The 108441-nt window shown below is 37.6% G+C and overlaps 1 protein-coding gene across 2 annotated transcripts; it reads right to left on the reverse strand.

Moving 5' to 3' along the window:
- Window positions 1-25607: 25607 nt before the first annotated feature.
- Window positions 25608-107774, reverse strand: raver2 (ribonucleoprotein, PTB-binding 2). 2 transcript variants are annotated; one of them, XM_041040784.1, is made up of 17 exons: window positions 107490-107774; window positions 100140-100421; window positions 87040-87106; window positions 63783-64090; window positions 62582-62746; window positions 50092-50283; window positions 44858-44978; window positions 41810-41892; window positions 41600-41698; window positions 39926-40037; window positions 37476-37831; window positions 36118-36226; window positions 34988-35169; window positions 34116-34226; window positions 33234-33335; window positions 31235-31453; window positions 25608-28601 (listed from the first exon to the last, which is right to left on the reverse strand). In XM_041040784.1, the coding sequence occupies exons 1-17, from the start codon at window positions 107493-107495 to the stop codon at window positions 28461-28463; spliced, it is 2655 nt and encodes an 884-aa protein (XP_040896718.1). In that variant the 5' UTR covers window positions 107496-107774; the 3' UTR covers window positions 25608-28460. The 2 variants fall into 2 exon arrangements, with proteins under 2 accessions (XP_040896718.1, XP_040896719.1); XM_041040785.1 differs by lacking the exons at window positions 25608-28601; window positions 36118-36226 and having other exon boundaries at window positions 31318-31453.
- Between the last annotated feature and the right edge of the window lie 667 nt (window positions 107775-108441).

The raw sequence follows: 108441 nt of genomic DNA on the forward strand, positions 1-108441 counted from the left end.
AAAAAAAGTCAAAATTTTTTTTGACCTCAAAATGTCATAAAAAACGTCATAGTATAGTAAGGCGTCAAAATGGGCCAAAAAAAGTCAAAAAAATTTTTTGACCTCAAAATGTCATAAAAAACGTCATAGTATAGTAAGGCGTTTTTTTCGGCCAAAAAAAGTCAAAATTTTTTTTGACCTCAAAATGTCATAAAAAACGTCATTGTATAGTAAGGCGTTTTTTTCGGCCAAAAAAAGTCAACATTTTTTTTGACCTCAAAATGTCATAAAAAACGTCATAGTATAGTAAGGCGTTTTTTTCGGCCAAAAAAAGTCAACATTTTTTTTGACCTCAAAATGTCATAAAAAACGTCATAGTATAGTAAGGCATCAAAATGGGCCAACAAAAGTCAAAATTTTTTTTGACCTCAGAATGTCATAAAAAACGTCATAGTATAGTAAGGCGTTTTTTTCGGCCAAAAAAAATCAAAAAATTTTTTGACCTCAAAATGTCATAAAAAATGTCATAAAAAACGTCATAGTATAGTAAGGCGTCAAAATGGGCCAACAAAAGTCAAAATTTTTTTTGACCTCAGAATGTCATAAAAAACGTCATAGTATAGTAAGGCGTTTTTTTCGGCCAAAAAAAGTCAAAATTTTTTTTGACCTCAAAATGTCATAAAAAAACGTGATAGTATAGTAAGGCGTTTTTTTCGGCCAAAAAAAGTCAAAAAATTTTTTGGCCTCAAAATGTCATTAAAAACGTCATAGTATAGTAAGGCGTTTTTTTCGGCCAAAAAAAGTCAAAATTTTTTTTGACCTCAAAATGTCATAAAAAACGTCATAGTATAGTAAGGCGTTTTTTTCGGCCAAAAAAAGTCAAAAAATTTTTTGACCTCAAAATGTCATAAAAAACGTCATAGTATAGTAAGGCGTTTTTTTCGGCCAAAAAAAGTCAAAATTTTTTTTGACCTGAAAATGTCATAAAAAACGTCATAGTATACTAAGGCGTCAAAATGGGCCAAAAAAAGTCAAAAAATTTTTTGACCTCAAAATGTCATAAAAAACGTCATAGTATAGTAAGGCGTTTTTTTCGGCCAAAAAAAGTCAAAAAATTTTTTGACCTCAAAATGTCATAAAAAACGTCATAGTATAGTAAGGCGTTTTTTTCGGCCAAAAAAAGTCAAAATTTTTTTTGACCTCAAAATGTCATAAAAAACGTCATAGTAAAGTAAGGCGTCAAAATGGGCCAAAAAAAGTCAACATTTTTTTTGACCTCAAAATGTCATAAAAAACGTCATAGTATAGTAAGGCGTCAAAATGGGCCAAAAAAAGTCAAAAATTTTTTTGGCCTCAGAATGTCATAAAAAACGTCATAGTATAGTAAGGCGTTTTTTTCGGCCAAAAAAAGTCAAAAATTTTTTTGACCTCAAAATGTCATAAAAAACGTCATAGTATAGTAAGGCGTTTTTTTCGGCCAAAAAAAGTCAAATTTTTTTTTGACCTCAAAATGTCATAAAAAACGTCATAGTATAGTAAGGCGTTTTTTTCGGCCAAAAAAAGTCAAAATTTTTTTGACCTCAAAATGTCATAAAAAACGTCATAGTATAGTAAGGCGTCAAAATGGGCCAAAAAAAGTCAACATTTTTTTTGACCTCAAAATGTCATAAAAAACGTCATAGTATAGTAAGGCGTTTTTTTTTCGGCCAAAAAAAGTCAAAATTTTTTTTGACCTCAAAATGTCATAAAAAACGTCATAGTATAGTAAGGCGTTTTTTTCGGCCAAAAAAAGTCAAAATTTTTTTTGACTTCAAAATGTCATAAAAAACGTCATAGTATAGTAAGGCGTCAAAATGGACCAACAAAAGTCAAAATTTTTTTTGACCTCAGAATGTCTTAAAAAACGTCATAGTATAGTAAGGCGTTTTTTTCGGCCAAAAAAAGTCAAAACTTTTTTTGACCTCAAAATGTCATAATAAATGTCATAAAAAACGTCATAGTATAGTAAGGCGTCAAAATGGGCCAAAAAAAGTCAAAAAAATTTTTGACCTCAAAATGTCATAAAAAACGTCATAGTATAGTAAGGCGTTTTTTTCGGCCAAAAAAAGTCAAAATTTTTTTTTACCTCAAAATGTCATAAAAACATCATAGTATAGTAAGGCGTTTTTTTCGGCCAAAAAAAGTCAAAATTTTTTTTGACCTCAAAATGTCATAAAAAACGTCATAGTATAGTAAGGCGTTTTTTTCGGCCAAAAAAAGTCAAAATTTTGTTTGACCTCAAAATGTCATAAAAAACGTCATTGTATAGTAAGGCGTTTTTTTCGGCCAAAAAAAGTCAAAATTTTTTTTGACCTCAAAATGTCATAAAAAATGTCATAAAAAACGTCATAGTATAGTAAGGCGTCAAAATGGGCCAAAAAAAGTCAAAATTTTTTTTGACCTCAAAATGTCATAAAAAACGTCATAGTATAGTAAGGCTTCAAAATCAGGCAAAAAAAGTCAAAATTTTTTTTGACCTTAAAATGTCATAAAAAACGTCATAGTATAGTAAGGCGTTTTTTTCGGCCAAAAAAAGTCAAAATTTTTTTTTACCTCAAAATGTCATAAAAAACGTCATAGTATAGTAAGGCGTCAAAATGGGCCAAAAAAAGTCAAAATTTTTTTTGACCTCAAAATGTCATAAAAAACGTCATAGTATAGTAAGGCGTTTTTTTCGGCCAAAAAAAGTCAAAATTTTTTTTGACCTCAAAATGTCATAAAAAACGTCATAGTATAGTAAGGCGTCAAAATGGGCCAACAAAAGTCAAAATTTTTTTTGACCTCAAAATGTCATAAAAAACGTCATAGTATAGTAAGGCGTTTTTTTCGGCCAAAAAAAGTCAAAATTTTTTTGACCTCAAAATGTCATAAAAAATGTCATAAAAAACGTCATAGTATAGTAAGGCGTCAAAATGGGCCAAAAAAAGTCAAAATTGTTTTTGACCTCAAAATGTCATAAAAAACGTCATAGTATAGTAAGGCTTCAAAATCAGGCAAAAAAAGTCAAAATTTTTTTTGACCTTAAAATGTCATAAAAAACGTCATAGTATAGTAAGGCGTTTTTTTCGGCCAAAAAAAGTCAAAATTTTTTTTGACCTCAAAATGTCATAAAAAACGTCATAGTATAGTAAGGCGTTTTTTTCGGCCAAAAAAAGTCAAAATTTTTTTTGACCTCAAAATGTCATAAAAAACGTCATAGTATAATAAGGCGTCAAAATGGGCCAAAAAAAGTCAAAATTTTTTTTGACCTCAAAATGTCATAAAAAACGTCATAGTATAGTAAGGCGTTTTTTTCGGCCAAAAAAAGTCAAAATTTTTTTTGACCTCAAAATGTCATAAAAAACGTCATAGTATAGTAAGGCGTTTTTTTCGGCCAAAAAAAGTCAAAATTTTTTTTGACCTCAAAATGTCATAAAAAACGTCATAGTATAGTAAGGCGTTTTTTTCGGCCAAAAAAAGTCAAAATTTTTTTTGACCTCAAAATGTCATAAAAAACGTCATAGTATAGTAAGGCGTCAAAATGGGCCAAAAAAAGTCAAAATTTTTTTTGACCTCAAAATGTCATAAAAAACGTCATAGTATAGTAAGACGTTTTTTTCGGCCAAAAAAAGTCAAAAAATTTTTTGACCTCAAAATGTCATAAAAAACGTCATAGTATAGTAAGGCGTTTTTTTCGGCCAAAAAAAGTCAAAATTTTTTTTGACCTCAAAATGTCATAAAAAACGTCATAGTATAGTAAGGCGTTTTTTTCGGCCAAAAAAAGTCAAAATTTTTTTTGACCTCAAAATGTCATAAAAAACGTCATAGTATAGTAAGGCGTTTTTTTCGGCCAAAAAAAGTCAAAATTTTTTTTGACCTCAAAATGTCATAAAAAACGTCATAGTATAGTAAGGCGTTTTTTTCGGCCAAAAAAAGTCAAAATTTTTTTTGACCTCAAAATGTCATAAAAAACGTCATAGTATAGTAAGGCGTCAAAATGGGCCAAAAAAAGTCAAAATTTTTTTTGACCTCAAAATGTCATAAAAAACGTCATAGTATAGTAAGACGTTTTTTTCGGCCAAAAAAAGTCAAAAAAATTTTTGACCTCAAAATGTCATAAAAAACGTCATAGTATAGTAAGGCGTTTTTTTCGGCCAAAAAAAGTCAAAATTTTTTTTGACCTCAAAATGTCATAAAAAACGTCATAGTATAATAAGGCGTCAAAATGGGCCAAAAAAAGTCAAAATTTTTTTTGACCTCAAAATGTCATAAAAAACGTCATAGTATAGTAAGGCGTTTTTTTCGGCCAAAAAAAGTCAAAATTTTTTTTGACCTCAAAATGTCATAAAAAACGTCATAGTATAGTAAGGCGTTTTTTTCGGCCAAAAAAAGTCAAAAAATTTTTTGACCTCAAAATGTCATAAAAAACGTCATAGTATAGTAAGGCGTTTTTTTCGGCCAAAAAAAGTCAAAATTTTTTTTGACCTCAAAATGTCATAAAAAACGTCATAGTATAGTAAGGCGTTTTTTTCGGCCAAAAAAAGTCAAAATTTTTTTTGACCTCAAAATGTCATAAAAAACGTCATAGTATAGTAAGGCGTTTTTTTCGGCCAAAAAAAGTCAAAATTTTTTTTTACCTCAAAATGTCATAAAAAACGTCATAGTATAGTAAGGCGTTTTTTTCGGCCAAAAAAAGTCAAAATTTTTTTTGACCTCAAAATGTCATAAAAAACGTCATAGTATAGTAAGGCGTTTTTTTCGGCCAAAAAAAGTCAAAATTTTTTTTGACCTCAAAATGTCATAAAAAACGTCATAGTATAGTAAGGCGTTTTTTTCGGCCAAAAAAAGTCAACATTTTTTTTGACCTCAAAATGTCATAAAAAACGTCATAGTATAGTAAGGCGTCAAAATGGGCCAAAAAAAGTCAAAATTTTTTTTGACCTCAAAATGTCATAAAAAATGTCATAAAAAACGTCATAGTATAGTAAGGCGTCAAAATGGGCCAAAAAAAGTCACAATTTTTTTTTACCTCAAAATGTCATAAAAAACGTCATAGTATAGTAAGGCTTCAAAATCAGGCAAAAAAAGTCAAAATTTTTTTTGACTTTAAAATGTCATAAAAAACGTCATAGTATAGTAAGGCGTTTTTTTCGGCCAAAAAAAGTCAAAATTTTTTTTTACCTCAAAATGTCATAAAAAACGTCATAGTATAGTAAGGCGTTTTTTTCGGCCAAAAAAAGTCAAAATTTTTTTTGACCTCAAAATGTCATAAAAAACGTCATAGTATAGTAAGGCGTTTTTTTCGGCCAAAAAAAGTCAAAATTTTTTTTTACCTCAAAATGTCATAAAAAACGTCATAGTATAGTAAGGCGTCAAAATGGGCCAACAAAAGTCAAAAATTTTTTTGACCTCAAAATGTCATAAAAAACGTCATAGTATAGTAAGGCGTTTTTTTCGGCCAAAAAAAGTCAAAATTTTTTTGACCTCAAAATGTCATAAAAAATGTCATAAAAAACGTCATAGTATAGTAAGGCGTCAAAATGGGCCAAAAAAAGTCAAAATTTTTTTTGACCTCAAAATGTCATAAAAAACGTCATAGTATAGTAAGGCTTCAAAATCAGGCAAAAAAAGTCAAAATTTTTTTTGACCTTAAAATGTCATAAAAAACGTCGTAGTATAGTAAGGCGTTTTTTTCGGCCAAAAAAAGTCAAAAATTTTTTTGACCTCAAAATGTCATAAAAAACGTCATAGTATAGTAAGGCGTCTTTTTCGGCCAAAAAAAGTCAAAATTTTTTTTGACCTCAAAATGTCATAAAAAACGTCACAGTATAGTAAGGCGTTTTTTTCGGCCAAAAAAAGTCAAAAAATTATTTGACCTCAAAATGTCATAAAAAACGTCATAGTATAGTAAGGCGTTTTTTTCGGCCAAAAAAATTCAAAAAATTTTTTGACCTCAAAATGTCATAAAAAACGTCATAGTATAGTAAGGCGTCAAAATGGGCCAAAAAAAGTCAAAATTTTTTTTGACCTCAAAATGTCATAAAAAATGTCATAGTATAGTAAGGCGTTTTTTTCGGCCAAAAAAAGTCAAAATTTTTTTTGACCTCAAAATGTCATAAAAAACGTCATAGTATAGTAAGGCGTTTTTTTCGGCCAAAAAAAGTCAAAATTTTTTTTGACCTCAAAATGTCATAAAAAACGTCATAGTATAGTAAGGCGTCAAAATGGGCCAACAAAAGTCAAAATTTTTTTTGACCTCAGAATGTCATAAAAAACGTCATAGTATAGTAAGGCGTTTTTTTCGGCCAAAAAAAGTCAAAATTTTTTTTGACCTCAAAATGTCATAAAAAACGTCATAGTATAGTAAGGCGTCAAAATGGGCCAACAACAGTCAAAATTTTTTTTGACCTCAGAATGTCATAAAAAACGTCATAGTATAGTAAGGCGTTTTTTTCGGCCAAAAAAAGTCAAAAAATTTTTTGACCTCAAAATGTCATAAAAAATGTCATAAAAAACGTCATAGTATAGTAAGGCGTCAAAATGGGCCAAAAAAAGTCAAAAATTTTTTTGACCTCAAAATGTCATAAAAAACGTCATAGTATAGTAAGGCTTCAAAATCAGGCAAAAAAAGTCAAAATTTTTTTTGACCTCAAAATGTCATAAAAAACGTCATAGTATAGTAAGGCGTTTTTTTCGGCCAAAAAAAGTCAAAAATTTTTTTGACCTCAAAATGTCATAAAAAACGTCATAGTATAGTAAGGCGTTTTTTTCGGCCAAAAAAAGTCAAAATTTTTTTTGACCTCAAAATGTCATAAAAAACGTCATAGTATAGTAAGGCGTTTTTTTCGGCCAAAAAAAGTCAAAATTTTTTTTGACCTCAAAATGTCATAAAAAACGTCATAGTATAGTAAGGCGTTTTTTTCGGCCAAAAAAAGTCAAAATTTTTTTTGACCTCAAAATGTCATAAAAAACGTCATAGTATAGTAAGGCGTTTTTTTCGGCCAAAAAAAGTCAAAATTTTTTTTGACCTCAAAATGTCATAAAAAACGTCATAGTATAGTAAGGCGTCAAAATGGGCCAACAAAAGTCAAAATTTTTTTTGACCTCAGAATGTCATAAAAAACGTCATAGTATAGTAAGGCGTTTTTTTCGGCCAAAAAAATTCAAAAAATTTTTTGACCTCAAAATGTCATAAAAAACGTCATAGTATAGTAAGGCGTCAAAATGGGCCAAAAAAAGTCAAAATTTTTTTTGACCTCAAAATGTCATAAAAAACGTCATAGTATAGTAAGCCGTTTTTTTCGGCCAAAAAAAGTCAAAATTTTTTTTGACCTCAAAATGTCATAAAAAACGTCATAGTATAGTAAGGCGTTTTTTTCGGCCAAAAAAAGTCAAAAATTTTTTTGACCTCAAAATGTCATAAAAAACGTCATAGTATAGTAAGGCGTCAAAATGGGCCAACAAAAGTCAAAAATTTTTTTGACCTCAGAATGTCATAAAAAACGTCATAGTATAGTAAGGCGTTTTTTTCGGCCAAAAAAAGTCAAAATTTTTTTTGACCTCAAAATGTCATAAAAAACGTCATAGTATAGTAAGGCGTCAAAATGGGCCAACAACAGTCAAAATTTTTTTTGACCTCAGAATGTCATAAAAAACGTCATAGTATAGTAAGGCGTTTTTTTCGGCCAAAAAAAGTCAAAAAATTTTTTGACCTCAAAATGTCATAAAAAATGTCATAAAAAACGTCATAGTATAGTAAGGCGTCAAAATGGGCCAAAAAAAGTCAAAATTTTTTTTGACCTCAAAATGTCATAAAAAACGTCATAGTATAGTAAGGCTTCAAAATCAGGCAAAAAAAGTCAAAATTTTTTTTGACCTTAAAATGTCATAAAAAACGTCATAGTATAGTAAGGCGTTTTTTTCGGCCAAAAAAAGTCAAAATTTTTTTTGACCTCAAAATGTCATAAAAAACGTCATAGTATAGTAAGGCGTTTTTTTCGGCCAAAAAAAGTCAAAATTTTTTTTGACCTCAAAATGTCATAAAAAACGTCATAGTATAGTAAGGCGTCAAAATCAGCCAAAAAAAGTCAAAAATTTTTTTGACCTCAAAATGTCATAAAAAACGTCATAGTATAGTAAGGCGTTTTTTTCGGCCAAAAAAAGTCAAAATTTTTTTTGACCTCAAAATGTCATAAAAAACGTCATAGTATAGTAAGGCGTCAAAATCAGCCAAAAAAAGTCACAATTTTTTTTGACCTCAAAATGTCATAAAAAATGTCATAGTATAGTAAGGCGTTTTTTTCGGCCAAAAAAAGTCAAAATTTTTTTTGACCTCAAAATGTCATAAAAAACGTCATAGTATAGTAAGGCGTTTTTTTCGGCCAAAAAAAGTCAAAATTTTTTTTGACCTCAAAATGTCATAAAAAACGTCATAGTATAGTAAGGCGTCAAAATGGGCCAACAAAAGTCAAAATTTTTTTTGACCTCAGAATGTCATAAAAAACGTCATAGTATAGTAAGGCGTTTTTTTCGGCCAAAAAAAGTCAAAATTTTTTTTGACCTCAAAATGTCATAAAAAACGTCATAGTATAGTAAGGCGTCAAAATGGGCCAACAACAGTCAAAATTTTTTTTGACCTCAGAATGTCATAAAAAACGTCATAGTATAGTAAGGCGTTTTTTTCGGCCAAAAAAAGTCAAAAAATTTTTTGACCTCAAAATGTCATAAAAAATGTCATAAAAAACGTCATAGTATAGTAAGGCGTCAAAATGGGCCAAAAAAAGTCAAAATTTTTTTTGACCTCAAAATGTCATAAAAAACGTCATAGTATAGTAAGGCTTCAAAATCAGGCAAAAAAAGTCAAAATTTTTTTTGACCTTAAAATGTCATAAAAAACGTCATAGTATAGTAAGGCGTTTTTTTCGGCCAAAAAAAGTCAAAATTTTTTTTGACCTCAAAATGTCATAAAAAACGTCATAGTATAGTAAGGCGTTTTTTTCGGCCAAAAAAAGTCAAAATTTTTTTTGACCTCAAAATGTCATAAAAAACGTCATAGTATAGTAAGGCGTCAAAATGGGCCAAAAAAAGTCAAAATTTTTTTTGACCTCAAAATGTCATAAAAAACGTCATAGTATAGTAAGGCGTCAAAATGGGCCAAAAAAAGTCAAAATTTTTTTTGACCTCAAAATGTCATAAAAAACGTCATAGTATAGTAAGGCTTCAAAATCAGGCAAAAAAAGTCAAAATTTTTTTTGACCTTAAAATGTCATAAAAAACGTCATAGTATAGTAAGGCGTTTTTTTCGGCCAAAAAAAGTCAAAAATTTTTTTGACCTCAAAATGTCATAAAAAACGTCATAGTATAGTAAGGCGTCAAAATGGGCCAAAAAAAGTCAAAATTTTTTTTGACCTCAAAATGTCATAAAAAACGTCATAGTATAGTAAGGCGTTTTTTTCGGCCAAAAAAAGTCAAAAAATTTTTTGACCTCAAAATGTCATAAAAAACGTCATAGTATAGTAAGGCGTTTTTTTCGGCCAAAAAAAGTCAAAATTTTTTTTGACCTCAAAATGTCAAAAAACGTCATAGTATAGTAAGGCGTTTTTTTCGGCCAAAAAAAGTCAAAAAATTTTTTGACCTCAAAATGTCATAAAAAACGTCATAGTATAGTAAGGCGTTTTTTTCGGCCAAAAAAATTCAAAAAATTTTTTGACCTCAAAATGTCATAAAAAACGTCATAGTATAGTAAGGCGTCAAAATGGGCCAAAAAAAGTCAAAAATTTTTTTGACCTCAAAATGTCATAAAAAACGTCATAGTATAGTAAGGCGTTTTTTTCGGCCAAAAAAAGTCAAAATTTTTTTTTACCTCAAAATGTCATAAAAAACGTCATAGTATAGTAAGGCGTCAAAATGGGCCAACAACAGTCAAAATTTTTTTTGACCTCAGAATGTCATAAAAAACGTCATAGTATAGTAAGGCGTTTTTTTCGGCCAAAAAAAGTCAAAAATTTTTTTGACCTCAAAATGTCATAAAAAATGTCATAAAAAACGTCATAGTATAATAAGGCGTCAAAATGGGCCAAAAAAAGTCAAAATTTTTTTTGACCTCAAAATGTCATAAAAAACGTCATAGTATAGTAAGGCTTCAAAATCAGGCAAAAAAAGTCAAAAATTTTTTTGACCTTAAAATGTCATAAAAAACGTCATAGTATAGTAAGGCGTTTTTTTCGGCCAAAAAAAGTCAAAATTTTTTTTGACCTCAAAATGTCATAAAAAACGTCATAGTATAGTAAGGCGTTTTTTTCGGCCAAAAAAAGTCAAAAATTTTTTTGACCTCAAAATGTCATAAAAAACGTCATAGTATAGTAAGGCGTCAAAATGGGCCAAAAAAAGTCAAAATTTTTTTTGACCTCAAAATGTCATAAAAAACGTCATAGTATAGTAAGGCGTTTTTTTCGGCCAAAAAAAGTCAACATTTTTTTTTACCTCAAAATGTCATAAAAAACGTCATAGTATAATAAGGCTTCAAAATGGGCCAAAAAAAGTCAAAAATTTTTTTGACCTCAAAATGTCATAAAAAACGTCATAGTATAGTAAGGCGTTTTTTCGGCCAAAAAAAGTCAAAATTTTTTTTGACCTCAAAATGTCATAAAAAACGTCATAGTATAGTAAGGCGTTTTTTTCGGCCAAAAAAAGTCAACATTTTTTTTGACCTCAAAATGTCATAAAAAACGTCATAGTATAGTAAGGCGTCAAAATGGGCCAAAAAAAGTCAACAAATTTTTTGACCTCAAAATGTCATAAAAAACGTCATAGTATAGTAAGGCGTTTTTTTCGGCCAAAAAAAGTCAAAATTTTTTTTGACCTCAAAATGTCATAAAAAACGTCATAGTATAGTAAGGCTTCAAAATCAGCAAAAAAAGTCAAAATTTTTTTTGACCTCAAAATGTCATAAAAAACGTCATAGTATAGTAAGGCTTCAAAATCAGCCAAAAAAAGTCAAAATTTTTTTTGACCTCAAAATGTCATAAAAAACGTCATAGTATAGTAAGGCGTTTTTTTCGGCCAAAAAAAGTCAAAATTTTTTTTGACCTCAAAATGTCATAAAAAACGTCATAGTATAGTAAGGCGTTTTTTTCGGCCAAAAAAAGTCAAAATTTTTTTTGACCTCAAAATGTCATAAAAAACGTCATAGTATAGTAAGGCGTTTTTTTCGGCCAAAAAAAGTCAAAATTTTTTTTGACCTCAAAATGTCATAAAAAACGTCATAGTATAATAAGGCTTCAAAATCAGCCAAAAAAAGTCAACATTTTTTTTGACCTCAAAATGTCATAAAAAACGTCATAGTATAGTAAGGCGTTTTTTCGGCCAAAAAAAGTCAAAATTTTTTTTGACCTCAAAATGTCATAAAAAACGTCATAGTATAGTAAGGCGTTTTTTTCGGCCAAAAAAAGTCAACATTTTTTTTGACCTCAAAATTTCATAAAAAACGTCATAGTATAGTAAGGCGTTTTTTTCGGCCAAAAAAAGTCAAAAAATTTTTTGACCTCAAAATGTCATAAAAAACGTCATAGTATAGTAAGGCGTCAAAATGGGCCAAAAAAAGTCAAAAAATTTTTTGACCTCAAAATGTCATAAAAAACGTCATAGTATAGTAAGGCCTCAAAATGGGCCAAAAAAAGTCAAAAAATTTTTTGACCTCAAAATGTCATAAAAAACGTCATAGTATAGTAAGGCGTTTTTTTTCAGCCAAAAAAAGTCAAAATTTTTTTTGACCTCAAAATGTCATAAAAAACGTCATAGTATAGTAAGGCGTCAAAATGGGCCAACAAAAGTCAAAATTTTTTTTGACCTCAGAATGTCATAAAAACGTCATAGTATAGTAAGGCGTTTTTTTCGGCCAAAAAAAGTCAAAAATTTTTTTGACCTCAAAATGTCATAAAAAATGTCATAAAAAACGTCATAGTATAGTAAGGCGTCAAAATGGGCCAAAAAAAGTCAAAATTTTTTTTGACCTCAAAATGTCATAAAAAACGTCATAGTATAGTAAGGCTTCAAAATCAGCCAAAAAAAGTCAACATTTTTTTTGACCTCAAAATGTCATAAAAAACATCATAGTATAGTAAGGCTTCAAAATCAGCCAAAAAAAGTCAAAATTTTTTTTGACCTCAAAATGTCATAAAAAACGTCATAGTATAGTAAGACGTTTTTTTCCGCCAAAAAAAGTCAAAATTTTTTTTGACCTCAAAATGTCATAAAAAACGTCATAGTATAGTAAGGCGTTTTTTTCGGCCAAAAAAAGTCAAAAAATTTTTTGACCTCAAAATGTCATAAAAAACGTCATAGTATAGTAAGGCGTCAAAATGGGCCAAAAAAAGTCAAAAATTTTTTTGACCTCAAAATGTCATAAAAAACGTCATAGTATAGTAAGGCGTTTTTTTCGGCCAAAAAAAGTCAAAAATTTTTTTGACCTCAAAATGTCATAAAAAACGTCATAGTATAGTAAGGCGTCAAAATGGGCCAACAAAAGTCAAAAATTTTTTTGACCTCAGAATGTCATAAAAAACGTCATAGTATAGTAAGGCGTTTTTTTCGGCCAAAAAAAGTCAAAAATTTTTTTGACCTCAAAATGTCATAAAAAATGTCATAAAAAACGTCATAGTATAGTAAGGCTTCAAAATCAGCCAAAAAAAGTCAAAATTTTTTTTGACCTCAAAATGTCATAAAAAACGTCATAGTATAGTAAGACGTTTTTTTCCGCCAAAAAAAGTCAAAATTTTTTTTGACCTCAAAATGTCATAAAAAACGTCATAGTATAGTAAGGCGTTTTTTTCGGCCAAAAAAAATCAAAAAATTTTTTGACCTCAAAATGTCATAAAAAACGTCATAGTATAGTAAGGCGTCAAAATGGGCCAAAAAAAGTCAAAAAATTTTTTGACCTCAAAATGTCATAAAAAACGTCATAGTATAGTAAGGCGTCAAAATGGGCCAAAAAAAGTCAAAAATTTTTTTGACCTCAAAATGTCATAAAAAACGTCATAGTATAGTAAGGCGTTTTTTTCGGCCAAAAAAAGTCAAAAATTTTTTTGACCTCAAAATGTCATAAAAAACGTCATAGTATAGTAAGGCGTCAAAATGGGCCAACAAAAGTCAAAAATTTTTTTGACCTCAGAATGTCATAAAAAACGTCATAGTATAGTAAGGCGTTTTTTTCGGCCAAAAAGAGTCAAAAATTTTTTTGACCTCAAAATGTCATAAAAAATGTCATAAAAAACGTCATAGTATAGTAAGACGTCAAAATGGGCCAAAAAAAGTCAAAATTTTTTTTGACCTCAAAATGTCATAAAAAACGTCATAGTATAGTAAGGCTTCAAAATCAGGCAAAAAAAGTCAAAATTTTTTTTGACCTCAAAATGTCATAAAAAACATCATAGTATAGTAAGGCGTTTTTTTCGGCCAAAAAAAGTCAAAATTTTTTTTGACCTCAAAATGTCATAAAAAACGTCATAGTATAGTAAGGCGTCAAAATGGGCCAAAAAAAGTCAAAATTTTTTTTGACCTCAAAATGTCATAAAAAACGTCATAGTATAGTAAGGCGTTTTTTTCGGCCAAAAAAAGTCAAAATTTTTTTTGACCTCAAAATGTCATAAAAAACGTCATAGTATAGTAAGGCGTTTTTTTCGGCCAAAAAAAGTCAAAAATTTTTTTGACCTCAAAATGTCATAAAAAACGTCATAGTATAGTAAGGTGTTTTTTTCGGCCAAAAAAAGTCAAAATTTTTTTTGACCTCAAAATGTCATAAAAAACGTCATAGTATAGTAAGGCGTCAAAATGGGCCAAAAAAAGTCAAAAAATTTTTTTGACCTCAAAATGTCATAAAAAACGTCATAGTATAGTAAGGCGTTTTTTTCGGCCAAAAAAAGTCAAAATTTTTTTTGACCTCAAAATGTCATAAAAAACGTCATTGTATAGTAAGGCGTTTTTTTCGGCCAAAAAAAGTCAACATTTTTTTTGACCTCAAAATGTCATAAAAAACGTCATAGTATAGTAAGGCGTTTTTTTCGGCCAAAAAAAGTCAACATTTTTTTTGACCTCAAAATGTCATAAAAAACGTCATAGTATAGTAAGGCGTCAAAATGGGCCAACAAAAGTCAAAATTTTTTTTGACCTCAGAATGTCATAAAAAACGTCATAGTATAGTAAGGCGTTTTTTTCGGCCAAAAAAAATCAAAAAATTTTTTGACCTCAAAATGTCATAAAAAATGTCATAAAAAACGTCATAGTATAGTAAGGCGTCAAAATGGGCCAACAAAAGTCAAAATTTTTTTTGACCTCAGAATGTCATAAAAAACGTCATAGTATAGTAAGACGTTTTTTTCGGCCAAAAAAAGTCAAAATTTTTTTTGACCTCAAAATGTCATAAAAAAACGTGATAGTATAGTAAGGCGTTTTTTTCGGCCAAAAAAAGTCAAAAAATTTTTTGGCCTCAAAATGTCATTAAAAACGTCATAGTATAGTAAGGCGTTTTTTTCGGCCAAAAAAAGTCAAAATTTTTTTTGACCTCAAAATGTCATAAAAAACGTCATAGTATAGTAAGGCGTTTTTTTCGGCCAAAAAAAGTCAAAAAATTTTTTGACCTCAAAATGTCATAAAAAACGTCATAGTATAGTAAGGCGTTTTTTTCGGCCAAAAAAAGTCAAAATTTTTTTTGACCTGAAAATGTCATAAAAAACGTCATAGTATACTAAGGCGTCAAAATGGGCCAAAAAAAGTCAAAAAATTTTTTGACCTCAAAATGTCATAAAAAACGTCATAGTATAGTAAGGCGTTTTTTTCGGCCAAAAAAAGTCAAAAAATTTTTTGACCTCAAAATGTCATAAAAAACGTCATAGTATAGTAAGGCGTTTTTTTCGGCCAAAAAAAGTCAAAATTTTTTTTGACCTCAAAATGTCATAAAAAACGTCATAGTAAAGTAAGGCGTCAAAATGGGCCAAAAAAAGTCAACATTTTTTTTGACCTCAAAATGTCATAAAAAACGTCATAGTATAGTAAGGCGTCAAAATGGGCCAAAAAAAGTCAAAAATTTTTTTGGCCTCAGAATGTCATAAAAAACGTCATAGTATAGTAAGGCGTTTTTTTCGGCCAAAAAAAGTCAAAAATTTTTTTGACCTCAAAATGTCATAAAAAACGTCATAGTATAGTAAGGCGTTTTTTTCGGCCAAAAAAAGTCAAATTTTTTTTTGACCTCAAAATGTCATAAAAAACGTCATAGTATAGTAAGGCGTTTTTTTCGGCCAAAAAAAGTCAAAATTTTTTTGACCTCAAAATGTCATAAAAAACGTCATAGTATAGTAAGGCGTCAAAATGGGCCAAAAAAAGTCAACATTTTTTTTGACCTCAAAATGTCATAAAAAACGTCATAGTATAGTAAGGCGTTTTTTTCGGCCAAAAAAAGTCAAAATTTTTTTTGACCTCAAAATGTCATAAAAAACGTCAAAGTATAGTAAGGCGTTTTTTTCGGCCAAAAAAAGTCAAAATTTTTTTTGACTTCAAAATGTCATAAAAAACGTCATAGTATAGTAAGGCGTCAAAATGGACCAACAAAAGTCAAAATTTTTTTTGACCTCAGAATGTCTTAAAAAACGTCATAGTATAGTAAGGCGTTTTTTTCGGCCAAAAAAAGTCAAAACTTTTTTTGACCTCAAAATGTCATAATAAATGTCATAAAAAACGTCATAGTATAGTAAGGCGTCAAAATGGGCCAAAAAAAGTCAAAAAAATTTTTGACCTCAAAATGTCATAAAAAACGTCATAGTATAGTAAGGCGTTTTTTTCGGCCAAAAAAAGTCAAAATTTTTTTTTACCTCAAAATGTCATAAAAACATCATAGTATAGTAAGGCGTTTTTTTCGGCCAAAAAAAGTCAAAATTTTTTTTGACCTCAAAATGTCATAAAAAACGTCATAGTATAGTAAGGCGTTTTTTTCGGCCAAAAAAAGTCAAAATTTTGTTTGACCTCAAAATGTCATAAAAAACGTCATTGTATAGTAAGGCGTTTTTTTCGGCCAAAAAAAGTCAAAATTTTTTTTGACCTCAAAATGTCATAAAAAATGTCATAAAAAACGTCATAGTATAGTAAGGCGTCAAAATGGGCCAAAAAAAGTCAAAATTTTTTTTGACCTCAAAATGTCATAAAAAACGTCATAGTATAGTAAGGCTTCAAAATCAGGCAAAAAAAGTCAAAATTTTTTTTGACCTTAAAATGTCATAAAAAACGTCATAGTATAGTAAGGCGTTTTTTTCGGCCAAAAAAAGTCAAAATTTTTTTTGACCTCAAAATGTCATAAAAAACGTCATAGTATAGTAAGGCGTCAAAATGGGCCAAAAAAAGTCAAAATTTTTTTTGACCTCAAAATGTCATAAAAAACGTCATAGTATAGTAAGGCGTTTTTTTCGGCCAAAAAAAGTCAAAATTTTTTTTGACCTCAAAATGTCATAAAAAACGTCATAGTATAGTAAGGCGTCAAAATGGGCCAACAAAAGTCAAAATTTTTTTTGACCTCAAAATGTCATAAAAAACGTCATAGTATAGTAAGGCGTTTTTTTCGGCCAAAAAAAGTCAAAATTTTTTTGACCTCAAAATGTCATAAAAAATGTCATAAAAAACGTCATAGTATAGTAAGGCGTCAAAATGGGCCAAAAAAAGTCAAAATTGTTTTTGACCTCAAAATGTCATAAAAAACGTCATAGTATAGTAAGGCTTCAAAATCAGGCAAAAAAAGTCAAAATTTTTTTTGACCTTAAAATGTCATAAAAAACGTCATAGTATAGTAAGGCGTTTTTTTCGGCCAAAAAAAGTCAAAAATTTTTTTGACCTCAAAATGTCATAAAAAACGTCATAGTATAGTAAGGCGTTTTTTTCGGCCAAAAAAAGTCAAAATTTTTTTTGACCTCAAAATGTCATAAAAAACGTCATAGTATAATAAGGCGTCAAAATGGGCCAAAAAAAGTCAAAATTTTTTTTGACCTCAAAATGTCATAAAAAACGTCATAGTATAGTAAGGCGTTTTTTTCGGCCAAAAAAAGTCAAAATTTTTTTTGACCTCAAAATGTCATAAAAAACGTCATAGTATAGTAAGGCGTTTTTTTCGGCCAAAAAAAGTCAAAAATTTTTTTGACCTCAAAATGTCATAAAAAACGTCATAGTATAGTAAGGCGTTTTTTTCGGCCAAAAAAAGTCAAAATTTTTTTTGACCTCAAAATGTCATAAAAAACGTCATAGTATAGTAAGGCGTCAAAATGGGCCAAAAAAAGTCAAAATTTTTTTTGACCTCAAAATGTCATAAAAAACGTCATAGTATAGTAAGACGTTTTTTTCGGCCAAAAAAAGTCAAAAAATTTTTTGACCTCAAAATGTCATAAAAAACGTCATAGTATAGTAAGGCGTTTTTTTCGGCCAAAAAAAGTCAAAATTTTTTTTGACCTCAAAATGTCATAAAAAACGTCATAGTATAGTAAGGCGTTTTTTTCGGCCAAAAAAAGTCAAAATTTTTTTTGACCTCAAAATGTCATAAAAAACGTCATAGTATAGTAAGGCGTTTTTTTCGGCCAAAAAAAGTCAAAATTTTTTTTGACCTCAAAATGTCATAAAAAACGTCATAGTATAGTAAGGCGTCAAAATGGGCCAAAAAAAGTCAAAATTTTTTTTGACCTCAAAATGTCATAAAAAACGTCATAGTATAGTAAGACGTTTTTTTCGGCCAAAAAAAGTCAAAAAAATTTTTGACCTCAAAATGTCATAAAAAACGTCATAGTATAGTAAGGCGTTTTTTTCGGCCAAAAAAAGTCAAAATTTTTTTTGACCTCAAAATGTCATAAAAAACGTCATAGTATAATAAGGCGTCAAAATGGGCCAAAAAAAGTCAAAAATTTTTTTGACCTCAAAATGTCATAAAAAACGTCATAGTATAGTAAGGCGTTTTTTTCGGCCAAAAAAAGTCAAAATTTTTTTTGACCTCAAAATGTCATAAAAAACGTCATAGTATAGTAAGGCGTTTTTTTCGGCCAAAAAAAGTCAAAAAATTTTTTGACCTCAAAATGTCATAAAAAACGTCATAGTATAGTAAGGCGTTTTTTTCGGCCAAAAAAAGTCAAAATTTTTTTTGACCTCAAAATGTCATAAAAAACGTCATAGTATAGTAAGGCGTCAAAATGGGCCAAAAAAAGTCAAAATTTTTTTTGACCTCAAAATGTCATAAAAAACGTCATAGTATAGTAAGACGTTTTTTTCGGCCAAAAAAAGTCAAAAAATTTTTTGACCTCAAAATGTCATAAAAAACGTCATAGTATAGTAAGGCGTTTTTTTCGGCCAAAAAAAGTCAACATTTTTTTTGACCTCAAAATGTCATAAAAAACGTCATAGTATAGTAAGGCGTTTTTTTCGGCCAAAAAAAGTCAAAATTTTTTTTGACCTCAAAATGTCATAAAAAACGTCATAGTATAGTAAGGCGTTTTTTTCGGCCAAAAAAAGTCAAAATTTTTTTTTACCTCAAAATGTCATAAAAAACGTCATAGTATAGTAAGGCGTTTTTTTCGGCCAAAAAAAGTCAAAATTTTTTTTGACCTCAAAATGTCATAAAAAACGTCATAGTATAGTAAGGCGTCAAAATGGGCCAAAAAAAGTCAAAATTTTTTTTGACCTCAAAATGTCATAAAAAACGTCATAGTATAGTAAGACGTTTTTTTCGGCCAAAAAAAGTCAAAAAATTTTTTGACCTCAAAATGTCATAAAAAACGTCATAGTATAGTAAGGCGTTTTTTTCGGCCAAAAAAAGTCAAAATTTTTTTTGACCTCAAAATGTCATAAAAAACGTCATAGTATAGTAAGGCGTTTTTTTCGGCCAAAAAAAGTCAAAATTTTTTTTGACCTCAAAATGTCATAAAAAACGTCATAGTATAGTAAGGCGTTTTTTTCGGCCAAAAAAAGTCAAAATTTTTTTTTACCTCAAAATGTCATAAAAAACGTCATAGTATAGTAAGGCGTTTTTTTCGGCCAAAAAAAGTCAAAATTTTTTTTGACCTCAAAATGTCATAAAAAACGTCATAGTATAGTAAGGCGTTTTTTTCGGCCAAAAAAAGTCAAAATTTTTTTTGACCTCAAAATGTCATAAAAAACGTCATAGTATAGTAAGGCGTTTTTTTCGGCCAAAAAAAGTCAACATTTTTTTTGACCTCAAAATGTCATAAAAAACGTCATAGTATAGTAAGGCGTCAAAATGGGCCAAAAAAAGTCAAAATTTTTTTTGACCTCAAAATGTCATAAAAAATGTCATAAAAAACGTCATAGTATAGTAAGGCGTCAAAATGGGCCAAAAAAAGTCACAATTTTTTTTTACCTCAAAATGTCATAAAAAACGTCATAGTATAGTAAGGCTTCAAAATCAGGCAAAAAAAGTCAAAATTTTTTTTGACTTTAAAATGTCATAAAAAACGTCATAGTATAGTAAGGCGTTTTTTTCGGCCAAAAAAAGTCAAAATTTTTTTTTACCTCAAAATGTCATAAAAAACGTCATAGTATAGTAAGGCGTTTTTTTCGGCCAAAAAAAGTCAAAATTTTTTTTGACCTCAAAATGTCATAAAAAACGTCATAGTATAGTAAGGCGTTTTTTTCGGCCAAAAAAAGTCAAAATTTTTTTTTACCTCAAAATGTCATAAAAAACGTCATAGTATAGTAAGGCTTTTTTTTCGGCCAAAAAAAGTCAACATTTTTTTTGACCTCAAAATGTCATAAAAAACGTCATAGTATAGTAAGGCGTTTTTTTCGGCCAAAAAAAGTCAACAAATTTTTTGACCTCAAAATGTAATAAAACACGTCATAGTATAGTAAGGCGTTTTTTTTGGCCAAAAAAAGTCAACATTTTTTTTTACCTCAAAATGTCATAAAAAACGTCATAGTATAGTAAGGCGTCAAAATGGGCCAAAAAAAGTCAAAAAAATTTTTGACCTCAAAATGTCATAAAAAACGTCATAGTATAGTAAGGCGTTTTTTTCGGCCAAAAAAAGTCAACATTTTTTTTGACCTCAAAATGTCATAAAAAACGTCATAGTATAGTAAGGCGTTTTTTTCGGCCAAAAAAAGTCAAAAAATTTTTTGACCTCAAAATGTCATAAAAAATGTCATAGTATATTAAGGCGTTTTTTTCGGCCAAAAAAAGTCAAAATTTTTTTTGACCTCAAAATGTCATAAAAAAACGTCAAAGTATAGTAAGGCGTTTTTTTCGGCCAAAAAAAGTCAAAATTTTTTTTGACCTCAAAATGTCATAAAAAACGTCATAGTATAGTAAGGCGTTTTTTTCGGCCAAAAAAAGTCAAAATTTTTTTTTGACCTCAAAATGTCATAAAAAACGTCATAGTATAGTAAGGCGTTTTTTTCGGCCAAAAAAAGTCAAAAAATTTTTTGACCTCAAAATGTCATAAAAAACGTCATACGAGGTCAAAATATGCCAAAAAAAGTCATACTTTAGTAAGGCCTCAAAATGTCATAAAAAACGTCATAGTATATTAAGGCGTTTTTTCCGGCCAAAAAAAGTCAAAATTTTTTTTGACCTCAAAATGTCATAAAAAACGTCATAGTATAGTACAGCGTTTTTTTCGGCCAAAAAAAGTCAAAATTTTTTTTGACCTCAAAATGTCATAAAAAATGTCATACCGCGGTATGAGGTCAAAATATGCCAAAAAAAGTCATACTTTAGTAAGGCCTCAAAATGTCATAAAAAACGTCATAGTATAGTAAGGCGTCAAAATCGGCCAAAAAGAGTCATATTTTAGTCAGACATCAAAATGTCACAAAAAAGGTCATACATTTAGAAATGCTCTAATACGTTTTTTTTTAACCGCAAAACATGCCCATTAACCTAAGAGACTGCAATGAAATCCCACTTGTACCATTCATAAGATGAAAACTGACTGGATGTGCAATACCTACACTGTTGTTGGTATTTTAAAGGGTCAGTTCCAGAACAGTTCTGCTGTGTGGAATCCAGTCAAGCGTTAAAAGGCAAGTGTAAATTTAGTTTTTGAAATTCACGGCCTTGTCTGTCTGTATGTCTGGAGTTGTAGGTGTGGAGGCATTAAAGTTTTTTTATGTGATTTTGTGTTTGACAGAAATATTGTGAAAATAACTGAACTACGAGCTTAGAACAACAGGTGACACAGCAGATTGTACTTCTTTTCATCACGCTAACAATTTTCTCTCTAATCTATTAAGTTTTCCCGTTTGTCATTAATTGGAGGGACCAACTAAGACAACATGATCTGGAGAATGCTATCGGCTACACCGACCATCAATGTAGCCTGCCTTTTCAACTGGAAGGGAAAGGGACAGAAGAGGCCGTTCAAGGACACCCTGTTGCAGGACTGCATGTTTGGTGAGCCTGCATCTCAAGATAGTACTTTATAATGCAACACCTAGCAATCAAAGTATAATTTGCTGAAAATAAAACCAAATTTTTTTCAGTGGCTGCTTGTCAATATGACCGCAAGTTGTCAGAGCTCACCTACAGCGACGTAGTAAAGAAGTGGCTATGTTACGCACCAGACAGGAAGGATGGAATAAAAAGGAAGGAAACATCAAAGAAGAGTTAAAAGGGTGAATGACTATTTTTTCAAGAATGTTCAGATCTTGATTCAATTTAATAAATAAACTAAACAAATTATAATCTGTTTTTGTTCATAGAGCATGCAGTTAAGAGTACTTAATACATGTTATTATTAAAGGACCATTTCAGCACTTTTCAACCTTTGTCTGTTTTTAGTATGCCCTATTCAAGCCAAAAGTAATCACATTAAGCAAAGTGATTATTTTTGGCTTGAATGATGCATATAATGATGCAAAACAAATGTTGAAAAGTGCTGAAATGGTCCTTTAATAATAACATTGTTTCAAAGTAAAATCAATGAAATTTCAAAGTAATATATAGGTGAATCAATACTGAAGAGATTCAACATTGTTTCAACGTTGACCATATAGCTGTAGCATCAACATTGATTCAATGTCAGGATGACTGAAAAATAAACGTTTCTTTCAATGTTTATCATAACGAGCGCTTTCAATGTTTTTTCAACATCAGATATCCATGTTGATTCAACGAAAAAGCCTGACAACATATCAACGTTGATTCAGTGACCTTTTGCTTTCTGGGATGTCATACTGCCATAAGGTGTCAAAATATGCCAAAAAAAGTCATAGTTTGGTAAGACCTAATGATGGGTAGATGAGGCATCATGAAGCGTTTCGACACATTGCCAAACTGTATTGATACTGTGTCGATACTGTGTCACTGAATACTGACACCTGCTGGACCTTAAAAATCCCTACAGGCAACCAAGTAGACAGACTCATCTGACACTGATTTGACCTAGTATATACAATAATATAATTTAAGTCATTGTATTTTATATTGTATTATTTCATATCTTCATTTAAATTTAAAATATCTTTGATATTTTTAGATACAGTCAATAAATAATGTGAACATGTATCATAACGTGAAAATCTAAGTGAATGTGTTGTGAATGAGGATGCTTGTGGACTGGGATTTTTTTTACAGATTTTTATTCAAAAAAATAAGTTTTTCAAACGTTTTGAAATTGAGTCTGTTACGCTTTTTTGATACAACTTCTCCAGCTGTAGAAAACACCCACTCACACGGCACAGATGAGGCTCCGATGTGAGATCAAAATGGTCCCACACGGCGGAAACCTTTCTTTTGGCTTGAGGCTGCTCCATAATTCTTGATGAATTTGACGATGAACCACAAAAGATCAGAGATTCTTTTGGCAGATGCATCCCGTTAACATATGCTCTTCTTTATAAACACAGTTTGGCGCCTCAATGTCAGTTTGAAACAGTTCCTGTATCAGTCACGTGACTTTCTTAAAACGGGGTTTTGCCCTATGAGCTTGACGCATGCGCCGATGCATCGGTGTTGCCGGACCCATCACTAGCAGCGCCCATAAATCATAGACTGTATAAATCGGCAATTAAGTCAATCGGTAATTTAGCAAAGAGCTAACTGCCAGTGCCTGTCTATGGAGATGTCACTCAACGTAACCACGCCCTTATTTGTGTCATGGAGGTGGAAACTATCAATACAGACCAAAAACAAAAAATGTACCAGGCTGTAAATATCTTTACATTTACATTTATCTTTATATCTAGGCTGTAAAGTTGGCTATTTTAACATGGGGGTCAATGGAGAATTGCTCACTTCTGGAGCCAGCCCCCAGCGGCAGCCAAGGAACTGCAGCTTTTTGAACACAGAAGTGATCCTCACTGCTGAAATCTACAACTCTCCCTTTGATCCATATGCTCGCTTTTCTTCATCCACGTCACACGCCTCTCATCTCACTAGCATAGTAAGCTCACTCTGTTACAGGGTGCTTTGTTATGACTGTTAGTCAACAGCTCCGCCTTGCGGTTAAATCCTGTATGTATTCTATCCAGTTCAAGCTGCATTTAAACTTACTTTTGGACTCAGTTCTTTGGATTTTTTTTTTCAGGTAAATATGTAAATAAATGTACAAATTTTCCTAACTCATCATCTTGCTGTTTTATACAGCTAAGTTGTCACAAGACCACACCCAGGAAGAGCAGTGCTCCATATGTGGACATTTTCCTGTCTATGGTTTAAAATAATAATAATAAAAACATAGGAGCAGTTAACAGTTAATCAGTGGCAAGACCTGCTGTTGTGACCACTAACACTATTAACTAACAATTAGTTACAAATTCATATTTTCCTGTACCTTTAAAGTGACTTTCAGACTAAAAAAAACCTGATGGAGGGTACTGAAAAGTAAGGTTACAACTTACATAGCACGGTCTAACAGAGAGAAACTTTACTTCTTGGTTAAGTCCAATAAATTCAGTTCTGCTCTCAGTTCATATTTTACATGTGAAGGGCTAAAATTGAGAACATGAAACTTTAAAGAATGAGTAAAGGAAGCTCTACTGCTCATTCAGGTTTAGTGACACAACTCTTCCTGCGGTCTCAAAATATAGGTTACACACGTGATCCTGTACTTGCTTGCCCTAAGAACTTGTTCCACATGTATAAATCTCTTGGTTTACACAGACACACACAAAATAATGGCTTTAGAGAAAGCAAGACATAATGCAGAGGAAATGCTGACACAACTGATGGAATACCACTGAAGTGATTTGGGCATGACTGACTTTAGCACCTGAATCAATTATGGCAGACAGTCAGACTAGAAACAGAGAGACAGATGGGAAAACAGACAAGTAGACAGTGACTATAAACTCTGCAGTCCCAGCATGTCCACAAACAGAAATCCTGTCTCCTCTGGTCTCAACACACTCTCACAATCGTACAGAGAGACAAGACATTTCAGACAGCTTGCCTTTTAGTGAGGTGGAGGTGAGAGCTGGCTACTTTTCATCCACTCAGAACAGGAAGCAAATCAAACAGCGGCTTACAGCCACGCCAGACGGCCAGCTAGTCCAGAGGTGCACGTAGCCATAAAATGTGTCTAAGTGGTCACAGTTGATTCAGGTGGGATGAGGCCAACAAAAGCACAGTCTTGGAAAAAAAAGAAAAAGACAAACAAAAATCAATTAAAAAGAAACTGCTTGAGAGGAGGGAAAATGTAAAATGGCTTCGACAAACAGCCACAGATGGCGAGAGAGCTGTCTTGTGAAAGTAGATTTGACTACAGACACAGACTTTATGGCTCTTTCTCCCCAATTCCTTAACAGTGGAGCTCGCTGTGGTTGCAGGTTGACTTACTGGATCTCTGTCCTTTGTCCAAAATGAGTTTGAGCTGCTGTTTCAGGAAAACCTGAGCAGACAGTTCAGGTGCTGAAGCAGCACAGAAGAGAGGGTGAGGAAAGGGATTCATAGATGTTTAATTTACAGACGTACTGTGTGTTAAATTAACTAAAACAGCAAACAGATTAGGCAGGTTATTCACAAATCCCTGCTGAATTCTCTAAACTAAAATTAGAAACAGACTGAAAGGTCCCAGCTTAATTTCAAATTACATAATTTTTGTCCTATGCATTTTCATTTTCATGTGAAGGCAGTTCATATAATATCCTGAACTTGAACAGACCTTTGAGCCTGACAGTGCAGCATTCTGAAACCATTATCAAAGGAAATCAGCTGCATCAAAGGCAACTAAAGTCACAGTCATATGGGAATCAGAGCCACAGTAAAATCTGAATAAATGGAAACTGAAAATAGAAATGCATGCTAAATACACAGTATATGATATTTTGAAGAAAAGGGGGTCAAACTGTTTACAAGTTAAATATAGGAGTAATTCAATATGCAATTTACATAAGCTGAAGTTCTTCTTTTAGGATCAGTGAGGAAGGCTGGACATGCCCTCACTCTTTAGGCAAACGTCAGCTGCCAGTGTATGAAAACAACAACACATAGAGTCTATGGCTAAACTGTGATCTTTCCATGCACTCTATGAATCCACAAACAGTGGAAGAAGTCTTCCTCAACAGTTGGTTGGTTTTAATATGCAGGGAAAAAAAGGAGGAATGCCACTGAATACAAAAAAGAGAACTTTTATTTTGCCAAGTGACACAAAAGGCTTAGATCATCATTCCTCTTTCTACCTGTATTTGTGCAAATTTAAAATGTTGTCACTTTTTTTCTTTAGCGTTTTATAGCTCCCCACCTTTTTTCTTTGCATTGTCAAAATCCTCCATACATTTTTTCATGGATCCATGCTTCAATATGTGTTACAGTTAATGTACATGTTAAATATGGATTTCTACAAAGTAAAAGCTGGAAGCGTGAGACCATGAAACACATCAGAGTGAGAGCGAGTTAGAAAACATGTAACTGGATGGACAGACAGCAAAGGAGTATTGCCTTTTGTTAAGCCATTTTATCAGTATTTAATAAGAGCACACCGCCACTCCTACATAACCACTGATACTCAACTCTCGCAAACATGTACATCCTGTTTACAACGAGCGATTGTCCCAGTGATGTGTGCTCTTTATCTGATCTCACTTGCTTTTGGTTTTCACAGTGTGTGAGCATGGTTGCCATGGTGATGCGAGTAGTACACTGTAGCACTATGTGCTACCGTGATATATATTCAGATAATTATGGGCAAAAGACGATAAATAAAACGCTTTTACCAAACACAGGTATGAGCCATTACTGTTAAGCAGGAGAATATAATGCTGCATGAATGGCAAAACCTTTACACTATGAAATAAACATTTTACATTCAACTTTCTACAGTAGTAGGAGCCTTAGTTATTGCCATTTCATTAGACAAGAGGCATGTACACATTGCAAACCAAATGTCCAAACTATAATTTTAAAACACCAAGCCCTCTCCATGGTAATGAGCATCAAACAATCCTTCTGGACATGAAGGATATTTCAGCTCACAGCCTGCGCACTACCATTAATAACGGCAGTAGTAAAAATGGGATTGGAAAAACAGCCAAAATAGTTAAAAACAAAAGACATACATGTTTTCTGCAAACAATAATATTAAGATGTTTTTTTTCCTGATCCTCTGTAAAATCCAATGGAAAAAAAAAAACTATTAATAGTTTGTTTTTTGCCCTAAAAACCTATAAGATATGGATATTCTACCAGTGCCCTTGAAAAACACATGCACAGAGGCATCTTACACTGTAGGAGCATCCGGTGATGTAACATGATAAAAAGTCTGATTCTGAAATTCCTGAAATGATCCAGACTGTGTCCCAATCCCACACTACATACTAATGTTACACTGTATAAACTACAGTAATCTTTATAGAGTACTGCTTTTCGCAATTTGTATACAACAAATCAACCATTTTATAACAACAAGAAATTATGCAATACGTGTGTAAATGCCATCAAACTGTGACTTTGGAATACTACTATCAATTAAGCTAAATGCTTTCACAAAATGTAAAGCTTTCTTTCTGAGATGCTCTTGGAAAAATGTGTGTTACCTCCTATTTGACCATGCTTTTGTTTGTGACTTTTGCAGTGCGAAAACACTACATACTCAAAACATGCTTGACTTGAGTATGTAGTATGGACTTGGGACACATATACAGTCAGAGACCTTTATGTCCTAATGGCAGCTGAAAATGGAAGTTAAGCTCCTGTTACAGAACAAAAAGCTCTTCCTGAAACACTACCTAGAATAGAAGGAGAAGAGGAGAGAAGAAGACAGGAGAGGGGTGTGCAATAATATTTGGCTTAAATGTTAAAAACCAAACCAAATAACTACATTTAAGTCAACCAGTTGATTCAATGTCAATAAAACGCCTTGAATTGCCTCGGATTATTATATTATATTACAAATATATAACAGTATAGATTGGAAAAAAAAGTAGTAAGTAAATATTTTCCTTTCATTCATGTAGTACAATACACTAAGAAAAGAGATGGGAAATGTCCATTATATTGGATATTGTCTGTTACGCATGGCTTTATATATTCTGTATTACACACTGTATATACACAAGCCTTTTATTTTCTGTCCAGTCTTTATAAGAAAGGTCCATCCATTGAGGGAAGCTTCTGTAAGTCACCACATTTAAGGGCTTTGATTTGTTCAGGCCCTTTTTTTTTTCCTGATGTGCTCCCATCCTTGGGATTGAAATGGCTGACACTTCCTACAGATACAGCATATCAGCAAGCAAGCAAGCAAACACACACACACACACACACACACACACACATATATACACACACACACACACACACACATATACACACACACACACACACACACACACACACACACACACACACACACACACACACACACACACTCTAATCCTCCGCGGGGAGATATAAAAGAAGAACCCGGGCAATAAACCAAAAAGAGAAAAGACACTGAAGCAGGAACAAACAGATGTCAGTTCAACTGACAAATCAAAGCATGAGTGTGCAACACCATTTTGTCTTTTGAAAAAGGAGACACAGAAGAAAAGATCTGACTGTCAGACCAGTCCTAAGTTTCAGCAGACAGACAGGTCACCTGGCTGGAAATACAAAAGCAGCTTATACATACAGATACAATATACTTTAGTTTACATTATATTAGAAAAAAATTACAAGTTAATATTAGTTAGGTACAGTTGACACTGACTGAGAAACAATAGCTTAAAAGTTAAGGCTTGAACAGGACAAAAGCAACACCATGTTTGTGGTTAAGTATGAGTACATGTGTGTATGTGCATGTGTGTGTCTGTGAGTGTGTACATAAGTGCCAGGATCAAAGAGCACTATGGCTTGCTTTAACTTGAGCCATTTGCAACCCTAATTCTATTAAACTCAATACCTACTGTAGGGATGCAAAATGGCAGCCACAGAAAGGCCACTAGAGGGAGCTGTGACATTCAGCAGATGCTGTTTGTGCCTCCCTCCATAAGCTTTAGGCTTTAAGGTGGTTTGGTTCATACTAGAGCCTCTTCCTCTTAAAGTAGTCGGCGTACTGACCTCCCAGGCCCTGGGAGTGCTGCCCGATGTAGGCACCATCTGATGATGTCACTTCCTGCACCGCCAACTGAGGATACTCCCTTTTATGGCCCCTAGTCTGGTTCTGAAAAGAAATGAGAATGGGAGGGGGAGTTAGAGGTCAAGAGAGGGTGAGTTGTAACACTTCAGAAAAGTCCAGCATTTTGGGACACACTTATTTGCTTTCTTACCAAGAGTTAGATGAGAGGTTGCCTTAAGGACCCACCTACTTACCTTTCAGACATGAGCGGTATCATTCTGCTCATCTAACTCTTGGCAAGAAAGACATCAAGCTATTCCTGTAAATGTTCATAAATGTCTTACATGCTAAAGGAACAAGACTGCTGTTGCCTACATTCAAAGTTAGAAGCTATAAGTTTTGCCAGGGCGTCACTGATACTTAAGGGTTTTTCATTTTTCAAGGCATCAGTGACAAATGTCCTGCTCACTCCACGACAGATATCTCTCTACTTGTCTTTATTGCTTTCTCTGCACTTGACGATATAATTAAAGAAATCAGACGTTATGCTTTGAGGTTTTAATACTGGAAACTCTTTAACAGACAATTTCATCAAACCTGTCTGCCTTCATGAAAATTTTAATTTTCATAAGAATAATTAACTCTAAGCCAAATAGAAAACTATTTTGGGTTGGCTTTAATAGTTTTTTATTCCCCAAACCTGCAATAATTTGTGGCCACATGGGGGCAGCGGAAACAAGCTGTAAATACAACATTAGAATATCATCACCTTTTAGGTTTACAGGTTTAACACATCGTTTTAACATTGTCATTTGATAAGTTGTTAATTATAGCTTTTACTGGCTTGTTTTGATACTGTAAAGTCCTTTTTTCAATACACACATTTGTTTTCTACAAAAATTGTGATTTGTGTTATTTTTGTTTAGAATTGTGTCAAACGTGATTGAATGAATTGGATAATTAATTTTGATTTGACTTTGATTTTTATTTTACTTTTTTTGGCTGGATTTATGTTTATTTAATGGTGAAAAATTTATGCAATTTCAACTTAAAGGACGTTTCCGTTTTTTTTTTTCCAAGCAGAGGATCTCCAACTTGGTTTTCTTGTGCCTCTTGAGTGGACTTCCCTCAAGTTGTGGTTCTGCTGTCAGTACATCTCCTTTTGCTGGATGTATAGCATATTACAGAAACGTATTAAAAGATCCATGGGAGACACATCAATAATTTAATGTCTCTGTTTTCATCAGTACATTGATGGACAAACTGAACTGAAAAACTGAAGATAACCTAATAAATGTGACTGAAAAAATAAACTGGGAAAAAAACGACTAGTTGTGGAACACACACACACACACACAGGATGTGTACATTGTTGTTAAATTCTGAATTTTCTTCTTTTTCTCTCAATGGTTTTTACAGATTTAAAACTGTACTGCAGCTCTGCTGCCACATCTCTGAAAAGAAATGCCACACCAAGCATGTAATATAACACATTGATCTCTTAGCTCATTAGTGGGCAGACAATGTGCTAATCTCATCTATGTGCCCACCAAACCTCACCAAAGTCTCATATTCCGTCTGCTGTTTTGAGCTTCCTTCTTCAACAGAAATACTTGTTTTCATTCATTCATATAATTATTTCCAGTTCCAGTCCTTTTGTTTGTTCATTGTTAAGCTCATTTCAATAAAACTGATCACTTCCTCCCATTGCTTCCCATTAAAATCGCACAAGGGATGAATTGAGCCCTTTCAGCCACTGTGGCTGCTTTTAATGTGAAACATTTCTGCAGGGAGTGTTGAGTCTTGTTAACAGCCACTTAATACAAAAAACCAAACCAAAACATGGTATCGTGGAAAACAGAGTGAGAACTGTAAAGTTGTTAAAATATTATGCTGAATTTAACAAGAAAAAAGGAAAACATGGAGACATGAACAACATATTAAAACAGTAGGAGATTAGAAAAACAGATGTCTCACTAAAACCTAAAATATATTTATGTACAGGAAAAATCTGATATAAAAGGCAGTCTCTAATGTAATCTCTGAAATAAAGGCCTGGTTCTCTCTGCACTTGTGGCAAATAAAGACCCTAATCTACAGTAGTAATGCATTAACAGCACCTTGAAATGCAACTTCCTTTTTCTGCTTCACATCCTTTTCATTCACAACCCATGTCCCAGTGATTTGTTTGCTTTTATTGTGAAGCTTTTACAGCAAAACAAAAGGTGCCTCCGATACTCTCACCAATTTCCAGTAACTCATTATTAAAGGCAAACAGCATCATGACAACCACTGAACACTCATACACTACAGACTCATAAGATAATCATCTATACTAATATTTATTATACTACTTTATCCACATGAATATACCCTTGTGTGAGAATTAGCCCTTTATACATAAATCCATGCAGAAGTGCTTATTCTAAAACATTTGAAACTCCACAATGATCAGCAATGATCCCCTCACACAGATCCCTGCAGTCAACAACCAGTAGCTCCCACTAATATCAGAAGTTGCAGGGGAAACAGTGAAGTACTTATCTGTAATATGAAATGTTTGGATTTCATCATTTCACTTTAGCTGAGAGCGCTCACTCGAGGTTGTCACTTCAAAATGTGAAAAAACTGAGAACAGTAATGCAACAGCCAAGAGGGTTTTTCTCCCAGCTTCACTCACAGAAGTACTTAAAGTGTCACATCCTGTATTAGAATTGTGAGTTTTTTTTCCCACTCACATAGTAGTAGGTGTTCCAGTCCGTGGCGGCAGTGTGTGTGTGTGTGACAGTGCTTGGAGTGGCTGCCGCCGGGTGTGGCGCCCCGAGGAAGCCAGGCATTAATGGCAGGGTGCTGTAGGCTGGGAGCACAGCAGCAGCTGGTAAGACGGCAGGTGGAGGAGCCGCGCCGTTACTGACTGCATGCAGAGAGACTCCTAGAGGCTTACACACATCTACCTCCTGTAAGAAACACACAGACACACGGTAAATGTCAAGTGTTTGAGCAGCTTCAAACTCCACAACAGGAACAATATAATCAAGACAAAAAAGAAAATGCCTCTAAATTTTTGGGACCATTTAATTGTTAGGTGGTGCATCAATGTTTAAGGGTCGAAAACCCCTCACACATGTTGTTTTGTTTCTTAATTTACTCATTCATGTTAAACTTTCTGCCCCTGAGAGGCCACAGGCTCGCACTCATACAGCCTCTGGCAGCAGCAGCAGCAGCAGATAAGCCCGGACCTGGCTGGTCAGGGTGTGTGGAGATGGCTGGTATCAGCTGCTGGGTGCAGAGTGATGTGCTCCCTCTAACAGGGTATCAGTGTCTCAGGGAGAGGTCACACTCTCCAAATAAACACAGAGACAAACTGCATGTAAATACCAGCACGCTGCTCTGAGACCTGCAGCACAGATCGTTTTCACTTAGGCTGCAGGACAACTCAAATTTGACTCAAATATTTAAGTTAGACTTTAAAGAATGCTGTTTTGTATGTTTCGTGTATAACAGATGAAACTGTTTTGATAATTTGTACAGAATACATAGTAATTTGCAGGGAATTAATACCTTCTGCCAATAAATCAGCAGTTGTCTGTCTCAGCCTAATACTTTACTCCGTAAAGTTTATCTCAAATCAGCAACATTAGGTTATCATATTCATTCAACTTGTCCTTGTCTCCTTAAAGAAAATATTATTTTAAATGCTGCACTGGATGTTGTTTAGTTCTCCTAAGCCCCTTGCTTACATGCAGCCCTTAAATGGCAATGACATGTTGGTTTCAAGTCTGAATAAGTGCCCTGGTCACATTTATGTAGTCACAATGACAATGTTACTAGGTCAGACTGTGAATTTTCCAAACCACTTTCAACACAGTACAAGTCTGAATTGAACACCATCAGATAATGTAAAGGCTGAATCAGCATAACATAAGACATGCAGAGATGGAGGCATTATCTCTGTCTTCATCGCTTATGCACAAAGAAAATAAAATCAGTTTAATAAACTATGAAAAAAATGAAACCCAATTTTAAGTTGAAGAGGAGAACAATAAAAATAATTTTGGTAACACTGGGGCAAAAGAGATTAAAAAACCGTCGTACAACCACAGTAATATTCTTTTCAACAGCCTATCTCTGCTCTGTGGATGAATCAATGAATATCCAGCAAAACACTTCACATTAAGCATGTGAGCAGAAAGAAATTATACAAGAGTCCCAACTTAATGCTCTGTCATTCAGTGTGTTCAGTGCACAGCTGGATATCTATCAAACAGCTAAATCCACTGTGTAATAAGCTGGAGGGCAAGCATTCTTCGTGCAGAAGATGGTCATTAACTAAGACGTTGAGTCTTAATAAAGCTGTGAGGAACACTGACTTAACAGTCACTTCGGTCTGACTGAGGAAAAGCCATGACTTTACCAGATAGATACCAGATAGCCACCAATGCTACATGTTCCATAACTGACAACGGCAATAATATCATCTTTTACCTTACCAACGTTACGAACAAATCCTTAATTTGAATCAACATCAAACTTTTATTCCTGGAACATGCTGAGCGCTATAGTTTTACTGTTACATGGCAAGATAATTGAAGTGAATACATGTAGCATGTAGCAGGTGGCTTCCATCTTTGTGAAGACTAATTTGAGTTTAAACCCTGGACTTTACTGAGCGAGGACACATCTTCAAAGGGCTGTTTTAGGGTTATTCATCCCTTGTGTGTCAGTGTGTTTGTTTACCTTGCTGGCGTAAGCCTGGCTGGCTGTTGCAGGTTGGGAGTAGTACTGAGAGACCGCTTGCATGTAGGAACTGTAATCGCCATAGGAGGACACTGGTGGAGCCTGGAACACATGAAGATCTGCTGATGAGGTGGTTATTTTCAGGTTTTATTTACAGTTATTTACAGTATCCAAAAGTTTGAGCAACCCAAGGCAAATGACATTTTGGTGATTTTGGAGGTAAAACGAAGAAAATATAAATCCTACAGCACACAGACATTAAAAATGAAGTCTTTCGTCAAATATTAATGCACTGTTACTTTTTATTTTATGAACTCAAAAAATTAAGATAGAAAAAAAGTTTTCAAAAGTTTGGGCATCTTACAAAGTCAGTACACAGCAACCCGTTCCCTTTGGCAGATATTACAGCTTGGAAAAAGCTTTCTGCAGCAGATAAGACTCTTTGTATTTTTGATTTATGAATTTTCACCCACTTGTCCTGCTGATCAATTCAAGTTCTGAGATATTTTTAGGCTGCCTTGCACACACAGCATGTTTAAGATCTACCCACAGATGTTCAATGGTGTTCAAATCAGGGGACTGTGAGGGTTGTTCCAAAGCTTCAGTTTGTGTTTCTGGAAGCAGTTAATGGTGGATTTTGAGGTCTGCTTTGGATCACTGTCCTGTTGTAGAAGTCCGCCTCTCTTCAGTTTGAATTCCTAGACTGACTATATGATGTTTGCATCCAGAATTTAGTGGAATCCACAAAAATCCCACAAAGGAAGTGTGTGTGTGTGTGTGTGTGTGTGTGTGTGTGTGTGTGTGTGTGTGTGTGTGTGTGTGTGTGTGTGTGTGTGTGTGTGTGTGTGTGTGTGTGTGTGTGTGCGTGCGTGCGTGTGCTACCTGTGTGTGCTCCTTGCTGTAGTCTGTGGCGGAGCCATCCTGTGGAGCGGCAGTGCTGTAGCTGTGAGCTTGTGCTGCTTGGTAGTGCTGATACCACTGCTGCATGGCCTCCTGTGGCACGCACACACACACACATACACACATCAGCAAACATCAGGTGAAGAGCAGCTGGACCAGATAAATGGATGTTTGCACAGTAATTTTCTTGTCTTTGCTGATTTTTTGCCTCCTTCTTTATTTGTCTTTCTTTCTCATTCATTAACTATTGTGCCTGAAGAGGGCTCTCCCCTTTTCCTCTCCTTTGTCTCATCTTTCCAGACAAATTAAACTGACTGTTTTATTGGTTATCTAATCATGAGTCATTTGTTTGGATGAGTAGATTGTAATTAACATTTAAATTTGGGTTTGCATCGTGCTTCAAATATCAGATATGTCACTTGCTGCTGGAGGAGGCATAAAGAAAATGAGAGCAGAGACAGAGAGAAACAGAGAGACAGAGAGAAAGAAAGAAAGACAAAGACAAACAGCCTGTAGAGCTTCATGACTTGATCAGTGTTAAAGAGAGAGGAAAGGAGCAGGGACAGATGAAGAAACACAACGCACTCTGCCAAATCCTCTCTTATTGTGTCTGTTCAAATATCCATCCTCATTCTCATTTGGCTCCTATAGTTACAGCTTGCTCTGTCACCCATCCACTCATTATGTATTCATCCATCGATCATCTACTCAGCCACCATCCCTCTCTCTCACAATCTAGCCCATGTAACACTTAACACAATTGTGAACAGGCAGACCCACATCCATTCATCTATCGCCATATGTCTTCATTTGTATCTCTGTGTAGTGTGTGTGTGTGTATTGTGTTGCAGTACCTGTGTGTAGGCCTGGTTGTATTGGCTGTAGTCAGTGGAGGTATCAGTGCTGTATGGAGCAGTTGTTGTAGCTGCAGCGCTGTGGGAGAAGGAGCCAGAGCCCTGGGAGACCACAGGAGCAACAGAGCTGCTATACACCCCAGAGCCAGGCTGTCCTCCCTGGGCTTTACTCCCCACTGACCCTGAGGAACCATGAAGGAGACACAGCGTGTTAGATAATAATCAAATACTCATTACTTGTGTCCTTCAAACTTGGCTATGAGTGTCTAACTGAAGTTTCAAGCTTGTTCCTTCATGGAGGATGGGAGCTGTAGTCAGATTAGATTAACAGTTCACCACTCCTGCGATATAATCCCCTTCTCCAAAGATTCTCTCTTTGTTAAGGACTTTATGCACCAAACAATCAGCCAGAAAATTACCAAGCGCGCTGCTTCTGGCAGAGCTTTGGAGCTATGGAGAAGTGATAACATGACACAGAGGTAGTGTATTTAGTTATTTTGTGGAGAAACAATATTTCACAGTGAAATACTCTCATTCGCTTTCTTGAGAGTTAGAGTGGAAGACTGCTATTACACAGACTGGAAACAGGGAAACATCTAGACTGGCTCCGCACAAACTCCACCTACCAGCACCTCTAAAGCACACTAATTAACATGTTATACCTTGTTTGTCTGATCTTCAAAAACAAGAAGGTGTGGTTTTGCAGGGACAGAATAAGAGTATAATCCCAAATGTTGTACTGCTTTAAGTGTCCATGGGCATTTTTATACACTGACAGGTTTCTTTGATGTAACTTTGCAATTTTTTGTAAGTGCTGTGTATCCAAGCTGGCACCTTCCAAGCCTAGAGGGACAGAGTTTTTGACACTCGAAAGACAGATTTTTGGTCGAATATTCCTTTGATAATTTATGTAATTATGTAATAGTCTTGTATTTATTAATAGAGGTGAAACAGTTTGCCAGTGAGCCAAAACAACTTGTTGTGTATAAAAAACGAACCAAAATTCAACTTTAATTAGTGAGTGTCTTTATAGTCATGTAGAGATGTCTTTATTTAAGTATCAATTCCCGACACTTGACAGAATGATATGCTTTTGCAAAAGGGACAAAAGTACTGTTAGAACAACCTACCTTGCAGAACCACCCCTGGCATTACACTGGCCAGGTTCAGGTAAGGATTAGAGGGCAGTCTGACCTCTTTAGGAGGATCACCCAACAGAGAACTCTGACCACTGCTTACCTGAAGAGACAAAAAGAGATTTAAACAGTATTATTCACAGTAAGGAAGTGCAAGGCAAAGAAAATTAAGTCTGTAGATGGTGAGGTTTTCAGTTATTACTAATTTCAGTCAGCCCTTGAACCTCAGATCTATCTTCTTGTATCGTTTCAACCTTTTCTCTTAACCTTAATTTGCAAAAAACAATACCTGGCCTGTGCTGCAACCTACATTGCCAAACTACACCAACATACCAACTTCAGCATAAGGCTTTAAAGTTGTAAAGATTCTGATGAACTGCTGAAGAGCTGACAAGGCTGTGGAAACCTGGGAGGATTGTTCTCTCTGTTAATTACACTTTCCCTCCATTAGAGAGACTTTAGAGAAGACAGCACTGGGAATGGACTCTACTCCCCTAAGAACTTCAGAGCTGTGATTATCTAAGTACACAGACTTAGAATGGATGATGATGTTAGCATAGCCATGCTTCACTTAAACCAGGCTTAGTCAAAAAGATGAAGATCAGCACAAAAGCAGACAGGTATTCAGAGTGTATAGAATTTCACACAGGTGAATGGACGGGCAGATGTGAGGTAGCTCATACTGTATCTGTAAACAGGGGAGAGACAGAAGTGTATTATGAGAATTTCCTAAAGCCCTTGAGCGACTGAGGCCGTTTTATTCATGCGCTCACTTGATGTGTATATGTGTGTGCGTGTGTGTGCGTGCGTGTGTTTTGAATGCGACTGAGACCCAATGGGACTAAATCAGGAATAAATATCCCTGTCCCCAGGAGACAGAGAGACAGGTGGGTAGAGAGGTGTGATACTAGTAAGTGCGATTCTCTGTATACCTGAAAGCTGCAATCATTAGCATGTCCGACTAACTACCTTACCTACCAGTAGTAACCAAGTGTTACTTTAAAGGCCAAGGAACACATCATTACACTGTTTGTAATGTTACAGATTATCTTTAAAAGGTCACATTCATGTCTTGTACATCCACTGTGTAGTATTTCCCCACTGTGTATGAGTTTCTCCAAATGTTGGTTGGTCATTCCAGTGACCAGCTAACATTACGTTTCAAAGATTACTACTGGAAGAGCAGTGACTGACCAACTGCCCAAAAGATATTTGGCTGTTTTTAAACAGAGGAGGAAGAAGAAGTGACAAAGAATCAAACGAGAAACATAACTAGAAAGTCATGTTATATGGTTCAGTGGTGGTGTGTATTTGCTCTGTGTGTGTGGGTGGGCTGTGTTCGCAGTGCTTACCATGCTAGCCAGGGGGCAGCCATCTGCACTGCTGTGCTGGCCTGTTGATGTATAAACTCCTCCAGGGGGTTTAGGTGGAGGTGGACCAAGGCCTGAGTTACTTATGCCCAAGGAATAGCTCTGTCCCTGCAGCTGGGAGCTCACCATCGTCCCAGGAGGAGCAGGCTGTCTGTCACAGGAGGTGGAGGAGGAGGAAGAAGAGGAGGAAGAGGAGGAGGAAGCAGAAGGGGTTGTGGAGATAGAATGGGTGTTGATTTGTTCTCCAGCTCGACCCTGAAGGTACGGCATCACACCTGGTGCTGATACCACCACTGTGGCATTGTGGGTAGATGCTGGCACTGACTCCTGGCCCAACTCTGCAAGAGGAGAAGAAAGGAAAGAGGATAGAGGAGGAGAAGTGAGGAGAGGACAAGAAAGCAAAGGGAAGGAAAAGAGAATGGATTAGAGGAAGAGAAGAGAGGAGGAGAGAGGAAAAAACAGAAGAGAAAAAGTTAGAAAAGGAAAGTATAGGAGAGGAAATGACAAAAAAGGAAGAGAAAGCAAAGGAAATGAGAATAGAGGGGGACCAGAGAATAAAAAACAGAAGGAAAGAACAAAGGGAAGCAAAGTACAGGGGACAAAGGGACAGGAAAGAGGAGAAGAAAACAGGAAAGAAAAGGAAGAGAGAGAAAAGGTAAAATGGAAGGAGTGGACATGAAAAGGAAAACAGAACCAAACCGACCAGAAATGAAGGTAACAAAGGTTAAGGAAAGCAAAAGATAGGAAAGACATAAAATACAGCACAGAGAAACAAAGTAAAGGAAATTAAATGAAAGGAAATGAAAGCAAGGAGAAGAGAGACGCCTGATAAACACATGAAATGGCTTTTACAGATCACCATCAGCGTCTCTGTCTCCTCTGGACAGAGACGAATCACTCAGACGGCTGGAAACTGAGCTCAGCCCGGCCGTCTCTGTAGAGCCAGTTGTAATATTTGAGAATAGGTTTCCTGCTCATACATCACCACTTATCATGTTTATTTACAGCCCAGCAGTTTGCTCCACACTCCCAATATTTCACTCTCTCCAGGGTTTAATAAACACAAATATGTACACCCATACATATACACAACCACAACAAAAAAAACCCCACATACACTGACATAAAAGCACAAACACATAATTGAAAGATGCACATATACAATAAAGGTGAAATAACACACACAGACAATCACACTTATTATAAATCCAATATTGCTGTGAAAAATGGCCTCCACAGCACAATAAAACAATCAGCTCTAACAAGCCTTAAGCTAACAATCCCAGCAGACACATGCCCTGATAAAAGCCTCACATTACAGGCACTGCAAACCCATGCACACAATCAAAGAGGGACACACACACACACACATACACACAAATACATTAGCAAACACACATACACAACTGCTTGTGTTTGTGTGCACACAGTCTGTGATATATCATTTCCATTTAAAACAACATAGCTTTTCTCTGCTGGAGATTTGAATTGTAAATGCTCTGCAGTTTCCTGGGGATGTGTTGTGCAGTAATGTACAACTGTAAGACATTCAGGACCCAGCAGAGGGAAAAGCCTGACACCTGGCATTAAAATATTATGACTGAGGGGTAGTTACATATCCTTTCACATGTTCACCACCCTCTTCTTCTGTGTTTACATTGTTTTTAACACCACTTATCTTGCTCTGTTCTCAGCTGCTACGTGTCAAACAAGATACTCACTTTCAGTAGGAAGATAAAGTAATTTTTATGAGAAAATACAAATAATCTTTGGGATACTGAGGCATATGTTCTCTCTTTACTACTTGAAACAGGCGGTCCTTTATTGGGTTTAGGGACACTTATTTTTTATAGAAAAATATAAGAGATGAGAAATGATTGCCAACACTGAGAAGCTGGACAGCCACTATCACCCTTTCTCAAATTTTCCACACTGCTTTACAGCATTGTGAAATATTGCTTTACAACACAAAACAGAACAATAACAAACAGGGCAAAGTTATTTCAGTGCAAATCAATCAAGAGTGTTCAGATTTGAATGGTTTTGTTCAGTTCAAACATTTATAGTCACTGACTGTGTAATTCACTCTCTTTTAATTCTAAGCTAAGAAATGGCATGACTAGTCAAATTTACAATTAAAAAATTTAAAATTACGTACATCAGTAAGTGATCGTATAACCACTGTGACACTCAGTGGACATTCTGTCTACAGTTCAGCACAAAACTAAACGTATGCAAGAACAGTTTTTAAAGCTAATATCTCAGCAGACACCTATTTGCATTTGGTGATTGGTGATAGTTCTCTATAGTCAGTGAGAAACTTGATAAACAAATGTGCACAGGATGTGCATAGAATAGGCCAGTTGTGTCAATATAGCCTCACTTGTTTGCAGTTACTACACCAAATAGTACTGGTTCTCAGCCCTGGTTACCTGTAGGGGAGTCTCCCAGGAGGCCTTTCCCCAGCGGCACGAGGCCTGGAGGCCGCAGAGACAAAGCTTTCTGCATCAGCAGCCTGGACGGGTCCCCGAGCAGACTAGAGACCTATGGAGGAGAAAGAAGAGAGGAGGATAACGAGCATGAAGGACAGAAAAGGACAGGAAAAAAACAGAAGTGCAAAAATAGAAGAGAGACACTGATGAAAGAAAAGAGAAAGTGGGAGATAGAAGGGAGACATGAAAAACCCTAAAGGAGAGAGAGCAGATTTGAGGCTGGAAGGAGAATCTAGGAGGCAGAGATGGAAAGTCAGAAACAAAATAGAAACCAGATTATGGTAACTTCATAGAAACACATAAAACTGTAATACATCCACATCCGATTTCAAGACTATTCATGAAAACAGCAGCTCAGCCTGTAGCAGTAAGGGTTTATGTATGCAATCTATGATGGAGAATAAAAGATCCTACCTGTACATTAAATCCATACAGTATGTATTATTATTAAAACACTTTCCTCCATTCTCTTTTCCTCTGCACTATTACACACAACTGTGAATATCATTTGGAAAAGTAAAAAAAAAGTCCAACAACTACAAGGTATAAAAAGGTCTTATGTCTTCAAAGATGTGGGATGGTTAAGGGTCAAAAAGAAAAGAAATGACACACAGGATTCTGCATCTCTGAATTATCAGTATTCAGTTTCTAAAACCACATCAAATACTCCAAACATCAGTCAGCATGACTTAACTGTCACTTCAGAAATGAAAGAAAACACTTTCCATTAAACTCAGAACTGGATCCTAGTTCATTACCCCAACATTTTCCAGTTGTCAAACAGTTTAAGTACTTGGGGATGGACATCTTTATATGGTCTCACTTCTCAAAATGAATCGAAGCTTGTGTGCCAATTGCTAAGATGGACATACTGCCATGGATAAACCTTTACCACCCCACTCATTACTGAGATAAAATGAACTCTTTGGTAAATTTGTTTGGGGTGGAGGTAACCCTTTGGTTATCTCATGAAACGGTTACCCAGACGGTGCCCAGATGAATTTACAAAGTGTTACATGAATATACACAAGGAATACAAGGAAGTGAGACTTTTTTAGTGTGAGGTTCGTGCTATTCCATCTGATGTACTGGATCTAACTGTGCCATGGCTCTCCCACTGTGCTGCTCTTAAATGATACCTCCTTATTAAAATCAAAATGTTTGAATAGATGTATTCTCCTGATGGGCATCACTACTACCAAGAAGTGGCTGGATTTCATGTTATATTCTCTGTGTTGTTCTTTTGAGTATGACATACGTATCTTAAGCAAAAAAAAAAACTGTTGATCACAAAATGAAATGCAATTAAATAAAACACTAGGGACATTTTAAAAGAAAATATGCAAATCAAAATGTGAAAGGAAATTTCAACACCTCAAGTTCTTCCTTTCAACAGAAACGAAGCAATTAGGTTGCATGATTTTGGGATTGTTTAGTTTCATTATGCATTAAGTGTTGAAGATGAAAATGTAAAAGCAAGTATCCACATGCCCACAACTATATTTAACCCTCACCACTAACCTATGCAAATAATCATTCACACACACACACACACACACACACACACACACACACACACACACACACACACACACAAGCAAACAGGTATCTTACATTACTGATGCGTTTGTCTTTGATGTGAAGAAGCTGTTGCTGTGCGAGCTGCATATGTAAAAGGTTCTGGAGGACCAGTCCATTGCCAAGCATAGCACTCTGTGAAGTAAAAGGAAACAGACATCACTGTCAAAAAAACAAAAAAAAAAACAAAACATCGACATACACACACTAAAAAAATTCCAACACAGATGCTGATATGGTTGTGACCTGGTGTGCTTTTCCCAGTGTGAGCAGAGCCGTGGTGAGAGGAGGTCTGAGGAACGGCAGGCTGGCGTGACGCCCGTACTTCCCTAAAAACACAGAGAAACAACAAATCAATCATTGCCTCCATTTGTGATTTTCTTTTTTAAATCTTGGTTCCACTGATGCAATAATCAATCATCATTATTTCAACAGACATACGCAGGCAGAATTATTAGTCAGACAACCCATCCATCAGTCACTTGCAGCCCATTTCATTCAATCACACTGCCTCCTGCTTTATAACAGGCACAAGTAAACAAATATTGGGAAATTATCAGCACCCACGGTAGAGTGCCTCCCTCATAACTTGAGCTTTTTCAGTAAAAATTTTATTTTGATGTTGAAGATGTCATTGAAAAGAAGCTTGAACAAACAAAAAGAAAACCAAAAAACAAAAAAAAAATCAATGCTGACAACAAAAGAAGAGAAATTCAAACTTCAAAAACGTCTGTCTCTGTTTAGTCTTAATGCTAATGACAGTTTCCTCAAAAACAACAGTCTCTAGCTTCTGCACCTCACTGGCAGTTTTTCACAAGACAGTAAATTTTTTTTTTATAAGCTCTCCGTAAAATGCTAAAATTCAAGAGATATTGTACAATCAGTGAGTTGATGTACTGACGAGTATGAAAAACTCTCAAAACTAGAGAACTGAAAAACAAAAAACCTTGAACTATGACAAGTTGGCAGCCATATTTTGAGCGACGTCATCAGTCAGATGCTCGCACAGACGGGGCAGAAAATGACTCAAAATGAGATTGAGGAGATCAGCGTAAAAGGTGGTTTTTCCTTCTAAAATTTCACGAATCACAAAACTAATGAGTGGAAAATGTTCATTATCCCTAGAAGAATGTCTGCCTGTTAGCTCAGTGAACCTTGAACTATGACAAGTTGGCAGCCATATTTTGAGCGACGTCATCAGTCAGATGCTCGCACAGACAGGGGGCAGAAAATGACTCAAAATGAGATTGAGGAGATCAGCGTAAAAGGTGGTTTTTCCTTCTAAAATTTCACGAATCACAAAACTAATGAGTGGAAAATGTTCATTATCCCTAGAAGAATGTCTGCCTGTTAGCTCAGTGAACAGAATTCAGTATTAGCTTTGGGGATCTGGTCAGAGGCACAGATCTTCATGAAGGGGGTAGATGGTTTTGCTGCTGGATTTAACTGTTACCCTGTGTTCATGGCTGTTTAATGGATATCGGTGTTCAGAGTCTCTTTTCTTGCCTGCAGTCTCTCTAATGTGCGTTGTTGCTTCAATGTAGCACATCTGGAACATATCCAGTGTCTGGTATATTTTTTAAACTTGCTAATATTACAAATATAATACCCAGAATATTAATTTAATGGAACAACTGTGTATGGGTTTCCAAAATTTACGAGGGTTTGCCCACATCCACACAACTGAATACATTTTCCATGTTCAGGACTGATATTAGAAAAAAAAAAATTTGTCATGAGGCGTCTCTCACCTTCAGGCGAGTGTCACCCTACACCTACACATTTTCAGTACACACCCCCTTTCTTTGGCTTGTGTGTGTGTGTGTGTTACTTCTCTGAATCACAAGGCCTCCTCATAATAAATGTAAGCGTCAATGCTAATGGTAGCTTCCTCCAGAATAGGTAGAGAAAGTTTAACATTTAATCAAGGTCCTAATTTTAGACTTTAATTGTGCTTGCTCTTCTTTAAGAGAGCTCCCCCACCTCTCCCATCTTCTCTTCTTCCTTTTCTCATTTGTTCCACTAATGTCACACGATTTCATTTTAATACCTGATTAGCCATTCATCAAATAATGAAGCCGTCGACAAGGTGATTACAGTATATACGAGGGCCTAACAGAGGGATAGATTCGTACAGTGAATCTCTGATTATCACCCAAGCCCCTCAGGAGTGGTTACACTACTCAAATGAAGAGGTTCAGGCCACTGATATGCCTTCAAATTTAGATAAAGATTATTCAAAATGTGCAGCATGCATGCAAATTTGATCTCAAACAGAAAGTATGATATTTTGAGGTGAATGTATTTAGAATTGCCTGTACCTATCATTTTTGTTTTCTTGCAGTCACACTGCTGTCATTTTATTGTTCCAGTGGCAATCTGTTCTCCTCACCACACCTCCAACTTCAAATGGATGTGTCACATCTATAGTTGCTACATCTACAGTTGCTCTGCCAGCACGAGGTTGCTGCAGTTGATCTACATTAATATAACAAAAAATAGCCAATTATCTATGCAGATGAAAGTCAAAATATATAATACAGTGAGATAAGGAATCAAGCTAAATTTCTGCAGTTATACCACAGTCATACCAGCTGAAGAACATAAAACAGACAATAAGGCTACATTAAGTGCACAAATTTATTAACATTTATATCATTTGCATCTGCTCTCATTCATTTGGAAGATGCTTTTATCCAAAGTGACTTACAAGTGAGGAAGTGAACACTAAAGCTTCAGTACAGTAAGAGACCTTGAATCAAGTACTACGTACTAAATCTATTCAATAAAACACAGAGCAAAGAGATCTGGTAAAAAGGTGTCTCAAATGTGCTAGACTAGACATGTTAGTGTATCACAGGTGTCAGAGGAGAGACGAGGTGTTATTAAGTACTTCCGTGCTGTAGACAAGAATAGCATATAACAACTCGTAATAATATAATTAATCAATTGATGTGATGTAGACCCTTGCATGGAGTACTGAACAGGCCTACGGGGCATAGGCCCAGAGATCAGGGGCCTTACTTATTTGAAAGCCACGGAGCTCAGTTAAAAGACCACAAAGAGACTCAAAACGACCACAAAGATACACAAAACGACTACAAAGAGACGCAAAACAACCACAAAGAGATGGAAACAGACTTTCAGTCAGCTAGCAGCTAACAGCCTGATTACAAGTTCAGACTGAACTAAAGTAATGTCTGTATAGAATATGACTTCTGGGGTTTTGTTTAAGTCTATCAAAGTATCTGTACTCCATGCAGCAGCTCTTGTAACGATCATTCACTGTCATACCTCCTCTCTTCCCAGAGTGGTACGGTCTCATGAGGATCTGCAGGGCAGCAGGGTTGGTCATACTGGTCAACAACTGGGCCAGGTTTGGTTCTGGTAGCAAACCTTTCCTATTGCTCAGAATCTGGAGAGCAAAAAATACACACATACACAAGTCAGAGGAAGAAAAGTGGGACTGTGTGTGTTTATGTACGTGTCTGCAGTACAATATGTATTTTGATCTTATCATTAGGAGCCCCTGATGGCTGTGGTAATCATTACACTAGTTTACATCATCAGAATATGTCTGCAATGTCAGCAGAGAGGAGCTGATCTGGGAGACAAAGGAAAAAAAGCAAGCAAGAAAGAGAAAGGGACAGAGCAGTTTCAGAAACTGAAGAGGAAAGAAAAAAAAGGCAGATGAAGAGTTGGGAAGCAGAAAAAGTAGAGGCCACCTCACAGACACTGTAAATTACATGCGTGTCTGTCAATTTTACATGTCAACATCATGTTTGGAATAATTTTGAGCCAGAAGTTGTGTCAATCTGCCACATTCTTGCCATCTGGCTGAGGTGTGAACACAAGAAAAACACATTTCCAGTAACACACAAGAATCTTACGACTATCTTACGTATGATACTTGTGTGCAAGCCAGTCACAAGAGAAAAGCAAGTGAGGCCTTACAATCCCTCAAAACATAGTTTCAAAGTGTAATTCTAATAAAATTTGAATTTTGCTTCCAAATGTGCAATAACCAACCTTAAAAAAAAAACAACACTTTTATTATAATATATTAATATAATTATTAATTAAGAGTGTAACACTCAAGAACTGTGTTTCCGAATGCCTGCTTCATCAGGACTGTGTGGGTGTGGTTTGAGCAGATTTCACACAACTGTCGTCACATTTTGATTCACATGTTACATACATCCTGATTGGTGTGTGACACCACCTTTTCCTTCTTCCCACCCACTTCAAAGCAGCGTGAAGAGCAGAGGGAAAATCAAAACACTGAAATATCTCATGAAATAACAAAACTGTTGGAAGTGCCAGAAAATTGTGTGCAGGGTGCTACACCTCATAGTAAGAATCTCATTAAGAAAACAGATTTTTAGAGCCTAAATATTTTTGCCTTGATTATGTGGCAGACATGATCATGAAGTGACAGATGTAAAGCTATATAATACATATACTAATATATAATGTACTTACATAATATATAAACTCACTATATAATATGTATATATATATAAGAACCTAAGTGGAAAAACCAAACCTTAAAAAGAAACAGATCAACCCACAAGAGTTACAGATTTCATATATGAATGAGGAAATCAACTCTGTGGAGGAAAGAGCAGCTCTGATATTTCTGCATTGGATAAAATTTCAAATTCTTACAAAAGTGTGTAGCTCATATAGCTCAGAAGTGTCTCTACAAAGTCACATGCCACATCAAAAAGATCTCAGATCAAGGTGTAGCAATTTAAGCTTCAATCCCATCACTTGTGATTGAGCTCACACAGTATGTGCACATACAGTATGTCATGGAAAAATGTTGCAATCTTCTGCAGTATTACTGTTTTTATTCACAGCTTTGTAGGATTATTATCATGACATTTTCACCTTTATTGGACAGCTGATAGTAAAGAGACACATAATCAGGTTAGTGAGGAAAGCATGGCATGCAGCAAAGGTCCCCAAAGAGTAGTGAACCAGGACCATCTTGGTTATACGGTGTGTGTCTTTTGGCCACCAGTGTGTAACCAAGTCCTCAGTTATGAGTTAGCACTGGTCCTTTCTGTTTCCATGCTGCTTGTTTTGCATTGCTCAGGTTTTTGTTACATTATGTTTTGCATTTACATGTAAAACACCTTCAGAGGCATATTGTGTGTGTTCCTGCGTTTATAAGTAAAGCTTATATTTCATTTCACATGAGCTGAATTTCCCGGAACTAAACAGATCCCTGCTGACTTGTGTTTAATCGAAAGACATAGTGTAAGGCACATTCCCAAATGCGAATTCAATCGCTCATTAAGCTGCGGAAATTTAATTCAACAGACTCAAATGAAATCCTATTGAATTAGTCTGCGTCAAATCAAATGCAGCAGCCTTTACTCTGGTAGATCCTCCTCAGCACTGACAGTGCAGCAGCAGTGCTCGCTGGCTGGCCCAAAGACACAGCTATTTAAAACAACATTAGCAGGATGGTGATATTTCCTCCTTGTCTGCCCCTGAGCTACAGCATGACTTCAGCTCAAGTCAACCTTGTTTCCTCCCTGTCACATCCAGAAGAGAAAGCATTACTGATGAGGATGGAGTGGGTTTGACTCCAACCTGTCAGCAAGAAAAGATAGGAGAGTCTGGTGCACACATAACAATATGTGTATTTGTGTGTTACAGGAAGAAAAACTGGTGTTTGCATGTGTGTCTGCACTGAACAAGGCCAGTCGTAGCTGACAGCATCTTTCAAGGGAAGAGAGGGAGGAGGAGGAGGACAGGAGGAGGAGGAGGAGGTGGAGGAGGAGGAAGAGGAGGACGAAGAGAGCTCTCTCATTTCTTTTTCTTTCGGCTGGAGAAAATGTCAGCATGCATCAGTCTGTTTGGCTACTGGCACAAAATCCAACCACACACCCACACACCAACACACACACACGCACGCCAGGGAGGTAAGGAAGCCGCGAAGAAGGGAAGGCGAGAAGTATCGTGTAAGGAGAAGGATGGAGGGAAAAGAAAGGAGGAGGGAGGAGGAGGCCATCTGGTCCTCAGCGCTCACACTCACATTCACTAACTGTAGAAAGGAGAGAAATGCCTCAGAGGAGAAATGTATTCAGAAGTAGGTCTTGATCTCTTTCTGCAGGTCTGATGTTTCTAATGTCACCTCGCAGTCATGCTTTCTGTCTCGCCACCTCTTCCTTCTCTGTCTCTTCCCCCCATTTTCTCTCTTTCTTCCTCCTCATGTCTGCCTTACTATTCTCCGCTAATTTATTCAAAAACACATTTTTTCTCAATGTCTTTTCATCCTCTTCGTTTCAACTCACACTGTGACCGTTACCATTACTGCTCTGTCTTTCACATTCTAATTTTCAACCCATCCATCTCAAGGCTACAACCTATTTAACTGCACCTGACAATTCTAGATCTGCAACAGCTGAGAATACAGCTGTCTTTTACAGTTCAAAAAACGATTGCACAGCAGTCTTAAATTCAAGAATGAGTAAATCTGCATCCTTACTGGGTTAATGTAACGTGGTGTGCTGGTTGTTTTTTGTGTAAACTGGATTTACAGAGTTGGGAGTCAGGGTCTTTCCAAGTTACAAGCCCTGACTTTTCATTGTAGCCCTCCATAAGCTCAATTAGTGTAATCTAAAAATATTTATCATCAGATGTGAGTTAAACAGTAAGCTGTAATGGTTTTCCATGGCCCATGGGTAACTCATAATGAACCACAAACCTGCAATTCATGTGAAAATATAATTGAACACTTCCCTGTGATGGAAACAATATTGTTGTAATTTGTGCTTAAAGGCTGTTAGAGGGAAAATATGAAAAACGCTTCCCAAATTACTAGTGACATTGTGAAGGAGTGTCATTATTAACTTTGGGTTATTAGAGTTAACTGGAATCAATGGAAGGTCATATTACTATATTGTACTATATGGGAAACAGGCTCTAATGTTTTCTGACCCAGTTTTCTATCTGAATGATGGACCTCTGACTAAATAGTTATACATAAATCCATGTACCCATGAAGATTAACAAGTACTGTTCCTTCTCTACAACTCATTGGAACTCTCCATTTTATTTACATCTTGTATGTGTAAGTCTGTTGGTGTGCATCTAGTTGAATGTCTGCATGTATGAGTGTCATACTGATTCGCAGGCTGTGAATCTGGTTTATTTGAGGCAGCAGGAGACAGTGGAGGAGCCCAATCAGTCTATAGAACTATAATTATCATGTCAGTGCCTACTCACTGTGTAGGAGGGATACCACAGCTACAAAGACTCTTTCAGCCAGAGGGTGTTCATGCATGTGCACCATGTCAAACCTCTGTATATCTCAACACTGGATGTGCAATAACCAGTTGGCGCTGGCTTCACAATTAGATGTAGCTGTAGCTGTGAGCCATGTCAGCTTGTTTGTGTGTTTATGCATAAGCCTGAGAAGTCCAATGTTTTGGTGATACAGTGTATGGACGTCCAGATTTCAGGAAATGTCTCAGTGGAATGACCTGAAGTGAAACTGGATCCAATCATTTCAGATGTCACCAGTGAGCTAACGCTGCTCTGCATGTAGTGTAACAGCTCTTTACAAATTAGCAGTGATGCCTGATACTTAACGCAGACAACTTGAGTGTATTACTATACTCACATATGACATATTATACTTATTGGATCACAGCTCTACTTTAATTCCTGCAATCACTTGCTGCTTCTGCTGCTACTACTCTTCACAAAAGGTCTGTCTGTAGCATCAAAGTCTAGGTTCCCTATGGAGGAAGTTATTATCCCAAATCTGTGCTGTGTTGAGAATGGTGTCTCTTTTTTGGGAGTAACAAGTTTAGAGTTGAAAAACTAAATATAAAATTTAAATATCCTGCTTTCACACAATGTTTCACACGAGTAGAGTGACTGAAAAACAAAACTGAAAATGTGACAAACTTCATAATAAATTTCTTCTTTATGGCATGAAACAAAAAAAAAAGCTTCCATATGTTTAGCAAAAGTTTACAGGTGCTGCAGTTGTGCTCTTAAACCATTTTGCGCACACACATTTGAATCAATTGTAATTAATGTTAATATCTCTACCACTAATACTAGTTGGACTGAACTATGTATTTGGTTTGTTTTACAGAGGGAGGGTTTAAACACCACTTTGGCCTTTAAGCACAGTATAGCATGCTGATGGCCCTGTTTTTCCATTATTTTATTTTTCACTTGTGCTTTTTTGATTGGTATTTCTCATTTTTTGTTTTTAGCTCACACAACATAAGGTAGTAATTGAGAGATCAATGACATATTTTTAATCACAACCTCTAACATTACCTTGCATGATTCTTTAAATTCATGATGACATGACCTGATGTCCTCTGTGGTCACCGTTTGTGTTTAGTATATAGGCTTCCAGCCATTTGACAGCTGAATGGAGATCAGAATGGACTGAGACTTTGAAACCTGGGTATTGGTGGGTAAATGAGGTATGAGCGGGTCTGCGCCTGTAACATGATGGGCTTTGGTGCTCTTGAGTGCATAATACTCACCATACCCTGGGCGGCGATGAGCGCTGCCAGGGTGCTTCTCCCTGAGGTGCCAGGGGTACAGAGTGACAGACGGACCTCCTGTCCTCCCACCAGTGTTCGGTCCATCTCTATCAGCACAGCCTCTGCCTGCTCTGCGCTCTCATACTCCACCACACCGAAGCCCCGGACTGGGCTTCCCTCATCCTGAGCAAGCTGGGAGAAAAAAAGAAGTGCATTAAAAGTATGACAACTACCTCTGTAATTATAATTAATCATACATCTTTTTTTTTTCAACTCAGATTTCCAACTTTTAAAATTATAACCTCAGAGAAAAATAAAAACTCAGTACATCATATTCTTTTTGCTTTTGTAGCTATATTTTCAACTCCTCACATATACACACACAGCATACACGCAACGTATTGTGCTCATTTTGTGCTTCAGGGTCAGAGAACCTTCACTTATTGCCCATTTTATTTAACCAATAAAATTATTTATGCTTCTGCAACAGCTCTGCCACCAAGAAAAACTTAATGAAACCTCTGTTGCTTCACCGTTTCTCGACTTCTGTGAGATCTCTCACTTGATGAGGGGTTTTGTACACAAGCCGATGCCATTTACCACTTGTTCACCTGTTCAAGTTTCCGATTAGAATGGTACCATCCTCTCATTCTTTTCCTGCTGCTGCTTGTTTACAGGAAATCTCTAACATGACAGATTTTCACAAAAAATCTGGTACAATTTGCCATCACCACACTCAGCGCTGGCCTGGTCTTCCTCTCTGCTCAGTGCCACGTTCAGAATAGCAGTCAGCCTGCTTCATTTGGCCCCCGTCTCCTTGTGTACCAGAGAATACTTCTGCTCTCAAGTCAAATCCTGTTCCCTGAAGATGTGTGGGCTTCCTTCACAGAGTAAATTAAATATTGGAGTGGTGAGATGCTTTGTTGCAACTAACTGGCGAAAAGTCAAGATTAAACACTAAAACAAAAATCACTGACGTACATAGCAAAGCTGAAATATGGAAGACTGAAATCTAACTTGCACCCTTTGTTGCTTTTCATACCCTTTTTTTTTTACATCTCTCTCTATATTTTCCATTCTTTGAACCAACTTGTTACTGATTTGATAATTTGAAAAAAAAAAAAATTAATAAATCAACATGAGCCTCTGTCCTGCCTCCAAACAGCAAAAGCATCCTGGGTTTAAATCTGGAGGCCAGCTGGTGTGTTTCTATGTGGAATATTCAGGTTTTCCTTGTGTCTGTGTGGGTTTTGGTTTCCTCACATAATCCAAAAACATGTAGCACCACCTGTCCAGGTTGTATGTCATCCCTCACCCTGTGTGCTGGTTACGCTTCAGCACCTTGCGACCCTAAGCTGATAAGCAGGCACAGATGATAGATATTTGATCTGAAATGCCTCCCTGAAGTTGTTCATTCAGGGAGGCATTTCAGCAAATGGGCCAAATGAAACCTGTAACCATCGAGGACGGATATACCAGTGCTCACAGTGCTGTCTGTTGTTGCCAGCAGTGAAGAAACAACATAAACACTTGAAGCAACTGTAAGAGGAGAAAAGGATATCTCATGTGGATGACTTTAATGATTTTTTTTCCTTGTATGATTCCTGAATCTAATGAGACCTCATACTAAAACCTAACGTCTAGTGTCCATTTTCTCCTTTCAGACTGCACCATTTATCTGCAGGAATAAAACATGAACACACCAGAGGCATTATCACCAACAGCTGCTTTAATGGGGTGAATGTGTTTTAGACTGGATTTTTCCTTCAATGTGCAAGAGGAAAGGTACTCACTGACAATTCTAATTATCTAATATAAGCTGCACACTGCTTAATAGCATTCTCTTTTAAATGCATGGATGCAGGGTAAAATGCATGGAAATACTATATTCATTTACTCTATCTTTTAATAAATCGTCAGGGAAAGCAAAGGAGGTCCTGACGAACAGCCTGTTTTCTATTTCTGCCCCAAGTTTACGGCACCGTCTAGGAACAGTAATTCAGCTTATCCAGAACGCTGATTGGTAGAGCATTTTTACATGTTTGGACTCAACAGCCAAAACACAATCTCCTCCAGAGCAGGCTATCCATACAGGCAAAGTTACCATGGTGATGTACTCCACTCAAAAGTGAGTCACCGGCGTACGACTGCTAAGCCAGCACCAAATCCAAAGTTGCTAGCCAAAATGCTTATCCAGTCAATGTTCCAGTCCAATGTTTCAGGTTAACAAATGTTTTTATCAAATGTAAATTCACACACACACACACACACACACACACACACACACACACACACACACACACACACACACACACACACACACACACACACACACATATACACACACAACTCTGAGAGCTTAGAGAGGATCACAGAGACACAAGAACGTATACATGACCACTTTTAAGTGTGTGAGTGTGTGTGAGACAGTAACTGACCGATAACTATATGTTGTGCTGGTGGTAAAAGAGCTTGCCTCAGCTCTTTTTGTCAAAAAGGATAGATAAAAGAATAACATGATGTAAGAGATACATCCTCTTGCTCTTCCTGTACTGCTTTAGGGAGTAATCATCCACGCGCGCACACGCACGCACGCACGCACGCACGCACACACACACACACACACACACACACACAGACTCACCACACCACAAGTTTCCGTAACTGTGCAAAAGCAACCAAAATGGGAAACTGACCACAATCAAATAATCTCCTGCTGCCAGTTTATTAGCCACATCAAATGAAACCTCTGGCATCCCCCCCCCCATGGAGCAGTGTTATCATATTTTCTTTATGGTAACTGGTCTATACGTGGGTCTCTCAAGGCCAGAGTAGTGCTGACCGGTAACATTACTTCCAAGAAGATTGACTTCGGTGTCAAGAAGGTTCAGTCATTTCCACTGAGTAAGGAACAGCTAAATAATGCAGGCAGGCTAATACCTTAAAGCTAATGGATGATACTGAATAACCACAACAGTTAAGAGTTAAAAGGTTTATGGTTAAAGCAAACCACATGACCTATTGGTAGCAGCAGATGAATTAAATTAAAACACCAGAGAAGTGCTTGATTTGTCTCACCTTTCAAAGGACATTGTCTGAGACTGTTTAAAGTCCCCCACAACAGAAAAATGTGTTTGGGCTAATTGTTACTTGACTTGGATGTTTGACCTTCACTGTGCAGAACGATGTAGGTGCAGAAGCAGACACTAGAAGGCTGTTTTCACACTGGTCTTACCGAAGGTGCAAAGTTTCTTTGTGCTCACTTTCAATCTGAGTTAACACCGTGATTTTGGGCCATCTCAGCTAGTTCTGCAGCCAATTATGGTTCAGTTAGCAACTTACATGGGTGTGATGTGGAAACTTGGAACCTCCAGTGCACATACATGAGACTGAACTTTAGTGAAGTTGGAGATATCTTTTACCCAGCAGTTAATCATAGATTGTTTTTTTTAAATGAGGGAGAAGGAGAAAATGTTATTTTAATAAAACTGTATCCATGTACTTGAACCTTTTTTATGATAAAATCATATCAAACACAACTTATTATTTATAGCAAAGTGTTTTTGTGTCTTAAAATATGTCTGCAGGGGCCCTTTAAGTATCTGGTGACAGATCAAGTGTACCAAAGGGAGTTCAAATGGCTTAAAATCATAGTCAAGTATGTTTTCTGCTGAAACAAATAAATCTGCATAATGCTCATGTTTTATGCAGCTCAAACCGACACCGATGGCTGACGACTACAACAGTGGTCATATCCACAAATGTTTTCACACTCAAGTCACGAGTCAAGATATTTAGTTTTTGTGCTAGAATTTCGCACGAGGTCTGAAAGTGTCTTGTTTTCAAAATGTCTACGGTCAAAAAAGCCTAAATTGCATGGTCTCAATTAGTCGGTAGCTCTAGCCCCGGCACAGTGAAACACCACTCCACAAGCAGCACAACAGACGCACATTCTGATTCTTAGTCACACCCATAATGTGCTACCAGAGCATCATGGTGTTAACAGGGGGAGAATTAACATAGTTTCACTCAGTCCAAGAATCTACAAACTGCTCGCATATTTCCAGTGATAGTAACAGCACTCTCCGAAAAAATTAATCTGACCACTTCTATCAATAAATGGCTCCTCTGTTATATCTGTAACAGGTTCTGCTTTGAAGGTTCTCCATGAATGAAACCAATCGGCGAGAAATTCTGCAATAAAACCTGTGTGATTATTTTCTATGAAATACTGTGGTTTATAAATAAAAGTTTTGGCACACCTGGCCGAGTGATGCAATCCAAGGTACTGAAATGGTAATTTAATTCTGTCATGTTAAATTAGCATTTAACCCTTTGTTTTGTTATGCATGATTACATCCCTCATGTGTCTGCGTGAGGAAAGGACAAGGCATGAGAGTGAACACATTGTGCTAGCTACTTCTTGAATCAAATTTTTAAATGTATTAAAATATTCCTGCAAATGCAGTGCTTAAGTTCAAGTTCTGAATTCATTAGTTGGCTAACTGAAAAAACAATCAACACGTAATCCAGAACATGATCAATGTTGCAGCTCTACTTCCTAAACCCATCAAGAAGCTCCTACCTTGTACAAAACTGAAACTATTAAAGCTTCTGATGTGTCCACATTGAGCTAAACATCAAAGAGGTTTTAACAATAAATTAATGAGAGGACGGCCCCTCAGAAGCTTAGAATAGACTTTAGAATTAGGAAAGCAAGGAGCTTCATGTTGTCTTTATGCAATCATAATTTTGTTTGGAAATCAGACTATCATAAGTAAAATCACAGAATCATAAGGGCTACGACTAGGGGTGTGCCATCACCTCACGATTCGATTCGATTATGATTCACAGTGCTACGATTCGGTGATTCCCCGATTATCGATGCATCTCGATTAATCTTTTTTTTCCCCACATAGAATGTTTCTTTTCTCACTCTGTAGTTACTTGTAAAATATGTATATTTTTTAAATATCCATTGATCCATCCATTTTAATGACTAAAATGTACACAAATTAAATAGAATTTAACTATTGAGTGGTTGCATGTATCAATGAAGACAACATTCACAAAGAAAGTATTAGTTTTCAACTCCTCTGATAAAAGAAGGAAAAACATTAGCTCCCACATGTAGTTCTAAATGTCTGTTTCATTTATTGATGCAGATTAAAAACAATAATAATACTAAAATTAAAAAAAAATATATTGTGTGGCTGTACTGACATGTTTCTGATTTATTTTATCATGAACATGTAAATTAAAAAATATGTTAAAAAAGAAAAGAAAGGGAAAGGAAATGGACAATATTTCCACTTCTATTACAAACTGATATCTTGATTTACATGTCCAGAAAGTAATCCTTTTAAATCTTACTGTATGTGCATGTCAGCCAGATTGTTTCTCATATGGATTTTGGACACTATGTGGTCACTGCGCGTATTCTTACGTTTCCAGTCAACGGAGTGTTGACAGAATAAGCAACACTCGACGCTAACCCCGTCAGTACAGAGCCGAGCAGTTCGCGTCGAGTTTCGCAGTTTTTTCGCCGACGAACACAGAGCCGTACGCAGCCGCTTCGCCATGCTTACATTGTTTTGAAGGGGAAGGGGCTCAGTCTGTGGAAGGGGCTTGTTGTGCCACCCAGATTTGCTTCCCTCCGTGCAGTTTTCCCCAGACACACGTTCCTATTCCACACGAAAACAGCATTGCACTCAAATTATGTCAAATTCCGCGTTAAAAATAGATTCCGTTTTAGTCGGCCAATTCCGCGATTCAGTGATCGCGGAAATCATAGGGCCCTATAATATGTCCGGGGGGCACGCGCTACTTTTTTTTCGTTCCGACCGCTGCACTTTCCTTCAGTTATTAAAACAATCAATTTTTGAACATTTATGAATCGATTGTGTCGCGTCACGATTAATCTATGAATCGATGAATCGGGCACACCCCTAGCTACGACTAATGATTATTCTCATTATAGATTGATCTGCTTATCTGGTGATGTCCTCAATACGCATGTTTTGTGTCCCAAGATATTCAGTTTATTATCGAAGAAGACCAAGATAACCACCAAATATTGTCATTTGAGAAGCTAACGCCACTGAATGTTTGGTATTTCTGCTTTAAATTAAACGACTGAGCCATTTAACTGATTGTCAAAATTGTTGCTGATGAATTTTCAGATTTTATTTTTGATGATAAGTGAACAGTTTCAGCTTCACTATGTGGGCCAACCATGTAAATACATTTTGACATTTACAACAAGACCCACAAATCAATACGTTTCAGAGGATTTTGTAATTGAAAACTTTTACAATTAGGATTGTAACTACACGTATATGTGACACAATCAAATCAGATTCTTTTACTGTAAAAGTGGGCAGATTACAAATCAGTGGGAGACAAATGTATTTGTACTTTCTCAGCCTGAGCACTGATGCCTGTTACCATCAGCGCTCAATCAAGTGGCCCTCCACTTCCTCCTCCCCTCCTTCCCCTCCGCTCATTTGTCTGCTGTTCCCTCCGGTCTGAACAGAGGATGGATGGAGGAGGGGAACGAGGGAGGAAAATGGATGTATGTGTGGAGGAGTAGGTCGATAGGCTATTATCATCAGCATACATTAAGCAAACTGTATGGAAATGACCTGAACCACTCTACCACTTGAGAGCTGGATGGATGGATGGATGAATGGCAGAGGGGGAGAGAGTGGGAGTGAGGAGAAAACATCAGCGATTGATTAAGTGACTGACGAGTGGAGAGGTGGAGGGAGGGAGGCTGATGGAGGATATGAGCCAGAAAAGACAGGGAGGGAAAACAAATAAAAACTTGCTAATCATTATTTTTTGTGTGTGCACAAACAAACAACAAATAAGACTGGTGTGGAAGTGGGTGAACTGTGAAACATACATTATATATCAAATTGGATTGTGTGAAAATGGTATTCAAGCAATCATCAACTTTGTGTGTGTGTGTTTGCCTGAGTAATGATGCGAAGACTGAGTGAGCCCCTCTGTACTCAAATTTTTTTACTGCAACTGCACTCACACTATATAAAATTATCAATCATTATTCAGATCTGCACAAACAATTATGCAAATTTAAAGTAGGCATGTGTGTACTGCATGTGAGCCTTGTTTATTCCAGCTGTTGTTTAGTTCTCTTTCTTCATGTTCTCTTGTGCGTATCCTCTGTTAAAGTACAAAAAAACACATCTTTCTTATGCAGGCAGGGACCAGTGGCTTTCGCACAGACTGAACATCCGGGACATTCACTGCAACCATAAAGCAACCTTGCTATCATAGGTGAGATTTATGGATGGTAATGTATGGCAACTGAAAAAGATGCAGATCCAGTTTCTTAATCCTCATCCGACTTTATGTTTGAAATGTTTAAGGCTTCCACAAATGATTTAAGCATTGTTAATGTGTCTTTACAAGGAAAAACTTCTATTGGGAGCTATTAAGTCTTGCATCTTTTATTTTTTCCTGCAATGTATGGCTCTACCTTGTCCTCAAGGTATGATTTAGAAAAAATTAAAAAGTAATTAACTGCATAAATCTGGCACTTCATCCTTCATCCTGTAAATTATCCTTGATGTAAATCAAACAGATTGGCCCAGAAGAATTTCCTCTCCTCCAAAGTGTAATTACCCTGCATCAGTCTAATTAACAGAATAAGGTTTTCATGTTTTGGCCGACAGGTAGTTCTGTTGGAATAATTGACTAAATAAACCCAACTGCACCATAAGGTCCATGATGACTGAATCACAGCATCTTTTTCTGTCATGTTGGATGGGGCTACCGTCTAACGTGAACACTGTGTGTCTTTGTGTAGGTCATACTGTGGCCTATTTTTCAAGAGGGGTGAAATTAGGCTGTCACCGTCCAGAGTGCTGAAGACTTGCAACAATGTCGTACAATACATACAACACAGCACATGGTGAAAATGAAGAGAAAGAGAGGCATCACGTACAAGAAAGAAACACATGCAGCTTGTTACATAACGCTGAAGTATATGATGAGCATTATATTTTGGTGTGCTAAGCTACTGTAAGGCATTCTGTTACATCATACTCTCTTGGTTTGTACTCAAAGATTACTTACCATTTCTGACTTTGACAAAATAATCACATATTTCAGAAGATACCTAGATAGAAACCTAAACTCTGAACAAATATCATCAAAATTTAGACAAAAGCAGGTGTTAAGTTTGAATGATCTCTGAATGTGTGAAGGCTGGAGTGCATGTTACACTGACCTGCCAGGAGAGTTTATGTTACCTGTTACTAACTAGATTTGTCACGTTCAATTTTATTTTGCTTCAAAAGACACCACAGTAGAGTGAAAATGATTAGTAGACTGAGAAAATTACTTTGCAACTATTTTGATCTCGCTCCTCTGATGTAAGGATTTTCTGTTTCTGTTTTATATTGAGGCAAATTGAAGATTTTGGGTCTTGGACTGTTGATGGGATGAAAAAAGAGATTTGAAGACTTCACCCTGGGATCCAAGAAACTGTTGAGCATTTTTAAATCATCTGTAGATTCTTTGATAATTAAAATAATCAAAAATTGTAGCCCTAATTTCAACAGCAGAAATATTAAATACAAATAAGGATGTTTCACAGAGGACGGAAGGGGTACTGTGCTCTGTGCTGCCTTTTATCAGCACACTAGCATATAAAGAAAGCTTGTAAGGAGAAAACAATTGATGTGTCAATATTCTCTGATGTTGCAGCTTGGTACAGCAGGGACTAATTCTTTTTAAAAACAAAGTAAATGTAATAAGGGCATGTTGTTTCCTTACATGTGTTTTGTATGTGTGAGTGCACAAACCAAAGAGGCTAAGCTAACTATTAGTGTGTCTGACAGATCTTAACCTCGAGCCGTGATGCCCAGTCAAAAGATGCTGACTGAGTCACTGGCAGGGCTAAGACTCGGAGGAACACCCCTGTCAGTTTGTGTGTGCTTGTGTGTGTGTGTGTGTGTGAGAGAGAGAGAGAGAGAGAGAGAGAGAGAGAGAGAGAGAGAGAGAGAGAGACTGTTTAAATGGCCACGTCAGTTGTCTGAACCGAGTGACGAGGTCACGACAGCCCTGTCACGGCTGTCTGTGAAGAAAGTTACGTGACCTGTCACAGTGACAAGTCTCACTGTAAAGATCTTTACAAAGAAAGCTGGACGCGTGGGGCACAGAGAGAGAGAGAGAGAGAGAGAGAGAGAGAGAGAGAGAGAGAGTGTGTGTGTGTGTGTGTGTGTGTGTGTGTGTGGACATTAAAAAAACAAGGAGACAAGGAAACAAATGTTTGGAGGTTTTTCCATCAGCTTTGTGTGCAGAAAAAGATGTCATTAAACATGACAACTGTCTTAGAGTTTTTCTTTCTTTGAATAAAACTTTGGAGCACTGTGAGATTCACCAAAGGGGGTAATAATTGTGTCAAGCATCTAAAAGATTGTACTTGGGAAGACTTTAATTAGCTGTGCAACAATGAGTGCAGATGATTGTGAGGAACATGTTTTTCCAGAGTAAAACACATTAAATATTCAAACTTTGCTGTTCTCTGTTGCTTCTGAATAAAATAATGCAACTGCCTACATTTTCTGACAGCAAAACAAAGCTTGTTATATGTTGTTTCTCCTCTTACAGCCTCTTTGGTTTATTTTCGAAAAGTGCTGATTTGTAGGGGTGGTTTATCCGTCTTTTCTTCAGTATTTATAACCATCTCTACATCTATCCCTACCTCTAAAAGTTCTTTGTCATCCTATATTTACATATACCCAGAATTGTTTCCAATAAATGGTAGTGCACACCTAATTTTGTTTTACTTGTGAGAAAAAAGTTGAGGCCCTTGTTTATTTGATTTAGTTGACATCTTTGTTTCTCAGTTGTCGCTGCTGTGTTTCATTTTCACTGTGTTACTCAGTTAAACACTGTCATCATTGACTGGACATGTTTGCAGAGACGGGTTTGTCTATTCATATTTTTTCCTTGAACATCTTAAAAGTCCTGCATAGCATCAGGTGTTATAAACGGCAAACTTCAAAGCTCCAATTAACTCAGGATAGAACAGTGAGAGCTGCGTCAGCACTATTTTCACACCTTTGCATTTTCCCTTTAAAAAAAAAGGTTTGACAGTTAACAATGTTTTCAGAGAACATTGCTAGAAATGATAAGCTCTTGACCAGAATGAGAAAATAAAGTTGTTTTTTTCTTAACAGTGCTTTCCAGAGCAACATGTGACCAGAATCTGCTGCTCTAACTGTAGAAAATCATTACAGCTGTTGCAAAACAACATAGGGAAAACTGAGAGCACAAATACACATGGTGTGAAGGGTGTCTGCTGTATGTGTACTGTATACTAAGTACACATACATTAAGTAAGGTTGTCTGTGTCATATGTTAGCACAGTGACGCTAACATATGGCATGGACAACCTTACTGAGCCAGATCAAAGTCTCTACTCAGTCTGCTAATTTGCCTATAAAATGCGGAACTTCCTCTTTTCATTAACCTCTCTCCATCTGTACTCAATCTCCCTAACATCCATCTATCCTTATGTTTCTCCCTACCTCTGTTAATCCATCTACATCTCCATCCGTTTAGAGACAGTGGTATATTACTGACAAAATTGGCTCCTTTTTCTCCCGTAATTTAAGTGTAAATGTGAGTTTAACTTATTCTCAGCTGTCATTATTACATTTGCAGGTGCAAATATGCCAACAGTCTTCTCACTGTGATTGACACTACGCCTCTTCACCATTTCACCTCAACTCTCCATCTCTCCCTGTCTCTCTCTATCCCTCTATTAGGGCTGACGTTGTCAGCCCTCTCCTTCCAACCTCCATCCTCTCTCTAATAAGTCTGGCATTCTCAGCTCCATCCTCCCTCCTCCCTTCTTACCATCCCTCCTTACTGTCTCCATCCTGCCGTCCTTCACTCTAATACGGTTGACATTCTTTACCCTCTCCGCCCTCCATCTCTCCTGGCTGACTCAAGCTAAAGTGCTGCCTGGAGGGCCCTTTCGTGGGTAGCAGAATTATAGCGCTCAGGGCCAAGGCCACAGGTTAAGTGCACTCTGAACAGAGGAGAAGTGACAAGAGGGCTGAGTTTTACCTGTGCACGAAGGAGGAACAAGGTTTATGTAAGACAGACTGGGGCTGACAACTGCAAGACATTAGGTAATGATCCAAGACAAGTTTTCTGCAGCAAACAAAGAAGACCAATTTCTTTCTAGGTATTATAAAGTGTACACAGAAAATAAATCTCTATACAGTAGCTGACACTGACCTCTGACCTGCCTTAGGAATTTAAAAGCTGAAAGAAAAGGAATGGATGGAGATGCTGAGGTGACGTACAAAAGCTTTGCACGTCACTGAATCAAGGATGTTGCGATTACATGGCAACATACGACTCCATGATTACCCATTTGAATGCTACCTTTATGTTGTCATATCCCTCTCTATGCCATTTATGCAATATTTTCACTAGTGTACAGGGTTTCATAAGCTTAGCTATTCCAGGACATACACGGTGAGGTACTGTAATACACGTATGCTTTCACAAGCACATACTGTACTGTACAAAAAAGGAAAAAGAAAGAAAAAAGAATTCTGAACCATAGGTCAAAGCCTGCTGGCCCTGCAACAGTGAAGCAACATGAGCTAAACACCCACAAAGCATCATGGGACCAGGATGATGTGGGCGTATTGATTTCTATGTGGGAGTGGGGCAGAGGGGTGGAGCTAAAACTGGAAATGCACTAGATGACAGATACCCATTGAGTGATGTCTAAATGGGCATGTGGGGGTGGAGTGGATGTAATGGAGCAGGGTGGGATGTAACACTGCTGAACTGAGCAAGTTTAAAAAAAAAAAAAAAAGAAACAGAACAGAGTGGGAGGGAGGGAGCTGAAGGGTGGGGCTGCTGTCACAGCAGCCACACCTCACCATGGAAACAGTTGCTTAGTGATAGGTGCGAGTGTGAGGTTGGCCAATAGGGACGCTGACCCCTGAATTTTATATCAGCACCTCTCACCTGGCGGTGTTCGACTGACAGGGTGTGAAAGGAGGGGGGTCATTTCACAGTGAGTGTCATTAATGAAGCATAGATCCTTCAGTGCAGTTTGACATGATCAATGAATAAGATTTTCTTTACAGCTTCTGTTGACAAGTTGGGTACAATTATTCTTGCCATAACCTCTTGGACACATAATTTTGCAAGTCTGTTCCTGCTTGTAACATCATCATGGTGAGAGGTGTGAAAACTAAACGCCCTGTCACATTTTTGATAGGCTGTTATTATATTTGCTAAATTGGCTGTCACATGTGGAGGTGTTCGCTTTCAACATACCATACTTACAATTATTAACTTTCTCAACAAAACACTTGTACTGCAAAGAGCTGGCAAATCTGTATGCCTGCACACCCTATCTCTCTCTCTCTCTCTCTCTCTCTCACACACACACACACACACACACACAGGAACAGAGACTCACCTGGCAGAAGACAGGCTTGTAGGTTTCAGAGAAGAGCTGGGTCAGTTCTTCAGAGTCACAGAGATCCAGCGGCAGTCGGTCCACACACAGACACTTAGAGTGCAGGTTCTCCTCCTGGCTCAGCTGGTTGACGTCCATCCACTGCACCATCAGTGAGCGATCGCCCTGCACAGATTTGTGTGATATGTAATCAGATTTTTAAGATTCTCAATAGGCTTCACACTCAGTAACACAGTACATCTCAAGTACACTCTAAATCCTGCATTTATTTTAAGTTCAAGGCACAATATACTGTAAATACGTGTTTCTCAGCCCTTGAGCTGTATTTTCATCCACAGTTTTATGTTTCAGTGGTCAAGCCAATCACAAATGCAAGGGTCAGACAAACTGTTGTATAATCTAAGGTAAAGTGATCTTGATGCACTAAAAATGAGAGGAGGAGATGTTATTTTTCCAGCATTTCTTCTCAGAGACTGTTCTGTGTTTGCACTATAAATTTATATTTTCTACTCTGGCAATAAATTACAAACCAAACTCAACTTGCAGGACCTGTATATGTACTGATTATCTGTATGAAGAGATCTAAATGTACTACAGATATACAGATACTTGCTTGCGTAAGTTTCCCGATGGGAAACACAAACAGTATATTGATTTCATTCACTGAATTATTCTTTCTGAAGATCCCGTCCATTTTTCTGTCATCCTATTACTATCAATATAGACTTATATGTTGGTGTTTGCATGTTTCTAACTGATTACGGAAAATATTTTTGATTTACTCCATTTTCACACAAAAAAACTGGATTACAAAAAATTAAAAGTAGAAGGTAAGGCCACTCTTCACGTGGGGAAAAACACAAGAACATTGCTCCACATGAGCCTGAAGTTGCATTAATAAAGTAGGTAACTGTGGTGGTAATTATTATGGGGGCAGGGGAGAAAAATTACCCACACAGTCACTCTGGATGCGATTGAAATCATTGACTAATGCAAGTAATGTTAAAATCTCCACCATAAACCCAGCTGAAATGTGGCTTAAATCCTCACTTGTGTACCCATCAAACAGGGTTCAAACAAACAGAAGCCCTCCTTAAGATACTTCTGTTCCAACATGTTTTCTGTCTCATAGATAAATGTAGCAGAACAGCATGTAATAATCAGACAAGACAGGATAATTTTAACAACTGCTCTAACGTACCAGTGGTCGGCCCAGCAGCTCAGAGCGGGCCCGCGAAGCAGAGTCCTTCTTCATGTATTCAACAAACCCATATCCTTTGGAGTGGCCCGTCAGCTCGCTGTACACCAAGAAGGAGCGCTCAATGTTTCCATAGGAGCGCACCAGCTCCTCAAACTGCTGGGCAGTGAAGGTGTGGGGCAGGTTGGTGAGGCAGAGCAGGGAGTCGGTGGGCTGCAGGGTGACGTTGATCAAGCGTCCCCGGATAGTGCTGTGATGGAGGGAGCGGATGGCATCCTGAGCCTGGTCCCCGTTCAGCAAAGTCACAAAGGCTGGAGGAGGGGACATTATGGAGACAGCGACGAGGGGAAAAGACAGACGAAGACAAGTACAGACACAAAGAAAGAGATGCACAGACATAAATGGACAGGGACGTGAGAAAGACTCACACAAACATACATTTAAAGCAGACATTCAAAAACAGGCAGAAAGCAGTTGATGGAACATGCAGAATGGAGACACAGTAAAAGAACATGCACAAAACCACTCACATGAAAAGCAAAAATAAATAAATAAATAAATAAAAATAAATTGACAGGCCGAATGTGGAAAAGTGACAAAAAAAAGAGATAAAAGAGAAAATTTGGGCACAGACAACCAAAATCACAGACAGACAGTAATAAAGACAGACAGACAGATACACAGAGAGAAAGACAACACATTAGCTAGAAAGCCAATAGGGAGCCACTATGTAGGGGGAATCCACTGTGACACACACATACACACTTTATCTTATTTAAAAACAACCTGATGAAATATGTCAGTGAACCAGCAATACTGATGAATACCACAGTACAGATAGCATTCCTAAATTATTTATTATGACTAGCAATTTAATTGTGACACCTCCCAATGAGCGTTGGCCTTGTTTTCATACCAGTGATAATATTTGTCTTCTTTGAGTTCAGTGTTGGTTTCTCACCTTTTGTTTTCCATGAGTTTATCTATCTCCCTTTACTGGGACTAAAAAGAAAGCCCCGTTTCTTGTGTAGCTAAAAACCTAGCAATAAAGAGAAAGAGGAAGAACTAGAATTACCACCTCGAGGTTGTATGCCTCTGCCAACCAGTCAGGTTAAAATCCATGTCTGTCCAGACTCGCCTAATATATGTAGTGAAGACTTTGAAGGAATTTAGGAATATATAAATAAAAATGAACTGACTTGACTTTGTTCTGCTGCAAGTTTATTGTATTCGTGAGAAGTTGCTTTAAGAGAAATTTTTAGTTGCACAGATGGAGTATTTAAGAAAAACAAGTATATGCAGTACTTGTATATGCAATAGTTAAAAACAAGAGGTTCAAACGATTTAAAAACATATCCACACACACACACACATTACAAATAAAAAAAAAACTCAACTGCACAGTCAAAACTAAACCACCACACAAAGCTCAATGACCAGTAAAAACTGAGATCTCTGTCTATTTGGTGAAAACTTATGTATATAATGTGAAGCAATTCACCAGTGGCCCAATACATAATATACACAATGCTGACTTAAATATCCTATAAGACAAATGTAACTTATACTAAGCAAATACTCTAACATCGTCAGTTTACATCACAGCCATGAAAATATGGAGGAAGGTAAATGAGACTTTCCACCACCTCCAAAACAACTCATGCTGGTTTTAGGTTTTGACAGTTAAAATCAATGGGCAGTGCTGAGAAAGACGGCATGCATTCAGTTTCAGTGAAAAATAACTACAAAAAATTACAACACTACTACAAGTGTCAGAAGACTCACTGACTTCATTTGAATTGTAAACATCTAACAATGCTCTTGTAGTAACAACACAGGCTGCGAGCAAGGGCAAAGCAAACAAACATACAAATAAAAATTCTATTTGATACTGAGAAACAACTTCTGAGGTCCAGGGTAACCACGGTGATGTAGTTAAAATGCTCTGTTATAGCAAGTTGTGTTCAAGTTTAACTGAATTACATCACTTCTTACTACACATAGGAGATGAAGTGAATTACTGGTTCACAGAACAATGCAATAGCACAAGATTCATCCAGTTTGGAAACATTTCATGCTGGGGAAAAAAGTACAACCTGATATAATACAGTATCAGTTTATCCAATGTTCAGTTTAGATTGGTCAAACTATGTAAAATCAATGTGAAACAGTAAAATTAGTTTGTGTAATTTTGAACAGATCCATGAAAGTGTATCTTCGACATCTAAAATAAAAAGGTGTGCCTCATACTAGGAGCTTTTGAACTGGAGGAAAATAGAGGATAAAGCTGCTTTGTTTATACAAAGTCACCCCTGCGGTCACCCAGCTGCATGAGAATACAACCCAATGTCTTTTATCAAAGCTCCAACCTAACCTTCGCTGATCCTCACCGTAAAATAAAATGCAGGCTGATGTATTGGTCGGAATTAGCCCTTTGCAGATATATTGGTACTGGTATATATGTTGAATGTTAAAATGTTAAAAGAAATTTAAGTCAAAGATAAGTTTAGAAACAGTGTTTTCATTCTTAAATTGTCCATCAGAGATGAATAACAAGCTTGTTTTGATAACCCTCAAATATCATCAGTGTTATCAGCCTCAAAAATCTTGTATTGGTCTGGCTACACTTAAAACAGGGTCTTAGAGTTTCACCATTCTAAGTGTCCACTCCTGCAATGAATGAATTTGATACTACTGAGGAAAACTACTGAGCCCATGATGCAAAGAGTTTGGTTTTGCTGTAATCACTTCATTCTATCCACTGCCTGCTGCTGTCAGCACGGCTGCTGATACAGTCAAAATGAACATTTTTTTGTTAAAAACAAACAAACAAAAAAAACAACCTTAATATTAATGTTTTTTTTCCTATTTTGATATGATCGCATTCCAATATGAGTAGCACTGTTTTCAAAGGATATTTACAGACACTGTGAATTCTGAGAATGCAGCAGGAGTCGCTGTATTTTTGGACACAGTACACACGAGTATCCTGATTATAACTGTTTTAAGTATACCATCTCTTTATCCCCATAATGATGCTACATGCTGAAGTGAAAGTGAAAGCCTGAGAACCGGTAGTGAGGAGGATAAGTTGAGCATCACTCGTCGCTCTTGTTTTCCATTACTGCTCACAGGATAGAGAAGCCAAATCAGGCAGCTAGTTTTAAAACAGAGCAGTGTGCAGGTAGCCAAAAGCAAAAGATTCATCCCAAAAATACAGAGTCTCTATTTAAATGACAGAGACTGATACTGAAGAGTCAAAGCCAGCTTCAAAATAAAGGAAAACTATGCCCAAAATGGTCATTGCTGGTGAGATCTGTTTAGGGATTGACCTCTAAGGGGCATTACAAACCCCATGAGTATCTGGCACCATTATACGCCTTCACTGTGAAAATCAAACAGGTATGCAAATTTGTTTGCCCAAGGTGGGCGAAATTGAGCTATTTCAGATGCCAAACAGCAGGTCATTTACATCCTACACTCCTCAATTTGCATAAATATATTTATGAGTATTCGTTTGAGACTGTAACGATGTGTACATGTTCTGTGGTCACATGTGGAGAACGACCTCCAGTAACAGCAGGGCAGAAAAGAAAAAAAAAATTAAAGTAAGGGAATGAGAGATGATTCATACATTCTGGATACTGCTCCAGGCCTAAAATCACCATTAAACACCTTTAGAACAACTCAGCATCAACAGGAACATCACAAAAATGCCAAGTTCCATGTTTGATATTAAGTGTACAACAAACAGTCTGGCCCCGCAGGAAATGGAAAGCTGAAAGCCAAGGTACCAGGCCCACAAATCACAGAGTGACTGTTTGTTAAATTATTCAGACGAAAACACTGGCAGCTGGTGTCTCTGCCACTCATCAGAGGGAGCAACACAGCCAAAAAACATCAGAGTGATAAGTGATTTTTGGTGTAAAAAAAATGGTGCTTCAATCAAACCAATGCAAACTACGATCACTCAGTGGAGGCTGGTTACACATGTGGCTTCCATTTCAAGGCAGCAGGTTCAGCCATCCGTTTAAAGAAGTTCTCACATGGAAATCTCTTTGAAGAATCAAATACTCCGCACCTGAAGAGGTAAAAGGCGGTTCTGAAAAAGCCTGCTACGTCTTCACCTGAAGGCACAACAAAAAATAGAAACTTCTCAAACCAATCCTGAGTCACAATCCCCTTTTCCACCATTACATGTATGTACAGTATTTTTCAAACGATCCACCATCCATCGTAGCTAAATTCACCATTAAAAACCGCCTCAAAAAACAGAGCTTCGGAGCTATGAGGAAGCAACAGTACAATACATAAATATTGTGTTTAACTCTGTTGAACTGGTTGGAACAAAATGAACATTATGAATCAACATTGGAGAAGTGGATTGTGCTGAGGGGAATTGAGAAATTTCTAGTGATAATCTGGGTCATTATTGAAATCCATTATAACTGTTTTGAATCCAGACCACCTGGAGCAGCTGTTCTCCACAGGAGGACGCAACTAAATTTTAATAGCCACCTTTCAAGCTTAGAGGAGGTAAATATTTGATTCTCAAAATACACATTTTAATCTTTTGAACCAAAAGACCCAAACGTTTTGTTTTTTTTTTTGGGTCTTTTGTTGTTGGCTTATCAAGCAATTAACTGTACAAGTCTACAAAATGGGAGAAAATAGTAAAAAAAAAAAAAAAAAGTTGGTCGCAATTTCCCAACGTGAGATCTCCTGACTAAAAGCCCAAATATACTCAATTTCCAAAGATAAAACACAGCCAAAGACTGCATATCCTCACTGAGCAGCCGGGAACAAAGAATGTTAGACATTTTTCTTTAATAACCAACTTCAATTATTAATCAAGATTGCTGTCAGTTAATTTTAAACAAACTGTTTTAGCATTTAAAGCAGTTATGGACCATCTGGACACTGCCTCAGTGTTGGCATCATATGTGACATTCCCTTTCTACTCAGGTGGAGGCCATCAAATCAAAATGTTTTCAACAGTAAAAGAGATGCAGAGCAGAAAGGAGATCTGGAAGTGGCTTAAAAATATCTGTAATGCAGGACGTCCCCATTGACCTGCTCACAAACACCCCCCCCTCTCTCTCATATTAAATCAAAGCTACAGAAGGTGTTTACATACCAACCATGTCATTCCCTCAAAACAGAATGCAGGCAGACACCATGTCCACATTCTTTGGTTAAAAAATACTTTTAAAGCCACAGCATAAACCGCTCCTGTGTATGTGCAGACATCTACGACACAGTGTATGTGCAGATCAGGTAGGCACTGGAGTGTTGGATGGAAAATATTCGTTAAAAAAAAAAAATGCTGAAATGAGCAACAATTGGGACATCTGCTCCACAGGCATCTTCTAGTTTGCGGAGAGTACATCACTGTAGGCAGATCTAATACAATGTCAGGACATGGCTCACACACAGAATCTATCCCCACCTCTCTGTATCTTCATCTCTCAGACTGCCTGTATATTTGTCTTTCTCCCCCCCAGTGCTTCTGTATCTTTATTGATCTCTCTATATCGTCTTTTTGTGCCTCTTCCCACCTTATTCCTCTCTGACAACTGTTTTTTTTTTTTCACATCTATTGGCTGTCTGTCCTTCGGACCCTCACCACTTCTCTCCCAGTTTCTCGATCTGCCTCTGTCTGTCTTCAGATTCCACCTCCACCCAAATCAATTACCTCAAAACCCATCTAATACTCTTACACATACACACACTCAGACACTCTGTAATGGATCCCTTACACTAAGCTGAGAGCCTAATCTGGTTTTAACCCGCTAAGTATGCTACCTAACATTAGGCATTACGAGGAGCCGGAGAGAATATGGTTTGGTTTTATGCTAGAGCCCTCTCTCTTTCTTTTGCGTCTAATGACACAGTGCAGCCCGTCAAGCGGGGGCTGACGTCAAATCCTGCTCAACACTTTCTCCAGCAGTGAAAGGGAGAACTCTAAGACTCTTAAATAGCTTACAAAATAATCTTATAATTCACAGCCTGGCAATCACTGAGTGGGCTACCGAGTGAACTTCAAAAAAAAAAAAAAAAAAAAAAAAGAAAAGAAAAGAAAGAAAGAAAAAGAAAACGTGAAAAAAAAATTACACAAAAGTGCCAGCGTCTTAATTATGGGTCTCTGCTTTTGAACGTGTCGATTATTCCCCATGTTCCTATGAGGAGTGTGTAGGGGCACAGGAAAAGAAAAGAAATCTTCCGTTGAAATCACCCCGAAGGCTGCAATTCTGCTGCCACATTCCCTGTTGAAGGAGCTAATTAAAAACAGGGGAGTTACAAGCAACACAGTAGACCCCTGAAACTCGAGGGGCCGGTCCACGTGCTGTGTGCAAGGTGGCCCCTGCTGTTTCATCTCGGCCCCCGAGGCCAAGATGAAAGTCTCAGGTGGAGAAAAGAGTCTTGCAGAAATAAACAACTCAGTAGGCCAGCAGGGAAAAAATGCTTCAGAATCTAAGTTCAGTCCACATTTACTGTCATCTTAATGATAAGTCACATGAAGACTGTAAAAGTATCTGAAAACACATTTTCCTTCCACTTCCATTTAGACAGTCAATCAACTATTCTGTTATTTTGAGCCATTGCTTGCCGGTCCACCGCTTTTATCCAGTTTGAAATTTCTCAACAACTACTGGATAGGTTGGTGATAAAATTATGTGCAGATATTTACGGTTTCCAGACAGCCTACTGACTGGAAACCTTTACTTTTCCTCTAGTGCCATGATCAAGTCAAAGTATTTGTCCAGTACTTCGGTTTACAATCACATACTGCTGACCATTTCTTCTGACATTACTAAACATGCTATTGAGCCTGGTTCTTTAATTTTTAAGTCTATAAAACAATAAAAATAAAATAGATACCCTAACTTTAATAACACATATACAACCCTCACATACAACTAACTTAGTTATGTTTTTTTTTTTCTGAAATCTTTCACCTTGACAAGATGTGTAATTTAAAGTAAAAGTGAAACTTACAATACAAGGGCAACATTTCTGAATAATTTAAATGAGAATTTTCCCCAAGATCATGGAACTCATGTATTTTTTCCTATGATACCTTTATACTTTACAGGCCATCATGTGATAAATTATAATTTTATCTATTTCACTGATGCTCATCTCTGCTAAAGGTGAAAAGTTGCTTGAGTAATGATGTCGAAGATTTCAATTTGCTTTGAAGATGAAAGGATAACGGATAAGAGGAAACCATGGAGCTGAGGACGGTGTTTAGAAATTACATCATCATTGCAATTTCAGTCTGAACTAAGGTTATATTATCTGTGCGTGAGCCAGCAGTGACAGGACAGGAAGGATGAGCTCTCTCTGGATCTGTTGCGCTTTCTCTATCAATCTCTCTCTCTCTCCCTACGAATAAAGCCCCCCTGAGGATGTTCTTGACTGCGAACTGTAAAGTGTATAAACCCTCAGATCACAGCAAACATCATCTTTGAGGGGGATAACAGCTTTGATCTAAAAGGCTATCCAAACATTTGCATTGTCTAAAAGGCAACCAGTACCACAGGTAAACAAACCAAAAACAACAGGACAAGAATGGAAAAATGTTAAGTGGCTTCTTTGACAAGTTACTCACCCTCAACTACCTGTGGTAAAACACCACCAGTATGTCTACAAATACAAAAAAAAACACACACACACAAGCACAAGCACACAAGCACAAGCACACCCGCTAAAACAGCTATGACAAAGCCTTGGTAGTGCCTCTTAGTTCTGTAGCACCAATAAACCTTCATCCTCCTTTGCATGTGAGGCTTTATTCCTCCCCACCGCTCTCTGCTACAATATCTACACGAGTAAACACTTCAGAAGAGCTTTATCCTCCTCCCTCATCCTCTACTCTCTCTCTCTCCGGTGCTCCTCTCATGCTCAGAGCCTTTTGTCTTCTAACACATCGGCCCTCCCACTCACTCTCTCCATCACCACCACCTCCGCTTGATGTCCGTTTCTCCTCTCTTCGTTTCCATCTATCCGTTCACCCCCCCCACCCCCCACAGTCCTCCAGCATGCAGCCACTTCCATGACAGTCCTCGAGGGGACTTCAGGGCTTCAGTGTTGGTTCAACAGATTTTAATTATTGTGAAATAATGTATTATTTAAAGAAAAAATATGGCTAACTGTGCAGTGATGTTTCAGAAGCACAGCATGTAGTACTTTGACTGATATCCACAATCCATTGCCTCATTTTTTTTTTTGACAAACTCTGTAACACAGGGCTGTAGTAGATGAGTCCAGTCTAAGTCTCTCTGTTTTCTAGTACCTCAATTTGTCTCATATTTTGAGTTGGACTTGTCTTGGTTACTAGTCTTTGCCTATTAAATTATTCAAGTCCAGTTGTCTTTTAGTTTCTTTCTTGCCTTTTTCTTCCCAGCGCTGTTGGCTGCTCTTGGCAAATGTCAGTTCCCAATGAAATGCTAAATTCTTTAATACATATGTTCTGTCATTTCTAAGAGCAGGTGATGCTAATTTTCCATGGTGTGTTGCTGCCATTTAACAAGCAGTCATTTAAGATGTGTAGTTTTCTAAACAGCAAAATATTGTTTCATTTCTAATTTTTTTTTTTTTTTCACAAGTTCCAATGTTTTTTTTTATGGGGCACTGTTGGGCACTATTTTGTTTTTTGGGTCTCTGTCCTGGCTTCTTCTTGAACACTAATTAAACTTGATCTTGACTAGATCTCAAAAATACTTCAGCTTGTACTTGTCTTGGACTCAACTGAAATAGTCTGGACTACAGCCCTGGTACTAAAAAAAAAACAAAACTATTTGCCTCTACAGCTTATTTTATAGTTCATGCCACTGCCGTGTTCTTCCATAAATGAAACCCAAAAACATTCTCCAACTCCTCACCAACTGTCTGCTCCTCAAAGAACAGAAACTCCTGACAACTGCTGAAACTTTTCCCAGTTGTGACTGTTTATTTTGCATGGAAAACATCTCACACACAGAGTTAGTGTTTAACGGTTGTCTTTACATTCTAGTCCCAAACCCAACTCTTGCAGAATTTGATTCTGCTGGACATGAGATTTAACAAGTGTTGAGATGCTGTGATCATTCAGGCAAGTAGGAGGGTATTATCTTAAATTCTCAAGGTAACATTAGTACACAGCTGCCAAATATAAGATCACTTTCAAAACTAGCAGTTTGGAAAATAGTGGTTTTTGCAGGGGCACTTATTATTGTGTTTGCTTTTCTTGTTATCAATTACAGCAGAGGTATTCAAATTTTCATAGTGAGGTATATGAGGTTAGTGGGTGTTTGATGTATAGATGGACAGAGAGAGAGATGGAGAAATGGATAGATAGATGAGATGCATAAGAGGCAGCGATGAGTGGTTCCAACACTCGGCATCTCTTCAACAAGCCGCCCACTCAACCCGCCCACAGCTACATTGTTCAAACAGCCACTCCGTCCCGCTTTGAAACATTTCACTCTAAAAATGGATGCATCGTTTAACATATCCACAACTGTAATTCTGTGTACCTAAATACTGTTCTGTAGTATGCACATGGAAATTTGCATTTCCAGTGAAAATATAGTCATGAAAATGGCAAACAATAGAGTTTGCGATTTACATTTGAATTAATCAAACAAATAATCAAAGTCAAGGAGAGCTACTCCAACAGTTTAGTGTTTAAGAAAAAGTTTGTCACCAGTGGCAAATATTTTTGGACAGTAAATAACAGTGATCTCTCCTCTGCCGGCCTTTATTTCCATCATTCATCATCTATTGATCCTTCCATTAGATCACTCCATCTCTCATTTTTCTTACTATGATGCCATCCCTCTGTTTGTTTCCTTTTTTATCATTAGTCACAATCTGTCATTTTTAAGGCAATCCTGACCTTTATCTGCTATTCATCAATTCAGTTCCTTCACATTCAACCACCTCCCACTTCTCAAAATGTTTCCTACATCACTTCTCTCCTTTCCTTCCTTATCTCTCTTACTGTTCTTACTCTGCTCTCCCTTCTCCCTCCTCCTCCTCCTCCTCAACCTCAAGTAATGCTGCAAATGAACAGTGATCTAACCAAATGCCTTAAATCTATGGCTACAACTAACAATTATTTTCATTACCAATTAATGTGCTGATTATTTCCTCCATTCATCTATTATTCATTTGGTCGGTTTAATGTTCAAAACAAAAGAAAGCAAGCCTTTGTTATGACCTTTTGATGCTTAAATTAATACATTTAAAGAACTTAAACAAATGCAACACAAAGAATGCTTCGGTTACATTATAGTTCATTTGCTCACTCACTTTCTTTATTTCCTGCTTGAATATTCAAAACTATATCCTGACAATACCTCAGGGAGGCACATATGGTATACTTCCTCTTTTGATGCTCTCTGAAGACTTCAGACCAGCTCTGTGAGTGTGTGTACCAGTTTCATTTATAGACCCTACAGAGCAAGGACACTTTGACCAGTACTCACTTTCTGACAAATGGCTGTTTGAGGGTTACAACTTAGTTTTAGGTTCAGGTTAGAATCAGGCTTAGGTGAGGGTTAGGGTTGGGCATTTAGTTGTGCCTGTTAAGGTTAGAGTAAGGGAATGCATTGCATAGCAACAGATCAATAACAATAGTAATAACAACAATAGAAATGAACAGTGTAAAAATAGCATTTCTGTGGTTAGCTGGTTTTCATAAGCCCTTATCTTTTGTGTCCATCTGTGCACTCCTCGAAACCAGCAAGCAAGGTTGAGTGCCCTGGTAACCATAAGTATCAGACCTTAACAGAATGTGTGTGTGTGTGTGTGTCTTTATGATTCGTGCATTTGCCATGTGCACTGGTGTGAACCACAGATAAGACAAATACAGCTGACATCAACTCTGGTTACTGAAGAGAGAAACTTGAGGGTTAATACACAGTGAGGGATTATGAGTTAATGGGACATCTGTATTTTGGCCCATATTTCAGAGATGCCTATATTGGTTTAAAACATAATTTCTGATGCTGATGCTCTGTCACAGGGAGAAAACATTTCTACACATTATTTACATGACCTACAGCAGTACCTCCAGTTTTTACTTTTTTAGGTCTTGGTCAGCACTGGGACCAAGACAGGCCCTGGACACTGGACAGGCAGCCAGTCTATCACAGAGCTGACACAGAAACAGAGACAAACAACCATTCATGCTCATGTTTACACCTACAGGGAACTTAGAGTCCCTAATTAACCTGACCTGCATATTGACTGTGAGAGGAAGCTGGAGTGTCCGGAGGAAACCAATACAGGTATAGAAAACAAGCAAACGCCACACAGAGAAGCTCCAGGAAGCAGGCAGGTTCGATCCCACAACCTTCTTGCTGTGAGGCAAAGGCGCCAACCAATGCACCACGGTGCCATCCCAATAAATGAAAATCCTCACCCACCTTGTGTACTGATGACCTACCTTTGTTCAAAAAATAAATAAAAATCAAATTAAATTAAACAAAATTTAAAAAATAAACTGTTGTTGGAGGCGTGATAGAAACTGTTAACAGATGCAGCACAGATTTTTAGACCAATTACATGTCAGGTTCAGTGAAATCAGCTAAACCTTTGTGCATCAGAGTTGTTGCACCTACTGTTACACTGATCACACCAATACACCACTATATTTACGTGAATGCATGCTGTGTATGTCTGCATTTAACAATCCATAAATAATCTATAAATGGCAGGACTTAGGACTGTTTGATAGTATAATATAGATAAAATCCATGGAGCAATGAGGCAGTCTCTGGGACTTGTACACCTTTGTCCCAGAATTACATTATTTGGGTTCCATTATTGACAGTCAACTTGTAATGAGCAAAGGCAGGGACCAATAATGCTGAGAATCCATCGCTGGTCTATCATCACCATCATCTTCTCTCATGGTGCAATTTATTTATATATCTATTTATTTATCTATTTATTTATTTATTTTGATAAGCTGAGGTGTGAGTGTGGGTGTACTCATCGCTTCATTTGTTACCCACAGCACACTTGGCCAAACGAAAATTTTGAGAATTGAAAACAAAGGGCACATGGTAAAGGGAAGCTCACACAGACAAACATAAAACATGATATGACAAATTCACATATTCAGTCCGTCTGACAGCAAGAGGTAAGAGGTACAGTAACATGGCCTGTGTGTGTGTGTCTGTGTATGTGTGCGTTTCTCTGTGTGTGATCAAAGTTAACAGCCGCATCGCATTTGGTTGGCCTGTGCTGATTTGCATTTAGTGATTCAGAAGGAGACAGATGGACAGATGATGACAGAGAGGGAGAAAAAGAAAAAGAGAGGGAGGGAAGGAGGGGAGGCAGTGGGATGCAGAGAGAAAGAAAGAAAGAAAGAAAGAAAGAAAGAAGAGAGAGCGGTGACAAGCTGCTGTCCAGGGAAGCAATTAGATGGACTCGGCTTCTGTCACTTAAGACAGGGAGATGGAGAACAAAAAGTGAAAAATAGAAAAAGAGCAGTGTTGAGTCTCATAATGACTCTGTTAGCTAGTGTTGTGCAGTTCTATGAGAACACCACACACACACACACACACACACACACACACACACACAAACAAAAAACACACAAAGGCACATGTCTTGCTCTGCTAAAGAGCCCAATCCTCAACTCCAATTACTAATGCTCTAATTTGAATAATTGCTCTTAATGTGCAATAAAGCAGAAGCACAGTCACACCAATAGTCTCTGCTCTCTTCAGAACACTGGTCACTTAAAATCATCAGCTTTGTCATTACAAAGCAAAATTATGGATGTTGACAAAGACTCACATAACCATAAAAGAACATGTTGTGTGTCTGAAGAAAGGATATGGTTCTATAACATTCTTACACTGGATGAGGATTTTTTTGATCGGATCCCAATTCGGATATCCTTCAAGAGAATCTGTAAATCTACCAGTGTTGACACTTGGTCCAATTTTATTTACCACCGTGATAAAAGGAAAACATTATTCCTAATTCTCTATTTATTTATCTGAATTTATGAACTGTTCTGTTGCTCTAAAACTTAAAAAATAATGAAATGTAACAATTGCTTTTCTTGTTATCAATTATAGCAGAGGTATAAAAAAATCAAAATGAACACCTATTATTTTGTGATGTTTAGGCTTGGGCATGGTTTGCTTTTCCAAAGCCAAACAGTGCTGCAAAAACAAGGAAAATACCATCAGTCCCTATTCTCCAAGCAAGCTAAACGTTAACCGTCGGGAATTCAAAAAGATGACACATATCTACGCTGCAGCAAAAGCTTCAACAAGTCTAATATATTTGCAAATCATTTTTTGTGCACCAACTATATTTGTTGTATCACTGTTGTCCCTTTTTGAAGCATTGCCACAAATTGTTGACAGTATGCATGTGCTTTGACAAATGTTTAACCACCAGGGGTAAGGGAAGCACACCAGGCCTAAAAATCTTAAAAAAAAAAAAAAAGAAAGAAAGGAAAAAAGTGATTCTTAGGAATTCATCAGCACAATCAGGGAGTATGTTGAATAAATATTTAAATATTCAAATATATTTGTAAATGGTTCCAATACAGAACCACGGTGCTGCATGTAATGAGCTTCAAGATTTTCAAACATTTGCAGAAACCCCAGGCGGTGAACCACAGCCATTTCTCTGTCCATCACCTTCCAAATTCTACTTCTACTAAACTAAATGCACCCTTCCAGACATCACAAACAACTATCAGCCAAGCTAATCACCTTTCCATTCAGCAGCATCATTACCAGAACAGAACAGAAAAACACAAACCAACAGCAACCCAAAGATTAAGATATTAATCTTCATAAGAAGTGGTGAAAACATTTAAGGCAAGAGAACAGCTTACTGATGTAAACACCAACAGAAAAAAGAAACAGGGAGTACAAAAGAACAAAGAACAGCTCAATGAGTGTTTTCATTGTGACTTGGTGCCATTAAAAAAAGTAAGTGATGGATGGTGTTACTTCTGTGTCTGCAGGGCAAGTCACTGGGTCCAGATTTGTCCCTCAGCGTGTGTATTTTCGTATTTTGTCCACATCATCACACACACAAAGCGGCAGACCAATGAGCTTTTTGCCAGCATATGTTGTCTTCATTACTGGACAGCGCAGCGACAAACACAAAGGCCTCCATTGAAAAGCAGGGATTCCCAGGATAACCCTCGCTATTGTATTTCCAGATCCCTGGTTCCGCAGCGCTGCCGAATTAGTACACATACCTCTGGACTGGTGGCGTCATGTGGAAGCGGCTAGCTCGCTGTGGCTGGTTGGTTGGCTGACTGAATAGCTGGGTGGATGGACTGATGCCTGCAGATTCCTAACAGGCTGGCAGACAGCCTCATGTGCCTGTCTGTGGGTACATATGTAAATGTGTGCATCTGTGTGCCTGTCGAGCTGCCCGTCTGCCATTATGACTATCTGGCTGAGGTTTCAATTCAGAGCTGTGTTCAATCTTAGCATCAAAAACCTGATACCAAAACAAGCCTCAAACTTTCTGTATATTCAGTTTTCAAAAAGTAAAAAAGTCAATTCCTTCTGACCAGCACTTCAAATAGTTTTCAGATCAACAACATTTACTCTTAAGGAACGTTATAGTTTGAAGCTTCTTTTCTGTTGGTCTGTGATCTCAAATGAGTTGTGGATATAAATAATAATTAGATGATTAACACTGATGACACGGATCTCTGCCTAAGGCCACCAAAATGATCGGCAGTGGAAATGGATCATGTAAATAGAATCTCAAAATGAGAAATAAATAATTAAAACTCATTAGGCTATGAATTTGCATATCAATTTTGTTTAGCCTGTTCTGATAAAACCAAGGGAGAAATCGGAGGTATTAAAATCAAGCATGCACAGTGAACAAGCCAATTTAACGACAACACACACACACACAAACACAAACACAAACACAAACACAAACACACACAAACACACACACACACACACACAGTCATTTACCATGGGCTTCTGGCAACAGGTGAATTGAAACATTTTGGATGTGATGCCCAAAATTTAAATTAAACATCAACAGAGCTGCAATCTGAATCTGAACAAATTTGCGGCCAACTCATAATCTGCTCTGATAATGAGATTTCAACCAACACTGTCAATCCTACCAGACAGTAATGTGAGCATGAAGACCGATAATGATGGATGCTTAACTTTCTGAATGCGGGCCATGGGCCAGCTATAACAAGCTGAGGGTAAAGTGGATGCAATTTGCTAATGGTGAGGAAAGGACATAAGGAAGGAAAGAAGTAAGGGAAGGAGGGACAGAGAGGCAGTGAGATGTTTGAAGGAGGCACAGATCAAAGGATGATGAGAGGATTAGATACCTTTTGAGGGAATTTCTTGGCACAAAAAGGAGAGCAGGTAGGACAAAGGAGGAAGCAACAGTAGTGGTGCATACTCTGTGTGTGTGTGTGTGTGTGTGTGTGTGTGTGTTATGTGTGTGTGTGTATTGGGAGAGTGGGTGTTTAAGGAAAAATCATTAGCCGAGGAGCTGAAGCAACAGCCCAAAGCAAAGCCGCAAATGGAGACACTGAGATACGTATACACACACAGCGGGATACGCTTAAACACAGATATGTGCACTGCAGGACACACTGACAGACACAGACATATAAACATTCCCATCAGTATGACCTAATAAGTCCAACGGTGGAGGCTGGCTCAGTGAACTGATCCGGTCATGAGGTGCAGATGTATGCCAAAAGCTGTTCCGAGTAGTACATTTCAATTAGAGCAGAGGTCAAGAACGAGCCAGAGGAGGTTCCACCAGCTAGTTACCAGAAAAACACCTCAGAGAAACACAAGACAGACAGAGGACAACCGTTTATCATTGTAATCTCTTTTGCTACACCCAGTATATTCATTTTGAGCAAACGCATGGAAAAACTGTGTACTATGAGCAAATTACCATGGGCTCAATTAGTAATGCATCCAGAAAGACTTTAATGTGATTAACACCTATGTCAGGAAAGCCCAGTTACATACACTAAGGATAAGGACTCCATCAGTGAAGTAATTTAATTTGCAATTACAAACACTGTTGCAAAGGTGAGTTTTAATAAGATGACCGCAATTAGCATTTCTCAGCTACAGAGGAGGTCTAGTACTTTTCAAGAGACAACTAAACAAGTTTCCTCCTCCTCCTCATCCTTTGCTTTAATTGCAGGTACAATATATGACAATTATTTTGCATGTCCAACATAACTACCTGCATTAGCCTATTAAGGATAAACAGTTCATTTCAGAAGAAGAGTTAAAACGAAGTGCAGCATAGAAACGCCAAAGATATGTCTGAGGCACTTTAGAAACAGAGATGCACTGATTATAGCAGCGTGCCTGCGATATAGCAGCGTAGCAATCCCTAATGATACTGTCCACACAATTAGGTAGATGTAAAAAGACTTTATATTTGGGAAAAAAAACAGGGCAATGGCATTGGAGAAGCATTCAGGATCAGCAGATACTCTAAGTTTAGGTCTACATATCAGATTTTTTTTAGACTCACAAATACTGATATCAGTATTGGACTCAAAAATCCAGCAATTGGTCTGACCAGCGATGGACTCAGCCAATCACCAGTAACCACTACATCTGTCCAATCACCCAACCCTAGGTATTACAACTGTATAAAATTAAAAATAAGTGTAGTCACAATTTTGTTGCAAGTCAGTCTCCTTCTTAACATGGGGTCACTATTTTAATGCAAGTCTATATACATGAAATGCAATGGGGCCACTTTCACACATAAAAGTGAAAATGGAACAGGTGTAAAAACATGAATCTGGTCCTCTCAGTCTTATAATGGACTTGTTGCTAAAAGAACACACAAGTACACACAAACACACACATTTCAAGCAAACAAAGACTCTCACACTCCCAAGTGACCAACTTAGCATTGAAAAAACAAAATAAATGTGAGCACGCTTGACTGTCTTTCCGTGTCTGCTTATGTGATACACTCAGCTCAGGGAATATTTCTGCATTTCACACCAATTATAAAAATCTCTCTGCACAAAAACCATGTAGCCATTTTCTGTTCCCGTGAGGAATGCTGCCATTTTCGATCCATACCTCCATGACAACAGAGTCTGACCCAAACAAATTTCTTAAATACCAGAACTGATATTAGGAGATAACATGAAAAATTACTGTGGACTGTGGTTGGTAAACAGAAATGTCAATAAAACAGTCTCTTTATGTTAGAGGTGTGAATGTAGTTCACAACCTCTGGGGGGCACAGACCTTCAAAATTTCCTGGATTAGACCCATTTTATTTTAGCTCATTTCTTTTGCTCACTTCTTCGAATGTTTTTACCAAAATGGGTTTTTGCTGATTAATCACACATTGAACATTTCTGTGTAATTTTAGACTACCATTATAAAACTAAATTTTCCATAAATTACCAAAAAGCAAACAATGTTTTCCATGTTGGGCCACCTTTGTGAGAAAATCCTGAAAACAGCGTTCACAGAGGGAAATTCCATTTCCTTTCTGTGATTAATATTTCATTGTGCATTTATTACAGAGCCTAGGGGCTGATAACTGCAGAAAGATATATAAAACCAATATAACACCAATTTCATATTTTAAGCTAATTTGACTGATAACAGCAGTGTTCTGCATCACAATGAGAGGAATGTGCAACAGGGCTCAATATTTTCTCTATTAACAAAAGAATCAGTTAATCAAATTTTATGAGGGGTGAAAATACTTCAAGTGTGCCCAGTTTGAATTTGATTAAAGATTATCAATCATGCAGCACGATTTGTAGGCAAATAATTCCACATCATTCCACATCAGAAAAAAATTAAACATTTTTCCAATTCAACCTTACGGGGGAAACATGAGCAAATTCTGCACTGAACCTGTTGATCACCTTCATTGTTAGAGCTGAACAGCCTACATCAAAGCCAGCTACACGCTCAAAGATATGTGAACAGAATATCGAGCTGGGCTAAAGCTGATTCCTGACTAATTCTCTGCTGAGAGCTCAGCAACAAAATGAACTGAGATTGATGATGCTCATTCTGTCCGTCCCCGTCTCTCCTTTCACCACCTGATGATACAGTGAGCCAAATTCTTGTCTCACTTCAATGTTAGCATCTTCTCTATGTTAGAAGCCTACATTGTGCCAATCTTTGTTAATATGAAGAAGTATTAAGGAGTAGATACTGGTTCATAAGAAGAGAAAGACCTTTAAGTTAAAATACATTCTTTGGCTAAGGATATTGGAATCCAAGTTAGTTAGCTTTAATAGGGTGCATGACTTTAGCTCTCTACTGTACAAAATAAAATTCAGACTAGGGTTGGGCCAATATCCATGACCGATGGCTGACCCTTACAATAATTCCAGTGTCTCTGCTGTTATGTGGAAAAACATTCTTATTACTTACTTTATATTTATTACTTATGATCTCCCAATTTTTTGGCCCATATCACCATCCAAGTCCCTCAATACTGGATTTTGGGTCTCACTCTGTTGGATTTGTTGGAACTAAAGAAACACTCAGTTCATTTGTAGTTTTTCAGTAGTGGTCGAGGCTATATCTGGTTCATGAAAGATTTCGAAGCCTCTTGTGTCAGGTAGTGTGACAGTGATGAAAATGATAATTAGTGATAACAGCAGTGACTTTGTTGAAATAAACAGATAAAATGGCTGTGTGCTTAGAATTAGCACCAACAGGAGGGGGGGGGGGGGGGGGGGGGGGGTTCCAACAACATAACCTGAAACAAACTTAAAACCTGAGGAAAATGATGCTACTGTACTGCACACACTGATACATAAGTGTTTTTAAGTGTAGCTCTGAAATACCGCAGCAGTGAGCACCTTGCAAAAAAAAGATTTTGCTCAAAAAACTTCAATGAGCTCAAGGATCCTACTTTCATGAAGCAAAAAGGAACAGATACCAATAGGCCCTTTGACATATGAAAGTAAAACATAACGGAGGACTGCTCTCACATTCGTACTTGTTAACTGTTCTGTTAATTTAACACCTGTTTAACACTTGTTAAATTAACAGAAAGGGACAAAGGACATTTTCAACAGTACGATTTTACAACTTCATTTTACTTTCAGCCTGAATTACATTTTTTTTTTGTTTCACAAGATTCACATTACTGTTGAAAACTGTCCTCACACAAGTGGAAACTGTCACAACAATATGCAGTGAGTCTGTGCAGGGTAAATTCAGACTCTCTCTCTCTCTCTCTCTCTCTCTCACACACACACACACACACACACACACACACACACACACACACACACACACACACACACACACACACACACACACACACACACACAGTGGATCTCTGTATAAGATGCTGGTATCTTCTCCTTTTGGTGAACAATGGAAAATAAACACTAATGTGTGGCCCCAACAGTGCACTTTAAAGTCTGGGCTTTAAGCCAAAGTTAATTCTGAACTTTTCAATAAATTTCAGGTAATTCATTGAAGAACGGTTTCACAGAGTGCTACACTTCAAATGTTTGACTGTTGCATGGTGGCAGTGATAGAAAGAGAGAGAAAATCTTGTTATTTTCTAAGCTGTGAGATTGGAGAGACAGAAAAGGTGAAAGAGAGAAAGAGACAGAGGGATGGCGGAAGGCGAGGGTGAGTCAGACTGTAAACACTTCGTTGGGGTGAGGTTATCCAGCTGCCATGAAAACTGATCCAGTGGCTGGCGAGTTCAAGCTGACTGTCGTGCCACATTTACACATACACACGACCACATACTCTCCCTATAAAACACACAGAAACACAGCTGTAGATTTTTATGATGCACTTTAAATCACACACAAGCGTGTATACAATAGCACAAACACACACTAAATTTAAAACCACAGGGGCCGAGGTTGGATGGAAGCGTGTGTTTCGGGTAGGTGAAGAGGCGACAAGCCAGGGGGTTACCAGATCAAGGCTAAATATCCAGTCATTCAGCACGTACACACACATGCACATGAAAAGATGCAGAGGCTTGAAATCAATCTTCCACACCTCTAACTGAAGCAGTCGGGAATCTCCCACCACACATGTACCAACGCATACACACGCAGGCACACAGTTATATCAGCACAGGAAACGGTGTCCACCCATAGACTGTATAAGACAGTGTCCACCCTGCCTGCTGAGGGTGAATCCCACCTTAAACAATCACATTTGTACTTATTTCAGTAGGGTGAAAGAGTCCACATCAACAAAACAGCAAACATTCAGAGCCAACAGATCAGCTCCAGCAGAGCCCACGGTCTTCAAAGTAAACAAATCCATCATAAGGTCTAGTGAATTTAAGATTAACCCTGGTTAGAGTCTGAGGCCATGAAATATGTTCTGCAAGTAGGAGCTACAGCAGAATAACTGGTGGCTGCAATTCTCCTCCTCCACAACTCCTACGCTTACCAGGAGCACCAGGATCATCCCTTTACGTAGTTCTGTTCTGGATTATATCTGCTGTCAACTTCAGTTGGTGTGGTTTTACCTCTACACAAAAGTGTAGAGGCCTTGTGTTGAAGTAGCATGCTAATTAATGAGCTATTCATTTACAAAACAAAATAACTTTGTTACCCCAGACTCTCTCTATAATCGCTAATTTTATCATGTAATACAGGATTTATGTTTGTGCTGCCAGATGAGCTGATGAGCCTATAAAAGTGATTTTATCACATGCATCATCAGAGCAGCCAAGGAATTTACTGGTAGCCTCAGTTAACAGATAGTAATGATCAAATCACTGTTTTATTCACGTTAACTGTGTTTGCTTTAACACAAAAAGTGATCAGAGAGTAAGAGCCAACAGAAAGGCTGTACCCAACGTTTGTACCCAACCATTTCTCATATTTCACAAAGCTGTTTTCCCCCCAAGCTTTCATCTGCTAAGCCCAAATGTCCGTGTTTGTCAAAACACACACTCCCGATTATCACCACCGGAGATACCGAACAAAGTTCAAAAGAAGAAGAGGTTTTTTAGTAAATTTCCATTTTTCTGGCAATTCAGGGTGGACAGAATATGATCTGAAAATGCTCTGTGTAGCTGCTTCTCTCTGTGTTATCCCGTCACTCCGCCTCTACACAATCAAACAGAAACTATCAATACATTCATGAACACTGATCAGCTTCAAGCTCAAACGTAAAGCGAACAAGCTGCCAAAGTTCCAGCTCTTGCCTTGGAGCAGACAAAGCCTCCCACAGCCACATCTCTACTGCGATGTTCAATGTTAACAGAGACCTTAATAAAATTCAATATTACCAGGAAAAATAACTTAAATGAAAACTCTCCCTACTGATTTTGCTTTCACACAAGGCCCCTTGACAGAACTCTTTGAAGACGAATGTAAATTTCTCTCAAAACATTCTCCATCTTAATTCAAGGAGCTAATATTGAGACATGCAGACGTTACCACATTATGCTGTCAAACTGCTGAAATAAGTCCTTGAAATGAAACAAATTCATTTCACTAAACGGGAATATGGAAAAGTTAAAAAAAAAAAAAAAAAAAGAGGGAGGTAGGCGTTGAGTGAAAGGGAGAGACCAGTGATGGCGACAATGTCAGAGAAGGAACAACAGCAAGTGAGAAAGAGATCACAGAGATTTAAGTAAGGCAGAAGCAGAGAGGGAAAAGAGGTAAGAAGTAGACAGGAAAGCAGTGCCATTGCTTCCATCGCTGAGTTTGTTAAGGAAAAATTAAACTTTGTCTTAAACAGCCTCTGATGTTCATGACGCTGGATTCTCATCCCACTCCACCCACCTCTGTACATCAGGGCTCAAAACCCAACGCCACCACAGTGGCCTAATTAGTAGAGTACCGGGCCTGCTGGTCCGGTGAGGGCCCGTGTTTCATCAGGCTCTCATTTGCTCTTAAACAGCATTAACCTTTTGGACAGGCTGGTGCTTTGATTTCTCAGCTGTTTACAGCTCCCCCCCTACTTTCTAAAAGCGTTATGTTTCAGGTGCTTGGCTGACTGCACGGACTAAATATAGGCACTATGTAAGATTTCCCTGGAAAGGGACACACTCTAAGGGCAGGGGGTCTGCTCTGTGTGTGTGTGCGCATTTGTGTGTCTTCTTGTATTTCCAGACTTATGAGGACCAAACGTGCTCAGAAGGTGAGTAAGTTGGAGATAACTCTAAAATGAGTACAGTTACATTATAATCACTTTTATACAGAGCCTAATACATAGCATGTGTAATAGCATACACATAGCATTCTGATTTATGATTAAAACTACCTACAAAGTCTTTAAAACATGGTTAAACCTTAATGAAGGTATGTAGGTTAAGATTAAACTTATTGTGTGTGAATGGGAATGTGAAAAAACATGCATACAAGACTGCAGAAACAGATTTTAATATTTGAATTTCAATTTAAGCACCAAGCTGGCACTAAAATGCTTTAAAAACCTTTATTCTTTATTGTAGAACCACTTCAACTGAACCCGTCACCCATGACTCTTCACGCTGCTCCTCTTTTGCTCTAATCATCGGTTAGTTATGAGACAGCTTCTACAGCCAGCTAGCCTAGCAAAACCCGTCGAGCCTGACAAGAATATTAATGCTCTAAGCTTCATCTTCAAGTGATGTGGTTAAAGACAGTTTGATTCCCTTCAAGAAAGGCAAGATACAATATGGCATTAAAACAAACAAAAAAACACTCAAATCCATTACTGAATAACAGAAACACCCTTTAGTCTGTAGAGAAGTCAAATCAACCAAATCAATTTTATTTATAGCTGTACTTTGCAATACTCTGTTTAGGTTGAACTTAATTTAATTGTGCCGATTCATGAACAATGCAGTTTTTGTTTTTCAGTCGTAAACCTGCTCATGGCCAATGGTAAGCACGGTCACTGTGCTGAAAACTTTTTTTTTTTTTTTTTTAAACGTACAATGTAAACCTACAAAGTACAAACTTGTGATGAGAGATATAACATGGTTGTATATTTAACGTTCATTTGAGCAAACCTGTATTGGTGTGTATGTGTGTGTGCTCACGTCCATCTTGGTGAAGATCATGGCCACAAGACATTTTGTCAGAGCTTTACATCTTCAAAGTTCTGTTTAAGACTTAAGACCTTGTTTTACAGTTACACTTGGGGAATCATTGGGGTTAGGCAATACATTGTGTTGGTACAGGTTAGGGGCTAGGGAATGGATTATGTCATTGAGGGTCCTCACAAGTATAGGAGTACAAGTCTGTATGAATATGTCTGTATGTCTCATTAAGTGCAAGCTTTACCTGTGCCTTTGTTGCGGTCCACAAAGCAGTACTTCAGTTCATATTCTTTCAGAATTTCATGGACTTCCTATAAAGAGAGACAAAGACACACAATATTTTAGTCCAAAGAATAACCAAAAACCCTTGTTCAAATTTAACATATACAAGTCTAACTGTGAACACACTGTCATCTCTCAGGACAGTACTATTCTAACAGCAAGACAATTATTTGCTATTAAGCTGCTTTTAATAAAACACTGCACATTCAAATAATCACTATGAAAACTTGAATTATGTTATAAAATGGATTGTTGCTCATCACACTGATGAAACCTTATTTTCTGGTGCACACTCGTGGTGGGAGATTTTTAAATGACTTGTAATTGGTCACTATTTTTAAAGATGAAAAGCTTTCTGTCTCCTGTCACGCTTATAATCACAGCGGCCCACCACACAGGACTCCAATCCACATGGACACACACTGCTGCATATCAAAGTAATAAATCTGTTTGGTTTTTTTATTTATTTATTTATTTTAAGAAGAGCAGAGTCCACTCTCCTGAAGAAATGTTTTAATCTCTTCAGTGACAGAATATGATGAAGTGAGACAGGAAAGGGAGTAAAGAGAGAGACGCAATAGCACAGCAAGAAATCCTAACACCCTGTCTGAATGAATTATGAACTCCACCGCTCGCCGCTAAGTTTCTGTTAGCCTTGGTGCCTTCCTGATGGGTTTCACTGTTTCTTAACCACAAAGAGACTCCACTGCACACAAGTCAACTGTTCAGAGCCTGGCATCAAGAACAAAAACAAAAAACAAAAATAAAACAAAACCAAAAAAAAAGAAAAAAATCAACACCCACAGTGCTAAAAGGACCTGCTAAACTCTGTGAAAGTGGAAAGGTTACTTCAGCATAAAGCAATTATTGTCATGAGCCACCAGAGACACGAAGCAATGGCTGGTCTACAGTGCATGATGCACATCAGACAGGACTTTCATACCATTTTGTCTTCTGTTGCAAACACAGTGAATTCCAGTATCATCCTCTGTTGCACCATATTAGTTATCAACCTCTTTGCTTTAGAAAGACATCTATTTAGTGTCTAACCTCATCTCCAACCATTTCCTCTTTATTTCTGTGACAGTGCAGCGCTGTTCTGATAATAAGTTGTTGACTGCCAACATTTTCAAATCCTTTCTGGCTAAATGTTTTATCTTTTCGTCTGCTGACTTCTGACAGCAGGACCTGAAGCTCTGCATTGTGAAGATATTCTTTTTACTCTCTGGTAACATTTTTGTGAATGAAACTGTTCCACCCGCAGAGGGGGACTGGTTGCCTCATATGGGAATTTTAGTGTTGCTGTTTACACTACTGATGAAATCTCACAAACATGGATCGTCAATCAGTCAATCACACAAGTGATTTTTGACAAGTTTGCCCAGTTAAGAGAGTTTGGTGAGTAACTTTAAACATTTGCACTAGCAAACCTCACAGGCAAAAAAAAAAAAAAAGAGTAGGATAAGAATATGAAAATGTTTGTGTGGCCTATCGTTTTTATCTTCTGCCTCCCACCTTGTGTGGCATTATTTTTTTATTTTATTTATTATGTTGCTCTTCAGTTTTGTTCAAACTTTCAAATTTCAATGAATAAAATGCTGGTTTGGATTAAATAAATGCTTGAATGTGGTAAAAAAAAAAAGAAAAGAAAGAAAGAAAGAGACATCTATAAAGCAATGATGAGCATTTGGGAGAATGTGTTAGTTTTGTTCGCTGCTGGATAATGTTGGCCATGTTTTGTGCTTCCATTCAAATATGAAAACAAAAATGAAATTTAAATTACTGCGATGCACCAACTCAAGGTCATACATAGTCACCTTTTACATGAGAGTAAAAGAAAGGTCACAATTTCCAGGAGGTCGTGGACAAAACATTTCCATTCCCATTTATCGCGTCAATTCTATACAGAAGAAAAATACCAAGCAAATCTGCGTTGTTGTTTGAAGTGTTCTAATATGTACATTTTTCTCCTTCTCCGTCCCTTTTACCACCATCCAGCCCACTCATGTACACAGTAAGCAGGCATGTTCCCTGTCAGTGAAGGCCATGCGAGGCAGCCCACACAGAGGGTCAACTCACTCGCCCTTAAAATCAGTGCAGAGCGAGCTGTAATGGCTGAGAGGGAAACTCAGTGAGAGAGAGAGAGAGAGAGAGAAAGAGAGAGAGAGAGAGAGAGAGAGAGAGAGAGACAGAGTGCGTTAGTTTTACATCTGTACTCCATATTTATCTATTTCATGATCAGTCTGTCCTGCTACAGACACAGAGGATTCAGGGAAAACGGCAGAATTAGTCTGAAGGGATGAAGAAGAACCACCTGAAACCAAAATCATCACATCATTTGTCTGCAGCTGACACCACATTCTCTTAGAAACAAGAGAAAAATCTACCTGTGCAGTAAGTCTAGCCCGACTCATACTGGAGGCAGATGCTGATTTTAATATTTACGAGCCTAAAAAAAACAAACAAAATCTGATATTGATGTATCGGCCAATAGCGGCTGTTAATTGGATGTTCAACTAACAATTATTATGTTCAGAAAATGTCAGAAAAAAATGGAACAATGCCCTTCATAATATGCCATAGCCCAAGGTGATATATTCAAATTGCCTTTTTTTTTTTATTATTTACAAACTACTTGGTGACATTCAGACATTCTCTCTTGGTGTTGTTTTATTGTGCTGTTCTGTGCTTGAGCTGAAAGTTTGTCTCTCACAGCACTGGCACATTATAAGACATTTAAGGACTATTTTTAGGAGTCCAAACAGTCCTGCGTCTCGTCTCAGCCACACAATTTACCAGTTGAGCACACCATGCTGCTCTTTTTTATCATATTCCACTTTGTTTCAGCCGATTTCCTTTTACATTCCGTGTTTTAATGATGTTTTACTTCCACTATATCCCATCACACTGTTCTATGATGTTTCACTTTGTTCCATTGAGATTTCCACTACACTGTTTCAACAGCTTTCTAATTAACACTGCTCCAATAGCTTAGCGATGCTCACAAGTGTTTGAAAACTGCGACTGAGCTCAGGAAAGAGACAGTATGGCAAACTGCACTTAGGCAGTCCACACCTTTAAATTCAAAGACAGAGCAATCACACATACTCTACTAAATCGAAACCTATTAACTGCAAATCATAAGGCCTAGGTTTTACATTTTCAGTCATATTTTGTTGCCTCTAACCGCTACATAAGTGGATATAGTTAACAAACTTTGACAGACACCCGTCTTGCCTTATCACCAGTCTTCAAGACCAACAGCACTTAGACAGAGAACCTGGATTGTGTGTGGTCAGAAGGAGTAGGCCAATCTGCTATTGTGTTTCCTATTCAAGGTCATTGTACAGCATGTTCCTCTATGTCAAGCTGTTCTATAGATCCTTGCTGTGCTATACTTTTCCCTCTGCGTGTCTGAATGCTTTCAGAAGTTGACATTTCCAGCAAGTCCAGTCAGTACCCCAGCACCAGCCTTATCCCCAGGGCCAATTTCAGTGCATGCATGCATGCACTGAAATTGCATGTATGTGTGTGTGTGTGTGTGTGTGATATATACACACACCTTGGTGGGGCACTAAGGCAAAATACCTTGAGAGCATGGGCTTGATAAGGAATGTGATAGCAGCCTCGTATGACACGTGGTAAGCCTACATGGAGCTTATAGCCAAAGTATAGGTTCATGAAAGAACATGAATTCACTAGCACCACCCAAAATCAAGTGATCATCAGCTTCACACCTGTTCACTCACTGAACGCTGCTGCTAAACACTGCCAATTTTTGTTCCAATGACTGACCACCTCAATCACCCACCACCCCATCCTTCACCTACATTATGTTATTTAATTTTGAGCTACTGATGCTACTAACTGCTGTTTTAAATCTTGTTCAATTTTATTAAAGTTGATTAAAGCTACTGTTTCTCTACGATACTGAGTATATTGTGTGTACAGATTTAAACTGGAGCATAAGTTACAAGGCATTGTGTACTTCTGGCCCATGAGACCATCTGATTAGTTTTTGCTGAGAGGAGGGTTGGAAATGGAAAAGAAAAAAAGTCCTAACAATTATAAAAGAAAATGCCAGGCAAACCCCTTCAAATAACATCTGTGAACATTGACTTCACATGCTGCCCAGAAAAGTTATTCCAGTCAAAATGAGTCAGTACTGGACAAAGAAACCCAAGCAAATATAGATCCTGTTGTCACTGAGTCAAAGACACACCACTGTTCTTGCCCAGCACTGGCACAAATCAGTGCTCTGAAAAACATCAATTTGATCACTTTTGCCTGTGCTATGGGTGTTGGATGACGACACCACACCATTTTCAAGACAGCAGTTTGGGTAAATGATTAAACAGGCAGTCCTTCAAACAGATAACCTCCATTAGGCATCCACCCTGCTTCAATATTTTTAAAACATACTGAATCCTTCGCAACATGTCTGTATCTAACTATTTCAAACATCCCAGGGCCTGTAGTCAAAGAATCTCCCACTGTGGATTAGTTAAGTATCACAAGTGTTAAGATTATTACTGTACTTTCAATGCAATGGCAAATCTCAGTCCTGCTGCCTTTCATTTTTTTCACTCTTTAACAGATATCTTGTACCATTTGCCGGTTGAGATACTTCTAATTCACCTTGTTGTCCTCTGCAAGTCACTCTGAAGAGAATCATATTTTATACAGTGGAAAGTTTACAAGGTAAATGTAAATGTGAGAAAGCCAAACTAGAAGATTTTTTTCAGAAACAGGCAAATAAGAATGAGAGAAGAGAAAAATGTGCTTACTATGACACTTCATTCATTACACAAAACACACGCACGCAGGCACACACACACACCTTTTGTTCTGCAGTCAAAAATGAGATGGTAAACAGAGCCACTGGAGGAAAGTGAAACAGTGGTCTTTGATTTCAACTTTGTGTGACTGCGTGTGTCTGAGAGTAAGAGGGATAGAGTAGAACTAGGGGACAAACACAGCCTGCTTGGCCTCCTTACCGCCAGTAACTGTGTCCTTGACCTACTGATAGAGTGATATATGCTACAGAGAGAGAGCAGAGGATGAAGCCTTGGTCCACCAGCAAGCAGAATGCTCCTCCCACTCTCACCACTAACATGTCACCGGCATTTATAGAGATGCAATACTAGCACTGCATTAATGCCAGTGATTTTAGTGGTAGTTTAGCTGTAGTCTGTCAGCAAAAGTAAAGCAAATGTTTTATATCTGTATGCAGGACAAAAGCTGGATCTTTATATTTGAGGGTTATAGTTATGACACATACAAAAGATATTTACTTCTTAAATGTAAAGAAATTTGACATTTTGTAATTTTTTAACTGATTCTATTTCCAAGTCTCTAATCAGGACACACTTAGATGGAAATACCTAATGCAGTCCACATTTAACACATGAATGGTACCGAATGCCGTTCACTCTTGCTTTCAAACTAGTATGAAACATCTATAACAGCTGCAATTAGTTACATAGAGACAGAACGATAGAGCGTATATGGGTGGGTGGGCGAGTGAGTGTGTGCGATTGTGTGAGTGAGAGAGAGAGAGAGACAGGTGGCTCAAACCATGCACAGCACGGATCACTGGCCCATCAAATGCCTGCCAGGAGAGCTTCTTAGAAAACATTACACTCACATATTGTGAGCAGACAAGCATAAACACACACGAGCACAGACATCTCTTTCTTTCATCCTTCATTTCTCTGTCTCCCCTTTTTCGTTCTCTCTCTCTAACACATCCTCTGAGTTTTCACACCCTATATGCTTGTTTAACACCCTTGCTCTGCACCAGAACTGGTAGAATTCCTCAGTTTAACAGGTTTGCTTTGATTCTTTTGCTCCTCTGTTCTCTTCTTCTCTACATCCAGGCCCTCCTCCTCTTTCTCTCTGCCTTCCTTCCCCCTCTCCTTAAACTCCTCTCTCCTCTCCCTCATTTGTATCCTCCTGCTTTCCCTTGTCTTAAATTCTTTTTCATTGTTGGGTTTAACACTGGTTGTCTGGTTAAATTTTCCCTGAAAAAAATGTTAGGAAAAAAAGGAAAGGATGGAGAATACAAACATAGAAAGAAATCCATGATTCATCCTCTTTGAACCCCCCCCAACCCCCCTTTTTTTTTTTTTTTTTTTTTTTTTGTTTATGCTAAAACCGTGATATGAAGGTCTCCATCACTGTCTTGGTCTTTCCTTTCTTTCTTCTTCTTGGATTCTTGCCTTTTTCAGATTTTTTTGTTCATTTCCAGTTGAGTAGAGACAGATGATACAGTAAAGTAGCACAGCAGGAGCAGGGATTCAAACCCATAATCAACCTCAGCATTCACAAGCACATGGTTCAAGAGATGCACTCTGACTGCCAAACTTATAATCTGGCAATATACTCCAAACACAGACCCGGGGCTAAGAATTGAATGTTTTGTATTCACTGCCCCACAGAGCATCATTGTGTGCAAATAACTGCAAATGTACATATGGGCTTGAGCCAAATGTTTCCAATTTGTTGTTTATTATTTTCACCTTGGTAAATGTAACAATTGTGACACACAGATAAGTCATTGATAGCCAAATTGAATGAATTCTGATTGTTCATTGCTTCCTTACTACGTAAATATATCCATTTATCCACCTTTCAGGTAAGCTGCTCTACCAAGGACCTTACTTCTAAATGCTGTTTCAGTGGAGTTTGGCCTTTGCATATATACTATTACTCTTAAGCTTCTGAACAAATATAAATAAGCCCGGACTTCAGCATACCATTCACAACCATCTTAATCAGTTGGAGCGGGTGAGGCTGAGGTAGCACAAACAATAAGCAGCCATCACCATTAGGTGTGATTGACACAATCAAACAAAATATGTCTCAAAATAGATCTCCTTTTATACCTTAACTCCTCAACAGAAACCTATTCAAAATCACCATCAAGACACCATTAGAGGAAGTGAAATTACCTGTCAAACCTTAATTTGTTGTGAGGAAAAGGTACTGAATGGTGGTTTTCCCAGTCAATTCCACACAGCCACTAAAAAAAAACTCCATCTGGTAAGACAACTCCATTTAACATTTAGCCATTGTGGCCACTGCTTGTAATCCAGTCTGTTGATTCTGTCTTATTTTCACCTTGTTTACCTGTCTTAAATGGAGGAGCTGGTTGATTTGATCTCAGCCAGGAAGGACTCGGCAGGCTGAGGGAAGCAGGTGGCTTGCCCTGAGACAGGACAGAGTCTGCTGTCAGCCAGTATGACCCCAACTCCCTCCCGCTTCCACACCCACCCGTCTCTGTTTGGCTCAGGCCCTGAAGCGACTGGGCTCAGATTGGAGGTCACTTCCCCCACTGAGCAAACAGTCACTCATCCTCTCATATCAACACCAAACATCAAGTCAAAACATCATTTAAGAATATCCCTTATTTTGGTATGAGCTGGCATGAAGTATCCAATGTGTGGGGTTTGCTATATAAGACTATTATACATTAAAATATGTGCAAATGTTCACACAATGACAAAGTGAAGCAGCAGACTACACTTGAGTACAGAGATGTGGTAAATTCTAGCTTTCAGGTAACGAAGTACAACGGAATATGAAGACCAAAAATTATTATTTTACCTGTGTGTTCAATACTGCTGAAATCTTTCTTTGATCGTCTGCGTTGAACAGGTTACAGCACTTTGTCCACAGTTTGGCTTTGCATTAATGTCAGAAAACCGCATGATAGTTAACACTCAGAGGACAGTTTTAGCACAAAGCTACAGCAAGAAGCATCATCACGGCGGCAGAAAAAGCACAGCAACTGCAGAGATATGAGGAGACTGGCAGAGAAGCTCTTAGACATAAAAGCTAAATGGTCTCTTGCAGTCATTTGTACTAATACACCAAGGCGCCGGTGAAAGCACCATGCACATCAACAGGCTGGATGTGGGAAAGTTAATGTCTTCTGTGCTTGCAATACACACACATTCTTGTATCATTACTGACTAAACAATCAAAAGCAGCTTCACATTACTGGAGTCATAAACTAAGTATTTTGTCAAGTGTTCTAGTTTGAAAAATGGAATTGCATAAACAGGTTTGAAATATTATATAAATATTAGCTTTGGAATAGTTTTATTTAGAAAACCAGGAAGGTGATATAAAAATAATGTTGTGGAACTGATGTGTAGGGTATTTGAATAAGCAACTGAAATACATGCAGCTAGGCTTGACATTCAAAAAAGGATACTCATCAGACTAAGTAGAAAATTTCACAAAAATTTGGCCTCTGGTAATTTGTAATGGACTTGTGTATTTTGTATACACCAAAGTGACTTACTGCTGACAATTCCTAGATTAATTGAAACATAAATAACGGCAGCTCTGCATGAAACACATAAATGTTCCTGCTCATTTGACTGAATATCAGGCCTCAGTCATGAGTTTTACAAACTCTATAATAACATGTACATGATTTCTGATGGAAGCTTAGAGGCAGTTTGACAGGAGGGCTTGATTAAGGAAGACATTTCCTGTAAAAAAAAAAAAAAAAAAAGTTTACTTTTTGTATTCCATAAACACATAAAATAGCAACATTTTTGTCTTTTTTTACATTGTTATCGTGACAGAATGACAGTTCCTATTGTTCCCCGTAGGTGGAATAAAACTCCCGAAAGTGATTTATGAAAATAAACCACTGACACAAGGGAGGATGGATGGATTCATGCTGTTAATCTCTACTCTTTAGCTCTTCAGCCTCTTGCAAGAGAAATCCAAAAATCTCTCAGACTGAACATTGTGCAGATTTTACACTCTTTCATTTGCTGAATTTACTGTATGCTTTTCATTCTTGGACAAAGTTGGAACTTGGCCTGGCTTACTCTTCTCGTTTTCATCTTGACTTCTCTAATTACTGAGGTGTTTTCCCTGGATTTTATTTTGATGATGACTGTAATGTGTGAGGTCAGGTGTTTTTAACAGAACCTGAATACACTGTCCATCGTTGGGGGTGTAATCATAGGCATCTTATCAGTGTGGAAAATTGTGTTTCCTCTCTTCTCCCTCAACTGGAAGGTCAAAACATGCAGGTCAGACATATAAAAAAATGATCTGCCCCAGCTCATTACACCACCCTCTCTTTCAAAAATGAAAAATGTTTGATCAGTCTAAACCTGTGTATCAAAAGCATTACACCAAATTGCAAGACTGAGGTTCTGCTGTATGAATACTGGGGGTGCGGAACTCCAGTAAACAGGGAGCAGCGGGATCCTGATCTACTAACAGTGTCAAACGCCCCTCCACCTGCTCCATCTCACACACACACACACAGTGAGAGATAGTCAAGAGGAGGAATGAACATACAGAGACTGATGTAACCACCCCGCCTTAGTACCCCTCGCGCGCACTCGTTATTTCTCCTTAGCCTTTGATCCAATTAGTCTGCACCACATTCTTCCTGTACTTGTCCAGTTAACGCAATTCACTCTCTTGGTTACACGTTTTATCCAGTCAGCGCCATTCCCAATTTCTGTTTCTGTTTACAGATTGGTTAGTCATTTGTGTGTGTTTTTAAATTAATTATAAACTGGAAAAATGTGCTACTTCAGTTTGTATAACATCTGCAATAGCACAATATAAACTGATAATATACTCTTATTAAAATCCTAATATTTATTTTGCCACCATTGTCAAGGATGCCAACTGGTTCAGCATTAGAGGTTTTTCCTCTATCTCCAGCCACATGTTTGAGCTATGGCCAAATTATGTCATAAAATAAATAAATAAATAAACCACATGAACTTGTTGATTTGTCCTGGTTGTATTAACAGTAGTCAGTCTAACAGGTGCATTTTGAATTCCTGCAGAATAACTGCAACACAAACATCAGCAGGACTTCGAGGTGACTAATGCCACAGTAAACAGCTAAATCACATCAACGGGTGCTCACACAGGCACACAGGTGATGAAGGTGACGAAGGCTGCCCACTGTCAGGAGGGGCAGATTTCATGAACATCTGCTACTGACATACACACACATATCACAGTGGGTAAAGCAAGATGAGGAAGTGGGTGGAAAGAGAACAGCTCAGGCACATATTGCTTTGTCACATTTACATGTATTCGTGTTTACCTGTACATATGCAAACAACTTCACTCACACACTCACACACACACACACACACACACACACACCCTGGTGTTCTAAGCTTCAGATACATACATTTTTGTCTCTGCTCCTGCTGATTTGGCTAAAACCTAACATTGAAACTTAAATCAACTATATATTCAACACCAATTCAAAAGGATTTGGATTCAGTAAGTCTATTCAATAGTGGATTTTGAGTCTATAAAATACTACATTTTGCATTTTAGAAAATCAGACTGATTTAATTTTTTTAAAAAAAGGTAGAGAACATGGAATGCTAATGACTCCTATCTAAGCAGGATAGCATCAACTTATGCCTCTGCCACCCAGTCAAGTTGCAGTTTACATCCACATCTCTCCAGACTCAGATTATATATGTAGAGAAGACTCTGAAGGGAAGTATTTTGCCAAAATTATCATATGAATTATTAAGTTATGGACAAAAACACGTTTTGTCGTGAAGTCACAGCGACCTTAAATTATCACCACCAAATTCTAAACGGTTCATCTTTGAAGCACTCACTCTTTCCAAATGGCTCTCCCTGCTTCTCCCTCAACCATCTCTCCCACCCTCTTTCAATTCTTTCCTTTACATTCTTCTGTTGTCCCTCCATTTCCTCTCCTCTCACCCAGCTCTACTGCCTTCTCTTTCTAACTGCACTCTTCCCTCCCCCTACTTCTCCCTTAGATGAGGACTGTCAGCAGAGCCATATATCTGATACAGAGCACCATAGACTCCAAACACACACACACACACACACACACTCAATCTGCGATATAGTGTTCACTAATGGGGCAGCGGGTATGAGGGGAATGGGAGATGGAGTCGGCTGGATGTTGTTGAGTCCATCAGACAGGTTATGTAAGACAGCAAAGACGACTTTCCTTTGTCATAAATCTATAACCTTATGGAAGATACTGTAACGTCAACACCTAAACTATGAATATTAATGGATTCTTGTTCTGGACAAAGCAAGAAAAGCTATAGGTTTTAAGCCCTGTGCACTACTGAAACATAAAGTGATATGAATACTGATACTGAAAAGGGTTAGGATTACTGATTAAACTCGATTACTGTTTTGATTAATCAAATAATCACGTACTCTGTAAAATGTTGGAAAGCAGTTTTTTTTCATCCAACCAACTACTGGAAAACCAAAAATATTCAATTCACAATAATACGAAACAGCTCTCTAACAGCTAAACAAAGCTCTATAGCTGAGGCTTGAATAGGAAAATATTTTTTTCCTATTAATGAACTAATCATTTCATTGGTTTACAGACATAAGCCAAATATACTTCAGAGACTGCATGTATTCAGGCAGAAATGAACATCAGCAAGTGAACCATTTTAAATGACAATAAAGCACGCAAAAGAAAGTGTTAACCATTAAACAATGTTTTATTCTGTTATTGATGGATACAGCAATTTTGAGAGTGTTCCATTGTGGTTTTAAATGCTTGTTAATGGCTCAGATCTGTCTGACAAGCTGCTGGCTCGCTGAGAAATCTCAAAGCATAAGATCCATGTCTGTTCGACAGTATCACTTCCAGTCAGTAACTCCCACTGCGTAATGTCAAAGTGTGTGAACTTCTCCCTTAAACGGATAGATTTATGTGGCACATTCAGCAGAGCTGATTTCATGCAGCTCTGCTCAGGCTCACTAAACATATCACGCTTGATCTGACACATGAATAATGTGGAAAATACAGAGAGAGAAATTCCACTTCTGTTGCTTCACCTGATCCAAGTGACTTTTCCTCTCTCCCCCGTTTCTCATTTCTCGCACACACCATGCAGTCGCACTCTTTCACACTCCCTCTCTCCTTCTCCTTAGACACATAAACCAAACACACAAACACCAGGCAGAGTGCTGGTTCTCCTTGGCAGTGTGCCTCTTTCTAAGTATGTTTAGTGCTACAACCCTGAAGGAGCACATCATCAGCGCCTTCGACACGCTGCCTCATGAAGGCTTGCATGCTGACACGAGTGATGAATGACACTTAGTAGGAGAAATCAAAAAGGTCATGAAGTTACAAACAGTAACAAGTTACGTGGTGGTCTTTGACAAGAAACATGCATATGATGTTCTTGCGTGTACAACAAACACAAAAGATAAACAAACTGATCTGCTTTTGCCTCAAGTGAAGGAATCTCATTATAGCAAACCAAATACTGAAAGGAAATTGTGTGATAATTTAGTCGTAAAAGAAAAGATGGATAAACTTTAATGCCAAGCTGGTGTTCATACAGAAACAAAACAGCCACATCAACAAAAAGCAATCCTGCTTTTGGTCTTGACCAGCCTCATGCAACTCCCATGTATTTTTGATACAAGTACAGTTACATGATCATATTTACCTCATTATAACACAAATGTGTTTGATGCTGTTTATGGTCTGTGATTATTTACCTTTTGTAATCAGATGAGAAACAACAAGTCCACAACAAGTTCATCTATATCACACTCAATTGTATACAACACATGAACTGTAATATATGTGGTCAAAAAAGTGTTTAACTGCTGAATGTGAACTGCAGTCACATCCTATTTAAATGGTGTTTAACAAATAACCTGAAAACAAATTTAAGTAAACAAGAAAAAGGATCCATCCCCTGCGCCAGACAGTGATCCTAAAGTAGTTAAATTTAAGAACAGTTCAAATAATTTTTTTTTTTTTAAATGTATGAACGGTTTGAAACGAATTTAAAATACTAGGCAGAGGTAACTTTAGGTCACCGCACCCCACTGTCATTAGTAGCATCTGACAAGTCGCTATTATCAACAATCCGGATTAAACGTCCTGAAAAGTGCAACAGTCAGTCCAAACTCAACTGATGAACACCACGGACGCGCAGTAAGTCTGGATGTGAGCAAAAACTGAGAACTAACAGCACCACGCTACTTTCCCCCCAGTTTTTTCTGGTGTAAACTAAGGTGTACCTGGTTAGTTGTATCAGGCGGCAGGTTCTTAATGAGGATTTTCCTCCTGTTGCTCAGCTCCTGGCGAGTTTTGGCCAGCCTCCTCTCGATCTCCTCCGGCTCCAGGTCCGGCAGGTCGCGGAGGCTAATCCCCGGCTCGGAGGGCTGCGCTGCCGCCGCCTCTTCATCCTCTGGCTGCCGGCTCTCGGGGCTGTCCATGTCCGGGGAAAGTGCGCTCTCCCGGGCTAAAGAAGAGTGAACGCTCGGCGGCTGGATGGATGAGGCTGCCGCCATCTTGGGTAGCTGAGGGAAAAGTGTGAGAGAAGAGACACAGAGAGAGAGAGAGAGAGAGAGAGAGAGAGAGAGAGAGGGAGAGAGAGAGAGAGAGAGAGAGAGAGAGAGTGTGTGACAGAGAGAGAGCAGGTGGGAGGTGTGTGTTAGTGAAAGAGAGAAAGAGCGAGAGAAGTAAAACACCCCGAATAAAACGCAAAAAGAGACTAGTTTAGTGAGTAAAGTAAATCTATTAATTCCTAAATGTATTTATTGATGTTGGAATAATATATATATATATATACCTATATATTTAAATTTAGGCTACTTACTTTTATTTAAAGATATGCGGCTGTTTTAAGACAATGAAACTGCAACCGGTGGCATTTAGATGTTACATGTGTTATCTTTAAAAGACGGTTGTAGGGATGCAGTAGCTTATAGATGAAACTACTTGTTTCTAGGGGCAGCTTGCCGCTCATATGGCTTGTAACATGTCGGGCTGCAGCTCGGACTCCTGGCGACCCCAACTGTCTGCTGAATGTATAGGAGCCAATTAATGCTCGTCAATATATCAGATCATCAAACTAGTTTTGCGCGTTTTGTAGACGTCTCAGTTATTGGGTAGTAATCCACTACCGTGAAAGTTGCTTGATTTTTGGTATGGCATCACTCTTTCTAATGTATTTCAATTCAGCATGTCTCCATGTGTTAGCTGCCTCAGGTGTTTTGGCTCTGTGTCAATGCAGTGCATTTTCAGCACTGAACTGTACATTTGGGTATAAAGAGAAAAGTTATTATGTTCTTTAGTCCAATTAACACATTTCTTCTCTTGGTCAAAGGGAGAAAGAGAGAGAGGGAAAGGCATTCATTGGAGAATATCTCTAAACCACCAGAGTTTTCCTGTTCCCCATGTACATAATGTGACCATGAATGGCTGTGTGCCTTCCCTCCTTTCTACCCAAGTCATCCAGAGAATGCCAGCCTCGCAGCCAACCGAGCCTGCCTGCCTGCCCACCGTGGGTGGAAAGCTGCTCCTGGCAAACACGAGGGGAACAGAGCTCCCTGCCGAGTCCTCACAATGCCTATGTAGCTTCTGCAGGCTGCATGAATCGCTGACAGACACACACACTGTATACTCACTCTCATACGATGCATTCACACTCATGTAGACACACAAACATGTCAGCGAGCACACATCAACCCACTTAGGAAATATTTAGAGCACGATTATGCCGAGGCCTGTAAGAGACGGTGAAATCAACCTCCATCATCCAACCTCCATGTTCTCTCTCTCTCTCGCCATCTGCGTGAAGCGCTTCTTGGCAGATCGGAGCCCAGACAATCACAGTTGTCAGTGGGTGAAAATGATCTCACATTGCCAAGTGGCTGAAGCAGTGTAACTGAAGCACACCGGCTGTATGTGGACCTCTTGTATGAATATTTCAATCAAGTTTACGCTCAGTCCATTCCAGAGTGGAAAGGCCAAACAAAAGGGCAATTAGTGTTATTTCAAACAGAAGCAGCAGAGGATGAACAGTATTTTTTCGCATGTGTTCATGAATTGGTTTGATGCTAAAAATCCAAGTCAAACATATGTCGTCCTGCAAATTAAAAGGTTAAAACTGTTATGAAGCCCATTTTTATTTCACTGATTTAAGGAAAATATGATTTCAGTGGGCAGCACTAATACATGAAACTACTTGTTAAAATGGACAGTAGAGCTGAGAATTAATCAACAGAAAATCTGCCAGTTTTATAACTGGTTATTTCTCCAGCAAAAAATATCAAACATTCCCTGGTTCCAGCTCCTCAGATATGAGGTCTTACTGCTGCCAGATAGTAAACTGAATGCTGTATCTTTGGGTTTTGTACTACTGGTTGGACAAAACACCACATCAGATGTTGTCAATTCATGTTCTGGGTGCCAGTTTCTGTTGTAAAAAAATGAACATTAATTAATTTTGGGGTTTAACACAATTCCTGATATCTTTAATCTTGGACTCAACAGCAAGAAGTTTTTCTTTTTTTTTTTTGTTAAGGACTCTGTCCCATCCTCATATACATATCAATACATGTGCTACAAATCCAAGTTGCAATCTTATGTTTTCCAGAAAATCAGAAAGTAAGAAATGTTCCTGACCAACATGAATCTTATATGTAACCATGTTTAATCTCCAACAAACTGCAATCAACCAAAACAAAGATATTTTTTACGCTTGAGAAACACTGAGGAGAAGTCAGGTTTTGATCCATCTGCAGCTCATAGTCGGTGCCTGCTGACAGATTGGAGGACATGAATCATTGAGCAGTGGTTCTCTGAAAAGACAGCAAGGACTTGCCTGTCACTTGCACAGGCTGAATCTGGAGACGCGTGAATCACTCCACTAAGTGCTAAACAACGTTTCCATGAGAGAACAATTAATTTGTTCTCTCAGTCCCCCTGGCACACGCGCATGCCAGCAGTGTATTACACTAAAGGACATGCTCCAACACACACACACAAACAGGCACATGCCTTAACTCATGTCAGTCTACAGCCGCCCTGCACGGTTACACACAACCTGTATCTTTCAAAGCGTTTCACCTATGTGCAAGTCAAACCCCATAATAATGGGCTATGCTTCACAAACCAAGGGAAAAAGAGATGTTAGTCCCTCTCCATCTAAAACACAAGAGCTGTGCTGGTGCTTCAGTGTGTCGACCAGTGATTCACAGCCTTTTGGAGTGGGTGGGAGTAGAGAGAAGAAGAAGAAAGACGGAAAATGTTCACCGCTGCTCGCTGGGACTAAGAGTGTGAGGACGTGGGTGGGAAGAGTGGCAAAGCAGGCACCTGAGATGAGCTCAGTAGGCGTGAGGATGGTAGGGGAGGAGAGGGAGAGGGGTGAACCCTAAATGGCAAAGTGGTTCATTGTGCATGGGAGTTGATGGTGAGCACATACTTGTGTGTATATTCTGTGTGACTGTGCAATGTGATTATGGACATCTCACTCTGCAATCCTGTCAGGAATGCAGGAGGAAATATAAAAATGGACTGTAGCCTCTCCCTCCATTTATGAGCTGGTACACTGCTGTCATGTGTGATCACAGATGCAGCATGTTAGCGTGGCTTCCTTTCTATTATAGCATAGAGGAGATTAAGGGACATGTGACCTACTAAAAACAGCTGACCTGAACCCACAGGGACAATGGTTCCCTGCCCAATTCATGTCCTAATTACAGTGGTCATAAGCATGTCTCTTCACCAGTGCATCAGGGAAGCTACTTTTATGTGGCCAGGAAGCAAGTCAGTAATGAGAAAGTTGCATCTACATGCACTCTCCGATTTCAGCCCAAGCAAAAGTCAAGTGTTCCCTCTAAAGGTCTCAATTAAGATTTTTCTTTTTTTTTAAAACAAGGTAGTAAAACTGCAAAATTGTACCTTTGAGCTGAACATGGCAAATTTCAGCTCATGGCATATTTTGCTGTATGGTTCAAGTTATTTTGTCAAGTTGCTGCGCACATTTTTAGCAAAACCCACATGATAGGACAGAAAGCGCTGTCTGTCAAAGTGATTTCTAAGTTCTATAAATTGCTTGCACGCAAGACTTAAGATGATCACACTGCTAAGATGTGTTTGGGAAACTGGGACTCTGAACTGCACAAAAATATGCTGCAAGTGCATGTCTGCCGTACTAGTTGGCAGAGCAGAGACTGACTAAAATGACCCAAGGGTGCTTGGACACCGAGCTCAGTGCTCTAATTCACAGCGTTTCTCTGGCAGGGAGAACCAGACAGCTCAAGAGAAAGAAGGAGAGTAGAGGAGATACAGTGACAGTGGAAAAGAGACAAAGACAGGGCCACGTGGGGGAGGTATGAATGAATGCCGACAAACTGATAAGGTTTATGGGATATGGCGACAGGCGGACAGACAGAGACATGGGGAGAGAGCTACTTCTCTCCTTCAGCTCTCAACAGTGCTGAACTACTTCCCTGCTGATGTTCAGTAAATTGAGAGCCCAGTGTGCCCCTCTCTATTTCCACTATCCACCTCAAGGAGAAAGAAATTACTGAGCTGCACTCTATGACCTTTTCTTAAAATAGAGAGTACTTTTTCAGACACCACCTATGCTTACCTTTTCTGTTGTTCATTTATATAAAATGTGAGACAGATTATTCACGATTGCTCTATTTTAAATTCTTCAATTAAAGCCTATCTATATGCTTACAAACAGTCCAGGTGTATGAAAGAGAAGTATAGATAATATCTTCTTTTTAGTGAGGAGTATTAAATCTACAATCATGAAATTGTTCCATTTACTAAAGATGACCGGTTAAATATTTGTAAGACATTGTCTACCACCTCAAGCTCAGATATGTGGAGGGAATTTACCTGGAAGAACATTGTAAGGTTTTTTATAAATAAATCAAAAGCTTACAGACCAGTAATCCAGACCACAGACAGTGCTGGAAAGGGTGTGGTAATATGCTGGCCGGCCACTATCACATATTCTGGGAGTACTTTATTTCTTCCTATTGGACAGATGTGGTAACAGCAATCAGATCAATTATCAACTTGCAGCATGGACACGTAGAATCCCCAAGTCCAAACTGATAGTTTGGAAAAATAAGAGAAAATAATCAGCAGATTAACTGAGAATGAAAATAACAGGCCAGCAGTAAAATTAGTTTGTGGCTCATGCCAGGAAGAAACAAAGACCAACATTAAAGTTCCCATAAGAGGTAAAACATAGCACTGCAATAGATATATGGTTGGAATGTTATGTTATCACATTATCTTCAGACAGCTAGTATAATGGTCAGCTTTGTTGGCAGTAAACTGATTGCAGAAAGACTAAACAACAAACACACGACAAAACAGCTCTATTAAAATGAGTGTCTACAGTAAATGTCCCAAAAAGGACATCTGAGGAGCAGATAAAAGCTGCCCGTCAATATCTGAGGAAATGGCTTGGATGCAACGACATCAGCTAAACTGCTGTGAGGCTGTGTCAGTAGCTATTGCTACTGTAGCAGAATATCAAACTGGCAGACGAAATTATCCTAAAACAGGTGGATGGTTTTAGCAAACATCACTCAAACAGCAGTAAACTGCGTTGGGAACTATATTCAGCTGCGGATTAGTGAGTAAATTTATGGCTTCACTATGGTGCATGTGGGGCTGACTCAATGTAAATTACTCTGCCTGCTAAACTACATAGGGAATATGACACAGTGAAAGCAGTGTGATATTTAACTTTATTTATTTATATTTATTTCATTTTTTTCCTTTATCATTTTGGTAAGATTCATTTATTGACCGTTTATACTGTGTATAAATAGTAAATAATAGGGTGATGGTGAAAGTGGACACCAACTGGTACAGTATAAGTTCATGTTTGGTACCTAATCCTCCTAGATCACAAGAGCAGCCCTGGTTTCTTCATTCTAAAATGAAAAAAAGACTAAAACAGCATTCTTCCCCCTACGCCCCAACCCAAAGCAGCCTGATATTGTATCAGAACCATGTTGTCTCGCCATCTGTGGCTATTTTCCAGATCCCTTGGCAAGAAACACTGTATGTACAGAAAAGCATCATAAATAACTGATAGGTCTTCTAGGCAGTATGTAACACTATTTCTCCCTCACCCACAAATTGCATGACCTATGGCCAACAGTTTGAAACACGCTTTCCTTGTGGAGCTAAGAGCAGATTGTGGCTGAAACACAATTTTAGCCTGAAATGCCCCATTTCTTCAAGTAAGGGTCAACAGCCAAAATGTACTTAGGGTGTTGGGATTTCTCAAGGTTTACCAAGTCAAATCTTTCTTTACTATGAAAGCCATAAACACCATACATTCATTTTGTATTCTTACCTTGGCAGAAGCAAGCATAAGCCTTTTGCTGACCCAATACTGAGATTTAACCACTGATTGATGAATTACAAAATATTCTACAATGACATTTTGATGAACTGGATTTTATTAATGCATGCTGTGACTGTATCGATTCCTGTAAGAAATTACAACCATCTGCAGAGTTATTTGCAGAACATACTAAATCATTTTTACTTGTCAAGTCCACTTCAACAGGGTGGACACTGACATAGATGGATCTTCACGTTTAAAGAATTGTTTCTCCATCTATTGGGTCAGACTGCTATCACCATTTCAACAGTAGTAGCAGACAGCTTTACATGTCATTAAAAATACTTGTTACTGAACAAGGCCAAAACCCTCTAAAGAACAGCAGTTTGGAGTGTAGGTGTCCTCAATGTCCCTGCATGAACCAGAGAGAATAATACTGGCTGGAGAGGCATCAGACAATATTACTCAGCTGTCAGTGAGTGTGAATACAGGGCCAGGTATTGAAACAACACACACAAAATCCCCAGCTGATAATCTCCCTAGCTTACTGTGTGCAGGGCGGTTTGTGCGTGACCTGTTCCATGACCTCCTAAAGTAAGAATGAAATGGCCAAACTGCCAATAGAAAAACACAATTAACAACATATGAGACGAAATCTCAATGAGGGGATTTTTTTAAGCATAAAGTTTGTGTTTTTTTGCATTAAGTGAGATAAACTGGCAGGACTGTTAACTCAAAACCATATGTTCTTGGGTAAAAAAAAATGTGTAAAATGGTGTAATGCAGATTATTGAATGTGTGGGTGTGTTGATTATCTAAATAACTGCCAGTATGATTTTCTTTCCATGGACTAATTGTTGCAGCTCTGAAATTAGTTTGTTAAACTAAGCTGACATTAGCAAAATTCTGACTTAATTTTGGGGATCTTTGACCACAGCTAAGATCTTTGAGGCTTACAAAAAAGTCCTGCTGGACAAGTCACTGCCCACATTCCTAAATAAACAAATGTTATATCCACACACACACAGATAGATATATAGAGCATGTAAATTCTGCTCCATTTTCACCAATGGCAGGCAGCTCTTTTCATCTAAGATATGAAGCATTCACTACATACAAACAGCACAGCACCAAACAGCAAAACTTAAATTATCGGTAATTAGCTTGTGAAGAAAAGGCAGGAGAGATTTTAAAAAAGCATGTTTTTCTCATGAATGGACAGAAATCGAGAGAGAAAGAGAGAGATTGGACTTACAATCATCAGCCCAGACACAGGACTCCAATGGTGTGGTCCTGCTCCTGTTTCCTGGGAGTGCAAATAGGTAAATTGTTTGCTCACATGCCGACCACAACAAATGCACACAGGATGATGTTAGTTAGCGTTGTGTGTTGAGAAGCCCCTGTGCGCCGAGTTTTAAAAAGTAACTAAACATTCTTTTTTTTTTAAAAAAAAAAAGGACGACCTGTCCGGGTTGAATCAACGCAAGATAGATCTTTTTCAAAAGATTAGAAACTCGCCGTGCTTCATGCGACAGACCAAGCAGCGATGTCGCAACAGCTGTTCAGCTTTTAAAAAATTGCGGAAACACCTGTTGTGACATCACTGATTGGGGCGTGGTTTCATTTTCCAATATCGGTACAATAGTAAGAACCGGAAAAATAGTTATTTTGACTTGGGGGGTTGGTACTGACATATCATTTCAAGTTGCTTAGTCCTAGTGCTAAATTTGTAGTTACACCTGATAAAACGCCTAAATTAGCTTTGTAGTGTTATGTATTTGTAGCAGTTCATTATCAAGTTATGCCACACATAAATAGTGTATAGGTCCTGTAACATTATCTAAATCGAATATATTAGTGTTAATATTAAATTTTATTTAACTGTAACTGCCTGAGGTGGTGTGTTTTCAGTGTATTTTTGTAATTTTTTTGTAATTTATCTTATTTATCTTATTTTTTTTTTTTTTTTAATCTGGCCTTGGCTTGAAAAAAAAAGAGCAATAATAACAAAAGACAGACAATTTAAGTGTAAAATGGACTTTATCACATTCACATTGCAATAAATCTCAATTTGATAACTTTATATGATACACGAGGGGCATGATGTACACATGTTCCTTCAGTACATTATTTAATGCAATTCAGAGTGTTCTGTATACGCACACATATACTTGTTTACAACGGCTGGTAAATACTGTTTAAAAGCT

Source organism: Toxotes jaculatrix, chromosome 6 (assembly GCF_017976425.1).
Source record: "Toxotes jaculatrix isolate fToxJac2 chromosome 6, fToxJac2.pri, whole genome shotgun sequence".
Taxonomy (NCBI): Eukaryota; Metazoa; Chordata; class Actinopteri; family Toxotidae; genus Toxotes; species Toxotes jaculatrix.

Coding starts and splice junctions, on each gene's coding strand:
- raver2 (XM_041040784.1), bottom strand. Junction 40,038..41,599: donor AAGACAAACGCATCAGTAAT/GTAAGATACCTG, acceptor TCTCCTCCATAG/GTCTCTAGTCTGCTCGGGGA. Junction 33,336..34,115: donor ACAGCAAGGAGCACACACAG/GTAGCACACGCA, acceptor CATGTGTTCCAG/GCTCCACCAGTGTCCTCCTA.